Source organism: Vitis vinifera, chromosome 16 (genome assembly GCF_030704535.1).
Source record: "Vitis vinifera cultivar Pinot Noir 40024 chromosome 16, ASM3070453v1".
Classification (NCBI taxonomy): Eukaryota; Viridiplantae; Streptophyta; class Magnoliopsida; order Vitales; family Vitaceae; genus Vitis; species Vitis vinifera.
In genome coordinates, this window is record NC_081820.1 from 20,492,380 (window position 1) to 20,604,955 (window position 112,576).

The 112,576-nt window shown below is 35.4% G+C and overlaps 7 protein-coding genes across 16 annotated transcripts; 4 read left to right on the forward strand and 3 right to left on the reverse strand.

The window, feature by feature from the left end:
• The first annotated feature begins 6,334 nt into the window (after positions 1-6,334).
• LOC100252191 (zinc finger CCCH domain-containing protein 48-like) lies at positions 6,335-14,512 on the forward strand. Its single transcript, XM_002280360.5, has 10 exons — positions 6,335-6,688; positions 7,046-7,521; positions 7,604-7,699; positions 10,326-10,415; positions 10,676-10,777; positions 12,669-12,815; positions 12,991-13,110; positions 13,235-13,294; positions 13,935-14,032; positions 14,126-14,512. Exons 2-10 carry the CDS (start codon positions 7,048-7,050, stop codon positions 14,265-14,267), a joined length of 1,329 nt encoding a protein of 442 aa, XP_002280396.1. The 5' UTR covers positions 6,335-6,688; positions 7,046-7,047; the 3' UTR covers positions 14,268-14,512.
• Positions 14,513-17,834: 3,322 nt separating this feature from the next.
• On the forward strand, positions 17,835-18,930 carry LOC100247067 (uncharacterized). The gene is made up of 2 exons (XM_002280386.4): positions 17,835-18,467; positions 18,562-18,930. The coding sequence occupies exons 1-2, from the start codon at positions 17,967-17,969 to the stop codon at positions 18,832-18,834; spliced, it is 774 nt and encodes a 257-aa protein (XP_002280422.2). The 5' UTR covers positions 17,835-17,966; the 3' UTR covers positions 18,835-18,930.
• Positions 18,931-20,420: 1,490 nt separating this feature from the next.
• LOC100257321 (calcium-dependent protein kinase 26) lies at positions 20,421-24,636 on the reverse strand. 4 transcript variants are annotated; one of them, XM_010664230.3, is made up of 6 exons: positions 24,251-24,636; positions 23,485-23,601; positions 22,660-23,264; positions 22,265-22,561; positions 21,176-21,583; positions 20,421-21,091 (listed from the first exon to the last, which is right to left on the reverse strand). In XM_010664230.3, exons 3-6 carry the CDS (start codon positions 23,246-23,248, stop codon positions 20,823-20,825), a joined length of 1,563 nt encoding a protein of 520 aa, XP_010662532.1. In that variant the 5' UTR covers positions 23,249-23,264; positions 23,485-23,601; positions 24,251-24,636; the 3' UTR covers positions 20,421-20,822. The 4 variants fall into 4 exon arrangements, with proteins under 4 accessions (XP_010662532.1, XP_059599430.1, XP_059599431.1 ...); XM_059743447.1 differs by having other exon boundaries at positions 20,421-21,058; positions 24,251-24,528; XM_059743448.1 differs by lacking the exon at positions 23,485-23,601 and having other exon boundaries at positions 20,421-21,058; positions 24,251-24,457.
• A 3,961-nt stretch (positions 24,637-28,597) lies between these two features.
• On the reverse strand, positions 28,598-41,814 carry LOC100262436 (ABC transporter B family member 28). Of its 4 annotated transcripts, none has more exons than XR_002032149.2 (17): positions 41,353-41,814; positions 39,644-39,831; positions 37,296-37,319; positions 34,204-34,305; positions 33,850-33,940; positions 33,133-33,233; positions 32,924-32,974; positions 32,686-32,814; positions 32,542-32,604; positions 32,165-32,444; positions 31,487-31,635; positions 31,305-31,394; positions 30,635-30,769; positions 30,496-30,552; positions 30,357-30,413; positions 29,609-29,898; positions 28,598-29,102 (listed from the first exon to the last, which is right to left on the reverse strand). XR_002032149.2 is itself a non-coding variant. In XM_019226061.2 (16 exons), the coding sequence occupies exons 1-16, from the start codon at positions 41,750-41,752 to the stop codon at positions 29,662-29,664; spliced, it is 2,154 nt and encodes a 717-aa protein (XP_019081606.1). In that variant the 5' UTR covers positions 41,753-41,814; the 3' UTR covers positions 29,241-29,661. The 4 variants fall into 4 exon arrangements, 1 of the variants encoding a protein (XP_019081606.1); XR_002032148.2 differs by lacking the exon at positions 28,598-29,102 and adding an exon at positions 29,241-29,510 and having other exon boundaries at positions 29,602-29,898; XR_002032147.2 differs by lacking the exon at positions 28,598-29,102 and adding an exon at positions 29,241-29,510 and having other exon boundaries at positions 41,353-41,813.
• A 3,998-nt stretch (positions 41,815-45,812) lies between these two features.
• LOC100267589 (uncharacterized) lies at positions 45,813-52,610 on the forward strand. 2 transcript variants are annotated; one of them, XM_002280158.5, is made up of 5 exons: positions 45,813-46,135; positions 48,686-48,947; positions 49,040-49,236; positions 49,872-50,059; positions 52,024-52,610. In XM_002280158.5, the coding sequence occupies exons 1-5, from the start codon at positions 46,041-46,043 to the stop codon at positions 52,308-52,310; spliced, it is 1,029 nt and encodes a 342-aa protein (XP_002280194.1). In that variant the 5' UTR covers positions 45,813-46,040; the 3' UTR covers positions 52,311-52,610. The 2 variants fall into 2 exon arrangements, with proteins under 2 accessions (XP_002280194.1, XP_059589575.1); XM_059733592.1 differs by having other exon boundaries at positions 45,862-46,135; positions 49,872-52,610.
• A 1,928-nt stretch (positions 52,611-54,538) lies between these two features.
• Positions 54,539-104,646, forward strand: LOC100257207 (valine--tRNA ligase, mitochondrial 1). 3 transcript variants are annotated; one of them, XR_787902.3, is made up of 22 exons: positions 54,562-54,722; positions 54,983-55,054; positions 55,763-55,825; positions 56,021-56,190; positions 56,271-56,343; positions 59,918-59,983; positions 60,073-60,156; positions 61,687-61,764; positions 61,886-61,969; positions 62,166-62,245; positions 79,519-79,576; positions 79,653-79,952; positions 80,110-80,280; positions 82,905-83,104; positions 88,706-89,108; positions 89,575-89,826; positions 89,918-90,418; positions 91,101-91,207; positions 103,631-103,730; positions 104,031-104,176; positions 104,284-104,515; positions 104,552-104,646. XR_787902.3 is itself a non-coding variant. In XM_010664228.3 (21 exons), exons 1-21 carry the CDS (start codon positions 54,720-54,722, stop codon positions 104,459-104,461), a joined length of 3,189 nt encoding a protein of 1,062 aa, XP_010662530.1. In that variant the 5' UTR covers positions 54,539-54,719; the 3' UTR covers positions 104,462-104,646. The 3 variants fall into 3 exon arrangements, 2 of the variants coding, with proteins under 2 accessions (XP_010662530.1, XP_010662531.1); XM_010664228.3 differs by having other exon boundaries at positions 54,539-54,722; positions 104,284-104,646; XM_010664229.3 differs by having other exon boundaries at positions 54,539-54,722; positions 54,992-55,054; positions 104,284-104,646.
• A 396-nt stretch (positions 104,647-105,042) lies between these two features.
• CBF4 (CBF4 transcription factor) lies at positions 105,043-106,163 on the reverse strand. Its single transcript, XM_002280061.4, has one exon. The coding sequence runs from the start codon at positions 106,066-106,068 to the stop codon at positions 105,412-105,414; it is 657 nt and encodes a 218-aa protein (XP_002280097.1). The 5' UTR covers positions 106,069-106,163; the 3' UTR covers positions 105,043-105,411.
• Positions 106,164-112,576: the final 6,413 nt, after the last annotated feature.

The following is a 112,576-nucleotide window of genomic DNA, read 5'->3' on the forward strand; positions in this document are numbered from 1 at the left end:
AAAGAAAAAATTATATTATGTTATTCAATATATAAAAATAATTTATATATTATGTATTAATATTAGTTTATAAATCTTTTTTAATTTTTTTTAATCATAAATCTAATTTATAACATTTTTTTATTTTAAAAAATAAGTATATAAAAAAATAAATTTATGATAAATGGGATATATTATATCTATTAATATATCTCATATAAAAGAATAAAAAATAAGGATAGATGATATATTTTATCACATCTTTTATCACATATGTTAATAAATATAGGATAGGATAGATGATAAGATAATTTATTTTATTCTATCATCAATCAAATATTGGGATAAGATATAATATTATTTCTCTTATCAATTTCATACTATCCCACCAACCAAACATGATCTAAGAATCTTAACTAGAATAGGTTACATTTGTTCAATTTAGTAAAATTGTTTTATTAGCCTTATCATTGGGTGATTAATTAAATTTGGGAAGAAATTTATTAAGATTTTGTATTTTCTAGTATATTTGTAATCCCACTTCAATATTTTTTTTTTTTTTTTTTTGTGTTTTACCTAATATAATCTAAATTAATTTTTTTTAATAATTTGTAGAAATGAAAAAAAATCAAAAATAAATATTGCATTTAATAATTCTTTGAACCTTATTTTTTACAATAATACTACATACATTATTACTTTTGCCATTTTCTTTTATGACGAAAATTATCCACCAGCTTTGATAGCACCATTTAACCTTTTTATTTTTTTATTATTTTTTTCACTTTAAAAATTTTAAATTATATTAAAGTAAATGTAATTTATAAATTAATAAATATTATAAATATTTGAAATATTTTTAAGAAAATTAATAATTTATGTATGTTAAAATAAAAAATAAATATTTTTATTTAATATTATATGCAATGGAGTTGGAGCATAATAAAGTCAAAATACTTTAATTTTCTAGGAAAGAATAAAGGAAATTAAATGAAAAATAATTAGAAAGGAAATGAAAAGGAATGAAAGAAAAACAAATCATAATTAAAAATTTGATTGAAGTGTTTATTTTGCAATCAGAAAATCAAATAAGATACGAATTTGATTACTTTTGAAGTGTTTACTAATACTTGCTTTGCTTTGCAAGTGTAGTTTGCTTATGATAAGGGAATGGAGAATATTTAATTTTATTAGTTTTAAATATGCAAATATTTAAATATTTATCATGATATCAATTATACTTTTTTTTAAATAAAAAAAAACTTTCAAAACAAAATTATGCTGACCATTTAAAGAAATATTTTCCGGTTAATCCCCTTCCTAAACTCAAACTCCAAAAGATCAAAGTGGAAGAAATTCCTATAATTCACTTCTGAAATTAGAAGAGTTTTTTAAATTAATGTTTCAATAATAATTATATTCTAAGTATTTTTTTTAACACACATATAAATTATTTATCCATCTAAGAAAAATATCATATTTTCATTTTTTTAATTGTCTTGAATTTATTGTCTTGAACTTTTCAAATTCCCACACTTATAATTAATCTAATTTAAATTACCTTAATTTAATTTAATTTAATTTATCTATTTAATTTATTATAGAATCCTAGCATAATAAAATTCTAGGCTCCAATATTTTTATATTACTTAAATTTTTGTTAATTTCATATATTTCTCATCAAATTCTATTTCCTTTAAATTATGAATCATATTGTATACCAAATTCTATTTGTTTTAAATAAGGAATCCTACCGTGTACCAAACTTTAGGCTCCATGTAATTCTACTTTTTGTATACTTGGAATGAATACTAATTTATAGGCTTTAGCCTTTATTTATTTTTAATACTAATTTCTTATCTCCTACACATGAGAATTTCTATTTACATGAATACCTATCTCTCCCAAAAATCCTATATTTAAAAAAATAAACTTCACACTTCACATAGAAATTTTCTTCTAGGTTTTAGCAACAAAGCATTAAGCTTATTATTATTATTATTATTATTATTATTTTCTATCATTTTAAACTTAATTACTTTTAATTTATTTTTATAATTTCCCGCTTGCATTAATTCTTTATGAATCCTAGTAGGAAACTAAAGTTTATATATATAAAAAAAAGTAAAATAAAAAATAAAATCTTTAAAAATTACTACTTACCTATAAATTTTTGCGGAAGAATAGAAAAATCAAAATTCTTTTTTTCTTCACTTAAATCTGAAACCCTAGATTTCTCTGTGTACATTCTCTATAACTTCTGAGAGTTTAGAAACTACTATTAAGAATAGTGAGTTTAGTATTTATATTTTATTTACTTATTTTAAGTCCATAATTAAATATTAAAACCTTTTGAACTTAGGGTATTACATAATATTAGAGCAAGAAAAAAAAAAGATAGTGTGGACCCCGTATTTTTGGCTCAATGTGTTTTCACTCGATGGCGAATTCGATTTTATTTTAAAAATGATTTATTTATTAGAAAATGACTTGGAGTCACCACTCATTTTTGTTTTATTTTTAAAAGGATAAACAAAATAAGAAATGAAACCTTAAGCGTGACTCCTTACTCTAGAAAAGGCGGTTTATGAAAAACCAGATCGGGTTCGAGGGTCAGGTTACTTATCGGGAAGGTACGGTAAAGACCGTAACACTCCTCTAAGTCCCTAAAATTGGGTTTCTACTAATAAAATGAAACTGACATGGTAATTAATGAGGAAATCATGAATATTCAGAATGATCATGCACATGTGAGAATCAAAACACTCAATAAAAAACGACCGAAGTGAGAGCGGGACATACATTGGCATCAAACGATCAATGTGTTATCATAAAAATGGGATTAGTGCATAGTAATGATCATAAAATATGTCACTCATATCACCAAACTAGATAAAGAAGCACTAATATCATGCATGGCATTTCATTCAATCCCATTTTTATTTTAAAGGAAATTTATTTAATGTCGGGCCCATCAAAGCCCAATTTATTTTTGAATAAATTAATTTCGTAAATTCTATAATTAAAAACTACCAAAATAAATTCACACTTATTTTGAAATATTTTAAAAATCAAATAAAATTAGAAAGTGGCTTGCCGGAAAGAAAAGGAGGGCCGAATTTTATTGGAAAATAGGTTTTTTTATGACCTAAAAACTAAGGAATGAAAAAGTAGAGGAGTTGGGATTATTTGAAAAGCTGAATTTGAGAGGATATTTACAAAACAGGATTTGGGGCGATTATTTTAAAAATTCAAAGAGGGGAATAGGAGATGGCACGTGACCCCAAAGGGATGGCGATGTAGTGAAATTGGGTATTCGAATAGTTACCAGATCAGATAATGGAGTTGTGGGGCTCTACTCACCCACAGTAGGGGCACCTGGCATATGAACTGTTGATGGAGTTGCTTTATCATCTCCTGCAAACGCTTCATCTTTTGAAAAATTATGTCCATTAGTTGATGGCACAGCTTGTGAATCCTTCTCATTATATTCCAATTGCCTTCCATGGTCTTCTACATTCTTCCCAGCAGATTTATCTTGATTAATTGCTGTGGCAGGAAGAAATGCCTGCTGCAACTGTGATTCCAGCGATGGTGGAGCAACAGATCGAAGAAGCTCTTGAGGGAGAGTACCTTCTCTTTTCTTAAGAACATGTAGTTGCTGTTTGGGGCACCTGATGGTACTGCATTTGTAAGGATTCTTGGCATGCAAGGGATGGTCCACCCCCTGGAACAACAGTTGGTGGCTGGTAGTTGATACCGCACTTGAATCCAGTAGGGCACCAATCAACAAACTGGATAGTGCGCCTTGTCTCGATGCATTCACGTCCTTGGGCACCACATCAGGCAGCATGCCATGTACTTGCCATGGCGTGGGTCACATTTGGCTATCATAGACACTGTTGGTGATCTCCACCACAGAGAGCTGCTCATGATATGCCTTCTCAGCGGAAATGACGGGGGCATGTGAAGAAAGCATAAAGTGAATCCTTGGGTAAGGAGCCAGGTTGGTCTGGAATTATATTAAATTATATTAAAGTAAATGTAATTTATAAATTAATAAATATTTGAAATATTTTTAAGAAAATTAATAATTTATGTATGTAAAAATAAAAAATAAATATTTTTATTTAATATTATATATGCAATGGAGGTGGAGCATAATAAGTCAAAATACTTTAATTTTCTAGGAAAGAATAAAGGAAATTAAATGAAAAATAATTAGAAAGGAAATGAAAAGGAATGAAAGAAAAAAAATCATAATTAAAAATTTGATTGAAGTGTTTATTTTACAATCAGAAAATCAATTAATATACGAATTTGATTACTTTTGAAGTGTTTACTAATACTTGTTTTGCTTTGCAAGTGTAGTTTGCTTATGATAAGGGAATGGAGAATATTTAATTTTATTAGTTTTAAATATGAAAATATTCAAATATTTATCATGATATCAATTATACTTTTTTTTTAAAAAAAAAGAAAAAAAACTTTCAAAACAAAATTATACTGACCATTTAATGAAATATTTGCCGGTTAGCCCCCTTCCTAAACTCAAATTCCAAAATATCAAAGTAGTAGAATTTCCTATAATTTATCTGTGAAATTAGAAGAGTATTTTAAATTAATGTTTCAATAATGATTATATTCTAAGAATTTTTTTAACACATATATAAATTATTTTTTCATCTAGGAAAAATATCATATTTTCATTTCTTAATTACCTTGAATTTATTGTCTTGGGCTTTTCAAATCCCCACACTTATAATTAATCTAATTTAAATTACCTTAATTTAATTTGACTTAATTTAATTTATCTATTTAATTTATTCTAGAATCCTAGTATAATAAAATTCTAGGCTCCAATATTTGTATATTACTTAATTTTTTTGTTAATTTTATCTTAACAATCAAAGTATTTCATATATTTCTCAACAAATTCTATTTTCTTTAAATTAAGAATCCTACTATACACCAAATTCTATTTATTTTGAATAAAGAATCCTATCGTTTACCAAACTTTAGGCTCCATGTAATTCTATTTTTTGTATACTTCAAATGACACATCAGAATTTCTATTTACATGAATTTTCCAAAAATCCTATATTTAAAAAAATATAAATTCACTGCATCACATAGAAAATTTCTTCTAGGTTTTAGCAATAAAGCATTAAGCTTTTCATTATTATTATTATTTTCTATCATTTTAAATTTAATTACTTTTAATTTATTTTTTTAATTTGCTTGCATTAATTCTCTATGAATCCTAGTAGCAAACTAAAGTTTATAAAAATAAAGAAGTAAAATAAAAAATAGAATCTTTAAGAAGTACTACTTACCTATAAATTTTTGTGGAATAATAGAAAAATCAAAATTCTTCGAAGAATCAAAATTCTCTTTTATCTTCACTTAAATCCAAAACCCTAGATTTCTCTATATACATTTTCTACAACTTTTGAGAGTTTAAAAACGATTGTTAAGAACGTGAATCTAGTATTTATATTTTATATACTTATTTTAAATCCATAATTAAATATTAAAACCTTTTGGACTTAAGATATTATATAATATTGTAGCAAGAAAAAAAAATGGATAGATAAGGTGTTTATTTAAAAAAATTACATTTAAAAAATGGATGGAAGAAATTACATTTATTTTAATCTTAAAAAATTAATAAATATTGAATAAAAGAGAAAAATAAAATAAAACATATATATATATATATATATATATATATCACAAAGGTTGGTTTTTAAAATTTATAAAATAAATCTAACGTTATTTTTATCATTTTCATTCATTAACATGTGTTTGGATTGTTTTTCAGAATAAAAAATTTATTAGTATGGAAATTAATATAAATAATTTAACAACTTTATTTCCCTCATTGGAATGGAAATAATTTGTATAGTGTGAAGCTTCTTTTATTTAATTTATATTTTACAATTTTCAAAATTAGTACATTAATGAATTGATAATGATTTTAAATATTTAATCTATCTATACTTAATGGTATCTAAGTTCTTGATTTTATAATCCATTAGATTAAAATCCAAGATTCACATGGCCGCGGCCTCGGAGTTCCATGATACGATGAAAGGGGGATTTTGGATTGAATTTTGAAAACCTAGGAAGGAAAGACTAATTATGGGGTCAAAAATTATTTTTTGGCACGTCAAAAGAATGTCAAATGGGAAAGGACTTAAATGTACAAATTAAGATTTTTATTGTATTCACTAAATATTTTTCTATGATCAAATCATATGGTACTAAAAATAGAATGATTAAAATGATATCATTAGTAAAGTACCAAAAACTTCTTGTATATGTACCCACCCCTGGCACCGCCACGTCAACAAAACGTAGTGGTGGCATGTTGGGAAGGGTAATTTAGTAATTCAACTTACCTTCACCTCTGCCGATTCCACGCTATTTGATTCACCCTCTCCAGAGCCCGGACAACTGAACCCAATTAGGGTTTGTGATTTCAGCCTCAAGAACCTTCCCTTTTTCAAGGTGGCCTTCCAAACAAGCCTTTTTATTCCCTTTAGACGGAAAACTTGGCAGTGACAGCAAGGAGCCACTGCACGGGGATCGGACTCCATTTATTTCAGTTTCGAACAATCGCCTATCCTCGGATTCGCTATTTCAGCTTGGAGTGTTTCCGGAGAGAGAGCTGAGAGGGAGGAGATTGGGGGTTTATGGTGATCAGGTCTGATGAATCAACTGTTTTGACTAATCGTTCCACTGTTTAGATTTCTTGATTATCTGGTTTGCTTGTCTAACTGTTTCAACCTGTTGACGATGCTCGATTCTTTGTTTCTCGACGTTACTCCGCCGGGGCATGCACTGTGTTTCCTTTCCGAATATAAAATTCTGAATGGAAATTTTGAGGAAATTAGGGTTTCCCATGATGAGATTGGATCTATAACTGTTGGAACCCATGGTCTAATTCTTGAATTGCTATTTCGGGATACCCTAATTCCCTGTTTTCGGTATAAAGATAAAGATTTTCAGTTCAGTTTCAAAGCAAAGCTCTACATTTAATCTCTGTTTTGATCTTCTTTAGCTATGGATGTTGACGAGCATGGTAACAAACGGGTGTTTCAACGACTTGGAGCTTCGAATGATAGTGGCAAACAACATAAGGTTTGTTACCATTGGAGGGCAGGCAGGTGCAACAAGTTCCCTTGTCCGTACCTACACAGAGAATTACCAGCTCCTCCTCCCCAACAACACCAACCATTCATAAGCAATGGATCATCGTCCAAACGGCCAAATCAAGGAGTACATGACGATCGCAGCTTTTCTGGTGCACGAAGAAGTCCTAATTTTAATCCTACGTGGGGGCGAGTTCATGGCGCTGGTGCAGGCAATAGAGCTCAAGGTAGTGGCGCGGGCAATAGAGTATTTAGGAAAATTGAGAAGCTTTGTAATTATTGGCTTCAAGGAAATTGTAGTTATGGGGAAAAGTGCAAGTTTTTGCATTCTTGGAGTGTTGGTGATTGTTTCTCGAGTTTGACACAGCTTGAAGGGCATCAGAAGGTAATAAATTTGTTTGAATTTTGGTTACATTTGGAGTTCTTGTGCATTTGAATGGATGGGCTGATTGAGGTTTAGTGGACAGGTTGTCAGTGGGATTGCTTTGCCATCCGGGTCTGATAAGCTATATACTGGGAGCAAAGATGAAACTGTGAGGATTTGGGACTGTCAATCTGGTCAGGTTGTTATTATTTAATCTATTATTATTGTTGTTTTTATTATTTTGTTTTTGTGGTGAATTAGTATTTTTACTTTTTATTTCTTAATGCTTTGGTTAGTTGCTGGAAAAGCGTAGGAATATGTAAGAAATCAAACTTCTTGATGGCATCAGAATGAAAACAACTTTGATATTAGAAATGGAGAAAAAAATGAAATAATGCCAAAAATGCTTCTGGGATGGGGATGTAGACGTTGCAGTGATACAAAAAAAAAACAAAAAAACAAAAAAAATGAAAAAGAAAAAGAAATGACTAATGTTTCCTATCAAAAAAACAAAATGCTTGTGGGATGGGATGTGGAACATGGTTCAAAGTCATGGTATCTGTTGTTGACTCAGGGAGTCCTAAACCCTATCGGTCTTAGTATTTTCGATTGGTATTGGATGATACGCAAAATATGTTAGTTAAAAAATAAAAATTAATGAAAATTTTAGAAAAATGATCATAATTAGATGAACTCAAAGAATTAACATCTATCTCACTTGGCATGATCTAAATAATTATAAAAACATGCCTTGGAATTGGTATATGATAATATTAAGAATTAAAAAATTTGAAGCACTTATATTCATTTTTACACCAAGGAACAATTTTTAATAAGGGTATATCTTAAAAATAATTTACACCAACAATATTTTTAATAACAATTTTTACACCAAGAATAAATAAAGTTTCCTATCCAAAAAAAGCAGAAAATGTGTTTGGCAATGCATTTCATAAAAGAAAGTCTTCCTTGCCCCTTGGGAAATGTCATAAAGTTGCTTGCACTGTCATTTGAGGTGAAAGTGTGAAACAACATAAGATGATGTATTTGGAAAAGGATGTGAAACAACAGAAAATGGTGTTTTCTTTCACCATTTGACTTTGGAGAATGAAAGCCATCATCAAAAATGGGTTTTGGGACCTTGAATTAAATGGACCTAAAGTTTAGAATATTGGAATTGTAGTTTTTGAGACCTAAGGGGAAAAAATACCTCCCCTATCCCATATGTATATGAATATTATCTTGGTTAGAATGAAGTTTTAATTTTCAATGGTGTTGAAAATTGAGAAATTGCAAAGGGGTTTTCTATGGTCAAGGGTTAGGGAGTATAAGCAAGAACAAGACCATCTCGTTAGTTGGGACTTAGTGTGTAAGTCTAAGGGGGAAGGGGGATTAGGGTTTGGGAAGATTTCTGTAAGGAATTGTGTTCTATTAGGGAAACAACTTTGGAGGTTTCCTAAGGAAAGTTATGCTTTTTGACATCAGGTTGTTCTAAGCATTTATGGGACACATATTAATGGGTTGGATGTCAATACTATAGTAAGGTAGTCACATCATTGTTCTTGGAAGGCCATTGCACAAGTCACAAGTCTTTTAAGATTTTTCTAGATACACTCAATTGGTGGTAAGAGATGGGATAATAATTTGTTTCTAGGAAGACTTATGGTGGGAGGATTAACTTTTTTGTTCTCAATTCCCATATCTATTTAGAATTATCACAATTAAAAACCTTACTATTTCATCAGTTCTTGGGTCCACTAATCCTTTTTTTTTTTTTAATCTAAACTTCCGCTGCAATCTTTTGGATTTTGAGATAGAATATGTTGAAAGACTCATATCCCCTGTTTCACAGTTGCATTTATCTCCATCTGGTCCTGATTTGAGAGTTTGGTCTATCTTATTCAGGTTTATTTATAGTAAAGTCATTCTTTTCAATCCTATCCAACCATATTGATCTAATTCCATTATTCCTTATTGATTTTGTTTGGAAATCGCAAGCTTCATTTAAGGTCAAATCCTTTGTTTGGTTAGTGGCACTCAAGAAGGTAAACACTAATGACATGTTACAACTAAGAAAATCCTACAAAGTCCTCAGTCCTGATGTTTGTTTGTTGTATATGGAGAGTGATGAAATGGTAGATCATATCTTCTTATATTGTCCATTGAGTTTAGGACTATGGTATAGATTATTCAACTTGGCTCATATGGATTGGGTTCTTCTTAGGAGTATATGTGACATGATGATTGTCTCATATAAAGGATTGGGAAGTACCAGTATAGCAAGGTGTTGTGGCAGTTCACTTGTCTTGCTCTGATGTGGGTTGTGTGGTAGAAAAGAAATGCTAGGATTTTTTAGGACAAGGTGAGAACTTTAGAGGGTCTTTGGGACATAATTCATTTTTTAGCCTCCTTTTGGGATTCTTGCACCACAACTTTTAAGGGTATTGCCCTTAATTTGAGCCAACTTGATTAGATGTTGGTGTATAGTTCCAAGGGTGTGAGCTAGCAAGGATAGATTATTTTTGTATATTCCCACATGGAACATAGTTCGTGGAACTTCATTATTGTATAGATTTACTTGAACTTTGAAGGTTCCTACTTTCTCTTTGTGTAGTTTTTGGAGGATCTCTCATTCTTCTATTGTACTTATTTTTACTTACCTTAATATGTTGTACTGTTGTTTCTCATCAAAAAAAGAATGAAGTTTTAATTTTTTTTAGTGATAAAGTTTTATATTTCGCTTTCCTTTCTTTTTTTGTTGGCAAACAAGCTGTCTTTAGTTTTGTATCTTATGGCCTTTCTTTGTTTTTTCTTTTCTTTTGTAGTGCACTGGTGTGGTTAATCTTGGTGGAGAAGTTGGCTGTATGATTAGTGAGGGCCCATGGTTGTTTGTGGGTATACCAAATGTTGTTAAGGTGGGTTTGAATGCGAAATCTCCTTCCTTTTGCTCTTATTATATATACTATAGTATTATTACTACTATTTTTTTCTTTTTTTCTTTTTATAGGAAATAAGAAATAATATAACTTTAAAAATAAACAGTACTATTGTTTTTTCTTTTACTATCACTGCTATGTTTCATTGCACCTTTTTCTTATAGGATTAGCAACTCGAATATAGCAGTACCAAGCAGATGATATCTTGCCTCACTGGACAATTTATGATGATATTGCAGGCATGGCACACTCAAAATAACACTGAATTGAGTCTCAGTGGACCCACTGGACAAGTTTATGCATTGGTTGTTGGTAATGATCTGCTCTTTGCTGGTGTACAGGTAATTCTTTTGACTACAAGCTGATCATTCTTATTGTCATATAAATTCCATGTGTAGGTTCCATAATAGGTTAGCCAGCACCATATTGAGTCTCTTGGCTTTGGCTCTTAGGTGGTTAAGAAGAACTATATGTTTGCATGGTTCATGTGATTTTAATTTTTAACCATGTCATCAAGGGATAGAATTGTGATAATTGATGTTTTGGAAGTACCCACTGTTTAGGCAAGTGCATGCATTGACAGTTTCATGAGTACTTCGTGCACTCTTGATCTGGGTTGAGTCAGCTTGTGTTGTTTGTCTTTCGAACAGTGTGTTCAAGCTCAGTGCACGCTCTTAGAAAATTTTGAAGGCTTTCCAAGTCTTGAAGGCCTCAAGGATGCTTTGTTATCTGAATCCCCGAATTGAGTACTTTGTTTGTGTGTTTAGCTTGGATATGATTTTTAGCTTGGGGACAACACTTTGTCGATGTTAGCTTTGTGAATTGGTTAGGCTCTAGGTAGGGCACATTTGCCGTTTTTTGTGTTTTCGCACCTCATCTTGGGTATTGCGGCTTCTTTGTATACATCATGTATACCTTTTTTCATTTATAATGCATCTTATTTACCTAAAAAAAAAAAGATTTTTTGCTTTTCTTTTCTTGTCTTTTCTTTTCTTTTCTCTGGCTCTACTTTATTCGTAAACTCATGCATGACTTATTGGTAAGCTTGAGTTGAGGCCTTAGGGCTAGGATCAAAACCTTTGGCAGTATTTGTATTGTATTTCTGTTATGGTTGTTCAGCCTTCTTAATTGGGTAGGCTAAGAGGGCCAGGTTGATTGGTCTAGTCTGGTCGACCAAGCTGTGCAGCTTGCTTTTCGGGTCAAGTGGGTAGGATCAACCTGTTTTGGAGCCCTATTGTGCTTTAAAGTGTTATCATTAAGACTTATCAATTCACAAAGACCTTTAGACTTGAGGTCTATCTTGAGGTTAATGCACTGAAATTTACTTCGCTTTTTTGTGGTGTGGAAGAGGCTTTTGTGCCAGGAATTTGATAGACTTGATCAGGTTACTAACACTTTGAGATAGCAAAATTCCTATTAGAGTCCTCAAATATATTGTCTGAGAAATTGTTAAGGAATTCCTTTCTTGCACCGAGCATGGATTGATTGGCATCAGGAAGGAGATTGAAAGGCTAAAGTTGAAAGAAGCTTAGAGGAGCATATCATGAACTAAAAAGCTAATGAGAGATTTCAAAATCTTGAATGCTCATTTAGGTTTTTAGAAAGCCTTGGTAGCCAAGTGAGTGTTGCAACAGTTTAGGTGAATTGGTTAAGATTCTTGTGTCTTCACTGTTATCTTTGTGCCTTTTTTTATATTTATATCTCAAAATAGTGAGTGATATCTTGGTTGTGTTGGTGTTTTCTCATTGTTGTAAAACCGATGAATACTTGCAAGGTATTTGATAAAATAGTTTAAGGAGAAGATCTTTGATAAATTGATGAAATACATAATTTGCTAAAGAATTTGGAAAATATATTCTCCTCTAGAAAATTCTTTTTATTTTTGATAGGCAAATTAGAAATATATATAAAATAGGTGTGTCACTGAATCCCCTTTTGGTCATTCTTGAGTATAACTGGTATAGTTTCACTTACTGTGCTAATGTGATATAGTTTGGGTTGCAGTTATATTATGTATGGTCTAAAATTATGATGATCATGAACACATTCAAGTTTTGGCTGGCTCTTAGGTTGAAACACAGGGAAAAAAATTGTTGCCTGTTTACATCCACTGGATTCACTCTATCCCTCACATTCCCCTTGCTCTCATGAAAACATGGTCACACACAAAAGCAAGAATAACAAGGAAGAATAAGCGTGTGTTTCTTCTCTTAGAATTTTCTTCTGCTGCAGGATGGAGCAATACTGGCATGGAAATTTAATGCAGTTTCCAACTGCTTTGAACCAGCTGCCTCACTCAAAGGTCACACTCAATCAGTGATCACGCTAGTTGTTGGAGCTAACAGGCTCTACTCTGGTTCCATGGACCGTTCTATAAGAGTAAGTTGGTTTTTAGCATGATATGTATTATCCAATGAGAATCTTTTAGCATGATATGTATTATCCAATGAGAATCTGGTATTCTTAAAGGAGCATCTTTAGAAACATATTTGAATCTGTTTTAGCCACTTAGTCCTTTCCTGATTTGCCTTACGTAATATTTCTCTTTTTTCAGGTCTGGAACCTTGAAAATTTGCAGTGTCTGCAGACGTTGACTGAACATACTTCAGTTGTAATGTCTCTTCTTTGCTGGGACCAGTTTCTTTTATCTTGTTCGCTTGATGGAACTGTAAAGGTTTGTCTTCTTTTTATTCATGCATTTATCCTTATAATTTTGCACTGAATGCTATCAAGTTCTAAGCATTCTAAGTTTTCTCCCCTCTCTCTGGTTTTTTCCTCTTACTTTGTTTCTTTGGCAGGTTTGGGTTGCAACAGAAAGTGGAAATTTGGAAGTAACATACACCCACAATGAAGAACAGGTATGTTTATGATGTTTCTTCTTACAAAGTCTTGCAATCATATTTTATTGAGAGTCCGTTTGACGGTAATTCTAGGAAGCGATTCTATTATTTTTAATACTTGAAAATTTTTATCATTTAAGTATTAGAATAGTTAAAAACGTTTTTTTAAAATTACTATCAAGCACACTCTAAATAAACAGTTTTTTCTTTTCAATAACAAAAAAACAGGAAAACATGTTGAATAACTAAAAAACAAAAAACAATTTTCTATTATTAAATATAGAAAATAAAGTGTTTTTAGAAAACATCTTTTAATTGTTTTCAGTTATTTTAACTTATTTTGTAATGATTATTTTAAAAAATAATTATACAAATACAAAAAATAATTAAAAATAAAAATAACATATAAAAGTTATTTTTAAATCATCTTTAAAAACACAGAAAAAGGGTTAAAAACATTTCAAGTATTTTAAATAGATTTTTGTTTTATAAAATATTAGAGAACAGTTTTAAAAAACCTGTTATAAATTTTTTTTTTCAGAAAAATATTTCCCAAACAAAGTCCAAATTTTTGCAAATTCAGAGCCTAGTGATCTTGTCATATTTTTGTGTCAATTTAGCTTGTGGGGGGAATGTTATGACATGAGGCCTATTGCAGGGTGTTCTCTACCTCTGCGGAATGCATGATCCAGAAGCCAAGCCAGTCCTTCTGTGCTCTTGCAATGACAACACTGTCCGCGTTTACGACTTGCCATCGTGAGTTTGTGCCCAGAATCAATTCCCTTTTTTTTTTTAAAGCTAGTGAAATTTAAGTCTAAATAAAAGTGCTCTTTCTTGTGTTGGGTTTAGATTTTCTGAAAGGGGGAAGATATTTGCAAGGGAGGGGATCAGAGCAATTCAGATAGGACCAGGTGGTCTTTTCTTTACTGGCGATGGAAGTGGTCAAGTGAGAGTATGGAATTGGTCGACTGAGGCCGCGGCTCCTGCTTGATATCCCGTATTGCCTTTTCAATTATTTTATTTATCTTTCTTCCTTTACAATGTGTAAGCTTTTTAGGATGAGCGATTGCCTCAAATCATAAGCACACACCAGGGAAAAAAAAAAGAGAGAGAGAAGAGAGTGTACGCTTCGTACGTATTTACATTGATGTTTTCAAAGAGCGTGATATGTGGTGAGGAATTGTGACACTCTACAGGCCTATCTTCCAATTTACTGGACACCCTTTTTGGCATCAAGGATGATAAAAGCTTAATTTATAAGCAAAGCTTAATTTAAAGTAACTCCAAATTCAAGGTGAGGACGATAATATTCATCCGAACTCTAAAAAGATTGAAGAGAAGTGTGATAATTAATTAATATATAAAATAAATGATAAAAGAATTGCATAAATTGATTTATTAAATTGATTATTTCCAAAAAAAAAAACACATTTTCAAGAGATTTCAAAAGAGTCCATTTAAATTAAAATGATTTCAAATTAATGATTTTAATCTATTTATTTACAAAGAAATGTTTTAACTTAATTACAACAAATGATTTAATTCATGTTTATTTACATTTAATTTTATTTTCAAGAAAAAAAATGATTTTTTGCTTATTTTTATTAAAACAATGATTGAATCCAATTTTATTGAGAAAGAAATGTTAATTTTATTTACATTAAAATGATTTTTATTTACTTTTTTTTTTTTAAAAAAAAAAGGTTTTTTCTTACAAATTTAATTAGGAAAAGGTATTCTGATTCAATTTATATTTAAAAAAATTGCTTGATTATTATTAAAAAAATGATTTTTTACAATTTTATTTACAAAAAATGTTTCAATACAATTTATTTGCAAGAAAAATGTTTTCTCAATCTTTTTAGAAAATGATTTTTACAAATTTATTTTTCTGAAAATTATTCCAACTCAATTTTTATTTACAAGAAAATGATTTCTATAATTTTTATCTTAGAAGAAAGATTTTAGACAAATTTACTTTTAAAAAAAACTATTGCAATCCTTTTTTTTTTACAAATTCATTTACCAAAATGTATTCCAATTCAATTTATTTGTGCAAAAATATTTTTTATTAGAAAATACGATTTTTACAAATTTATTTGAAAAAAAATTTAATTCAATTTGTTTGTAAAAAATATTTTTTACAACTTTTATTTTAAAATTTGATTTTCATAATTTTATCTACAAAAATATTTAACTCCCCTTTTGTTGACCAAAAAATGATTTTTCCGTATTTATTAACACACAAAAAAAATCTAAATCAATTTGTTTGTAAAATAATAATTTTTACAACTTTTTTTTCTAAAAATGATTTTTATAATTTTATCTACAAAAACATTTAGCACTCCTTTTATTGACCTGAAAACGATTTTTATTTAATTTCATACGAATAGAATTATTGAAAAATTATTTCAATTTTACAGAAAAGTTTTCGATTTATTTATTTTTAAAAAGATTTTAAGTTTATTATTAAAAAATATTTCCAGCTTTATTAATTAAAAAAAAAGTGTTATTCCAGATTTGTCAAGAATCATAAAATTAAAATAAAGATTAAAATAATAATAAGACTAAATTTTCTATAAAATTACATGGCTAATTAAATTTATAATGTTTATTTTTGTAATAATAAATTTGAAATTAATATAAAACAAAATAAACTAATATTATTTCTTTTTATTCTCTTGAAAAGACCATAATATAGAACACACGTTAATAAGCTCTTCCCTCAATTAGTACCCTTCACTTCGCTACATAGCTTCCCACTTCTTCTCCATTCTTTCCATGGCTGACATTCAAGAAAATCAGATGCAGCAAGTAGAGAAAGCCACACCTCCAGCACAACATCAAGAGTAATGCTCTTTCTGCCCAAAACAAGAGCACCGCATCCGTGAGATTGGTCCGTTATTGATACTGCTACAAAAATGTCGTAATATGCCGTCACGGAAAATGTGGTTTGGATTTCCCTAATAAATCTAACTATCAAGGTCATTTTCAAAAGAAGCACAACAATTGTAGCATTAATATAAAATATAAAGTTGTTGTTGATGGCAAAATTCCCTTCCCTTACTGGAATAGTAATCACCAGCAACAGAATCTCGATCAACGCATTACAGTGAATCTTCCTTCCTCCTGCAAAAAAGATGTTCGGATGGGTTGTCCGGACACACCCTCCGATGATTAAGTTAGTCTTTTGGAAGCTGTTGGAAAATAGAGTTTTCCTTTGGGAGTGTTGCTCCGTGATTTTCGTCAAGGATGCTTATTGCTTATTTTTTACCTCCCTGAGAGTCTCCTTGGAGTTTATATATGAGTCAGAAAGTATGGTCCTGCTGTGCTAGCGAGTCCCATCGTCATGATTGCGGCTCATAGGGTGGCAAAGCAATCATGACGTTTCTGGTGCGAGGTGGCGGCTGTCAGGAGGGTATTCAGGCGGCGGATGTCACCTCAATTTATGACTTTAAATATCGGGGATGTGTCAGGCGACCTGATAAGATTTGGGAATGTCTTGTCGAGCACATCTTGCATTAAAGATGAGTGACAGTTCAGGAGACTTGGTCGTCTGTACTGTCGGAGTTTGCTTTTTGATTGTGAGCGGAAATAGATCCAGCGAATGGCGAGTATCTGACGAGCCAAGCTATCCGAGGAATCTGAATCGTTGGCCACGGATGTTCTCCGGATAAGCGTTACCGAAGGATCCGGACATGTCTGCCCGGGGAAGTTGAATCGCCCTCCTCTCCCATCCGGGGATAGGCGCCGGATGTGAAATATCCGGAGAAGGTGAAACGTCAGCTGGACAGAATTCCGGATGTGAGATATCCGGGTAGAATGAGCAATGATTTCCGTCCGGATGGAATGAGCGATGTCACGTGTCGCACGGGGGGGCCGTCTGCGTGTCCAAGGGAGAGAGAGCCACGTGGCACTTTTTAGGGAGGGTCCCACAGTTGTCAAGTTCAAAAACTATTTAAATCATAAAGTAATTTTAAGTTTTTAATTAAATTTCTTTTAAGATGATTGATTTTTAAGAATTTAAAAGATGCAAGAAAATTCCATAAAAATTTTTGGTCCCCTATGAATAGAGGATGACCTTATTTAGCCGAAGCACCAAACACCCGAGAGCAACCCTAATCTTGTAAAACATCCTTATATAATGCAAGTTTCATTTTTCTAAATTCTTTAAATGTTGCTTTACTTAACATATTTAGCAACGCCAAATATCTTAATTAGTCTAAGTGTAACATATGAGCTTAAAAATCACTTATATTGTGCTCTAAATTTTGTTGGCCATTTTTACAATTACTTTCATTCTTATCTTGATAAAAAAATTTAAATGAATTTCATCCTACTGAATTATTTTATATTTTTAAAATTTCAAATAATATTAAAAATAATATTTTAATTATTTTGTATGTGTTAATAATAAGAAAACAAAATATATGTATTGCATTATCTTTAAATTTAATCATACATACCATGGGAATGGGACGGATGGAATACCTAGAAGAACTTGCCCATTATCATTGTCAACCGTGGACACATGGCAGAGTGTCCTTAGATTAGGAAGAATGTGATTTTCATATCTGAATCACATGTGTCGGTACCAGACACTAATTGCACAGAAAATCCATACACCGGGGGGAAAAGATAAGGTGATGACTCGAAAACAAACACTAACCTCAAGTTTAGGATTTTCCGGATGAGCTGCTTTTCCTCACCTCTGAACTCCAAAATCTTAATTCCACAAAAAATGGGGTCCAAAATGAACTCCCCAAACTCTCCAATTCTGTGCAAATTGCACACAAACCAGCCATATAACCCCAGAATCAAAACCATTGCCTTCTCTTCTTTCTCCATTCAAAACCAACAAGCACCCACTGATCAGACCCAACTCCCAAAGACTAGTGCTTACACTGTTAAATTCAGGACCCTAGGAGCTTGTAAGCTTGGCATCTCCAGATATCCAGACTTTGAGTATAATGCAGAGGGTGGAACTGGGACTGGGACTGGGACTGCCCCAGTTGTTGAAGATAATGGCTTGAAGGATCAAGTTTCGGTTTGTTTTGACCTGAAAACTCTTTACATTCCACCATTGACCACTGCAACATCTAGGTTTTTGGGGTTGCCTTTTCCACCATTTCTGAGGATCGATATCGTTCCGGAGCTCTTCCAGGGGAACATCAGTCGAGAATCTGGCAAGGTGGATTCCGAAACTTCCATTAATTTGATTGATAAGTTGATTATTGTGAAGCAACTTAGAGACGATAATATGGTTTTTGCCTGTGATTTTGTAGGTTGATCTTGAATTCAAGGCTAAGTTTTTGTTTTCGGTGGGGAATATCTACAGAGCGCCTCCTTTGATGGTGGCCACGGTGTTGACGTCGGAGGAATCAGAAGGCAGAATGAGGAGGGGAAGAGGGGAGAGGCTGGATGGAGAAGGGAAGTGCAGGTTGGTTGGGGTGGCAACAGTTGAAGCCATTGATGATGTCTTCATGAACACCTTTCTCGGCCTTCCCACTGAGTGCCTTGCCAACTTGAATGCCGTTATTACCTACTCCACTTCTTAAATACTTTCAAATTCAGTATCATCCCCATTACAATACATCTTCTGGATTGTATAAATTTTTCATTTAGAATCTATTCAAGCAGAAAAGTTACTGTAACATTCTAAGCTAATTTTATTTTACTAAAAAAAATAAATTAGAACAGAACAATACACTTTTTTGTCTTTTATCTTTTGAATTTGAACTTTTTTAATTCTGAAACCTAATTTTCACTTAAAAATGATTTAAATTAATATAATTTAATTTATGTAATTTGATTAAAAAATGAATTGATCATAAATTAGTAAAATTCTCATGAAGGGAAATCGAATATAACTAATGTATAATTATTTTTTTTCAATATTCCAACTCTTATTTCTCAAGAAAAATAAATCTATTTAAAAAAAATCTTACTCAAAAAATGAAATCAATAACATAAGAACAAGCTAATTTAGATATGAAAAAAGCATAAAATAAATTTATGAATTTATACCACTTATATTAATGGGTAGTCTGCCAATTTGGTTCTCATGCTACTACTGGACCTCTTGGCTTCCAAAATTTGATCCAAGTTGCTCTGTTGATTATTTTGGGTAGCATAAGCTTTTTGTAACTTCTTTTAACGGGTAAAAGGGTCATGGTCATATGATTTCTTTCTATTATCCTTTGGCAAGAACATACTATAAAAGAGTGTCTGTTTGTCCCTTAAAGTGGGGTTGAGTTGGAATTGCATGGATGCCGTAGTGTTTTTCTTAGCATGATGGAGAGCTTGCCAGCCTTTCTCAATTTTGTGGATAGCTGACCATATGACATATGTCCTTGGGCAAATTTCCCTCAATTTTGTGGACAGCTGACCATATGACACATGTCCTTTGGCAAATTTCCCCTTTGACCCAATCTTTTTTCTAGTTTTTCGAAACTGGAAAGTCTTTGATTTGGAGAGGAGATTCTCGCCCCGATGGGTAATTTTTTTTGTTTGGCTGCACAAAAAGTGGGGGCGAATGGGATGAAATTTGGAATTTTCCTTTAACCCTTCTCCGCTAAGGAAGGTGACAATACTTAATGGTCGGCCTGTTGACTAATGAACCCTGCCTTCCATACCCCATACAACACACACAACACAACAAAGACCTATCCGAATCCTTTCCCGGTCAAAGAGCTTTTTCTCATGAGCTTTGATTAGGTATTAGTTTTGTTTTTGTTTTATATATATATATTTCATGCTTTATTTGGTGTTAAAAATCACTGCTGGGAGTAGTAGTTTTGCTGATTTTTTTTTTACCCCAAAGCCTTGTGTAGCACATTGTCCACAATGAGGCATGAAACACACAAAATGCTCATTATTTCAAACCCATCATGCATCAAATTTATCAACCAAAAAAAACACCAAGAATTTGATCCAAAAATTTTAAAAAATAAAAGAAAATATTCTGCTTGCATGGGTCCTGCATCTATCCATCATAATAAATATTGGAATACCCACAAAGCATATCCAGTTTGAAGTACTGGCATTTTTCTGACTACCATCTCATCATCTAAAGCCTCTCCAGGGAGGCTGCAACATATTCAGGGAGCTTCACTTCATTTGTATAAGCCACTTGAAAACTAGCTGGAGCATGAAAATTGGAAACCTTTGAACTGTGAAGACATAAATTACTTTTTACACATTAAACACCCCATTAGAGAGTTTGTTATCAGCAAGCAAACTAACAGTCGAGATCATAAAGACATCACTCATCATAAAGCCTAAGATTAACCCAACCTCAAACTGGCTCTAACATTGAACATACCTACTTGGACTCAAGTGCAAACCTAGAACATTACATGGCCAGGAAATTTCACCTAGGTACAGTAGTTTTTGCAGATCAGAATTTCCCAATTCATCATCTTATCCCATCAGTTTGTCCACGCCATTTAAGAGATGCAGCAGTAGGGAATTGCGTGCATGAAGCCAAAGCATTTAGTAATGCAGTTACCATAAATTCATCTATCTCATCGGCTGGTCCATGCTTTCAACAGACGAGAGAAGATCTAAGTGATGATGCAGTGGGGAGATGTGTGCATGATGCCCAACGAATCACTGATTCAGTTACCACTAAATCAAGCTGATCAAATTCACCAAGGCCAATTGTTCTGTTCCTCTTGTGAATGCCCGACATCCTATACCCAGATGTTCCTCCAGTCCTCTTCACTTCAGCTGTCTTGTAATGAATGTCTTTTGCTTCATGCCCAAGGCAAACAGAAGAATCTGACAACATAAACAGCCTTCCTAAGCTTGCCTCTGAATAATCAGGCAGAAATATGGTTTAATTAAAGTTTTTACGATCAAGACAGAAAGTTGGCAAAATTAAGGAAACTGAAATACCTTTCTGAATTGCATTTACAGTGGATATGTTGGCTGAAAGATCCAATGTATAACTCTCTTGCACGGTGATGGGGCAAGGGCTGAAGAATGCGAAGCTTGGCATTGAGGGAACAGGAGATGAGAATTCCAAGGTGTTGGGCTCATCAGTGCTGCCAAAAGAAAACCCACCAGATGCAAAGCAAGGTGTTGATGGTTCCAACCCAAAGGAAGTAAAGGATGATCTGCATGTGAATTGAGGTGACTGGGCATCACAAATAACACGTGGTCCAGTGCCAAAGCTGATGTCCTGATTCCTAGTCATAAAAGTAGAGAAAGAGCTTCCGCCTTCACCCAAGTGTTCATAACTTTGGTTTTCATGTTCACGTGGTTCCTCAGAAGATTGTGCATGGTCCCTAATCCATGAGTGATCTACAAAAGGAGAGAATCAAAAGCAAGTATGAGGTAGACGGATAGGGGTTACTCAAAACAGTGGTGAACAGGAAAATCTGATTTTAAGAAATTTAAAATTAAACTAGGTCAAATTACAAGAAATTTTAGGTTAAATAACTTAATTCTGGGGCATACCAACACTAATTAACTGCAAAAATGACTTGCCTCAATTCATACAGAACATAGATTATTGCAGTAAACACATGATCCCATGCAACATTATGAAGACTAACCAGGGCTGCTCACTGTTGTTCTTAAAACAGCAAAGAAATTGTAAAGGATTAACATGATCAAAATTATTACAATGCAAACAACAGTTTTAAATAGGATTATCACCCTGTTAAGACAAATTCCCAGGCCTTCTCTTGATTTGACAACTCAGCCACTTCATGAATTGTGAACCTCTTCTAGTATTTCTGTTTGGTTTTGTACTTTGTGCATCTATGTAGATGGCTTTGCACCCATCCTTTGATGCTTATAGTATGTACAAAAGTAATTAAAACTTTGTAAACCTTTTCATCAGATTGCTCTCATTCCCAATATGCCCCACCAGTATCCAAGATAGGACATCTGAACGGTTATAGAAACTACAAAAAATATTACTGTAAATAGTGGCATCCAACCTACCTAGTGTCTATCAAAAAAAAAAAAAAAACCTACCTAGAACCTCCTGAGCTGTGAGCCTTTGAGAAGGATCCCTACAGAGCATTCCCCTAATTAATTCCTCAGCAGAACCAGATAGCTGGTCCCAAGGATCAGATGGAAACCGTAGATCAGCTGCCCTAACAGCATCAAATATCCTTGACTTAGTCTTTCCCCAAAATGGCGGCATCCCACTAAGAAGAATATAGAGAATAACTCCGGCGCTCCATACATCGGCAGCCTGGTTATAACCCCCTGCCAGTACCTCAGGAGCTATGTAAAATGGACTCCCAACAGTCCCATACAAACTCTGCCCTGTATCAACAAAACCCGAATGCTTAAAACATTTCAGAATTCAAACTTCAGATAAGATGGTAATAAAAATCAGAAGGAAAAGAAATGCATGTCTTTACCAGGCTTGATGTAGGTTGCAAGACCAAAATCAGCCAATTTAATTGGTGAGGATGATGCTTTTGTGGCCAAGAGGATGTTCTCAGGCTTCAGATCTCTATGAACAATACCTTTGTCATGGCAATACATCACCACTTCCATCAGATGCCTAAAGAGAACCCTAGCCTCGGCTTCAGAGAACCTTCCATGCTTCTCTAACTGGTGAAAGAGTTCTCCACCAGCACAAAGCTCCATCACCAAATGAACATAATCTTCCTCCTCATAAACTGCTTTGAGATCCACAACATTTGGGTGCCCCGATAACTTGGTCATTATTTCAATCTCAAGTTTCACACTCCGCACATCATCCTGAGTGACCAACCTGTCTTTGGCAATTGACTTGCATGCCAACACCTCTCCAGCTAACTTATCAGAGCAAGCCCTAATAACACCAAACTGTCCCCAACCCAACTGCTCCCCAAGAACAAATCGGTCTTTCAAATTTGAGGTCTGGTCTGTGTCCAATATGGTTTCCTTCAAGCTTTCAACTTTGTAACAATGAGGGGCTTTGGTCGATGATTCACTGCTGCTGTTGCTCTTGGCAACAGCCATACCAAATTTCCAGCACCTGATTGATCCAGAAGTAATAATCGAGATCCCAGATTATGATTCTTGCAATATAACACAGCTTTTTTTGAGACAGTCTTCCAATAAATGGGAATACTAAATTTGTTGGTCAAAATTTTGATCTTTTCTTAGACACCCACATTTTCCAAAACCACACTTGGGTCAAATTACAGAAATAAGTTTCCCGTAGTTAGTAGTTGAAGCTTGACAAGGATGCTTACCACGTAACCAACAGCCTATGGCGTATATGGACAGATATTTAAAAAATAAAACCCAATATAAGAAAAATTCAAACCCTGAACCCCAAATTTCTTTGATCTCAGCTGAATCACCAGGATCTGAAACACAATTAAATTCACCAAATTCAGAACTATATTTAAATAGCAAACACTAAACCTACTTCAACATTAATCAAATAATTAATATAAAAAAAAAAACAAATTTGAGCAAATTCTCTGACAGATCATATATTTTATTAAAATAATTATTTGAACTAAACAAGCTTCAATTCAAGCTCACAACAGAATTCAAATTTAATACAAAAAAAAAGCAAAAAAAAAAAACAAAAAAGGCATCAACTCATTGGGGAAGATCCACCAGACAACTCTAATCACAAACCCTAATCATAAAACCAAAAATAAAAAATAAAAAAGGCATGCTAAGCCCAGATCACCTCAAAACAAGAAAGCCATTCACGACCAATAACAAAATTAGCATAAACCTATTAGAACTCAGTTCAAAAAACGACAACCCAGATCCGAACTTCTTACAAAATCAAAGGAAAAAAATGCAAACAAGTAAAGTAAAACTGACGTAGTATACACAACCAACAAGACGACTGATAAAAGCCATTAAAATTCAGCTCAGAAAAAGACAACTCAGATCCAAACTTCACACGAAAACAAACAAGAAAACAGCACAACATCCAAAACCCACATTTCCGAAAACAAACACAGAAAAAAAGAGTAGTGAAAGAAAGAGAAAAACCTTGAGAGACAGAGAGAGCGACACAGAAGAGAAGAATTAGAAAAAGAAGAAGACGACGAAGAATGAGAAGTCCGTTGGAGGAGTAGCCCAAGCCCTCCAACCAAAGGGCCTCTCTGTGGGGCTCTCCTGGTCTCTCCCCACTCTGTTCCCCCCTCTCTCTCTCTCTCTTACCAAAACAGAAACAAAAGATATACGCTTATGCTGTTTTTCTGTTTTGTTTCGAAAGCTCCTTCGGACATGAAAACATACTCTAATTTAGTTCAATTTAATTTTGGCCCCTTTGGTTCTTAGGATAACTGTGTACTCGCTCGTGTATACAAAAAGCCGCGTACTCTCGCTCCTTTGAATTGAATTGCAGGTGGGTGCCTCCTTTGTATATTCCTCTCTAGAAGAGTATCACTTAAGCAAGCTTTTAAACTTGATAGTAGCTTAATATAAATTTTAAAAAATAAATAAAAAATATAAAAAATATATAATAATTAAGAAAAATATTTTTTTTAATTAAAAATATGTTTATTTTCTAGTCTTGTTGGAGTCAATATGACCTTATAATTTATACCAAGTCGAGGCCATAGTAAAACTTGATTACATGACCCATGACCCTCAAAATTGGCTCAATAATAATTTATTAGAAGCCGGGTTTGGTCCCTTGGAGGTCTTAAACCCATAATTATGGTGAGCCTTTGCTTTCCTTTTAACTTAATAGCCAACAATTATTATGACCCTATGCTCTTTATTTAACATCCAAGGATTAAAATCAAACGTCAAGCAACCATGATGTGAAAATTAGTGGAGAAAGATTATTCGGTGATCACTCAGTGATTTTCGCAGAAAGAAAAACATTAGTCTGAAAAGTCAACGATCTTTTAGATCGAACTGCTCCTAATATGTCACGTCAATCTATCGATGAAAAAATCGCTAGCCTCTCCCAATGTTTCTACCTCCTATCCAACGATAGGAGATTATTCCTAATGATTAGAAATGTTTTCTGATGAGAGTATTTCATTGGACAATGATCAAATTTAAATTTGGATGCAACATAGCTATTTGGCCTTTAAACGATTCTTTTTGTTCAAACTTAGCTTATAAATACCTCATTTACGTTTTATTTTACTTAGAGGGTGTTTGGTACATGGGAATAGGGATCTATTTTTTATGAATGAAAATGAATTTAGTGATTTATTTCTAATATTTAGAGGAACCTAGAAATTCAAATCGGAATGATTATTTGTTTCTATTTAATGTTTAGTAGTAATATAAATGAGAATGAAAAATAAATAAATTAACAACAATATTCTTACACACAGTTTAAAATAACTTTTTTTTTATTTTCATTTAAAATAAGTAAATTTTGAGAGTTTTTTTATTACTAAATAATAAGACTAAAAAAATAGTTTTTATTATGGGATGAAGAGACATCACAGTTTGATGAATGAAATCCAATAGTAAAATAATAATTTTAAACTATTTTATATTTTTTTATAAGATGAATAAATCAAAATACCACCTACTTACGATAAATTAAAATCCTACTTATAAGTGGGATTTGATTTCTACTAGAATAATTTTTTATTTTATTCGGACTTTCATAAAATTTATTCAAATATGGGAATTAGGACAGAAATGAATGAAATCAAAATACCACATACTTAATGATAAATTAAAATCCCACTTATAAGTGGGATTTGATTTCTACCAAAATAATTTTTTATTTTATTTGAACTTTCATAAAATTTATCCAAATATAAGAATTAGGGCGGGAATGAATGAAATATTTATTCTCACTTCTCATTCTCACGTACCAAACACCCCCTTAAAGTTTGTTGGTGTCATAATTTTCAAAGTTGCGGTAATGGTACAAATTCACTACAAATGGAATATCAAAAATTACTTAAGGCATATTAGCAAATTATCATTGTAGTTCAATTTTAATATTAATTCAACTTTAATAATAGTTTTATATTTAATTTAGTTTAAATTTATGGTTTATGCTTTATCATTACTCTTACAATTAAAATTGTATATATATAGTTCAAAATTTAAATTTTATTTAATTTTACTTTGTTAGAAATAATTATGTAATCAACTATTTCAATTGAAATATTAATTTAACATTTAATTTGGTTGAATATAATTTTGTACAATTTTTCATTTTCAAATGTATATATAAATCATTACTTCAAATATTTAATTTAGTTTAAATTATTTATTTGAAGGTAATTGTTTAATTAGTTGAAATCAAATTTCAATTTTATATCTAATTTAATTTAGTTATATATGTCATTTGTACTTACATTGGTGCAATTTATTTATTTTAACTTTTGAGGTATTTGTTTAATTTCTTTGATTTAAAAATTAAAATTTTATTTTATTTAATTACATATAGTCTGTCATTTATACAAACAAATTTATGATTTCTTTATTTTAGTGTACGTGTTCAATTAGTCTAATTTAAAGGTCACATCAAGTTGGTCTCCATATGGACTATATCAAATTGCTCCTTACTTGGACTCAGTATTGCAAACTCATTAAAGGTCACATATATACTAATAAAATATTTGGAAAATTTTGAATCTAGACACGCCATTTCACTTCTTCAACAAATCCTAAAAATATTTACTTATTTACCCTTGGTTTCAAATTACCATGCAGGTTTTCTTTCTTTTTTTTGTTTTTTTTTTCTTGCTCATAACTTTCCCTTGCTTAAACTTCCCAAAGACAACATTCTTATATTTCAAGATATATACCTAAACATTTCTAGATTCTTATATTTCAAGATATATACCTAAACATTTCTAGAGTAATCATCAATAATGGTCAATATATATTTTCCACAACCATGTGATACGATCTAAAAAAGGGTCTCAAAGTTGTGATGAATGTATCTAAATTACCTTTAATCTTGTCAATAATTGTATTGAATTTACCCTCCATTGTTTCCAAATACATAATACCCACAAAAATCAAGTTCTCCTTTCGTCCCCTAGGCAAATCTTGTTTATTCAAGATTGTAAACCCACTCTCACTTGTATGCCCAAAGTGCATATCACATAATCTCGTAGTTTTTGAAATTGATTCTAAGGTTGAAACTACAATTATACCTATAATCGTGCTTCTCTGCAATATATAAAAACCATTAATTTTCTTTCCTTTTATCACAACAAAAGCACTCTTTAAATTTCTCATAGCTTTACTTCATGTTTTATATGTGCTTTCATTGGAATCAAGTGTCCCTAAAGAAGAAATCAGATTTTTCTTTAACTCTAGAACATGTCTTACATCAATTAATGTTCTTATAATGTCAACATGCATCTTAATTCAAATTGTATCTATCCTAACAACCTTATAGGATATATTTTGTTCTTATGAGAACCTTCCCACCATGTATAAGTTGGTAGATACTAACCCCAATCAAGAGACATGATAGAAACATCCTGAATCTATGATCCACTCATCATCAAGTTACTAATTGTAACTGAAAAGACATTTGTAGTATCTGAATTTTTTTCTACAATTGTTGTATCAACATAATTAAAAGTTTTCTCTTTTTATTTACTTTTATGGTATGGACAATTTTTCATATGATGCATTTCTTTGTTACAATTGAAACACTTATTATTTCTCTTAAACTTTGATTTAAATTTGGATAAATATTTTCTGTCATTATTTTTCTTTCTTAATCTCCCTCTAGCCATCAAAGTTGCACATGAGCTTTCTGCTTTACTCCCAAACACCCTCTTTTTCAACTCCTTTGCTTTTAGGATTGCTCTAGCATCCTCTATGAAGTATATTTCTACCATACATCATGGTATCCACATAAAAATCATAAGAATTCAATAAGGAATACATAAAAATTATGTTTTGGTCATTATCATTGATTCTAACATCAATATTCCTCAAACTCATAATAGTTTTGTTAAACTCATTAAGGTAGTCTTTAATGGATATATCTTCTTTCATGTGGAGAAATAATAACCGTTTCTTTATATACAAGCAATTTATAAAAAACTTCGTCATATACAAACTTTCCAACTTCAACCATAACTTAGTAGTTGAATCATCTTATACAACCTCACGAAATACTTCATTACCCTGGCACAACTTAATAGTACTATACACTTTCTCGATAAATTCATCATTCTCTTCATTAGAAATCATTGTTGGTATAGTTTCTTTATTTTGTAGCACTTTGGAAAACTCCTCTTGAACCTACAAAGCACGTTTTCTCATGCACCATAAACTAAAATAGTTTCTCTTTAAACTTCTCAACCTCAAACTTTGTCATCATTTCTAGTCAAATAACCTAAGTTTCACTAGTAGATTGTTGTTGTTAAAAACTACGACACCGAATAATAATGAGAAGAATAAAATAAGAGAATAAATATACAAAGCACACAATGATGTACATGATTTGGCCTAAAGCTCTCAAATCCCAAAGTACCAATTATACCTGAAAAGAGACTCGTCTCTCAGCCAAAATCTATTCCTATATGTTCCTAATCAGATAAGAATATCCCTGTCAGAGTGATTGATGGAGCAAAGGCTGGAATTGAAGCTCAATGACCACAAACTATTACATGTGCAGATGTCCTTGCATTTGTTGCGTGCAACAGCCTGAACGTTGGTGGAATCAACCATGTTTTGCCACGCGATGAAAGTGCCACTCAAAGATGAGCCTTCCCAACACCTGCCCCCTCCTTTCCTCAATGACAAATAGCTTGAGAATAATCTTGCACCAAGAGGCCTTAATCTTGATGAAATGGGGACACTCTCTGGGTCACATTCTATTAAGTGTCACATTGTTCTTTCTCAAACCGTATCTTCTCTTTCAATGCAACTCGCCCTCAAGATCCTGCAATGGATCCAAGTTTTCTAGACACTTAAAAACGAAGTGAACCCCACCATCAAACGCAGGCAGTGATCTAACAGTGCTATTTGAAAAATGAAATACAAAGTGTGAACATCTTCTTAGCATATAATACCATTGTAGTTTTTGCCACAGTTTCAGGTCTTGCTATATTATATTGCAAATAATGAAAATAATGCAATAGCATCATCTTAGTAATGCCATTTACAACTGGATTTTTGTTCTTTCAATGTTAGGTTACCATATAATGCAGTCTTATTACAAGTAACAGGTAAAAGTGCTGCAAAACAATCATCTAAGAAAAAATCCAGTGAAAGCTTATCTTTTGGAAATCATGGAGTCAAAGTGTCTCTTCCTAGCCATTCTGCTTTCAAGAATGGCATAACTAAGTATCTGCATGACAAGGAGAATTCCAAATGAAAGTAAATACCAGTACAGCTAGAAGCCTTGCAACAAGAAAGGATCAAAGGGAATTAAATCTTACAACTCACATGTTTGGATTCTGCAGTTATTTAGAGAAAATGGAATACCCTGCAATTTCATGTCACTCAAAAGCAAGTCTCTGAGTGCCAACTAATGAAGCATATTGGCCCTTCTTAGCCAATAACTCAAAGTGACTCCCAAGCTCTGCAATCCTTCCACTGGAACAAAGAGCTATCTGGTCTGCATTCTGAACTGTACTTAACTTGTGTGCAATCACTAATGTTGTCCTTCCTTTCATCAGATGGCTCAGAGCATCTTGAACCAGGCGCTCACTGATTGCATCCAAGGCACTTGTCGCCTGTATCACAGAAGAAAATCATATATGATATAATAAAATATCAACTGGGCATAGCAGTGGCAATCACATGAGCCAAGACCCACGAGTTAGCAAGGCCAGGAGTGAGATACAATGTATCTAATAGGCCTAGGCATATTAATTTTAAGCAAGAATATTGTAAGTGTTTATGTTGATATTAATTCCAACAAAGTGACGAATGCTATGCTTGCAATATAAATGACATGTGTAACATGTTGGAAGTTTTGAACTGATATTAAAATAAATATCACAAAAAGAAATTGACATTTTCTTATTATTGAGCTAGACTAGTACTGGATATGAGAGCTTTTATAATGATTTTTCCAGTGTCATGTTCAAAGTAGCCGAGCCTGGACCACCCTGATATGTTGCCAGACTTACAGAGGCATGATAAAGCATGAACAAACACAGAGAAGTAATTAAAAGGTCCAGAAACATACCTCATCAAGTATTAGGATTGGGGCATTCTTGAGAAGAGCTCTTGCAATGGCAATTCTCTACAAATTGGTAATAGGAAGAATCAAATCACTAATAACACACACTCAAACTCTACACATGTGTGCATACATATTTCAGTACCTGCCGTTGTCCTCCACTCAGTAGACCTCCACGCTCACCAACTAGAGTGTCATAACCCTTTAATACATTAAATAATCAGTAAAGAACTCAAAGACTAGCAAGAGGAAGTACAACCTAACCATATTTAGAGATCACAAACCTGAGGAAGAGAAATTATGAAATCATGAGCATTAGCAGCTTTGGCTGCCTTTATCACATCATCCTTGGATACATTATTGTCTGGAAGCCCATAGGCAATATTTTCTCCAACAGACACCGAGAATAGAACAGGTTCCTGAATCACTTTATATAGTTATCTTGGGGAAAGGCAGCTACAAATGTTTCAAGCAGGTAAAAAATGCAACTTCATCAGCGCTGTCTCAGGATAACTGCAAACTTTTTTTGTCTTATCATCAAAGCTAAATAAAACCAACTCTTGAGGGTCAGATCAACCCAATCCAACGTTCTCTTCAAACTGATTCACTAACAGACCCAACTCACACTTTTAACTTCCCAATCCTAAAACTAACCTTCCCCAAGCTTCCAAAACAAAAACCTGAAAACTGCACTTCAATATGAAGTATAAACCAACTACAATTACACACATGCTTCCAGTATATCTGGATTCACAAAAAAATGCATATGCTATGTATATATATATATATAGGTAGGGTATGTTCATTTGGCCAAAATCAATCATATCTGAATAAAACCTTAAATGATTCCTCGTTTGTCAACCTAACCAGTTCAACATCAAAGGATCAAACCAAATGAGATGTAGGATCACAAGCATTAATGCATGTATCAGATATGTATGAATAGGTACATACTTGGTTTACTATAGAGACAACCCGAGCCCATTCGCTCTTGTCAAATGTTCGAACATCCTCTCCGGAAACTGTTATGCAGCCCCTGCTTGGCTGCAAAAAAAAGAAGCCAATGGATGCACAACATTCTTCACCAACCCATAACAGGAAAATGAAATTTATTATTAAAATGAATGTAAGTAAACCTCATAAAAACGTGCCAATAGCTGTACTATTGTACTTTTCCCAGCACCACTTGAGCCAACTAGAGCAGTTACAGTTCCACATTTTAGCCTTAGATTAAGACCATTTAGGATTTCCACATCAGGCCTCAAAGGGTAAGAAAAATGCACATCTGCACAACAAAATGAGGGCATTCGTTGGCAGCAGTGTCATGAAATGTATAATGAACTCATTGTAGGATTAAATTGACGAATAAGCAATAATACCACATATCGTTATCCCAAAGTAATACCCAATAACAGAAAGTGATTTACAGGATGCTATTGCTTTGGAATGCATATCAGACACACAAAAGAAACATACGGCATAAAAGGTCAAAGTCATATACCCATGCTAGCCAATTTTGTAACTAGGTAGAAAGAACCAAGTAGTTATTATATATGTTACCTTGATGATGTTTGACTCATCAAGCTACTAGGTTAGCCAGTAGTTTAGTAACAAGGATATGGTTTCTCCTTCCAAAACAAACCTTTCTCATAACAATGATGTTTTTTCTTACTAGTTACCAGCCCATGTTAGAGGATAATGGAAAGACAAACAATCCTTTTCTTTTGGATGTGAGACAACATCTAAAAACTGAGGTATGAGAGAACATGTGAAGGCAGACTTAATTTTAATTCATGAAACTGCATTGGTAGTACCTTCAAGACAAACATCACCAGACCAAGCTAGGCTATGCACATTGCTAGCTGATCTCAAGGCTGACATGTAATGAATATTTGGAAATATGTTTTTTTCTTCAAAACCATTGACAAAGAATAATCCAAGTTTTTCATCATCCACTTCTTTTCTCCGGATGTCTCTTTCTAAACCATAGGCAAGGGCCTCATCAATTTGTCCCCCAGAAAACACAGAATTAATCCTCTCAACAGCAGCAAGACTTCCACGAAGATCTCCAAATGTATTAACCAGCCCTTGAACCTGAAAGATGTATCACATCGAATAGTGTGTAGAAAGAAAATATAGCATGTAGAAAGAAAATAGCACAAGTGCAAAAACAAAACAAAAATGGACTCACAGCAAAAGTTAATGTGAAAGTGTATCCAATAAAAGAAGCAATGGTTCCAACAGAGAGTTCACCCTGCAAGCAACAGATGTTAACTTCAAACAAAAAACATGAAACAGGCTAAAGGATATAGTGTCACAAGCTAGAAGTTCTTACCGCTTTTACTTTGCTTCCACCAAGACAATACAAGGACATCAAAGAAATATAGACGGCAACTCTAGTCAGTGATTCATTAAGAGATTTGAAGGTCCCAAGCTTTATACCACTACTCTGAAAAGCCATAACCTGCAAAGCTCCATGAAGATGGTTGCTATAAGTGCATGGAAGGGTTAGTATCTCCATGTATTTACAAAAATAGTATTCATGGGATTCTCATGAATAACCAATATCTTACCTGACTACCAAACATAGACATTTGACGCTTTTCGCCACTAAAGGATCTTACCTGTATCAAAAAAAAAAAAATTCTTCAATTACAAGTGTGTACTTCCAAGGCCCAATCCAAAAGAAAAATGTTAAATTTCAAAGACTACAATTGATAATCCTGATTTCTCACAAAGAAAGACACAAGAAATTATGCAGCAGGGACTTCAAAGAACTTACAGTACGAATTGCAGAAAATGTTTCTGTTGCACAATCTGATATGGAAGCTTGGGCCAATCCATGAGCTTTAAAAACAGGCACAGTTGACCGCTTGTATACAGCTGAGGAGATTTACAACGGTCAGCAGCAGGTGAGAAGACATGAACCAAGCAAAGGAGTACCAAAAATTTCAAGAACCACCTTCTAGCAAGCATGATATGACCATTTTTAGACCAAATCTTAGTGGTCAGAAACAAACATGGTTTCTACAGCATGAGCTTAAATTACTCAGGTGTACTGAAACATGCACATGTTCATGAAACATCGCCAATCAAGCAACTGATCATAATTTGAAAAAAGGAATACAAAATTTTTGACAAATACTGCTAAATTAGAATACTATAAAAATTGACACCTCCAATACCATATACAAGTTTGGAAACAAGAGCCATCAAGAAAATCTGACAATCATGTTTTTATTTCTATTCTAGGCCTTACATCAGACATTTCACAAATTAGCCCAAAGGTTGTAAAATTTATGAAAATTTTTCAATGACAAATAATAAATGTAAACCTTATTTCTATTGCAATTATGCAACAAAGAATGGACACTAGAAACTTTAATCATCGAACAATTTACACTGCCTAATCCAATAATCTTTTTTTTTTCTTATCCCTTATAATTTTCTTTGGACAAATTAATGGCTAACCAAATAATTTGAAAGAGAAAATGTTTACCAACTAAAACAGATACAGTAAGCATCAGTATGCCCAAAATTGGTGCAAGTTGGGGGGCTAAAGTGAACAGGATGCATATTGTGCCAATGACCTGTAAGAAAAACACATATACAACTGAGTACTGAAATCACATAAGAGTTTTCCTAAAAATAATCAGAAATATATTTTCCATAAATTAATCTCCAGGAATAAGTAAATTCTCAAACAACAATAATAGATCCATAGTAAAAATTAAATCAGAAGGTTTTGCTACTTCTGAATGTAACTCAATTCTCTCAGAATCAAGGACAATAATTTACATCTTTAACTATAGGCAACATAAAGCTCACTTTTGCTTAGTGTAGAGTAGCTTGCCTCAGAAAGTGCCCTGAATCCACGATCCCTTGAAATGTTTTCACTCACAATATCTTTAAGAGAACCCAAGTCAGATGTTAACAAAGCAGTGAGTTCGCCAACCTATAAGAAAGAATAATGTGTTCTTAACCATCCAACTACAACAATATATACATATATATGGGCAAAAGAAGAAAAAGATAGATATAGACATCAATTACTACTCCATAACTCAGACAAACAATAACATATATGTAAGCCCACCATGAGAAAATGAAAAATAAAAATAAAATAAAATAAAACACTGTTGTAAAATATACACACTAAGAAAAAGAGGGGAAAAGTAAAAAAGAACGACGAGTTAGATATAGGCATCAATACTACTCTATAACCTGGACAAACTATAGTAGATATGTAAGCCCACAGTGGGGAAAATTTATAAAATGATAATAATAAAAAAACAAATAATAAATTTGTAAAAATGGCGTGGAAGATATGAATAAATTAAGTCCCTTGCCAAAATGAATCTTTATAGTCATTAATATACATAGTCTTATTTGCCTATCAAAAAAAAGGGGACCATAAACAGCATTATTGAGAGAGATGGAGAGAGAAGTGGGAGAGGAAAGGAGGACGTGCAGAACAGATGGCCATCGTGGCATTCAGTAAAAGGGATGGATAGTAACAATGGATCTTTCTGGCTTTCTACGAGAAGTTTTAATGCAATGGAAAGCAAGTGTAGTGACCTCTTCTTTGTTAAAGCACCAATATATGGTTTATAAATTTGTGCACCACCACCCTCACTTGTTACCATGGACAAGGTATTTCAGATGGCAATTTGAGCAATCTATGATCTCACTAGCTCAGCAACACCAGCAGGCAGAATATCTGCAGATAAAAACCTTCACACTCAAGCGAACTATGTTATTCAGCTAAAAGCATGTCAATATTGTTATGTTTCACTGCTAATCAATTCTATATTGTGGTTGCGTGATATAACTTGACCCACAAAGGTGATTCATGAGTTCTAAGATAATAAACAAAACATCTGAAATCACGTATGGATTCAATAGAGTCAGTATTGATATATGGCATGCGGAGACCTTGCTGAAAGATTACTAATCTTCTTTGTATAAAGATTTTTTCTAATAAAAATGCTAGAGTTGGTGTGATTTGGATGGTGGTTTGGGCATTTCATAATTAGGAAATGGAGTAGATTAGTAGTTTCTTTGAGCACATTCATGCAATTTACATGGACCTGCTAAGGGTAGATTGGTGGGGAAGGTTGTAGGAATGAGTGCTTTTCTGTGATGTCTTTCTATTCATCCTTATCTATTGAGGCCCCAGTGAAGTTCCCAGCTAAAGAGATTTGGACCTTAAGGGCCCTTAAAAGGATTTACCTCTTTACTTGGTAAGTTGTGTAGGAAACGATCCTTACAGTGGATGATCCATGAAAAGGGGTTGGCCCTTGCAATTAGATGAAGTTTCTGTGAGGCCAAACAGGAATCAACAAGGGATGTCCTTATCCATAGTGCCAAAGCTCGTATGCTTTATGATCTTGTGCTTATTGTTTGGTCTTCAGGGATTGTTCCCTGACTATACAAAAGAAGGTCTCTTAGCTTGGCATGCGAGGATGTGGCTAAAAGTTGTAGAGTTGTGTGAAGAATTGCCCCCCTTTGCCTATTCTGGTGCATTTGGAAAGAGCACAAAAAAAAAGAATGTTTATAAAGAGAGGAGAATTCAAATGAATCACAGAAAGATGACTTCTTAGCGATGTTTCTAGATTGGCTATGATTCATTGAGAGTTTGACCTGTCTCTTTGGGACTTTATTGAGGAATTGTGTCAGAGACAGGTTGTATAATTCTCTCTCTCTCTCTCTCTCTCTCTCTCTCGTGTAAAACCCAGTTGCTTAGTTTGCATCCCCTTGTTGTCAAACGCCACTTAGTAAATATCTTTTTCTTTGCCTATCAGAAAAAAGAAACAAAAAAGTCATTTATAGCACTAGGATATAAGGTCCTTTACATCATCCTTAAATAATCAATAGCTTCCATCAAGATTGTCTGTTACGTGAGGCAAGAGTAGAGGTTGGGTGGCCTTCTTCCAGAAAGTTTTTTATGCCACAGATTCAAGGAAAATATAAAAGAGGAAAGTTTCAAAAGCCACAAGATTCAGAAACCATATTATGATGCCAGTTCTATACTGATATCATTTTCTAATCCCCCTTTCCCAAGATGCATCATTGCTTGCTATTTCATCACTTTTAGCAATAATGAGAACTTCATACAAAGTCCAAGCTTGTCTGCCCATTTTCCAAACATTCTTCTTTGTTCATCTTAGGATTTTATGTTTGCTACTGAGTAATTCCATAAATTATGATGCACAGACTCAAACCTTCTAGATATTCATGATGCACAAACTCAAACCTTCTAGATATTCATATTCATTTCCTTTTTCTCTCCTCTTAAGAGTAACCTTAGATATCAAAGGAAAATGAGCAAGAAAATACACCAGGCATATCACTAAAAATATTTGGCTAGCAGAAAATATTCGAACGCATTTACATCATATCCACACCAAAGAAAAAAAAAACGGAATGTTGCAGAGTTTCCAGGATTAATGTTGAAAATTCATAAATACCCACAAATTATTGTGCAACTCCAAAGAATTTGTATCAAATATATCATTTCTTCCGATTTGCAACTTTTAAAGGATAACTAATGGAGAAAACATCAAATCATAAGACTCGTTAACAGAAAAATGCAGCACACCGTAGCATAGGAAAAAAGCTAGTATGTAAAATGTTGAATATCCAATGTCTGAGCACTAAACCCACACTAAACTCCTGCTTTCAAAGATATTTATTCCTAACAAAGGATTATAGGCAAATAGCATTTAGATTGACACTTGGACCTTATTGCAGTCCATATCCAGGCTGACATTTTTTTCATATTAATCATAAGTTATACATGCTTACACAAGCCATATTTCTTTACAACAGGAGTTTCTTGGGCAATTTCAAGAGGGAAAAACTGATGACTGCACATAGCATTTCCATGATTTTCAACCCCACAAATGATGCGCAATAAAGAAATTGAGGATGTCATATCCATACCTTGTATCGGTCAAAAAACTCCACCTGCATAGACAGAATATTAACATATTAAAAGACACGATATATATGTTTTGCATGGTGAAGTAACAAAAAATTAATAAATGAGCAATTAAACAAAATATAATCTAAAAGCATCAAGCAGTGTAAGACTATTACAAGAGGATCACTATTAATCAGCCTATCATAATAATTTTTCACACTCGGGCCATACTCCATTTATGAGCAATTTGACCAAGACAATATTATGTATTAGTGCATAGTTAGGTCAGCAATTCAAGTCAAAATTAAAAATCCCAATGAGCCACTACTACCCCAGGTCTTATTTGAATTAAAGGCTGAAGGCAGAGTTTCAGGAATGCATTTAGGGTCGAGTTCACCATCATATATCAGGTATGTACAGTGGTTCTAGGTCTCAACATGATTGATGAATGCATATTAAGTAAAATGATCAGGGTTGGTGCCAAAATGCAGAGAATTCAATCCGCTAGAGGACCGATCGATCATTTGATCATACCTCTAGCAATATCCCACATGGGTTTTAAAATTACATAACTGACAGATAGCCCCTGAGGGCCAATTGATCGCCTGCATGGAAGTATCTCTTGGACAGCTTTCTGAATGATGGATGATCAAACACCTACCATTTCTCTAAAAATAAAAATTGATTTGTTTAAATGGGTTTTTATTGGATAAGAAGTTCAAGAAAATGCAGGCTCAATTTCTAATCAACTTAAAGTCTGTTCTAAAAAAAAGGTAGAATTTTTTGTGTCATTTTTTATCTATAAGAACTCACAACCTTCAATCTTTGGCATCGGGATTCAGTTTCATAATGCCCTGAGCAGTAGGAGTTTGCTCAATCAAGGATGTGAAGCAAAGTGTGAGTGTGATCGAGAATAAGACCCTCAAGAGGAGTGAGCATCTCAAATCTAGTAAAATCTATAAATTCCTTTTTATTTAGTGATTGTCCTCTCAGCCGAATAGGCTCATTGTTTTACCTTAGAGAAAAGGAGTTCCCCGTATTTCTGGTGTTCTTCCTCTGTGGTGTTTGATTTATTATTTGCTGCATCTTAATTAATCTTTCATAATTAAATTCATGTTTAGAATAATTAAAAATTGGACATTTATTACAATCAGGGATTAAATTTTTAAAGGACCACCTATTCACCCATTCCCTCTATTTAATTTCATAATTCAAAAACTCGCTTTAATAATGACTGAGAAAAATAAAAATTCTCATTCATTAAGTGCATATAAGGAAACTTCATGTTCCAAGCAAGTCTTGAGTTTTTTTTTTTTTTTTTTTTTTTGATAAGTAACTTTTTTGAGTTTTTGGAACTCCAAGTTACATAGAATCCCACTGACATGAGAAAGGCATCACTAGTCATTACAATAGAAAGCAATAAAATTAATGAAACTTACCACAAAAGTTTATGAAATGAAATGGAATATGATCAAGCCACAAGCATAAAGAGAATATTCCTCTAGCTAGCCATAACTAAAATGTGGAACAAGGAAAAGGAAATCCCATGCATCTGCAGACATAGAGAGGAACTAGCACAAAACTAAAATTAAAAGAAAGGGACCAAAGCCTCATCCCTAGGGAATAGAAGTCAACCAGGCAAACCTGCATCAGAAGGATTTTGGGGGTCCAGGAAAACATTTTTAGAGAAGGTTAGCAGCAACTGGGTTGAGAGAAGCAAATACAACAACAATCGGTGTCCCACAAATTGGGGAAAAGCAAGCTGAAAAATGAGTTCATACTCCAAAAAAAGATGCTGATGCATCTAACTCTTTTCTAGAGGATAAAATATCCCCTTCATTTCTTTATTTTGGGTCTTTCTTAACTTCTCCTCTTGGAAAGATTTTTCTCCTAAGAAGGTCATTAGCATAAGATAGGTAATCTTGCATCTCCATCTGGCACACTTATTTGGTTAATCATACATCCTACTGTCAAAAAAGGAAAAACTGGCACTAAGTTTATAGAAACCAATTATAACAATTAATACCAGGTCTATCAAAACATGGAAGAAGCATTCTTCATATTCTAAGGTGAGATTGTTACTTGTTCTGTACTCATAATTATTTCTGATGGCCAACTTCAAAGAAGAAAACTAGTATAGTTTATCTTTTAGTGTTTACCACACAGCAAGGACATGATGTAAAACTCCCTTAATGCAAACACAATTTTCTTCACTTATTTCATTCAAGTTAGAACCTGATTCCTTATTTGTCAGGGCATTCAATTCTAGCACAATAAATTTAACACTCACATTATGTTACCTTGTATAGAACAGATAATTTCATGATAAAGTGCAGCAATTACAAAGAATTACAGTCACTGACTTTACCTTCTGAATCAATAGTCTTCTAAAAATCTGAGCGCGTAAGGTTGACATAACCTTCTCCCAAATAGTATTCATGTTTACAACATAAATAATAGTTAAAACTGGCTCCAATGTATACAGCACTCCAACAGTACTAAGCAGTCTCCACAGAGGTTCTGGTCTAGTGCCTATAAGTACTTCAAAAAATCTCCCTGGATGAATCATCAACAGAGTCACTAAGCAGAGGGGGTAAGGGTATTATTTGTATTTTCTTATTAAGTCAACAAAGAACAATTCATTGGCTAATTAGTAAGCTAACAAGCTGGTGCATGATTATTTTCACAAATATTTAATAAAAAATGTAACTGTCATAATTCTCAAGATTGAAGATCCTGTACTAAGGAATTGAGAAACACAACACTTGGAACAGGCTCTGCTGTTGTGTCCATTTTAAATTTTGAAGTTGGATCTAACTGATTTGCACATTCTTGAATTCCTCTAAACTCTGTTTGTTTCAATGGAAAAGAAAATCAGAATAAGAAATGGGCAAATGCTTTAGTTTCACCTCTCTTATGTTACAACATTAATCATGAGCTTATAGATTAATCTCTACCCTACTTTTAAAGGTCTGTTTCATTAGTTTTGTGATTTTTAACTTTCCCAATTGTTTTTTGCTTTATTTTTCAAAATTTGCACACACCAATTACATTCTCTAGAATGTCTAATTTCTTTGCTTCTAGAAGCAGAAAAAATGATCAAAAGTGCATCCAAATGAGCATAAGTTATCAACTAACCATCCCATTACTAAGATTGGATCCAAACGTGCAGATTATTTTCAGAACTCATCTTGTTATTGTCATTAATACCAAACCCTGAGACCCAAAAAAAAAAGTGTGCTTCACTTTTCCATATATTTTGAAATTAAATCTTAAGTTACCTTATTTTCAAAATTCCAGTACAACCTCCCATTATATTTCCATTTCTTAATTTTCAGATTTTTACAAATTCATATTTTTTTATATCCAATTCATCTACATGGAGAAACTCAAGTTGTCAAAACTTCAGACAGTAATATGATGAATGACAATACCACTAATAGTGTTAGGGTTGATCACGGAAGATTCGATAGAGATTGAAGTTGACTTTGAAATGAACCATTTTCTTTATCATGTACGTATTTCCATTCCAGCATTGGTAAGAATCTGGCGGTGACTCTAATTCCTAGTACTGATATAAAACTTAATATTCTTTCTTCCCACATTTCTCAGCAACCAAATAAATTTCCACAAACCTAATAACCTAATACATGTGCTAAGACACCAAAACTCTAAAGTCAATGAACTGAAAGAAAATTGCTTGAATTTTACTTAAAATAAATGAAAAATTTGCAAATTATCCCTCAAACCCTGAGAAAATGAAACCTCTATTAAAGTCTAACACAACCATTTGATTTTTCAGTCACCCAAAAAGGGGCATTAGGATATTGAAATTTTCTTTTTCTTTTCCTGCCCTCTTATTTCAAAGCACCCAAAAGGAGGATTATTCGATGCCGCCCTTTTGAAAGGTTAAAAGAATTAAAGAACTAAGAATCCTAAACCTTTCTACCTTTTCGGACCAAAAACAACATCAAACAAAAAAAAATTCAAAACTTGCTTTCCTTCTCTTTTCCTCCGTTTTCTCCGCAACCAGGCATGCGCAACGAGGAAGATAAATAGAATAGTTAGGAATTTTACCTGAAAATAGAGGCATTGAGAGAGTACAAGCGGAGCAACCAATGAGAGTGACGGCCGAAACAGCGAGTCTCAGCTTGTACCGCATCAGGAGACTCCACAAGAGACTCGAACTGATCGCACTCGGCGGCTCAACAGTTTCATCATGAGCATCGTTCGAACTCTCCACCTTGGGGTCCGGCTCGGTGATTATCGGGTCGGAAGCAGGACCCGATACGTAGGCAGAAGGGGGCCTCACGACGCCTTTTGATCTGCTTCGAAGAAGTGAAAATGGCGGGAAAGGGTTGGAGTGGCTGTGGGAGAGTTTGACGTGACAGGCGAGGGCTCTTGGCGCGTGGCTGATAGGGGGTTTGAGGCGAGTGAGGTGTGACCGGAGAGGGAGTGGGAGAGTTGCAGAGGCCATGGCTTGCAAGAGATGAGTGTTGGGGAGCGAGCGCAAATATTTTGTATGTGTGCTGTGTCCAAAGTCCAAATTGGGGGTAGTTGTTGTCACGAAGTCGATGGCGTACGTAGACGAACTTACTCGCTAGGATAGGTGTACACGCATAGTTTTCTTTCAGAGCCGCAAGTTGAATGCTCTCGAGTGTGTACCAACTCCCAACTTCCAAGACGGATTAAGATGTCTTTGGACCTGTTTCTGAGTTGCCTTTTTCGTGTCCAAAAATATATGAAAAATGAAAATTGGATAAACAAATATCTTGCTCCACAATAATTTCAAAAATATTTATAAAATTATAATTATTTTAAAATGGGAGATTATTATTTTAATACTTCAAATATTATAATTTCCTCGTGACGAAAATAATTTTTAAGTGTTCCTTAGTTAAAAATAAATAAATAAATATTGGTTCCACACAATTTATCTATATGTGAGAAAAGTAGAAAATTTTCTAAGGTGTTATTTTTTATTTTTTATTTTAAATGATATTTAATAGTATTAAATATTAAATTATTTATTTGTATTGAGTTTTAAGAAATTAAAAAGAAAAACAATGACTTCATATTAGTTATGTCGGTTGTGGGTGAGTGGAGTCTTCAATCCTTGTTTTGTTTGTTGGTTTCAATAACTTAATTTTAACCTTCAAAAAAAGTTAAGAAATAAGTAATAAATCACTAAAATGTAAAACAATAAATTATTTGAAATTTGAAAATAAATTATTTTTAACAAAAAATTAAAAAATTAAATAACGCTTTAAGACTCGTTTAGCCATGTTTTTAAAAATCATTTTTTATTTTTTAACTTAAAAAAAGTTTTAGAAAATATGGCAAAATAAACCATGATTTCCTTTTATTTTTAAAAACTGATTAAAACAATTTTTATTTATTCTTTAAAAATTATTTTATATTTCATTTTGTTTTTAAAATTTGTTTTCAAATAATAACGGACAAACAATGTTTTAAATTTATGATTAAATTAAAAAATAATTTTTAAAAACAAGTTTCAAAAAATATGACCAAATGAATTTATATTTTCTTTTTGTTTTTAAAACCCACTGAAAACAACTTTTACTTATTCTCTAAAAAAAAAATTATTTTGCTTTGTTTTAAAAAAAATATTTTTAAAGAATAACGAGTAAACAGTATTATAAATTTAAAAAAAAAAACATAATACTATTTTTAAATCACGTAGCCAAACCCACTCTTAATAACTTGCTCCTCTCTCTTTTTAGCTATAACTCAATTTTTTTTTCCATTTCTCTTTATTATTCTCATTTCTTGCCATGTAATACAATTGTAAGTTTGTAACACGAAGAATCTCTCGATATTTGTAAATAGACTTTTAGATATAATTTAATGGTTTAATTTAAGTTATTAAGTAAATTAAACATATTTGATAAAATAACCTAATATTATTACTTAAAGTCAAAAATGATTTTAAGTACTAAGTAAAAATAATTAATTTATTCTCAATCTTTTATCTTAATGATTTTAAGTATTAAGTAAAAATAATTAATTTATTCTCAATCTTTTATCTTATTTATGCATGTTTAGTGAGAGTATATTTTATAACCGTAATTTTACATTCATGACTCATTTTTTATAATGAATATTTTTATAGTTATTTTATATGTTTACAATACTTTAAATATAAATGTTTAACAAATAAATTTATTATTTAAGATGAGACAAAATGTGAATATTAGTAAAAATTAATAAGGATAAATATATTAATTCGATGATTTATAATAAGATTTTAAGTTAATTTTACCAAACAACTTTAATACTTAAATTAAAAAATAATAATAAGTTTTAAATCAACAACATGAAATCAATTTAATTTAGGGTTAAATTAAGTGATTGGTTAATAAGTAATAAGTTTTACCAAAACACCCTACAACACTCAAAATTGTATTATTTTTATACATAAAATAATGGTTTTATACGTAAAATAATGGTTTTATCATTTTATTTTGAGTGTTAATTGTTTCCTTATACTTTGAATATATGCTAAGTCCCAAATAAGATCTTATGTGTGTATTCAAGTGAAACATGTGATAAAAGAGAGATAAAAGGTTCGCTTGACACGATTTCAAAAAAGTGAGACTGCATTTGATTTTTGAAAAGTACTAAAAAAAAAAAAAGTTGTCAAATAAAATTATTCTCTTATGTGTGGTTTCATTGTGAAAAATATGAAATAAATAAATAAATAAATCAAATTTAATTAAAATATTATGCATTTTTAAATTATTTAATTTTTACATTAAAAATATGAAAAACAAAGAAGCTTGAAATATTATATAAAAATAATTTGTTAATTTTTTTTCTACTTTTCCTCTTTATTTTGTTTCTCTCACATTTTCCCTCAAATTTAATAGGAACCAATATAGCTTAAAGGTGTAGGAGGTTGATGAAAGCAGGGACGAGTGTATAAGGGAAGCCAACACAATAACCGTTAATGGAATTAATAAGAAAAGTTGCTAAGTATAGCCGCTCAAATATGAATAATACCATTACACATGAGCAAATTTTGTTAAGTATTGAGAATACCTATTATTATTAACTTTCATTAAGAGTGACTCAATTCACAAAAAATATATGAACATTTTAGGATCTTACTCATAAGTTAAAGTTATTAATAATGTTGGCACAAATTCAATATTTTCTCAATGTCGAGAGACAATACAATGAAATAGTTTAGTGAAATCATGATTATTTGAAAGTTTTACGTTATGACTTGCCTTAGGTTTTGTCCAATGTATTACCATATACATTAGTACATCCACCATGAAAAACTCACCTTGATGGTTAAAACCATCCATTCAATTAAGGAGATATTGCACTATAGTCTCTAATGGGTTGTTTAGGCTCATGCACTAGTTGTGAATAAGTCATCTAGTACTTATAAGAAATTAATGACTTGGATATTCCGTGTAACTCATTATGCACTTAAGACATGTACAATGTAAGGGATGCAGACCAAAATACTCGTGAAGTACAATGCATGAAATGAGAATAAATAAAAATGAAACTAAAAGTTTATTAATAAATAATAAACTTTTAATTTTGTTGCAACATATCATATTTTTAAGAACTCTATCATAATAAATGCATGTTGCAAGAAGTGATAATAACCATGGATGACAATAAAGTCATTTTTTTTATACTCACTTTATCCCACACCCCAATGGGACATGTTTGGGATAAAAATAACTTAAGAGTGGGTAGAAAATTTTTAAAACCTAAGATACGTTCGGGTGGGTTTGTGTATTACTCAGTCTCACCTTGTCCCATCATAATTAAATATAATATTAAATAAAAAATTATTTTGGTTTTTTTTTTCAATTTTAATTGTTTTTTTAATATTACTTTTCATAAAAATAAATTAAAAATATTTATATATTTACAAGTCATATTTATTATTAATAAAATTTAAAAATTGAAAATAATATATATATATATATATATATATTATAGATGAGAATAAATATAAATAAATGAGAGGAGTTGGATGAGGTGATTAAATTCCTCTTTGCCTAGTAGATTGGCATCGGCTTTGAATCAATCATGGGACACATAACAAATGATTGAGACAAAAAGGTGATCGGAAGACCTTTGAATTCAAAATGGGTCGTTCCTGTGAAAATCCTATGTAGTTGGCTGATTAAAACCCATAAATAGAACTGCCCCCCAAAGTGAACGTGGGAATCTTGTTTGAGAGAGTTGGGAAAAGAGTTCTCTGTAATTTTTGCTGTCTTTGTCTCGTCTTATCTCTTTTTTCCTTACTGTTGGAGGGCTTAGAGGCCTTCTAAGGCAGCACATTTAGAAAATTTTAGGGAAAAATTCGTAGGTGTGGTAAAAAGCATGGCCAATCAAAGACCCAACAGGAAAGATTCGCGGTGGGGTTGGGTCCGACCACCCAAATGGGCTCGTCCAAACGACACCGTATTCAGAGCAGTGTGACTTCAGGGAAATGTCGATGATGTTTTGGGAGCAAAAACTGAAAAACCACGTGACACAGTATGGTCCCATCCACGTTTCAAGTCATGATTCGTGAATCACCTCTTAAAACCCAGCTTCTAGGAGATTCTGGTCCACACTCATCGCGACCCACCAAAACTTCTCTCTCCATCTCATCTCTGCGCGCTCAAGCTTCTTCAGCCACGATCATGTAGATGGACTTCAGTCAATCGCAACTCAACTAGAATTTCAATCTCTAGGAATCTCGAAATATTCTCTCTCCTACGACTTTCATGGCGCAATGTCATTGGATCGCTCTCTCCTTCGCTCTCTCCTTTCTCGTTCGCGTTCTCAACGCTAGTGCCGGCGATTCTGATCCACTCTACAAGTAAATTCCCCATTTACTTATTTTTTATTTGATATTTTTTTTGTTTGATTCGGATTTATTGTTTAATTTGATTTGCTTTGTTGTGGGAATCTCATAGTGATTTTACCGTTCTGATTGTGTCCAAAGTAGAAACCAAACCTAGATTTTCCGATAGCATGAGCTATGTTTGGTTGCTGAAAAAATGCAGTAAAAGGAAAGAAATTGAAATTTTGAATGTTTGATTTTTCATCACTTGATTGGTTGCTTGTAATATTAATCTCACCGTGATAGTTCTGTTTGTCTGTGTATCAGTGGATGTATAACCTGGATTTTTTTATTGCATATGCTATGTTTGATTGCTGAAAATATTTAGGGTGAAAGAATGTAAACTTTTGACTATTTGATGCTTCGTCTGTGGTATTAATCTCAGAGCAAATGTTTAATTGTGTATTAAACAGAACTCAGATTTCTGATAGTAATACTACTTTTGGTCGCTGAAAAATGCAGAAAAATGAAAAAAAAAAAAAAACTTTTTGAATGTTTGATTTTCCATTACTATATTGTGTGTTTTGTAGTATCAACCTTACAGCGATTGCAGTGTTTGATTGTTCATCAGTGGAAACAAAGACCTGGATTTATGATAGCTTTTGCTTTGTTTGATTGCTGAGAATATGTAGGAAAATGAAAGAAATAAAATATTATAGATTTGACTTTTCATTACTTAACTATGTGGTATGTGATATTGATCTTACAATGATTCACTGTTCTATGGTGTATCTGTGCAAACAAAACCTAGATTGTGATAGCAAATGCCATGTCTTTTCCTGCTATGAAATAGCCAGAAAATGAAAGAAACTAAAATTTTTAATCTTTGATTTTCCATTGCTCAATTGTTTGATTTGTGGTATTACCCTTACTGTGATTTTGCTATTTGATTGTGTACCAGTGGAAACAGTACTTAGATTTCTGATAGCAAGTGCCATGTTTGGTTGCTGAGAAAGAAATTAAAAGGTTGAATGGTTGATTTTGCATTCCTTGGTTGTGTGGTTTTTGATATTAATCTCACACAGATTATGCTGTTTGACCGTGCATCAACCAAAACATAACCTATATTTCTGATAGCAAATGGCATGTTTGGTTTATGAAGAAATGTGGGAAAAGAATGGAAATTAGAATTTTGATTGTTTGATTCATCATTAGTTGGAGACCTAGAAAATAAAAACTCTGTTCTAAATTTGCTCTGTGCAGCTTTTGAGTTAAACTTTAATCCCCTGTCAGTATAAACTAAAATTTAAAACATTCACAATTTTTAGAGGTCAAGTGAAACTCGAACTTATAGCAAGGATTATTCAACAACAGTGATTGAGTTATATTCATCATTTGTCAATGTTGCAATATCTTTTCACTTTGAGCACTTACTTTTAATGTCACATCACTTTGGAACCATTTGAAGAGAATCCTTCATGGTCATAGACCCAAATGGCAACAGTTCTCTTTTTAATCACGTCAAAAAGGGATTGGATTCTATTTCCTTCTTAAAAATGATATATTTGAACCCAATGTTGTTAAAACTTGTATTAAGTTTTCATTGTCAACTGATCTTCTCAAATAAATAAATGAATGATAAAATTCAGAGCTTACTGTTCCAAATGTTTAAATGCTATTTGGTAATCAATCATGGCATTTGGTATAAGAGAAGGAATTCCATCATGTTTACACATCAAGCAATAAAACTTCTTAAAGATAATTTTTATTTTCCCATGAATTTCTCAATTTTTTATTTTTTTATTTTTTTGATGAGTAAAGAAGCAAATTTGTATTAAAAAGAGACACCAAAAGTGCGACTTGAGTTATACAAGAACAAAACACCCACCGCCGCTTCCCATAAACTTCTTAAGTACATGCTATAGTGAAGAAATCCTCACATATTTCATACTTTCACAAATGGATGAATTCTTCATCTCCTTATTCCTCAACTCACTGCAACATTCAAGATGTTTGACAACATTTCTCATTGAACCTTGTTAGGAAACTCATTTCATAACCTCCAGTTCTTACCAATATATTGTGGCACAAGATTCATAAATCTAGTTGTGAGACACATTCATGAAGTTGAAGTCTTTCTTCAAATTATTTTTCATGTAAATAAATTTCCACTCAATCTTTCATTATTGCTAGTGGTGAAACCGATTAAAATCGTGTTTCCTTTATACCACAAAACATTCTAAACAAACATCCTCCATAAAACTAAAGTATAATTCATTAGTGGAAATCATTTAAGTAGTCTTTTTATATTAAAGTACTCAATTAAATTTCAAATTAGAAAAATTACTCCAACTTTGTGAAGCTGATAAGAAAAATTGGAGTTTATTTTTTCATTCTTTGTCAAATGGGTATTTAGGACCTCATTGAGATGCCTCCAGAGTGTAGCCTCTCTCTCTCTCTCACACACACACACACACACACACACACACACAAACACAAACACACTCAAACACACACACAGAGATACTCCATCATCATTATTATGAACTTATAATCCTGATTACTCAAACTTTCTGGATTTGCCAGGGCATGCATAGAACAGTGTGAGAAGACTGGATGTGTCGGGGACAAGTGCTTCCAACACTGTAAACTATCTTCTGATGGGAATCCTATTGGTGGTCCATGGTATCTGCAAGAACCGCTCTATCTGCGGTGGAAGCAGTGGGATTGCCGCAGTGACTGTAGGTACCACTGTATGCTTGCTAGGGAAGAAGAAAGAGAGGAACTTGGTGACAAGCCTGTCAAATATCATGGAAAATGGCCATTCCGGCGTGTATATGGAATTCAGGTCTTTATATTTTACTTACATCGGAACTTAGGTTGATTCTTAAATGTATGTACAATATACTTATTTTGAATGAGTGTTATTCATGTTCTCAGGAACCTGTTTCTGTTGCTCTAGCCACACTCAATCTTGCTATGCAATTTCATGGTTGGGTGTCATTTCTCATCCTTCTTTATTACAAGTTGCCTTTAAGGCCAGATAAGAAGACATTCTATGAATATACTGGCTTATGGCATATCTATGGGATCTTAGCAATGAATGCCTGGTTCTGGAATGCTGTTTTCCACAGTCGGTGAGCAATTCTCTGGGATTCTTCCCTTTAGTCTGCTGGTTTGGTTATTATCTGTACTATCATAATTAGAGAAAGTTGTGGGCTCAACCTTTCTCCTCAAAGTACAATTACTTTTAGTTTATTTTATAGACAAGAAAATGTAAGGGTCTAAAGTGGCCCTGAAAGTTTTACAAAATGGGGAAAAGATTGGAGTTGGACCCTTAGACCTACTTAGACAAAAGCTATTAGTCATTTTGAGTTTTGCATGTCCCTTCTAGTAGTATATGAAATTAAGGAGAAAAAAGTTATATTTCTTTATGTATAATGGCTTGCTACCAACCACCCCTGGTCTGGAGAAAAACACAACACTTGTAATGTATGTACTCCCACAAAAGGGAAAAAAACTAGGGATTGTTGGCATCGCAATTACACAAACCTCAATAATAGTTTTGGGGAACACCATGCCTCGAGTTTCCAAGTGAGTGAATAAATCACGTATGAAATGTGATTCCTAAAACCATGGGTTGATATTAGCTAAATTTGTTTGTTTTGTACTATTATTATTATTATTTATAGTTATGATTATTGTTGTTACTGCAATTACTATTATGATATATTTTTTTTTTTGTGGCATCTTCTAACTAAATTATTTTCAGAGATGTGGATTTGACAGAGAAACTAGATTATTCTTCTGGGGTGGCATTACTTGGATTTACCCTTATTCTGGCCATACTGCGAGCTTTCAATGTGAGAGATGAGGCTGCCAGGGTCATGATTGCTGCTCCACTGATGGCTTTTGTGACTACCCATATCTTGTATCTGAACTTCTACAAACTTGATTATGGTAACCCCTCTTCCAATATCCTCCATTTGTTGAACTTATGCAGCATTGTACATCACTATACAAAACTACCAGCACAATTACATTTAGTTATGGAATATTGCCTTGAATATGATATGTGCCAACATAGCACAGACTCTTCTATTATTTATCAAAAAAAAAAAAAAAGGGCACAGACTCTTCTATCTGGACCACAATTTTGTGTGGTCCCAAACTACTTTAGTTGGATATATGTATGCTTGAGATTGGCTGTACAAACTTCTTTTGGCACTTTTCTCTATCTATGGCCATTTCTGTTATGTCTTTTCTTATAATCATTGTTTTTTTTCTTTGGAGAGCCTCTCATCCTCCTCATTGAACATTCAACTTTGAGCATTTCACTTACGGGTTTTGGTAGTGGTCCCTGTTGCACACAACTAAACCATCTTGTCTATCTCTCATCTTGTCTTCCACTAGTATGACGTCTACTGTCTTGCTGGTGTGTTAATTTTTAATTCTATCCCAGACATATTGTGCTGTGCATCCATTTCAACATCCTTATTTCAGCTTTTACTGACTTTGTCAACAACTTATAGAAGCAGATAGGGTGGGCATAACTTGGTTAGAGAATATGTATCCATGTTGGAAGCCTAAAGCTAAGCTCATGGTTTGAAAGAAGTGTTCGTGATAGTATTCGTATCCCTTGGTTGCTTTATTTGTTGGAATTTAATTGTTAATGTTTTTACATTTGAAAGTGGGGAAAATTTGAGTTAATGTAGTAGGAACTGTTTTCAGTACTGTGGGGAATTATTTTGCAGTTTACTTGTGTAGCACTGTAAGATTTACACCACTTCAGCATTGGACTGCTAATTGCTTTTGCATCCTTTTTTTTTTCTTTTCTTAAGTTTTAAGTTTGATGTAAGGACTAGGGTTAATTGTTATTATGTTAATTTGGTTCTTAGACTATAGGAGGGTTGCAATACCTTGGGTTAGGTCAACTGAGATCTGTAGTTGTAAAGCTTATTTAGAAGCTGTGATTCTCTCTCTCTCTCTCTCTCTCTCTCTAAACCTATTTATTCTGATAGGGAAAAATGATATAAATAGGCTCCCTATACAGAAAAAAGGGAGTGCAACTCTCTAGTGCTTGAGACTATCAATTACTTATTTTTCTCCTTTTCTCTTAATCTGTTTTTAATTATACAGTGTTTAGTGGCTGAGACAAGAGCACACGTTGAACAATCAAAATAGTTACCAGAATCCTAATTCTAAATCCTCTTACAAACTCCAGTCCATCCTTAAACAAATCTACAGCAAAGCTTAACCTTAATCTCCTGTTACACTGCTGGATTTTGAAAGACCTTACCAAAATCCTAATTTCTAAATCCTTTTTTCCCTATTTCAGTTCATCCTTAAACATATCTATGGCAAAGCTTGACCTTGTTCTCTTGTTATTTTGAAATATTTTGCATTAGTTAAAGCTTGCTTGGCAATTATAACCTGTAAAACAATCTATGGAATTGATATTTTCTTGGCATAGCAAACTTATATCATCTCCATAAAGAAAAAAAATGCATGACACAAACTAATTGTAGCAGCTTATGACATTGTCTTGATGATTATGTGATTTTTTACATCAATGGGTTTGATATTACATCTTCAAGAGCACTCTAAATAAGGATAAACTAGTCAAAATAATTTATTTAACTTGGTAATTTTCCTTATTATAGGTGTGCATGGATTCTAAAATTTCTCATGTATGCCCAGATTTATCTTCACTTTTGTTAACAAACATGTGGTTTAACTTGTATCTATGCACCAGATGTTTAGGAACTTTTACTGTCTGCCACTGTCTTCTCTAGTGATATCCAAGGACTGGTATATTGCAATTTGGTCTGGATTTGGAGGATATCAAAATACAGACATGAAATTTTGTTTTGTTAATATGAAGTTGTAGGAAAATGGTCTGACTCCAATAGAAAATATTGCAGGTTTGAACATGAAAGTGTGTTTGACCATGGGCATAGCTCAACTTCTTTTGTGGACGGTGTGGGCTGGTGTCACTCATCATCCATCACGCTGGAAGTTGTGGGTGGTAGTTGTGGGAGGAGCTTTAGCCATGTTCTTGGAAATATATGATTTTCCACCCTACTGGGGATTTGTGGATGCCCATGCTGTTTGGCATGCCCTTGCCATCCCTTTTACCTATCTTTGGTGGAGCTTTGTCAAGGATGACAGCGAGTTCAGAACATCAGCTCTCATGAAGAAAGTGAAGTAGCATCGCTTGACCCGCATCTTGTATGACTTGCTCACATATCTGCTAATTTGTAAGAAAACCTTCTCCTTTTCCTCATGTGCATGCTTTGCATGCTATGATGGTCCCTTCCTTCTACTTTCAGTTGGTGAAAGTCAAGACTCTTGTTTGTTGGCTCTCGTTTGTTTTCCCACGGAATGTGCTAAATTCAGTTCTGTGATGGAATGTACATTTCAGACAACTCCATTTTGTGTAATTTTTCATTCAGTGTATAAAAGGAATTGCAATCACCAAGTGGAATAAAATCTTCTGTAAAATTTTTGATGTTCTGTTGTTGTTATCTGGTTTAGAGAAGCTATAATTGATATGGGCTACATCCGTACATGTAACATTGAATCAATTTATAGAACAATACTGCTCTGGACCAAGCCGTTGGCCCTTTCCTGGATGAGTAGAAAAATGTTTCAAGATTTGGTATGGGAATTAGTCCAGACATCAGAAACCCCACAATTGCCTGTCCGGGAGACTTCTCAATGCAGAGAAAAACGATGCCAGCTGCGCTGCCATTGGGTGAAGAATCGCATCTCCTTTTCCTGGGTGGCCTAACTTTTACCATTGATAACATTGACAGCCTGCCTAATCAGTGCTAAAAGTAAGGTTTTCTAGGTGCCTTCTAGCATTGATTCTCTAAATGCCCTTTTTATCACTGCCCAAGAAATTTAAATGTGTGCTTGATACAAAAATACTTTAGAATGTGATAAATTTGAGGAATATGCTAAGGTATCTATTCATTCGGTAAGTATCAAAATTATAACATCAGATGACAAAATTTAGGTTGTTGGATGAAGGAATCATATCTAATATTTATAAAGTTTTTATCATTTTTTTAGACATTTTTGTCTTCTGAAATTGTCATCATTTCACTCCAAAATCCTACATTTTCCTGTAAAAATCAAATAAATGTAACATTAATCTTTTCCTTTTTGTTTTTTTTTTTAAATAAAAACTTCAATTTTCTTTTTCAAAATATTATATTATTACAATGATTATAGAAAAAATAATGTCAATTGTTGGAATTTATTTGCATTGAAAAACCCATGATGTCATGAAATGAATCAATTTAAAGAAAGAAAAGAAAAAAATTAGGCCTAAAAGCATCAATGGTGATTGGAATGAAGAGTAGATTTAGTGTGCCTTTTTCAATACTATGTCCAAACCTAACAAAAATAAATGGAAGCAATTCAAAAGGGGTACATATTATGGACCATCCCTTGTCCTATTACAGTATCCAAAAACATCTAAAATATTTGTAATAATTTCGTTTTACGGAAGCTTTAAGAATAGGTAATTACATAAATATATACCAAATTTTAATGAGTGAGAAAAAATCATTTCACAGTTATATAAACAAGATATAACTATTAAATTCTCTAAACGTTTTATCTCCCTCACCTCATCAAATATTTCACATTCTCCTTTACATTTCTATTCGGTCCGTAAAGTTTTTACGAGTCAATTTTCATCTCATAAAATTTTCATTTCATCACCTAAAATATTTATAAAAACAGTTCTAATAACTTTCATTATTTTATAAGGCAGTATAATATTATAATATCATATAAACTTATGAAATATTCTATAAAAATAAATTTATATTAATTAAGAATTTTACACACTTTATAATAAATTTACATAGAAAATAATTTTTAAAATCTCTCACCAAAATTAAGTTGGTTCTAGAAATCAATGTCATATATCAATATGTCTGATACAATATTTTTATTCAAATCATATTATATAGACATTTTTTATAGTTCCATATTTAAAGGTAATAAAATGGTTAAATTTCATAGTAAATAAAATTTTCAACCAAAAAAAATCTTGTATTTTTTAAAAATTTTAATAATTTCCCCACTAGTTAAATCATTTGGAAAAAAAAAATCACTTTAAAAAAAGTTTACAAGTTTCGTAACATTTCTAAAAGTTTGTCTATCATAATTGGTTGAGATGGGATGAGACCTGTAGTTCAAAATTAGCATTTTAAATAAGTAATTGATTGAGATAAAAATTAAATAAATTATTTTTATTGCTTTCTTCTCTCAATTTTTTGAAGAAAGCTTTAGATTTTTTCTTTTTTGCATTTTTTAATAATTTTTTAAAATTATTAAGTTGATTTGATTTTTTTTTTAAAATTTTAAGCAATAATATTAGATTATTTTATATATATAAAAAATACTAACTCAAATTAAGTCATTAAATAATTAACATTTTGGTGGCGCATTTGGCCGGATTTTCCAAATTTCTCCAAAAGAAAGATGGGCCAGGCCGAGCCCGTTTTGGGGTCCTAATAATCTTCTTCTCTGAGTTTGACCTAAAGCCATCACACAACATACAGGGACACTGTGAGCCGGCTCTGCCTCCACGCTGAAAAACATGGTAAGTGATGAACGCTATATTTTTGTTGTCTGATTAGTATTGATTTTCTCACTTTTTCCCTTCTGTCTGGCTTCCGAGAAATTGTGCCAAGGAAATGGACTGGAATCTAATAAGATTCGGGGATGAATTGGCTGTTGAAAAATTTATGTTTTACTATCTATTTACTTCAATTTTTTGCTGCGGTTCTTGGCATCCAAACGGGGCTTACGGTTTTATTGTTATTTATTTATTTATTTATTTTTGTTTTTTGATGGGCGAAGGATTCGCAGGTGGAGACAGAGGCAAAGCCAGATATTGAGGACCCTGAGAAGAAGAAAAAGAAAGAGGAAAAGGTTTGCTATGCCTGTGTATTAGAATGATATTTTCACCATTTTGTTCTATCTTGACTTGGAATAGCTAATATGAATTTTGCTATGTCTATGATAAGACTTATAGATGTGATGAGTTGATAGCAGTGCTTTGTAATCTAATGCTAAAGACGATTTTTTTTTTTTCAGCTATAATATGAGAATGTTACTCATAGTTTAGTTAGTCTCTTCAATTGGAGTTGTTGAATTCACTTTAATAGATTGTTTTTCATATCAACTAGAGCATTTGCATTTTCAACTGTGTTTGATTTAGTTGGATTCTCAGGTAGCCTATCAAAAATTAAAAATGAAAAAGATTCAGCTCTCGGTTTGATCTTTCCTTTCTTGGTGTTTTAATTTTCTACATAAATTTCACTCACTTCCCCGAGGTTTGAGCTAAATAAACTTAGCCCCTGTAAGTTTGAAATTTCATCAAATACCCCTCTTATTTTGAGTTGAAGAGAAGGTGAGTGAATACCAGATAAAAGGGTAAGGAAGGTATTTGATAAAATTCTAAACTAATGATGACCAAATCCATTTAGCCCAAAACCTTAGGGAAGATGAGTGAAATTAACCCTAATTTTTTTATTTTATTGCGTGGCTCATGGTTCTTTATTTATTTGCCTTTTTATTTTATGTTGACAATAAATTTTCTTTTTACCATTTTTTTTTTCTGTTTTTGTTGTATGGTAGGCAAAAGCAAAGGAATTGAAAAAACTCAAGGCTTTACAAAAGGCGGAGGCAGCCAAACTTCAGGTAGTAATGATAGCATAATTTGTAACATTCTAGTGGTTTTGGTTCTGTTTTGGTTATTAATGCTGCTCTTTCATGTGCTGCTTTCTTTATCTGTATGATGATGATGCTGATGAAGGGCATGAACAATAAACAATTCTCAGCTTGTCTCTTTTGAGTAGTAATGCTCTTCTCGATCTGTGTTTTCACACATTGCAGGCACAACAAGCATCGTCAAATGCCTCAAAAAAAAGTGAGAGGAAAATAAAGCGAGATGCTGAGGGAGAGAATGCCGAGGATTATATTGACCCAGAAACACCTTTTGGTGAGAAGAAACGTCTTTCTCGTCAGATGGCAAAGCAATATAGTCCAAGTGCAGTAGAGAATTCGTAAGTATTGCCTTCCCCGTGCAAAGTTAACCATATTTGTATCCTCTGCGATCCTTATGTTCTATACTTTGCTTGTTTAGATGGTATGAATGGTGGGAAAAATCAGGCTTCTTTGTGGCAGATTCTAGCAGCTCCAAACCGCCATTTGTGATTGTGAGTCTCTTTTGAATCTTTGGAAGTTTATTGCTGGAAGTGGAAGTATTTCATTTATTGAATTTATAATTTAAGGTGGGAGAAGAAAGTAACAAGGAGTATGTACTCAGATAGGGAAATATCTCTGACTGAACATTATCTATATACACCCTGGGTTAGGTAGAATATCAGTTAGACTTATGGGATCTTGAAGTGTGTGATTGACAACTGTGAATTGTTAGAGTGGAACTCAAAGAATTAGTTTTCTGTTTTCTTACTTACAAGTAGGATGCTACATTTTTTTCCATCCAAAAATGATAGAAAGCTAATGGTTGTATGCATTCCTGTTAGCAGAAAAGTATTGACTTCTGTCAAATGCTTTGATTTTTTTTCCTTTCATATTTCTGCTATAATTTTGCAATAAAGTGTTACTTTGCTTGTCTGAACTTGTATTTTATTTTGTTTTATTTATTTTTTAACCATTTAGGCTGACTGTTGATGTCATGCCTCAAATTAAACTGCTTTTGGATCTTTCAAACAGGGATTAGAAATATTAGATAAAATTTGAAGGCATATCAAATTGGGATAATAGGAAGGAAAATCCCTTCTTGCCTCTTTAATACATCAATCAGAATTACATTAGTTGAATTTGGTTGGTGTAATGATATGTTCTCATTGTTGGGATTAGTCCTTTCTACATAAAAAGTTCAATTAGATTTAAGTAATCATCTTGTTGTTGGTGGTGTGTTGAGTAAAAGAGGATGTCAATCATGAGAAAGGTAAAGTGTCGAAGTTTGAGGATATGACAGAGCAACTTGAGAAAAGATGAGGTTTGGAGAACTTGGTAGTGATCCCAAGGATAATTTTAGAAGTTTAGGGCTTGAGATGGATAAGGAATCATGAACAGAGGTATTAGCGAGCAAGATTCATAGGGACTAATATTTAGTAATTTTTAGTTTTCCCTTGCAAATGGAGAATGAACTATTTTTGGGATTTTATTTTGATGATTGTCCAACCCTTTGGCATTGACACATCCTCTAAACATTGTTATTTTACTTTTCAACCATAGGACTAGAACAATTCCTATATGGTATGGTTTTTTTTCAACTTTGTTTTTTGCTACTGAAGTAAAACCCTAAAACCAATCTTAAGTATTCGATGATGGGAAGTTGGGCCTACTACAAGTGTGTCTGAGTTTATATAGAACCTCCAAGCTTTGCTTCCAACTTGATCAAGCATGTCAAAATCAGAAGTCATTCCTAGTCGAACCTCCAAGGACAATCCATGGAAACAAATCTTATTCTTGTTAGTTTGGAAATTGATTAAAGAGAAACATATCCCTTTTTGGAGCCTTTATGAGAAGGGACAATCAGGACAAATGGTTATTGTCAATGTATTTTATCAAGTTGGCAATTTTGTTCATTTCTTACAAATTATATACGACTTTCTTCCTTGGGTCTTATCTATCTCAAGACAACTTTAAACTTCATCAAATTCAAATTTAGGTTACTTGAAGTTGTAAAATTTAAGGTAAGTATGCATCTATGGTTGGTGAAGCTTTTGGAATGGCTAATACAATAATTTAGGAAGGGTAGGGTATACTTTATATTTCCTAATTTGGTTTCTACTATGTTTTTAATTCCAAAAATTATTTTTAGTAAGTTTTAAAATTGTGTTTATCTCTAAATTGGTATTTGATTTTAAAAAGGATTTTTGGAATGTTTTAAAATTTGGAAACTCTTCATAATTCTAAAAAGAGTTTTATAAATATAAATAGAGATATTTTATTGAAAATAAGAATGGGTTTTCATGAACTTTGAGAGAATATAGCCATTCATCAAAAACTTAATCTTTCAACTCTCAAACTTTCAAGATTTTTTTTGAGAGTAACTTTTGGTTTCAACAAAGGTCAGAGATTTCATTGCGAAACTTCAATTTCGAGGAATCCATTAAGAAGACAAGAGAGTGCTAAATGGAGGATGTGGAAAAGGAGTGTAGGTGCTGACGGTACAAGACCCTAAGGAGAAGGTGCATCTGATTAGGTAAAATTGTGTTCATTTTTTTCATAATTAGTGGATTATTGAGTGGTGAGAGACTGCCTGTGGTTTTTTACACCTAGTAGGTTGCTAGGTGGTTTTTCTATGTGATATCCCTATGTTCATCTATGTGATCGATTTTATATATATTTGCATGGGATTGATGCTCTCAATAAATTATTAATCTAAAGGCACAAAACAAAAATTGGTAATAAAGTATTAAATTGGGGATTAATTTAGAGACTAACTATTCACCTCCTTCTAGGTAGTTTCTTTATAGCAAGACTAGACATTAAATTTCTCTTAGTTATCTTTCTACTTCAATTGAATAGGAGGTTGTGTTACACAGTCAAGTCTTTTTATCCTGGAGGAGTGAAGTGATTGTAATCTTTCAATATCTACACCAGGCATGCCTTTTCATCTCATTGACAACTGAGATGTTTGGGCTTCCACCATTGGGGAGGGCATCTAGGCCAGTCTTATCTCCTCTCTTGGGGGAAAAATGGTACGCAATAGTCATAGTCGTTGAGATATTAGGAGACATGTGTCATTACTATAGTAGCCTCAGGAAATGTTCTGTAATATGTGGTTCTGAATGATTAGTCATGTATTGTAGGGCTAATATGTTATATGAGTAATTGGTGCAATTTTTGTCAGTCTATGTGCGTCAAGAGTCATGTCTCATTCTACCTCATGGACAATAATTTATTAATCTATGAGCCACGATGAAATAAAATTAATACCTCTATGTTTGCCTTTCCTCGTCGTGTCAGAAATTATATTTGGTGGTATTTGGTGTTTTTGGTTGGCTGATTAAGTTTGCGCCTTTAACACATTCTGATTCTTTTTACCATTGGATCTTAACTGTACATGAATGGCAGTTTTTGACATTGGCTTCTTTTCTGTGTGGCTTTATTGCCTTCTAAGATAAGACTTAGCTTGGAGCTGCAATCAAATGATTTCCCATATTGGTGCTTTTTAAAGTGAACACTTGAGAAATCTCTTAATTCAGTCTCTTAAGGTGATGATTTGGTAATTTGGTGTCTGCATATTTCCTGGAAATTGATGACTTTCTTGTGCTTTTTGTGGAACTTGAATTAGTAAACTGTCTTTTGAAAGCATTCAACTATGTTTGTATCTTTCTCTTAGGCCTTGTTTAAACTAAGAGTGTGATTTACAATGTTTTTACTTGAAGTGTTTTTAATGGAATTGTTTTCTCTTGAAGTATTTCTAGGAGAATAACCTATCAAATGTTTCTCCGGGAAACACTATAAGTGATTTTTCTAAATTTTAAAAGTGTTCCCTAAATTTTGCTAAACACCTGATTTTTCTTCAAAAACACTGCCAAATGGAAGTGTTGCAGGATCTTACTGTACTACCTTTCTCTGTATTTTGTTTTGGCAACTATGTGTGATCAAACATTATCAACTTTTGTATTAGAACACCATGTGAACCTGTTGCAATGGCCTAAACTTTGTTGAATGGTGTTATTAGTCAAAACTGTCAATCCTACATCTGATTTAGCCCTTGCTTAACTGTCATTTTCTATATAACTGCAGGTTCTGCCACCTCCAAATGTAACTGGGGCCCTGCATATAGGTCATGCCCTTACCTCTGCCATACAGGTCTCCTAGTTAATCATTTGGTCCTCTAGTGTAATTTATTTATAGCTCTTGCTATGCATGTTGATTAGCTGTGATCTTAATTCATGCAGGATACAATTATCCGTTGGCGGAGAATGTCGGGATACAATGCCTTATGGGTTCCTGGAATGGACCATGCTGGGATAGCAACTCAGGTTATTCTTGGAAGAGCCTTACCATTGTCATCATGATATATGTGTGTGTGTGTATATGTATACATATATTTATTTGTTTGTTATTAGAAACAGCCATTTCATTGCACTAAATAGTATGTAGAAAGAAGGATGAGAAATCCTTCATAGAAGTATACAATCTGCTCTTTAAATTTTTTTTTTTTTTTTTTGATAAGTAAATGGCAATAGTATTAATAAAAAAGCACCAAAAGGGTCAGTATATAAAAGAAGGATAATAGATTGCCAGTATATAAAAGAAGGATAATAGATTGCCAGTATATAAAAGCAAATCTAATGGAACAGCTTGAAATGGTTAGGGTTGCTCATTACAGATCATAAAGATAAATGATCTCCTACTAAGGAGCCAAATGCTTGGCTTCATGCTCTGCTAACCTATACAATCAAATGATTGGCCAAGTAAGAAGGCCAACTAAAAGCATATCCCTTTTTGGAGTACTATCACTATATAATTTTCTTTTGAACTTTTATCTTTATATCTGTGGTTATGAGCAAGACCCAAGGGGAAGGACTTTGCATCCCATTTATCAAGGAGAGTGTGTAGGTGAAGGAAAAATGCTGGTTCGTGTAAGCCTTATTTTGGGACAAGAATAATGATTTAAGTTCCTCTTAGGACATACAATAGTTTGTTAAATTGAGTCTTTTTTTAAGTTTCTATTTTAGTTATTAGTTTATTTTTTATCACACTTATAGTTTTTGAATCTTTTTATTATATTTTGAAAGTTTTATATTTTTTTTCCTATACTTTTTCCTATTCTTGTTAAAAAAGACAAAAAATTAGGAAAATTGTCCTATTAGGAAAAAGAGTCGTAAGCATTTATATATATATATACCCATGTAGTCTTTTAAAGTAGAGAATAGAGAATCAAAATTTTAATAAAAGTTTTCAGCATCTATATGTTTCATTTGAGGGTGTGATAGCTAAGGAAATCCTAGGACTACCTTGGAACCTAGCTATGATTGCTTCTTTTCTTTTATTTATTTTTTCCTTTTTATCTTCTTTAATCTGTCATTTCATTATACCAAAAAAAAAAAAAAACTGATATGGTACTGCAATTTTTAGGTCCTACCTCAAAATATTCCTTGATTTATAGTTTTGTCTCCTACAAGTTGGCTATAATGATGATATAGTGCTAGTGCATTGATTTGGAGCTGAACCCAGAATTTTGAGATCGATGAATCTGATGCAGGAGGGTTGAAGGGAGTGGGGGAGGGGTGGGTGGTGGTTTAAAGATGTATAACTAATTGGCCTGAATTCATACCATGTGTCATGCAGTGGCATCACACATAAGCAAAGTATAAGCAGCAACACTTCTGCTATGCATTCTCAAGTATAAGCAGCAACCCTTCTGCTATGCATTCTCAAGTATAAGCAGCAATACCTCTGCTATGAATTCTCTATCCTTGTGCCATGCCATGTAGGCATATGTGAGCTTTAATATTTAAAAGGATATTTATTTTCTTTAAAAACATGTTATTATGTGGAATCTGCAGGTCGTTGTGGAGAAGAAGTTAATGCGGGAAAGGAAATTAACCAGACATGATATTGGCCGTGAGAACTTTGTATCTGAAGTGAGTTTGAGCTGTTGAAAGCTGGTTTTAACTTCATTAACTTCAGCCCTCAAGTAGCTGTCTTCAATTCTAACACATATTTTATGTATATCCTTGGAATACAATTTCTTTGCATTTAAAGGTTTGGAATTGGAAGAATGAGTATGGGGGGGTCATATTGAAACAACAACGACGTATGGGTGCTTCTCTTGATTGGACCCGTGAGGTAAGGATTCAAAATTGGTATTATCTGATTTGAATTCTCTCTTGACAAAAGTATTAGGACTCTTTGATTGGGTTACATCTTTGGTTGGTTTTAGTGGAAGTGTAATTGTTACCCTTTTTTTCCCCTGTTTTCTTGTTTTATTTTCTAATTTTACTTTCACATCCTTTTCCTTACTTCCTTTTTGATCTTCTTCCAGTGTTTTACAATGGATGAGAAAAGGTCATTGGCTGTTACAGAGGCTTTTGTTAGGCTTTACAAGGAGGGTCTTATCTATAGGTATGTTTGGCATGGGAAAGTGTTTTGTTTTTCTTCATCTTAATTGTCATTTATGCAGTTGTAAGTTTGAATTGGTTTATTCACAGCTTTTGGAATATGAATCTAGGTGTTATTTTTATATTTATTGTTCTTTTTTGAATGTTCATAAAATGAAGGCCACGGTTGCTTATTTGTCTAAGAATGAAAAAAATTGACATTATTGCAATATTTTTGCCAAAATATCTTTAATTTAGGGGTACCAATATGTGAAAAAATATCAACATGGTTGTTAGAACCTTCCTCTTAATGTTTTGTACAAGAACTTTTGACCTTCAATAGTTGGACTCTAAATGGCTATAAATAAGGGCCCTCTCATTTTTCTCTCATTTAATCCCCCTTTCTCATTTTTCTCTCATTTAACCTTCCTTTCTCATTTTCCTCCGAGTTTGTTTCATCTTCCTCTCTCTCCTCTCACATTTGGATTGTCCTAGTTGAGTTTAATCAATTACCAATTAAGAATTCACTATATAATTAAGGTAAGATTTTGTTTTTTGATGGGCAAATAGCAAATATATTAAAAGCTCCTAACAAAGGGGTGCATAAAAGTATTATATGGTGTATTATTGATATATTGGATCTGCATGTATGGAATCATAAGCACTTTGGAAATGAAGAGGAATGTGGAAATGAAGGGAGGAGGTAGATGTTGGTTTGCAGTGGATTCAAAATCTTTTGAAATCTTTGTAGAGGTGATTGGGGAGAGATGTAGGGGAAATATTGTGGAAAGGAGTAGAGGCTTTACTTCGTGGGTCAGGTTTGGAAGTCTCAGCTTGTGCTGCTTGCTGGAAGGGGTGGAGGCTTGCTATAGGGGTGTTTTTGTGCAGGGTCTGGTCAAAAGGTGGGAAGATGGAGGAAGGAGGTTTAAGTTGGAAAGTCGAGCAAATGAGGCAGGTAGGTTCTTATTGTGTTCCGTGGTTGACCTGGAATCAAAGAGATATTGCTTAGTGTTTCCAGAAGGAAAAGGTATTTTGGGAGGATGGGTTTTGTTGGCTGAAAAGCTTCGCTCCCTTGGTGTTATGTCTCGGGATGAGCCTAGGGGAAATGCTGTTTCCTATGGAACAGGGAGTACAGTTGGGGAATCTGAAGGAAAAGCCCAAAAATCCTATGTCGATGTGGTGAAATCAAGAGAGAAAAAGGTAGGGGAAACACTATGGTTACAGCTGGGGGAGAAAGACATCTCAAGTGAGAGGAAGTTAATGGACCGATGTCTGGTTGGCAGTTGGGGACATACTCCACTGTTGGATCCAGATATGTATGCTCTTGAAAGTTGGGGGAGAACCTGTTGGAATATTAAAGGAGGAATGAAGTTTGCAAGGATAGGGGGCCCTCTCTTGCTGATCGAGTTTGAGAATAAAGATGAGGCAGACAAGGTGCTTTTAAGAGGAAACAGATGGTTCAAGGAATCGCCTCTGCATTTGGACAGGTGGGACCCAAAAGTGGGGTGTTCTCAAAATGGCAAGAGAGCCGAGAGTGTTTGGGTGAGAGTCGTGGGATTGCTGTTGCATTTTTGGAGTTAGGAAGCTTTCAAAAAGATAGGGGACTGTTGCGGGGGGTTCGTCGAAGTGGATGTAAATACTGCTAATCTTAAGGAACTAAGGTGGGCCAGAATATCAGTGAGATATGTAGGTGTAGAGTGGCCGAGTACCATGCAAGTAGTAGTGGGATCTTTTTGTTACACTCTCCAGCTATGGTGGGAGGTGAAACCAGGCTTGTCGAAAGTGGTTCCGGCGATAAGAAAAGAAAAGGGCAAAGAGCGGGAGGTTAGGGATGACGGAGAAGGAGATACACGCGCTGGATTCAAAAGGGTGAGAGAAAAGACGTATGGGGAACCTGCAAAAGTGGCCGAGAAGTACAAAGTAGGTGAAAGAAGCTGCAGCAAGAAAGCTCTGCCCTCTGGTACTGTGCCGGGAGCAGCATCAGAGGCTGACGGGTCAATAGGAGACCGATCTTCAGCTTGGGGGAAGAGTTCTTGCTCTGGGCTTGGAGAAAATCTGCCATTGGGCCGGCAAGGTGAATCAGGCTGGGAAAGAGAGCCCGCTGTGGAGGGCCAAGGGATTAAAAAATCAGAGGAAATGGGCCGGCCCAATTTGAAGCTTTTTAAAGGCCAGGTGGGGGAGGGACGATCCATTTTGAAGATTGCAAAAGGGGTTAGGGCTCCCGATGGGCGTCGCAGTGGTGGCGGAGAGCAGGAGGGGGATTTGTTTGGGTCCAGGCTGGGATCGCCTCGTCCGGCCGTCAATCTCTCAGAAATCACTGACGAGGCATTATTGGAGGAGGCCTCCAGGTATTCCGATCAAACCTCTTCTCCTTTCTTGTCTCTGGGGAAACGGGATATCTCTCTCTTTTCTATTCCTTCTGGGTGGGACGGGGAAGGTGCTGTCATGGCTAGGGCTTCCGACCGGGGAACAGTTTCAGATGACGAAGGGGGAGCAGTCATGGACCCGCTACGGATGATTTTGGCGGATGGAAGGGAGGCTGAGGTTTCGGACTTGGTGGGTAGAGAGTCTGGGAATACCGAGGAGTTATCAGTAGGGGTTTTGGAAAGAGTCTCCCATGAGGACAAGGAGGAGAGGGGCAAAGAGGGGGATCTGTGTTGGCAATCTAGTAGCCTGGCTAAATTTAGCCGCTACCTAGGAATGCCGACGGAGGGATTTGAAGGGGAAATATTGTTCTTGCTCAAAAGAATGAAAGAGAGGAAAATTCAAAAAGGTAATTTGGATGGTAGAAAAAGGAGAAAATTAGAGACGTCAAAATTCGAAAGAGAATTGAGAAAATTGGAATGGACTGTGAACTATATTGGAGGTGGAGGAGGAGGAGAAGGAGGGGGAAGCACGAGTAGGTGTAAATGAAGCTTCGAATGCTCACCTGGAATGTAAGAGGGGCTAATAATTGCGACAAAAGGAAGGTGATCAAAGCCTTGATTAGGAAAAATAGGGTGGACTTGGTTTGCCTACAGGAAACCAAGATTCAGGAAATGTCCACGGGCATTGTTCAGAGCTTAGGAGTGGGCAGGTTCCTTGAATGGGGAGCTGTAGACTCAAGGGGTGTAGCCGGAGGAATAGTGGTGATATGGGACAACATGATGCTGGAGTTGGTTGACATGCAAAAAGGATTGTTCTCTATTTCGTGCACTTTTAAGAGCTGCGAGGATGGTTTTATTTGGACGTTTACAGGGGTTTATGGGCCAACTTTAAGGAGGGAGAGGGAGAGTTTTTGGGAAGAGCTGGGGGCCATTAAGGGGCTTTGGAATGGGCCGTGGTGCGTTGCAGGGGACTTTAATGCCATTCTGAGACCGGAAGAGTGCAACAGAGGAGGGAGATTGAACTCAATTATGAGAAGGTTCGCAGAAGTGATAGAAGAGCTGGAGTTAAAGGATCTGCCCATGGTGGGAGGCCCTTTTACTTGGATTGGAGGAGCTGATAACCAATCTTTTTCAAGGTTGGATCGCTTTTTGGTTAATGAGGAGTGGGATAGCCATTTTGGAGATGCGAGACAGTTTCTCCTTCCAAGACCCGTGTTCGATCACTTTCCGATTCTTATGGACGGTGGGGGTTTGAGAAGAGGCCCTATCCCGTTTAGATTCGAGAATATGTGGTTGAAAGCGGAAGGCGTAAAGGATCTATTGAAGCAATGGTGGGAGGAAGGCAGCTTCAGTGGATCCGCAAGTTTTATCTTGGCTGAAAAATTAAAATTTATGAAGGCTAAGCTGAAGGAGTGGAACAAAAACAGTTTTGGAAGGGTTGAATATAGAAAGAATATGGCTCTGGAGCAGATGGAGTATTGGGATGCAAAGGAGAAAACCAACAGGCTGTCATTGGAAGAGCTGGAAGCCAGAAACGAAGCGAAGGAAGAATATAAAAAATGGGTCTTACTTGAAGAAATCACGTGGAGGCAAAAATCCAGGGAAGTGTGGCTGAAAGAGGGAGATAGAAATACCGGTTTTTTTCCACAAAATGGCCAACGCACATAGGAGGAGGAATAATGTGGACAAAATTAAGATTAACGGAGCGTGGCTTACGGAGGAGAATGATATTAGGGAAGGGATCGCCAATGCTTTTAAGACGTTGTTGTCTAACCCGGGGGAATGGAGGCCTTCTGTATCTGGGCTGTAGTTTGAGATGTTAGAGCCTTTGGACGCTAGTGCATTGGAGTCTCCTTTTATGGAAGAGGAGGTATTTGACGCCCTAGTGGGCTGTAATGGGGATAAGGCCCCGGGGCCAGATGGATTCTCTATGGCCTTTTGGCTTTTTGCTTGGGATTTCGTGAAGGCTGATGTGATGAGCTTCTTTAAGGAGTTTTATGAAAATGACAAATTTGTTAAAAGCCTAAATGCAACATTTATGGTCTTAATTCCAAAAAAAGCAGGGGCTGAAGCTTTAGGGGATTATAGGTCTATAAGCTTGGTGGGAAGCTTGTACAAGTGGCTGGCTAAGGTATTAGCCAATAGGCAAAAAAAAGTGGTTGGAAAGGTGGTCTCCAAAGCTCAAAGGGCGTTTGTGGAAGGTAGACAAATCCTAGATGCAGTGTTGATAGCCAATGAAGCCATTGATTCGACCCTTAAGAATAATGAGAGTGGCATTTTGTGCAAACTGGATATAGAGAAGGCGTATGATAAAGTGGACTGGAATTTTATTCTCACAATCATGAAGAAAATGGGCTTTGGGGAGAAATGGATTAGGTGGATTCGGTGGTGCATATCCACTGCAAGTTTCTCAGTGATGATCAATGGAACCCCTACGGGCTTTTTTCAAAGCTCCAGGGGTTTGAGGCAGGGCGATCCCCTTTCCCCCTACCTCTTTGTCATTGCTATGGAGGTCTTTAGTGTTTTCATTAAAAGGGCAGTAGAGGGAGATTTTTTATCTGGTTGTAGGGTAAAAGGTCGGAGCGAAGAAGGGGTCCTAATTTCCCACTTGTTGTTTGTTGATGATACACTAGTGTTTTGTAAACCTTCACAAGAACAGTTGACTTACCTCAGTTGGCTTCTCATGTGGTTTGAGGCTGCTTCAGGATTGAGGATAAACTTGGAAAAAAGTGAATTAATTCCAGTAGGGAGGGTGGAGAGTATGGATGATCTTGTTGGGGAGTTTGGTTGTAGTTCGGGTAGTCTTCCAACTACCTATTTGGGGATGCCCCTGAGTGCTCCTTTTAAGTTAGTCACAGTTTGGGATGGTGTGGAAGAGCGCTTTCGAAGAAGGTTAACTATGTGGAAGAGATAATACTTGTCCAAGGGAGGAAGGGCGACTCTCATTCGTAGTACATTATCGAATTTACCCATCTATTTAATGTCATTGTTGTGCTTACCAAGCTTAGTTAGACGGAGAATAGAGAAAATCCAAAGGGATTTCCTATGGGGTGGGGGCAATCTGGAACATAAGCCTCACTTAGTAAGATGGGAGTTGGTGTGTTTAAGCAAGGCGAAAGGAGGCTTGGGGGTCAAAAGCCTTTCCCTCCTTAACAAGACTCTTCTTGCTAAGTGGAATTGGCGTTTCGCAAATGAGAGAGAGGCTTTGTGGAATCAAGTGATTAGAGGGAAGTATGGAGAAGCTAGAGGGGGATGGTGCTTGCGGGAAGTGAGAGAGGCTCATGGTTTGGGTTTGTAGAAAGGAATTAGGGCGGATTGGAAGTTGGTGAGTGATAGGATGGCTTTCATAGTTGGTAATGGGAGAAGGGTGAGCTTCTGGAGGGATAGATGGTGTGGGGAGTCTCCTCTGTGTATGACCTTCCCCTCTCTTTTTGCTTTGATGGTTGAGAAGGAAGCGTGGGTGGCAGATATATGGGATCCCTTGGTTGAGGGGGGATGGGGGGGTTGGAAACCCCTGTTTTTTAAGAGCGTTCAATGACTGGGAGGTTGAGGAGGCGGAAAGATTTATGGAGAGGATTCAGAGTAAAAGAGTTATTGAGGATGTGGAGGATACGGTATCCTGGACTGAAACCAAGAGCGGTGAATTCTCGGTCAAGTCTCTATACGTAGCTCTTGAAGCGGGTGGTTCGTCTTTGTTTCCTTCAAGCTTTATTTGGAATGCGAATTTGCAGCCCAAGATTAGTTTCTTCGCATGGGAGGCCACGTGGGGCAAAGCCTTAACATTGGATCTAGTCCAGAAAAGAGGATGGGCCTTGGCGAATAGATGTTTTGTGTCTTGAGAAAGAGGAGACCATAAACCACCTTCTTCTTCATTGTTCCAGGACGAGGGCGTTATGGGATCTTCTATTTGCTTTATTTGGGGTGTCTTGGGTTTTGCCTTTTTCAGTTAGAGAGACCCTTCTAGGTTGGAATGGTTTTTTCATGGGCAAAAATCGCAAGAAGGTGTGGAGAGCTGCTCCTCTTCATATTTTTTGGACGGTTTGGAAGGAGAGGAATCGATTGGCTTTCAAGGATGAATCGGTGTCAATTCAGAGATTGAAACACTCTTTTATTCTTACTTTATGGGCTGAGGCCAAGTTGTTCATAGACGATTGCCCTCTAACTATAGCTAATTTTATTGATTGGTTGGGTTCTAAGTAGGCTTGTGGCAATCGGTTTTTTGTCTTTTGGCCTTTGATGGCGGGTGTATAGGTTTTGTATACTTAGAGTCACTATTTTAGCGTCTCTCTCCCTTTTTTTAATGAAATTCTTTTACTTATCGAAAAAAAAAAAAAAAAAAGTATTATATGGTGTAAAACAGGCACTGAAGGGCCGTTGAAGAGAAGAGAGACAAAAACCAACTCCTTATCCCTATTTGGAGCTCAATTAGTCAATGAAGTTCACCATGGACATTGAGAAATCTCCTATATACAGTTTAATCCACTTAAAAAATATTTTACTTAAAGAATTGTTTGATTGCTTGATCCACCCTTTCAGAATTTTCAAACACCTTCCCATTTCTTTTCTTCCATATGACCCAAATAAGCACAAAGGAAAAAATCTCAAAGCTTTCTTCCTCTTTTTCCTAACAAAGGATCCATTCGAATTTAAGAGGGCACCTCTTATTGAAGAGTACATTACCCAATCTATCCAAACAAAGAATAAATGAGCTGCTATAGAATGACTACTTTTGAGAAATGAAGGATGATGTAATCAATCATCTCTTCTCCTTTAAACATATAGCATTTGTTCGACAACTTCCATCCACTCTTATTGAGCTGATACAACTTCCATCCATTCCTGTTGAGTTGATCCAACATCAAGATCCTTTCACAAATTGCTTCCCAAGTAAAAAGTTCGATCCTCAACAAAACCTAACGATTCAAAACAATGCTTGAAGGGAAAAACTTCATTCTCCTGTTAGACAAAGAAGAGTAAAGGAATTTAACTATGGATTAGCTACACCTAGAATTCAACCAAATTATTTTCTCCTCCTCATCTGCACTTGTAGTCTTCTATAAAAAAACCTCTATTCTTATCTAGTTCCTAATTGAGAGACTTCTACTATCAAGATTGCCTCATTCCTCTTGTCCATGAAAATGATCGACCAATTTATCAAATGCGACTTATTCTCAATAGCACCTTCCCTTAAAGGAAATCCCTTTGAATCTTCTCCAACCTTAAGCTCACCTTTCTAGGGATGATGAGTAATGGCATGGAGTAGATTGCAAGCTAGATAAAGTACTTTTAGTTAGAGTTAGCCTTTATTTTTTTCAATGCAATTATTTATTTATTTTTTTGATAGACAAAGGCAAATTGAAATAAGAAGACGCCAAAACAGGGGGCGTACCCTACGTATACAGGCAGTATACAAAAAGAGCCAAAACTAGGCTGCAAAAAGAAAGAAAGAAACTAGAGAGAAATAAAGCTAGCCACCATGCCAATCACCCAAAAAATTCAGAAAAGAAGGAAAATCTAAATCAAAAAACTGATGAGACCACTCTATAAGTGAATGGAAAAAGAGGTTCCCCAAACTTTGATCTAACAACTCTTCCTCTTAGAAAGTTCTTCGGTTTTGCTCAGTGTTATCAAAAGCAAAAAACAATATCAAGGTGATAAGACTCCTTTTAGCCTAAGATGAAAGGCAAAAAACAAGGCGATAACCTAACTATAGTAAGGCAATAGAAAATATACATATATTTACCTATTCAATATTCAACCAATATAAGTGTTGTTTTCAACAATCAACACTATTAATTTTTCATCACTTATGATGTCTTATAAAATTAACAAAATAGTAATAATTATTGAAAGTGTTAAATATTATACCCCATTTTATAAAAAACATCATATTTTTTTTTGATAAATGAGCACAAATATATTAAGGGGCAGAAAGCCACAAAGCATACAGGAAGTATACATAGCAGCCTAAGCAAAAACACATGAACAAAACACTCACCATCCCTTAAGGAATGGCAAGCCAATGCAAAAAACCTAAAAGCGAAGAGGACTCCTCTCCCATATACACCCTAGCCCAACTCCACAAGTTACAAACAAAAGAATTTTTCAACTTTTGTATAGCTAGAGAGGCCCCCTGAAAATTAATCTATTTCTTTCCTTCCAACCGTCCAAAAAATACACAACGGAATGAAATTCCAAATCTTTTTCCTCTTTTTCCCCACAAAAGGGCCCCTCCAATTAAGTAACATCTCTTTGATTGTCTCTGGGAACACCCAATTAGCCCCAAACAAGGCAAGGACAATCTCCCAGAGAACCCTTACAACTATACAGTGTAAAAGAATATGATTTATAGTTTCCTCTTCACAACCACACAAAAAGCAACGATTTGGAAGATGCCAGCCCCATCTTTGAAGCCTATCCAAAGTTAGGACCTTCTCCCAAGTAGCCTCCCAAGCAAAAAAAGCAACTTTGGTTGGGACCTTGTCCACCCAAATACTCTTTTTCGGGAAGGTGATGGCACTAGGGACTGTTAGCAGCTTGTAAGCATCTCTAATCCGAAAAAGACCATGTCCCCCTCCTTTGCATATCACTGAGTCCTCTTCAGGAGAAATCCTCAAGTCCCTCAGCACATGAAACAACTCTCCTAAAGCGTCCAACTCCCAATCGTTAGAGTTTCTAGAGAGTCTTATATTCCAACCTCCTTAGCCAAAGCTAGAATCCCACATCTCATTTACCGAGGTGTTCCTTGGGTCGCCAAGGCAAACAACTGGGGAAAACTTTGGGACAACGCCTCATTATCGCACCACTGATTAGTCCAGAAATTAACCTTGGTCCCCTCTCCCACCTTGAACTCTATATTATCCCAACATCAATACGACTCCTTCAAGATTTCCTTCCAAACCCCCACTCCAAACGTTCCGCGAGCCTCATTAGTTCTCCAACCAAAACCCTCATAGCCATACTTCACCCCGATCACCTTCTTCCAAAGGATTTCTTTTTCAAAGGCAAATCTCCAAATCCATTTGCCCAACAAAGCCTTATTCAGGAGATCAATCTTCTAAATGCCTAGACCCCCTTTCTCCTTTTGGGTGCACACCACCTCCCAATTGATTAAGTGGATTTTTATTTCCAGGCTTCCCCCTCCCCAAAGAAAATCCCTTTGTAATTTTTCGAGCCTTTTTGTAACTAGCTTGGGCATTCGAAAAAGAGACAATTGGTAAATAGGTATACTGGCCAAAGTGCTCTTAATGAGGGTAATTCTCCCGCCCTTTGACAAATATTGTCTTTTCCAAAGGGCTAGCCTTCTTCTCATTCTTACTTCCACCCCGTCCCACATAGCCGTGGCCTTGTGATTGGCTCTAAGGGGCAGCCCCAAATAAACAGTAGGAAGGGCCCCCACTCTACACCCTATCTCCACAGCCAATTCATCGATGTCTTCAACCTCCCCAACAGGAATTACTTCACTCTTAGCTAGGTTTATTTTAAGACCAGAGGCTGCCTCAAACCACGCCAAAATCCAACTTAGATAGGTAAGGTGATCTTGCTTTGCTTCACAGAAGATAATAGTGTCATCAACAAATAGTAAATGGGACACATTTATTTCCATTCCCCCCCTCCCACGAAGACTACAGCCGGATATGAATCCCCCATCAACAGCCCTTCTTAAAAGCGCACTTAACACTTCCATACCCAACACAAAAAGGTAGGGAGAGAGTGGATCTCCTTGGCGCAACCCCCTGGAATTGGGAAAATAACTTGCTGGCACCCCATTAACCAGAATAGAAAAATTTGCAATTGATATACACCACCATATCCACTCCATCCAACGAGCTCCAAAACCCATCTTGTGTAGAACCTTCATGAGGAACTTCCAATTAATGCTATCATAGGCTTTTTCAATGTCAAATTTACAAATCAACCCTTTCTCTTTACGTTTATGCTAGAAGTCAATCACCTCATTGGCTATGAGCGAGGCATCCAAAATCTGTCTTCTTTTCACAAAAGCATTTTGGTCCATAGAGACCACTTTGTCTAAAACCTTTTTCAGCCTATTGGCCAACACTTTGGCCAAGAGCTTATACAATCCCCTTAGTAGACTAATGGGCCTGAAATCCCCAAGGTCATCAGCCCCCCCTTTCTCGGGGATGAGGACTAGGAAGGTAGAATTGAGACTCTTAGCAAAGGACTTCTCATAAAAAAACTCCTTGAACATATTCACAATCTCCTCCTTCATGAAATCCCAACAAGATTGCCAAAAGGCCACTGTGAATCCATTTGGGCCTGGAGCCTTATCACCATTCCCATCAGAGCAGCATGAATCTCTTCCTCAATGAATGGCTGCTCCAAGCCTTCAGCTTCAATATGGTTTAACCTTTGAAGATTCAGTCCCTCAATATCAGCTTTCCAAGCTGGCTCCTCTGACAACAGCTGCTGAATGGCATTCACAACCCCCTCTCTCACCTCCTGCTCCTCCTCTAGCCACCTCCCATTGATCTTAATCTTTTCCATGGAGTTATTTCTTCTATGGGCATTAGCCATCCGGTGAAAGAACCCTGTGTTCTTATCCCCTTCCTTAAGCCACAGCTCCCTTGACATTTGTCTCCAATGCGTTTCTTCCAAAAGCACCCATTTTTTAAAGATATCATATTGTTTAAAGATATTCATCCTATCTAAATGTATATTCTAATTTTTCAAACATCTAAAAAGCAAAAATAAAAAACAAAATAAGAGATTGAACATTCTACAAAAGCTTTAGTCATCATCATCATAGTCATTGTTGAAATTAAAATTGTCATTACTTCCATCAAGACTAGATTGATAACCCTCCATTTTATTATCTCTATGATTGATAATACAATATTTTATCTTATACTTTGTTTAATCCAATGTTAGATTGAATGAAATTATAATCTAAGTATGTTTAATCTGTAATTCATGGTCAAAGGCGACCGCCTCTATGCCTTGTGCCTTATCCCTTATCCCAAGGCATTGCCTCTTTGAAGTCACTTTGCCTAGGTCTTCAAAAGACGATTTTTATCTACCCTGCTTGGCCTGATGGCCTAGGCGACCCAAGCGATTGCCTTTGATGACACTGGTTTCGCTCTCCCCAATTACACCAAAAAAGACAAATAGGCGCCAATCTCCAAACTGCTTTCCTCTTCTTCCTTAGTCCCTTAACTTTCCATTCTAGAAGAAGATTTCTCACTGAAGTCGGGAATACCCACACCAGTCCAAAAGATGATAATAGTGGAGTCCATAGCTCCCTTGTCTTACCATAATGAATCAGAACATGGTCTGCTAATTCCTCATTATCTTTACAAAGGCTACACCCATTGACCATGGACTAGCCCCTCTTCATTAACATGTCTAATGTTAAATTTTTTCCCCAAATTGCTTCCCAAGCAAAAAACGAGTTCTAAGAGGGGCATTTGAACCCCAAATCTCTATGGCTGGAAATAAAAATCTATTCTTGGCCCTTAAAGACCTATAATATGATTTGACATTAAACTTTCCCCTCCCATCGTTCCTCCAAACCAAGGAATCCTCCCCTTCTTGGACCTTTATTGCAGAAATATGTTCTAAAAAACGAGTCACCTCCTCCAATTCCCAAACTTGGAAGGATCGTCTAAAGTGCACCTCCCAACATCCGCCTTCACCTCCTTGCCTCCCCATAGGTCAGCCACTGAAGCAGTTTTATGGGCTGCAATTCTGAACAGCTTAGAGAAAAGATCCTTCAAATTAGAATCCCCAACCCAAATGTTCCACCAAAATCTCGTGTGTCTACCATTTTCAATACAGATACTAGTTCTAAGAAGGAAATCCTCCCATCATTTTCTAATGTCTTTCCAAATACTCATCCCATAAGACTCCCTCACCTCTCTAGTGGTCCAACCCCTTTCCACCTCTCCAAATTTTCCAATAATGACTTTCCTCCAAAAACTCTCCCTTTCTAGGGGAAAGCTCCAAAGCCATTTTCCTAGAAAAGCTTGATTGAAACCCTCTAAGTGCCTTAAACCCAACCCTCCATGCTTCTTATCTTTACAAATAACCGACCAACTTACCAAATGGATCTTCCTTCTTTCCTCCAAATCTCCCCACAAACACTCCCTTTGAATTCTCTCTAATTTGATTATCACTTTCTTTGGGATTATAAAAAGCGACATAAAATAGATTGGAAGGTTTGAAAGAGTGCACTTAATAAGGGTAAGTCTTCCTCCCTTTGACTAATATTTTTTTTCCAAGCAGCCAATTTCCTCTTGAATCTCTCATCTACAACGTTCCAAACTCTACTCGATTTATGAGGGGCTCCAAGGGGTAAACCTAGATAAGTAGTAGGGAGCTTCCTTACTCTACACCCGAATAATGCAGCTGCTCTATCCACATCCTTCGTGCCCCCCACTGGTATAATTTCACTTTTTGGCAGGTTTATTTTCAGGCCTGACACTAGTTCAAAACAAGTAGCAACCCATTTCCAAAATTTCAATTGATCCCATTATCCTCGCAAAAAAGATGGGTGTCGTTTGCAAACAACAAATGAGAGACATTAGCCCTTTCTCCACCTCTCCCTATTACCTTAAAACCCTTAATGAAACCTTTCTCTCCAGCTCTTGCAATTAAACTGCTGAACACTTCCATAATCAGCACAAACAAATAAGGTGAGAGTGGGTCCCCTTGCCTCAGGCCTCTATATGTTGAGAAGAAATCTATTGGAGTGCCATTGACTAAGACTTCCATTCTCACAGTTGAAATGCAGAAAAAAAAATCCACTTCCGTCATTTGGGACTAAATCCCATTTTTTCCAAAACTAATAGAAGGAAATTTCAGTTTACGTGATCATAAGCTTTTTCAATATTCAATTTGCACACTAAACCCACATTGGAGCTTCTTTTCCTCGAGTCAATCGCCTCATTGGCTACCAAAACTGCGTCCAAAATCTGCCTACCCTCCATAAAAGTGTTCTAGCTATTCGATACCACTTTTCCCATCACCCTTTTTAGCCTATTAGCTAGGACTTTTTCAATAATCTTATAAAGACTCCACAAGACCAATAGGCCTAAAATCCTGCACATCACTTGCCCCACCTTTCTTCGGGATGAGAGCTAAGAAGGTTGTGTTAAGGTTTTGAAAAACAATATTCTGCGAATGGAGTTCCTCAAACACTTGCATCACTTTCCCCCAACTATAGGCCAACAGAACTTCTAGAAAGCCAACAAAAAACCATCCGACCTTGGCACCTTGTCACCCCCCAAATTTGAGAGAGCTGTAGTTACCTCCTCCTTTGAAAACGACCCCTCCAAGGTCTCATTATCCAAGGAGTCAAGATTTCTAAACAGCCCTTAAACCACAACAGGTCTTCTCGCTTGAGTTTCTTCAAACATGGATTTGAAGTAGGACCCAATACCCTCTTTAAGCTCCCCCTCTTTATTCAGCTGTACACCCTTAACCATAAGGCTACTGGTAAAATTTCCCCCTTTTCCTTGCATTAGCCATGCGATGAAAGAACTTTGTATTTTGTCTCCTTCCTTCAACCGTAGAGCCCTTGATTTCTACCTCCAGGAAGTTTCTTCAAGGATGGTGAAGTGACTATATTCATCTCTTGCTGTCCGCTGACTTCTCCTGTCTTCCTCTGAGAGAGGTCTTAGCCTTTCTAAACCGTCCCAATGGTTTAATTGTTCCAAGGCAACATCCTTCCTAGCTGACACATTACCAATGACCTCTTTGTTCCATTTCTTCAAGTTGCATTTCAAAGCCTGTAACTTCTTAGCAAGCACAAATCTCGGCTTTCCCCAAAAATTGTAAGACTGCCACCACTCTTTAATTTATCTATAAAACCTTCCACCCTTAGCCACATGTTTTTAAAAGGGCTTTTTACCTTTCTTTTTTTGATAGTTATTGTCTTTTCCACATAGCAAGCTGTTTTTGAAATATTTTCTCCACCATGTTTCGCCCCATGACCCAAACCATTAACTAGATCGGCCACATTAGAAACTGACTGGGATCAATTTGCTTTTACTCCAAATTGATTTTTAAACCACAAATTGCCTTAAACCACATGAATGTCTAACTCAAATGTTCTTTGTGCTTGTAACTAGCATCATAGATGATAAAAACATCATCAACAAACAATATATATGGTGCCTCCATCACCCTACCACCTCTTCTAGTAATAGAAAGGCCTACAATGAAGCCCCCTTCCTTAGCTCTTTCAGAATACAAAAAGGTGCCTCTATAGCCATGGTGATGAGATATGGAGAAAGAGGGTCACCCTGTCTCAAGCCTTTGGAACTTTGGAAATAACCAAATGGGGTTTCATTAACCAAGATGGAAAAGCGAGCTATAAAGATGCACCACTTGATCTATCAATCCACTTGTGACTAGAACCTATTTTTTTTTTTTTTTGTAGATTGCTAGCTAGAAGCCCCATTTGACATGAACATATACCCTCTTGATATCCAGCTTATAATGATCCCACTAGTGTTGCTCTTCAATTTTGAGTCTATAGCCTCTTTTGCTTCAAGGACCATATCCAAAATTTGTCTACCCTCCAGAAATGGGATGCTAATAAGCAGAAATTACTTTCCTACTGAAACTGAACTGGTTTCTGAACTTTTTAAAATTCAAATTAATTACAAGGCTGGAGATTACAACTAATTAAATAGATAGCTAGAGAATAGCTAACAATTCTGCTGCCTAGGAACTAGGAGACTTATTCAAACTCAGTTAACAACTTGACTCCTAAAAAACAGGACAAAATTTAAATTTAAACTCTAAACAATAATTTTAAAAAACAACAACTAACTCCTAACACAACAATACTTGAATAGCAGAAAATATCTCCTAGATTTCCTACACATACCACTTTTTTCGAAACCTCCACAAAACTAAACTTATGGTTTGAATCTTTCAAATCCTCAACTTCCCGTTCTTAGGGTAAGGAACCAACACAAGAAAAGTGGCATTAAAGCTTCTTTTGAAAGAGCCTTACTAATAGAAACTGCCCTCCCACCACACCAAGAAAAGAACCACCAACTAGTGGAAGGTCTAGCAAATGAAGCTCCTCAATGATCTTCGGGAATCACCTCATTGGTGATGAGCTTCTTTAACAATCCCCCCTTTCCCAAAAAAATCTAACAATATTGAAGTCTCCTCTAACACTTTGGAATAATTCCAAAGCCCTCTTATATCAAGCAATTTCGTGTTGATGGTCTCTTTGTTCCCACTTTGTACCGGCCCATACACCCTTGAGAACACTCAAGTGAACTATTCTTAAGAGTTGTTGAACTGATAAGAGATTGAAAACACCACCACCTCCATTTCTATTAACTCCAACCAAAATCCTACCTACTTGTACCCTAGTTTCCACAACATCCCATTCTAAGAATCTTCCTACTCCCAAACTCCTCATCATCTGCACGAACATTTGTTGGACCATTGCTTCTTATAAAGAGACAAGGTGTGCTATGGCTGATTTGATAAATGATTTAATAATTTTTTGTTTTTTTCCATCATTGAGTCTTTTAACATTCCATTATAAAATCCGTAGCTTCATTGATAAACCTTTGCTAGCTCCCAATTGCTCTTCCTACTCTTCTCTTTTCTTGATAAAGCGTTATAATTATTAGAGCACTCTAAATTTAGAAGTTTAGTCTCAAATCTAGGTTTGGATGCTAACTTCCATTTATTCCTTGGGCTTAAGGCTTTGCAATAGCTTTTTTTATTGCCTTGTGAAATGAAACTCTATTCCTTAATTGTTTGGCTATAAATTATGCAAGAACATTATGTTGTCTATAAAGTTCTGTAATTCTCTCCTTTTTTCTAAGCTCCATCCTCCTCATAAATGCTAGAATCTCTTATTCAAAACTGTGAACTAGCATCCCCACAAACCTGCTGAAGGATGCTAGCTTGCTGAAGTAACCCTCAGCATAGTGGGATTCCCCCATCAAACATTGGAGAAGTGACTCCTATATTGCACTTATCCCCCCTTCCATCCCCCCTACTTCCTCACACCTAGTGCTTAGGGCATTTTCCAGGATCACCACCAGCATGCCATCTTGCGAGATCATGTAACATGTTTGAGTAAGATGTTTTGTTGGGTTCTTGTAAGTTGTGGCTTAATATGTAATTTGAATGTAAACAATTAGTCTATAATTTATGCACTTTAGTTTTTAAACATAATTTATTTACATTTTGTATTATTGACCAATGACACTTGTTTTATCATTTTACACAAAAAAAAAAAAAAACTAGTTTAATTTGTGCATTGTAATATTTTTTTTTTAATTTTAATTTTAATTTTTTTATCATTACTCAAAGTTTTATCCAAATTTCTTTGTTTCGAGGTCAAATTTGGTGATTTTTTAATCGTTATCGAGATTTTTGTAAAATCAAACCATCTTTTGATATTCATATTTTCATCCTTGATTGTATCTAAACATACCTTTATAGGTGAGGAGTCAGCTAGGTGGTTAAACTAATATAGTGGCTTTTGTACCTTGTTCTCCTACCAGTTTCATTGTTTTGAATCTAGTTGATTTCTGATGGCTTATTTGGTAATTTTTTGTTTGCAGGTTAAATTTAAGAACCATTTTATATTTACTTTGTTGGCTTTTTTGCAATTTGTTGGAAAAAATGCCTGGTGGTGATATTATAGTAACAAAGAACTCTTCTTAATTTTTGAGTTAATCATTGGAAACTACTTTTGTATGGTTATTATATCAATGAATTGGGGAAAATTATAAAGCAGTACTTATTTCAAGTGGGCAATGACTTCTAGATTTCTTTACTGCTTCTCATGAAATTAAGGACTTGTTTCATCCTTTAGTTTGTTAGGCTAATTGCTCTTATTTTGTTTGATCTGGTGTGCAATTTCCTTAAGTTTGATGAGTACACCTCTTTGGAAATATTTATCCTTCTGTTTTTATTTTCTTTGAAGGGATCTTCGATTAGTGAATTGGGATTGCATCTTGCGAACAGCAATATCTGATATTGAGGTAAGCCATGATACCTTTAAGTGTATTAGCAATAGGACTATATCCTGCATTTCTGAATGTTGCTTGGTTTTTGTAGGTAGACTATGAGGACATCAAAGTTAGGACTCTCTTAAAGGTTCCTGGATATGAAAAGCCAGTGGAGTTTGGTGTTTTAACATCGTTTGCTTATCCTATAGAAGGAGGGGAAGAGATAGTTGTGGCCACTACTAGAGTGGAAACAATGCTTGGTGATACTGCTATTGCTGTACATCCTGATGATGAAAGGTACACGCGTTTTCATGGAAAATTCGCCATTCATCCATTTAATGGAAGGAAACTTCCTATTATTTGTGATGCAATACTCGTTGATAAGAATTTTGGGACTGGTGCTGTTAAGGTAAAGCATCTATCTAAAGCTTAAAAATGCTCTCTCTCTCTCTCTCATCTTTTTGTTTTATAATAGTCCTAATGAGAGAATTCTTTCCTTTAATCTTTCTCTTAATTCTCCTTATGGGATGTATGTATTTTTAACCATTCATTTTAAATTCTTGCAGATAACTCCAGCCCATGATCCAAATGATTTTGAGGTTGGGAAGCGTCATAATCTTGAGTTCATCAACATTTTCACCGATGATGGGAAAATAAATAGCAATGGTGGTCCAGAGTTTGCAGGGATGCCACGTTTCAAAGCCCGTGAGGCTGTGGTTGCAGCATTACACGAAAAGGTATTGGTACTGCATATATCTGTCCTGTTCTAGTTGCTGGGGCACTGTAGCTTAACTTATACATAGTATCCAAGTGATTTATGAGGAATTGGGTTATTCTTGAGGGTTAATTATTATCACTTTAGATGCATCAACCTTATTAGCATCCTCTATCCCCTCCCATACAAATTCATTTTAAACTCTCTCAATGGTCTTCATCACTGCTGTAGGCATTGTAAAAATGGACATGAGATATATGAGTATGGCGGTTATAGAAGACCAAGTAAATCTTTTTTCCGATTTGACCGATGCGCTTCTTCCTAACCTCCTGGGTGTAGCTTAGCAGTAGTGACCTTTGGAAAAGAACCAGAGGTCCAGAGTTTGAGCTTCCCCAGTAATTTAAGTGGTGTAGGGCCATATTATCTGAGGTTTTATCTGCTGGCAGTTGGCATAAATGCCTTGCTGTCGCAGTGAAGTTCCTGTCATTTGATATATTATTTATTTATTTATGCTTGCTGAAGTAACTTTTGTTTAGATGTTCAGAATAATTAGGCAAAGTTTCAAATTTTTCTTCCTCAACTGAGGTGAAAAATTTTCCTATCAAAGTTATACTTCCAGTCACTATCTGAAGGTCATAGCTAAGGTTCAACAATTGTAAGTTACTTGCATCTGTCAAATCCTCTATGGGGCCTACCAATCCATAACTTTTTCAAAAACCTTCCAGTAGTGAATTAAAAATGAGCTAAGAAATTTGCATAAAATAAAAGTATTCTAGGACTATAGATATCCAGGTTTCATGTTATACAGCAATATAAATGAATGTAGCAAATCTTTAGTCTCCAATTTAATAAATGGCCACTTGGCAGTGTAATGCTGATGCTACTTGATAACTTCCTTTTCAATATGCACTACATCCTTGGTAAAGCTCTAAAGCTGAATTGCGTATTCAATATTTAGTACCATGCTTTCTAAGTTATTTACAGGAAAACCAACAAATGGTAAGCAAGCTATGTTCTTAGCTTGGTGTATGATAAAAGAACCTCTGTGAAAGGAAATGACAACTCTGGGATATGTAGGAGCAATGTAAACCTGTGAGCTGCATAGAAATAGGATGCTGAAGCATCCAAGGAAACATGCTGAGAAATCTTCAATGCTTCAAGGACCTTCATGAATAAAGATGTATTAAGACAAGGAATTTGAGGACATTCGAAATATTGAAAGCCGCTAGGGCTTGATTCAGAGGGCAACAATCTAAAAAAGGTTTTAAATGAAGCTCTAGATTTAGAAAAAGGTAAGAGGAGCTGCAAATGGCAGAGCTCAGAGAAAAATATTTTTCTTCTTTAAATGGGTAACTAATTGTCTAAGAAAATAGGCTATCATTTTGCTTCAAATACCCCATATTACTTGATGCAGCACCACCTTCCAGATGTGTTCTGGTCTTACCCCCTTCTTTTAATTCACCAACAAGCAAAGATGTCCTTCTCTGTTTTTGGAAAGACTCAAGAACTTGCACCAGAGAAAAGAAAATGCATCAAGCACCCAATGTACATCATAATGGATTAAAAGGTGATTGATAGGTTCTTCTCATGCAGAGACAATATCTATTATAACATCTATTAGATTGTTCCACTTCCTACCAATGAAGTGATCATCCATTGAACATTTGTCTCTAGCAAGCACCAAAGCTGCTTCCAGAGGGGCACAAGACTCCCAAAGCTATTTTATCTGAAAAATTTTAATCTCTAAGTTTCTGCCAGAAATAAAAATGTTGAAATTAAATGCAAAATCTATAAGCTCCAAGAAATGAAAAAATGTTATTCTATAAACTCTTGTAACACATTAAAATCTTATCAACTTATTAGTTCATCTTTCTTGAAAATCATAACTATAAATAGATTGAGTTTTAAACTTCAAATCATAAGTTCAGGAAATAGAATGAATGCTGCAGGTGAAATATGCAGTCAGGATGTGTAATCCAAACGATGATATTTTCTCTTTTCTGTAGGTAATTGAGTTATTCCTTGTGCATCACTGCATAAGCTCAAAATGGTAGAAATAGAAGAAGTTTTCCCACCTACTTATAATTCTTACAAGCTATTGAACATCTTTTTGGCATATTTTCACTGTTTATGGCTCAAATTTTGTGGCAATATTTATTGAAAAATTATGACTGACAATGTCATGTTCTGTTTGATCAGTACAGTTATTTCTTTCCATTCTTTCTCCAATAGTGGGAATCATATAGAATTTCTCTATTATGCTTCATTTACAAAATCAAATTCCAATGTCCTAAATCAAGCCTTATTTGCTGCCTTTTTTTGTGGTTTTTTCCAGGTTGTGTATTAGCTCTTATCTTTCCAAGACATTCATCTTTTCTACCCCTTTTTCCATGTTTCTTAGGACAGCCTTTATGTGCTAATTACTATCTGAAGTACGTCATTTTACTCCACCATATGAGCGTTGCATACACTTATGTTCTTATGACAGTGGTGGCAATTTGTGACTAGAAAATATAGCATTTTACTGAGCATTCTGTTGTACAGGGTTTAATACCAATTGTTCCCGCTTCATTCTTCTATATGTCCTACCATAAATTTATATCGTATTTCCAATAACTTTATTGGCTGAATGCTCTTTGCATTTAGGGACTCTATAAAGGCGCAAAAGATAATGAGATGCGTCTAGGCCTTTGTTCAAGGACCAAGGATGTTGTGGAGCCACTGATAAAGCCTCAGTGGTATGTTAGTTGCAGTGGAATTGCCAATGAAGCTCTTGATGCTGTTATGGATGATGAGAATAGGAAAATTGAGATTATTCCAAAGCAGTATGCTGCTGACTGGAAAAGGTATCTTCATTTGCAATCTTACTGTTGAATATAATGTATGTATAGTATACTATTTTTCCTTGTTAATATAGGTCACATGTATGGTAGTTAGGACTCCTAGCCTTGTATATATATATCTCTTAATTGTAAGTAGAGATTACAATGAATGTGAATAAGGTTTTTCTCCTTTCTCTCTCTCTCTCTCAACATGGTATCAGAGCCAAGGAAGAAAACCTAATTCTTTCCTGTTTTCCGTGTCATCAACTCCGGGAAACCTTCCGGTGACCGTGTTTCTTTCCGGTCACCTTCCCCATCTCCCAATACTTTCCGGTCAGTCGGATCGTCGTTAGAAACCATTCACCGCTGGCAAATTTTCCGGCGAACTTTCCGGCGAATTTTTCTGGTGACCTATTTTTCCGACACCGACCATACCAGAAGGAGCGCCTGGAGGAGATCTCCAACTTTTGTGAAGGCACCAGCACCAAAAGAGCAGCCACGCGCCGGCCACGCGCAATTTTCCGGCCGACGGTTGAATCTCACGCGCCGGCGCGTGGGGGCGCGTGAGAGCTTTTCCGGCGACGCGCCTCCTCCTCCAGCTTCGCCTGACGCCGATCAGCCTTCCCACCTCCCTGGTTCTCCCATCCGAGCCCTGCACGTACCTCTTTTGGGGATTTTTGTCTCTGTCGGCCCTCCAAACAGTCTTTCCGGCGAAGCTCCGACCACTTTTTCTCCACTCCAATCCCTGCACGTGCCTTGGGAAGTGTTCTTCTCCCTTTCTGGTGGTACCACACCGCGATCTGAGGCCGTCTCCCTTTTTCGGTGGTGCCACGCTGCAATCTGAAGCCGTATTAGGGCTCTCTTCGATCCAAACATACTTCATTCTCCAGATAAGTGGATATGGCTACTAAAGCTTCCATTTTTTCCTCTGTCATATCTGGATCTCCTATGATTACTTCGGAGAAATTAGTTGGGAGTGAAAATTATCTTTCCTGGTCTGCCTCTGTTGAACTTTGGTTTATGGGTCAAGGATATGAGGATCACTTGATTACACAGGAGGCAGATATCCCTGAGGTCGACCGCGTATAGTGGAGGAAGATAGATGCACAGTTGTGTAGTGTATTATGGCAATCGGTTGATCCCCGAATTCTTCTTCATCTTCAGGCCTATAAAACTTGTTTTAAATTTTGGACTCAGGCCAAAGGATTATACACGAATGATATCCAGCGTCTTTATAAGGTGGCTTCTGCTATTGTCCATCTCAGCCAACAGGACTTGGATCTATCTACTTATATTGGCCAGATTGCCTCTCTTAAGGAGCAGTTCTTGACTGTGATGCCTCTTACTCCTGATGTTGGGGCTCAACAAACACAGCTTGACAAGTTCTTCATGGTCCTTACTCTTATCGGCCTCCGTCCGGATCTTGAGCCTATTCGTGATCAGATTCTTGGTAGTTCATCAGTTCCGACCTTGGATGATGTGTTTGCTCGCCTCCTCCGTATCTCGTCCACTCAGACTTTGCCATCTGATAGCGCTTCAGATTCTTCTGTGTTAGTTTCTCAAACTACCTCTCGAGGAGGACGTAGTGGTACTCGAGGTAGAGGCCAACGTCCTCATTGCACCTATTGCAATAAACTTGGCCACACTCGCGATCGTTGCTATCAGTTACATGGAAGACCTCCTCGCACTGCCCATATGGCCCAGTCCTCTGATTCTCCGCTGCCTCAGCCTCCGAGCTCCTCCGCATCTCAGACATCTCAGGCTTCTATTGCCTCTGTTGCCCAGCCTGGTAATGCCTCTGCCTGCCTTACCCACACATCTTCTCTTGGACCCTGGATTCTAGATTCTGGAGCATCTGATCACCTATCTGGTAATAAGGATCTTTTCTCCTCTATTACTACTACCTCTGATTTACCTACTGTTACCTTAGCTAATGGTTCTCAAACTGTGGCTAAAGGTATTGGTTTGACCCTTCCTTTGCCTTCTCTACCTCTCACTTCTGTCCTTTATACTCCTGAATGTCCTTTTAATCTTATTTCCATCAGCAAAATCACTCGTACTCTTAATTGCTCTATTACCTTTTCTGATAAATTTATGACCTTGCAGGACCGGAGTACGGGGAAGACGATTGGCATAGGACGTGAGTCTCAAGGCCTCTATCACCTCACCTCAGATTCATCTCCTGCAGTTTGCATTTCCACTGATGCTCCTCTCCTCATTCACAATCGTCTGGGCCACCCTAGTCTCTCCAAGTTCCAGAAGATGGTTCCTCGTTTTTCCACTTTGTCGTCGCTTCCGTGTGAGTCATGTCAGCTTGGGAAACATACTCGTGTCTCGTTCCCAAAGCGTTTGAATAATCGGGCAAAGTCTCCTTTTGAGCTTGTCCACACTGATGTTTGGGGTCCTTGTCGGACTGCGTCTACTTTAGGATTTCAGTATTTTGTCACTTTCATTGATGACTATTCTCGATGTACTTGGTTATTCTTAATGAAAAATCGAGCTGAGTTATTCTCTATTTTCCAGAAATTTTATACTGAAATCCAAACCCAGTTCAATATTTCTATTCGTGTGTTACGCAGTGACAATGCCAGGGAATATTTTTCAGCCCAATTTACTTCGTTTATGTCTCATCATGGGATTCTTCATCAGTCTTCTTGTGCTCATACTCCTCAACAAAATGGGGTAGCTGAACGCAAGAATCGACATCTTGTTGAGACAGCTCGTACTCTCCTCCTCCATAATCATGTTCCTTTTCGTTTTTGGGGGGACGCTGTTCTTACCGCTTGTTATTTGATTAATCGTATGCCCTCCTCTGTCTTACACGATCAGATTCCTCACTCCCTTCTTTTCCCTGACCAACCACTTTATTTCCTTCCTCCTCGTGTCTTTGGTTGTACTTGCTTTGTTCATATTCTCACTCCTGGACAGGACAAGCTTTCCGCCAAAGCCATGAAGTGCCTCTTCTTGGGATATTCCAGACTTCAGAAGGGTTATCGTTGTTATTCCCTTGAGACTCATCGGTACTTTATCTCCGCTGATGTCACCTTCTTTGAGGACTCACCATTCTTTTCCACCACCTCTGAGTCTCTTCCTGTTTCTGAAGTCTTGCCCATTCCCATTGTCTCCCCACCTGATGCTATGCCCCCTCGACCACTTCAGGTTTATCATCGTCGCCCTCGTGTCGTTGCTCCTCTCCCTTTTCCTGAGGCACCTGCTGACTCACTTCCTATCCCTTCGGCTTCACTTGCCCCGGCTCTGCCTTCTCCTAATGACTTACCCATTGCTGTTCGGAAAGGTACTCGCTCTACTCGTAATCCTCATCCTATTTACAATTTTTTGAGTTATCATCGATTATCTTCACCCTATTCTGCTTTTGTTTCTGCTATATCCTCTGTTTCTCTTCCAAAGAGCACCCATGAAGCTTTTTCCCATCCAGGCTGGCGATAGGCAATGGTGGATGAAATGGCTGCTCTGCACTCTAATGACACTTGGGATCTTGTTGTTTTACCCTCTGGTAAATCTACAGGGTGTTGTCGTTGGGTCTATGCAGTTAAGGTTGGTCCTGATGGTCAGGTTGATCGCCTTAAGGCCCGCTTAGTTGCTAAAGGCTATACTCAAGTTTATGGTTCTGATTATGGTGACACATTCTCCCCTGTTGCCAAGATTGCTTCTGTCCGCTTGCTTCTGTCCATGGCTGCTATGTGTTCTTGGCCTCTTTATCAGTTGGATATTAAAAATGCCTTCCTTCATGGTGATCTTGCTGAGAAAGTTTATATGGAGCAACCTCCTGGTTTTGTTGCTCAGGGGGAGTCTGGTTTAGTGTGCAGGTTACGCCGCTCTCTATATGGCTTGAAACAATCTCCTCGAGCATGGTTTAGCCGTTTTAGTTCTGTTGTTCAAGAGTTTGGCATGCTTCGCAGTACAGCAGACCATTCAGTTTTTTATCATCATAACTCCTTGGGGCAGTGTATTTATCTGGTTGTTTATGTGGACGACATCGTCATTACAGGCAGTGATCAGGATGGTATTCAGAAACTAAAGCAACATCTTTTTACCCACTTTCAGACCAAAGACTTGGGGAAACTCAAGTATTTCTTGGGAATTGAGATAGCTCAATCCAGTTCTGGTGTGGTCCTTTCCCAAAGGAAGTATGCTTTAGACATCCTGGAAGAAACCGGTATGTTAGACTGTAAACCGGTAGACACACCTATGGATCCGAATGTCAAACTTGTACCAGGACAGGGGGAGCCTTTAGGAGACCCCGGGAGATATCGACGGCTCGTAGGTAAATTGAACTATCTCACCATTACTCGTCCAGACATTTCTTTTCCTGTGAGTGTTGTTAGTCAATTCCTACAGTCACCATGTGATAGCCATTGGGATGCCGTAATCCGTATTCTTCGATATATCAAAAGTACACCAGGCCAAGGTGTATTGTACGAGAACAGAGGTCATACTCAAGTTGTTGGTTACACAGATGCAGATTGGGCTGGCTCACCCACAGATAGACGTTCCACTTCAGGGTACTGTGTTTTTATTGGAGGTAATCTAATATCTTGGAAGAGTAAGAAACAAGATGTAGTGGCCAGATCTAGCGCTGAAGCCGAGTATCGAGCTATGGCTTTGGCAACATGTGAACTCATATGGTTGAGACATCTTCTTCAGGAGTTGAGATTTGGAAAGGATGAACAGATGAAACTCATCTGTGATAACCAGGCCGCATTACATATTGCATCCAATCCAGTCTTTCATGAAAGGACCAAGCATATTGAAGTTGACTGTCATTTCATTAGAGAGAAGATCGCATCAGGATGTGTTGCTACAAGTTTTGTCAATTCAAATGATCAACTAGCAGACATCTTCACTAAATCTCTCAGAGGTCCTAGGATTAAATATATTTGTAACAAGCTTGGTGCATATGACGTATATGCTCCAGCTTGAGGGAGAGTGTTGAATATAATGTATGTATAGTATACTATCTTTCCTTGTTAATATAGGTCACATGTATGGTAGTTAGGACTCCTAGCCTTGTATATATATATCTCTCAATTGTAAGTAGAGATTACAATGAATGTGAATAAGGTTTTTCTCCTTTCTCTCTCTCTCTCTCAACACTTACCATCTTCTAAGTTCTTAATGTTAAACTGTAGTGGCTAATGAAATTAAGACATGAGGAGTTAATTTCCTCCTGCTTTAAACAATGTTCAAGATCTGACTATGGTTTCTGGCTCTATCAAACTTATACCTTAGGATCCTAAAATGATGTAATGCTGTGAGCCTATGATCCTTCTTCTAATGTAGAAAGCTAGATTGGATATCAGTTCTCATTAATTTGAAGGAAGGTGACTGGTTTTTTTTCCTAATGCTGTGAGCCTATGATCCTTCCTCTAAAGTATAACAATATGGCAAAATTAGTTATGCAGAAAGCTAGATTGGATATCGTTCTCTTTAATTTGAATGAAGGTGACTAGGTTTTTTTTTCCTTCTGTGGAGTCATTTTGTGTGCATATTCTGAACTCATGAGTCCTTCATGCCTTTCTATTTTCAGTTGACTATTTATCTGCCACATTTTAACTGCTGTCCAAAAGCTGATTATCACTAAATTATGGATTTCAAATGTCACAGATGGCTTGAGAACATTCGAGATTGGTGCGTCTCAAGGCAACTTTGGTGGGGCCACCGCATTCCTGCATGGTATGTGACATTGGAGGATGACAAAATGAAGGAACTTGGTGCATACACTGACCACTGGGTGGTTGCTAGAAATGAGGAAGAGGCTCAAATTGAGGCTAGCAGAATGTTTCCTGGGAAGAACTTTCAGATATCTCAAGATCCTGATGTACTGGACACATGGTTTTCTTCTGGTCTCTTCCCATTAACTGTGTTGGGCTGGCCAGATGATACACAAGATTTGAAGGCATTTTATCCAACTTCAGTTCTGGAAACTGGGCATGACATTCTCTTTTTCTGGGTTGCTCGGATGGTGATGTTAGGTATTAAGCTGGGAGGTGATGTGCCTTTTAGAAAGGTGAGTGAACTTTGCTATCATCTATGATTAGCCAAATTGTGGAAACTTGTTAGTTGTGATTGGGTTGCTTGTGGGGCTTCTGGTACTTCATCTGTGTGAGTTATGGTAGGGAGTTTCAAATCATGCCCCATGTTATGATGGAGAATTTCAAATAATGCAAATAGCCTAGGCTCTTTATTGCAGTCTCCTAATAGTACCTCTTGGTGCTATCTGCCATGGGTCAGTGACAGATGTATCTTTCCCTTGATACACTTCCCTCCCCTAAAAAATATGCATTAATTGGAAATCACATTGAAACAATTTTTGTGCAGTCCTGTCATATGTGGGGTCACGGGTACAATAGCAGTTGAGGTGCAGTAGGAAAATAAGAAAAAATTGTACTCTACTTTAAATGATTAATTTATGTGTGCAAATTTCTATTAAATTAGTCTAAGCAAATCCATGGATGTACATGAACTTTCTGCAGGTTTATTTGCATCCCATGATTCGTGATGCACATGGGCGTAAGATGTCTAAGTCGTTGGGAAATGTTATTGACCCTCTTGAAGTGATAAATGGGATATCCCTTGAAGGTCTTCACAAGAGGTTGGAAGAGGGTAACTTGGATCCCAGTGAACTGGTAGTTGCCAAAGAGGGACAGGTGAAGGACTTCCCTAATGGTATTGCTGAATGTGGTGCAGATGCTCTTCGTTTTGCTCTTGTGACTTATACAGCACAGGTTTGTACGTCTACCAATCTATTTATCTCCTATTTGGTTTTGTTTCCTTGATATATCAATTTTGTAACCTTGCATCATCTGATCATTCCAGTCTGATAGAATAAATTTGGATATCCAAAGAGTTGTTGGGTATCGCCAATGGTGTAATAAACTGTGGAATGCTATACGATTTGCTATGAGCAAGCTTGGAGATGATTACACCCCACCGATGGAAATAGTTCCAGATGTTATGCCATTTACCTGCCAATGGATACTCTCTGTACTGAACAAGGCTATATCAAAAACAGTGTCATCAATGGATTCATATGAATTTGCGGATGCTGCCAGCACAGTATATTCATGGTGGCAGTTCCAATTGTGTGATGTATTCATTGAAGTAGTTAAACCTTTCTTCTCTAGTAATGATCCTAAATTTGCATCTGCGAGGAGGTTTGCCCAAGATACACTGTGGGTATGTTTGGACAATGGGCTGCGGTTGCTTCATCCATTTATGCCATTTGTTACAGAAGAATTGTGGCAGCGCCTTCCTCCAGCAAGAGATTGTGCTAGGAAAGAATCAATTGTGATATCCGACTACCCATCAGTTGTACAGGTTAGTTACTATTTTTTAATTGAAAGTGTCCAAGACACAAAGTGGTAGAAAATGAGATGGTTTACCTGGAGGTGGAGACACTATTTGATGATTCTTGACATAGGGGATCTGTTTAATAGGAATTTATATACCAGCTAGCATTATTCATCATTATCAGTAGGGATCAGTTCAGATGCATCAGATGATACCCAAACCAAGCAAAAAGTAAATTATCACATGAATTGTTTCACTGGACTATACTTTAACATAATGTGATACTTTTAAATTGATACATACAAGCTAATAGATAATTCATATGCCTTCACAGGAAAGTACATTATGATGCATTTAGTTATTTTTATCTGATTGTACTACAATTACCTGCAATATTGTCCCCTGCCGAAAGAAAAAGTAGTGTCCAACATTAGTTATTCCCTAGGCTTCACATTTGTTTAGTTAAGTTGCAATATTTTTATCCAATTTTTTGTTGTCTTTTTGCTAGTTTTACTTTTATCCTTTTCTTTTTGGGTTTTTATTTTTTATTTTTTAAAATTTAATTTTCTCTTCATTTTTTATATAAAATTTTTCACTTTCATTTTAGTGGGGTGCATGCCAAGTGTTAAGAGGTTTTAAAATTCTAGCTGAAGGCAAATTTTACTTCTAATTTGCTTAAACTCTGTTGATATCTCATTTTCTTTTACAGTGTTGGACAAATGAAAGAGTAGAGTATGAGATGGACCTCGTGGAGTCTACTGTGAAATCACTTAGGTCTCTCAGGTCTTTGATGCCTGCTAAGGAACGGCATGAAAGGTAAATATTTGAATTCACTTGGGCTATTGTCTGTGTTTCTTGCAACATTTGATCTGTATCGTTTTCTTTTCATTTCTTCTAGTATTTTCTGCCAGGAAAGTACTACAATCAATTTCCGTGAATTGAAATCTTGTTGTAATTGTGGTGTGCTAATGCTGAAACTGATTCTGATTTTCAAGTTCTTTTGGGATCTTTCTTATAATTTGTCAAAAATTATATAACAAATACATTTTCATGTTCTTTTTCAGTTAACTCTAAAATTTAATGAACAAAAAATATTTGACTCATGCTGCTCATAAATACTATAAGAGTAAAATGTCACATAATTGCATGATGTAGTCGCAAAGGGAGCAAAAGATTGTTGAGTGAGTGATTGGTGATAAGATATGTTCCATGAATAGAAAATTGACATATTTCCATAAAGAAAATTGACAGATGTTTTGATGTCCTCAGTTCTAGGTGAAAATATACAAAGATAATTTGAAGTAACACAATTAGCGATGCACGTTATTGGTTCTGTTTGTAGATTGCCTCAAAGACAATCTTGTTCAATGTTGTATGTTGGCTAAAGAGATTGACTATTTAGAATTTTTTGATAAGAAGCAAGATTTATTAATCATATCAAGGGAAATGTACAAGGAAGAACCAAAGATCTCTCACAATTAAAAGAGAAGGGGAAAAAAAAAATTGAACCAAGTGTGAACCATCTCCTTCTCTTTAACCATTCAAGGAGGATAGTGATTCCCTATGAATGCCTCTAGAAATGTTTCTCCCATCTTTGCCCACCAGGTGCCTAGAGATATCAAGAATTCTCCTCCTCTGGTGATCTAACACCATGGAACCCACTTCCCATTGCAGCCTGAAAGATAACAACTAAGGAGCTATCATTCAACAATAAATTTCATAACCCTAGAGGAACATAATTCTTTTCAGCCCTCTAACAATGATAGAATGATTGCAGGAAGCCTGAAATTTATGGCTGTTCAAAAGAGGATATTTGGGGTTGAGGGGTTTCACTTGTTTCTTTTGTTTTCTTTTGGCATTTTCTGTATATTTATTGTGTACCTAGGTTCCTCCCCACCCTCTCTTTTTGTTATATGCTTTTAATAAGTTATTTTCTTTGCTTATCAAAATAATAATAACAATAATAAAAGAGCTTGGAGAACCCTGTTAATATATCCTCTAATTCCTATCTGACCCTGCATGGTGGGGTTGGATAGTGGTAGTGGTGTCGTTGTTGGGTTCCAATTCAGCATTTACCTATGATTCTACTAGTAGACAATCCCCCAATCTATAGCAATAATATTGAAGGGATGCTGACAGATTCCTTGGTGGAATACACAAGGGAAATTGGTTGACAGATTCTGTCCCTTGTATCACTGTCCCTTGCTTACACGTTCTAACCTTTACATTCCTTCCAACCATATCGCATAGTGGTTAGCTTGGTGTACTTCCATGGTTCCTTACTCATTTTCTCCTATCAAATTGCTCTGACAAAAAAATTATCATGTTCTCTTATTTAGAGCCCCATTCCATGGGATCCTTGCCATGGGACTTGTAAAAGATTGAACAACATCAGAAGAAATGGTCGGCTGATATCCCACTTGCCATATCCATCTAGGCTAATGGCTTTATAATTTCTCCTACCTTGGAACATGTCATTGACATTAACCTTCTTATGAGCTACTAACCATTAAAAAGCTTTGATGATAGTGTGGGAAGGGATCATTTGCTTTTCATATGTATCTGGTTGGAAGGAGTGTGCCAATATTTTCACTCTTGGAGAGGCTATTAGAAGGATTTAAAAGCGAAAAATGTTCCTGGTATCTAAACTCCAACATCTCTTATTGAAAGAAAATCAGGCAAATAAACATCTTAAAAGGATGATAACAGAAAAGGAAGGTTGTTCTACTCAAGAGCACAAGATTTCAACAGAAGTTGAAAATCTGAGATGGTGGATGATAACAGAAAAGGAAGGTTGTTCTACTCAAGAGCACGAGATTTAAACAGAAGTTGAAAATCTGAAATGGTGAGTGATGTAGAATGATAGAGAGAATAATATAGAGTGAAATAGAAACAGAAGAGTGATTCTCCAAGAAAATTTCGAATATTATCAAAGTTTAGTTTTTATCTCACTAGAGCTATATAGAGATAAGCAATCTTAACTCAAGTAGGAAACTAATTCTAATAATAATATAAAGAATTTTTACTATAATAAAACAATACACTAAATAATAACCACCCTAAAATAAATAACGGAATAAAAACATTATCCCTTCCATTATTTATGTCTAACATTAGTGTGTAATTTAACATCTTTATCTCCATCATTTTCACCTTATTGAAAAGAATTCGACTTTGGTGAGTTATATTGCATATATTGCTCCAAAAGATTAGGATCGAGTTGAAGGAACTCCTCATCAGTAATTCAAGTATCATCAGTTGGCAGCAATGAAGCATAAGGAGCATGAGGTACTGAAATGGAGGATTGTACTGCACAAATAGAAGAAGACAAAACTGGCAGCAATGAAGCATAAGGAGCATGAGGTACTGGAATGGAGGATTGTACTGCAAAAATAGAAGAAGACAAAACTGGAGGTTTGAATATGCCTCAGGGTAAGGAAATGAATCTGTCACCTTGAAAGTTGGAGTAGTCCTAGGGTTTGGTCAAGTACTGACTATGACTGATAAATAGACCTAAGGGCTAGGATGAAGCTGACAAGAATTGGCATGTTGGAAAGGGGCACGCCTCATGGGGCAAGAAGTATTTTTTAATTTCTATGGCCTTATGTAAGCTTCCTCTTAAGGAACTAGGAGAATATAAACTTACCACACTAAAAATTTCAGTTCTCAAACTATTTATAAACCTAATAACAGTAACCTAATAATCTTGGTAAATACCACAATGTAACATTAGTTTCTCAAATTAGGCCATATACTCACTAACAGAGGAAGTAGTTTGCCTAAGGTTCAATAATTGTGCCTAATAAGTGATTTCTATGAGAGGCTGGTAGGTACTTTTATGTCAGTCTTCGTCTTTTCCTACACACTAAACCTATACAGTTGATGTTAGGCAAGACTGATTGCTAATAACACTTAGCAAGCCCTACTAATTCATCATAGCAAAATGAACTCATGGAATGGTGGTCATGCCATATGAATCAAAGTAATCTTTAACATTTACTAATTAATCAAGAAACATCTGGGTTTGGCCCATCAGGAAACTCTGGAGTGTCTTCCTTGATCTCCTAGTGATATCACCTTACCTCATCTTGGATATACTTAGATTGTTCATAATGATACTATAGAGGCAAAGGTTTATATTGTTGATAATGATATCTACCCTGAGGCCCCCTGTGCTTAAAGGTATTCCTAGGGCCTTCATTGACAAATTGTGATCTAGACTCTTTCCAATCTCCAATAATAATCATTAGGGCACCAAAAGCTTCATCATCGTTAACATCCTCATCCTCATCCTCATCTACTACTCTTACCATTTACTATATCTTTATGTATAGGTGACTTTCTTAGATGTGTAGGTGGCAAAACCAGTTGGGACTTCTCAAGTCCTCTATGGTTTACACTCTGGATTTTTCAATAAATGACTTAGGTCCACTGCAAGTTTGGTCACAATAGCTTTTAGCTAAGCTTGTAGAGTTATTGCAATGGGTTTTGTACATCCCTTTGAAAGGCCAGGTGAGATTGTTCTAATTTAGTGACTTTCTTGTTTGGTGAAAAACAAAAATTGGGAAAAAATGGAAATAAGGACAAAGTATTAAAAAAGGGATAATGCTGAGATAAACTTGTATTGCTTCAGTTAATATCAAGTTACTCTTAGAATGGATGCACATAATAGGGATAAAAACTCAAATAAAGGACTATGCAATGACTCTAAAAGAAAGACAAAAGGTGTGGAATAGATATGAAATAAGTAAAGATAAATAAAGGAAAAACTGAAATAAATAGCTTAGTTTTTTTTCCCTTCCCTCTATTTTTTCTCTTTCTTTTTTGAAGGTAATAGGCAAAAAAGGAAATAAGAATAAATTTAGGAATCCTAGTGCATTAAGCACTTAGAAAAACTACCTAATGAGACTTAATGGAGGTATTAAGCACTTAGATTGGTGCAAGATTTAGATGATGCAAAACATGTTGCAACATAAGTGGCAGTAGTTAGTGGTGAGTATTTCATGTTGCAAAACACTTCCATAAATTGACCTTTGATATTAATTGACGTGGGATAATATAGAGAAAAGAATACAAAGGAGTGAAATCGAAGTGGAAGAGAGAAATTCTAAAAGAATTATGAATATTATTTGTTGAATATAATGTATGTATAGTATATTATCTTTCCTTGTTAATATAGGTCACATGTATGGTAGTTAGGACTCCTAGCCTTGTATATATATATCTCTCAATTGTAAGTAGAGATTACATGAATGAGAATTAAGGTTTTTCTTCTTTCTCTCATTCTCTCTCAACATGGTATCAGAGCCAAGGAAGAAAACCTAATTCTTTCCTGTTTCTCGTGTCATCAACTCCGGGAAACCTTCCGGTGACCGTGTTTCTTTCCGGTCACCTTCCCCATCTCCCAATACTTTCCGATCAGTCGGATCGTCGTTAGAAACCACTCACCGCCGGCGAACTTTCCGGCGACCTATTTTTCCGACACCGACCATACCAGAAGGAGCGCCTGAAGGAGATCTCCAACTTTTGTGAAGGCATCGGCACCAAAAAGAGCATCCACGCGTCGTCCACGCTCCATTTTCCGGACGACGGCTGCATCTCACGCGCTGGCGCGTGAGGCATTTTCCGGCGAAACGCCTCCTCCTCCAGTTTCGCCTGACGCTGACCAGCCTCCCTACCTCCCTGGTTCTCCCATCCGAGCCCTGCACGTACCTCTTTTGGGGATTTTTGTCTTCGTCGGCCCTCCAAACAGTCTTTCCGGCGAAGCTCCGACTACTTTTTCTCCACTCCAATCCCTGCACGTGTCTTGGTAAGTGTTCTTCTACCTTTCTGGTGGTACCACGCCGTGATCTGAGGCCGTCTCCCTTTTTCAGTGGTGCCACGCCGCAATCTGAAGCCGTATTAGGGCTCTCTTCGATCCAAACATACTTCATTCTCCAGATAGGTGGATATGGCTACTAAAGCTTCCATTTTTTCCTCTGTCATATCTAGATCTCCTATAATTACTTCGGAGAAATTAGTTGGCAGTGAAAATTATCTTTCCTGGTCTGCCTCTGTTGAACTTTGGTTTATGGGTCAAGGATATGAGGATCACTTGATTACACAGGAGGCAGATATCCCTGAGGTTGACCGCGTACAGTGGAGGAAGATAGATGCACAGTTATGTAGTGTATTATGGCAATCGGTTGATCCCAAGATTCTTCTTCATCTTCAGGCCTACAAAACTTGTTTTAAATTTTGGACTCAGGCCAAAGGATTATACACAAATGATATCCAGCGTCTTTATAAGGTGGCTTCTGCTATTGTCCATATCAGCCAACAGGACTTGGATCTATCTACTTATATTGGCCAAGTTGCCTCTCTTAAGGAGGAGTTCTTGATTGTGATGCCTCTTACTCCTGATGTTGGGGTTCAACAAACACAGCTTGACAAGTTCTTCATGGTTCTTACTTTTATTGGCCTCCGTCCGGATCTTGAGCTTGTCTGCGATCAGATTCTTGGTAGTTCATCAGTTCTGTCCTTGGATGATGTGTTTGCTCGCCTCCTCCGTATCTCCTCCACTCAGACTTTGCCATTTGATAGCACTTCAGATTCTTCTGTATTAGTTTCTCAAACTAGCTCTCGAGGAGGCCGCAATGGTACCCGAGGTAGAGGTCAACGTCCTCATTGCACCTATTGCAATAAACTTGGCCACACTCGCGATCGTTGCTATCAGTTACATGGACGGCCTCCTCGCACTGCCCATGTGGCCCAGTCCTCTGATTCTCCGCTGCCTCAGCCTCCGAGCTCTTCCGCATCTCAGGCTTCTGTTGCCTCTGTTGCCCAGCCTGGTAATGCCTCTGCCTGCCTTACCCACACATCTTCTCTTGGACCCTGGATTCTAGATTCTGGAGCTTCTGATCACCTATTTGGTAATAAGGATCTTTTCTCCTCTATTACTACTACCTCTGCTTTACCTACTGTTACCTTAGCTAATGGTTCTCAAACTGTGGCTAAAGGTATTGGTTTAGCCCTTCCTCTGCCTTCTCTACCTCTCACTTCTGTCCTTTATACTCCTGAATGTCCTTTTAATCTTATTTCCATCAGCAAAATCACTCGTACTCTTAATTGCTCTATTACCTTTTCTGATAAATTTATGACCTTGCAGGACCGGAGTACGGGGAAGACGATTGGCATAGGACGTGAGTCTCAAGGCCTCTATCACCTCACCTCGGATTCATCTCCTGCAGTTTGCATTTCCACTGATGCTCCTCTCCTCATTCACAATCGTCTGGGCCACCCTAGTCTCTCCAAGTTCCAGAAGATGGTCCCTCGTTTTTCCACTTTATTGTCGCTTCCGTGTGAGTCATGTCAACTTGGGAAACATACTCATGTCTCGTTCCCAAAGCGTTTGAATAATCGGGCAAAATCTCCTTTTGAGCTTGTCCACACTGATGTTTAGGGTCCTTGTCGGACTGCGTCTACTTTAGGATTTCAGTATTTTGTCACTTTCATTGATGACTATTCTCGATGTACTTGGTTATTTTTAATGAAAAATCAAGCTGAGTTATTCTCTATTTTCTAGAAATTTTATGCTGAAATCCAAACCTAGTTCAATATTTCTATTCGTGTGTTACGCAGTGACAATGCCAGGGAATATTTTTCAGCCCCATTTACTTCGTTTATGTCTCATCATGGGATTCTTCATCAGTCTTCTTGTGCTCATACTCCTCAACAAAATGGGGTAGCTGAACGCAAGAATCGACATCTTGTTGAGACAACTCGTACTCTCCTCCTTCATAGTAATGTTCCTTTTCGTTTTTGGGGGGACGCTGTTCTTACCGCTTGTTATTTGATTAATCGTATGCCCTCCTCTGTCTTACACGATCAGATTCCTCACTCCCTTCTCTTCCTTGACGAACCACTTTATTTCCTTCCTCCTCGTGTCTTTGGTTGTACTTGCTTTGTTCATATTCTCACTCCTGGACAGGACAAGCTTTCCGCCAAAGCCATGAAGTGCCTCTTCTTGGGATATTCCAGACTTCAGAAGGGTTATCGTTGTTATTCCCTTGAGACTCATCGATACTTTATCTCCGCTGATGTCACCTTCTTTGAGGACTCACCATTCTTTTCCACCACTTCTGAGTCTCTTCCTGTTTCTGAAGTCTTGCCCATTCCCATTGTCTCCCCACCTGATGCTATGCCCCCTTGACCACTTTAGGTTTATCATCGTCGCCCTCGTGTCGTTGCTCCTTTCCCTTTTGCTGAGGCACCTGCTGACTCACTTCCTATCCCTTCGGCTTCACCTGCCCCGGCTCTGCCTTCTCCTAATGACTTACCCATTGCTGTTCGGAAAGGTACTCGCTCTACTCGTAATCCTCATCCTATTTACAATTTTTTGAGTTATCATCGATTATCTTCACCCTATTTTGCTTTTGTTTCTGCTATATCCTCTGTTTCTCTTCCAAAGAGCACCCATGAAGCTCTTTCCCATCCAGGCTGGCGACAGGCAATGGTGGATGAAATGGCTGCTCTGCACTCTAATGGCACTTGGGATCTTGTTGTTTTACCCTTTGGTAAATCTACAGTTGGTTGTCGTTTGGTCTATGCAGTTAAGGTTGGTCCTGATGGTCAGGTTGATCGCCTTAAGGCCCGCTTAGTTGCTAAAGGCTATGCTCAGGTTTATGGTTCTGATTATGGTGACACATTCTCTCCTGTTGCCAAGATTGCTTCTGTCCGTTTGCTTCTCTCCATGGCTGCTCTGTGTTCTTGGCCTCTTTGTCAGTTGGATATTAAAAATGCCTTCCTTCATGGTGATCTTGCCGAGGAAGTTTATATGGAGCAACCTCTTGGTTTTGTTGCTCAGGGGGAGTCTGGTTTAGTGTGCAGGTTACGCCGTTCTCTATATGGCTTGAAACAATCTCCTCGAGCATGGTTTAGCCGTTTTAGTTCTGTTGTTCAAGAGTTTGGCATGCTTCGCAGTACAGCAGACCATTCAGTTTCCTATCATCATAACTCCTTGGGGCAGTGTATTTATCTGGTTGTTTATGTGGACGACATTGTCATTACAGGCAGTGATCAGGATGGTATTCAGAAACTAAAGCAACATCTTTTTACCCACTTTCAGACCAAAGACTTGGGGAAACTCAAGTATTTCTTGGGAATTGAGATAGCTCAATCCAATTCTGGTGTGGTCCTTTCCCAAAGGAAGTATGCTTTAGACATCCTGGAAGAAACCGGTATGTTAGACTGTAAACCGGTAGACACACCTATGGATCCGAATGTCAAACTTGTACCAGGACAGGGGGAGCCTTTAGGAGACCCCGGGAGATATCGACGGCTCGTAGGTAAATTGAACTATCTCACCATTACTCGTCCAGACATTTCTTTTCCTGTGAGTGTTGTTAGTTAATTCCTACGGTCACCATGTGATAGCCATTGGGATGCCGTAATCCGCATTCTTCGATATATCAAAAGTACACCAGGCCAAGGTGTATTGTACGAGAACAGAGGTCATACTCTGGTTGTTGGTTACACAGATGCAGATTGGGCTGGCTCACCCACAGATAGACGTTCCACTTCAGGGTACTGTGTTTTTATTGGAGGTAATCTAATATCTTGGAAGAGTAAGAAACAAGATGTAGTGGCCAGATCTAGCGCTGAAGCCGAGTATCGAGCTATGGCTTTGGCAACATGTGAACTCATATGGTTGAGACATCTTCTTCGGGAGTTGAGATTTGGAAAGGATGAACAGATGAAACTCATCTGTGATAACCAGACCGCATTACATATTGCATCCAATCCAGTCTTTCATGAAAGGACCAAGCATATTGAAGTTGACTGTCATTTCATTAGAGAGAAAATCGCATCAGGATGTGTTGCTACAAGTTTTGTTAATTCAAATGATCAACTAGCAGACATCTTCACTAAATCTCTCAGAGGTCCTAGGATTAAATATATTTGTAACAAGCTTGGTGCATATGACGTATATGCTCCAGCTTGAGAGGGAGTGTTGAATATAATGTATTTATAGTATATTATATTTCCTTGTTAATATAGGTCACATGTATGGTAGTTAGGACTCCTAGCTTTGTATATATATATCTCTCAATTGTAAGTAGAGATTACATGAATGAGAATTAAGGTTTTTCTTCTTTCTCTCTCTCTCTCTCAACATTATTAATCAAAGTCTAAAGTGTATAACATCGCTATGCCAATATATAGATAAACAATTCTAAATCTAATAGGAAACCTTTTTTATAGGCAATTCTAACTCTCAAATAAAAATATTATCACTTCCTATATTTATGTCTAACATAAGTGTGCAATTTAATATCTTTATCTCCATTAGGAGGCCATTAGAGGGAGAATGGACGTTGTTGATGAGGATTCCTTTTGCTTCAGTAATCTCTAAAGGTGGGGAAAAGTGATATTAGGTGGGTTTATCCCTCCTTTCAAGAATCAAACCTTAGATTCATCGCCTAAATGGATCTCAAGTGTCAGCAGAAAGTGTTATAATCATGGATAGGGCTTCCTAAGGGTAATGGTGCAAGCTTCTTACAACATGATTTGCATTCAACCTATTAATCTGCAATTGATCTAATTGCAACCCGCCAAAATGGGCCCCTCCCCTGAGGAAATGCAACCAATGGTTAATGAGAGCTCTATCCTAAGCAACCCGCATAAAACCTTAATCCCTCTCTATGTTAATTTGACATACCAACTTATGCCTAATCAAATGGTTTCTACTAAACTCCTATGAACCTTCTCAATTTTGGGTGCTATACTAATGGTCGTAATGAAAATTGATAGAAAGTATGTGATTATGCAGCACAGGTATGTTGATGTAACCAAGGATTGAAATATCGGTTTTTACGGATATATCGGTACTTTGATTTTACGAATATATCGGAAATATCGGAGAAATATCGGAGAAATATCGTGGATATTTTTTCACAAATATCAATAAAGTGAAAATTATTTAAAATTAATAGAAATGCTTGAAAAAACTTTAAAAAATGATAAAATAAGTAAAAATACACATTTTAAAGTTATCTTGTAAGTGTAATTGACATATATATAATTAAGAAGATATTTTAAACAAAGATATATTGGTAGATTCGATATTTGAATTTTAAAAATAATATATATGAATTTTGAAAGTATATAGAGTTAGAATTAAATTAAAAAATATTTGATTTTATTGAATAAAAACAATTTATACATAAATATAATACATATGATATTACAATAGTCCTTATACTAAGGAAGAGATCGATGTGATTTCATTATATTGTTAGATGAAGATGACCCAATTTGCTGAAGATAATGTTTATTTAAAAAATTTTAAAATATTTTTATTAAAACATGTTTTATTATATTTTAAATGAAAATTAAATTAATTTATATAAATATTTTATTTGAGATTTAATTTTTAAAATTTTATTAAAAACATATAGTAACAACTTTTTTTTATTAATATTAATTTATTTAATAATCAAAATAAAATTCAATAATTTATAATTATTTATATGGGTAGAGGAAAATTGCTCTCATGATTATTATTATTATTATTATTTTTTTTTATTTTTTTTTTTTTTACCTCTACTAAATCTAAAAATTAAAAGGGCCACCCACGTCTGAAGTTGCCCTCCAGCCGAGAGAATTCCCCTTTCCCCTTTTCTGAAGCTGCCCTCCAGCCAAGAGAGTTCCTCTTCCTAAAAAGACCTATCTTCCTCTGCCACTCTCAATCCTCGCAGGTACTAATCTAATCACGTTCATATTATTTTTTTTGCAACCCCCGTTTGATTCCCAAGAAAATCCATCCCCCATTTGATTTCCGGGAAAATTCATTCTCGTTTGATTTCCGAGAAAATCCATCCATTCAAAACCCCCAAAGAAAACCAAAAAATTTGCTTTTCTTTTGCTCCCTGTGTTTTCTGGATCTATTTTAAGGGTCTCTTTGTTGTTGTGCCATTGGATTTAAATTTCACGAACCCTAAATCCACGATTTTTGAGCCAGATTTTGTATCCTGTGCGCGGGCTGGACTGGTAGGAAAATATAGGGAAATTTCCCGATAAATCGGTATTTCGCCGATATTTCGCCGATATATCGGCGATTTTGCCGATTTTTTGTCGATTTTTCCGTCGATCGATAATCGGTGACGATTATCGTTTCGACGCCGTCCGATATCCGATATTTCTTCGAAATATCGGCGACATTTTCCGATTTTTCAATCCCTAGATGTAACCATACTTGTACTCTTTAAGTAGAGATGGTTTGAGACCTTTTCAATAATTCCCAGAATACCCGACCCTAAGGTCTTCTCCAAGTGGGAATCCTAGGGATTTCAAAGGTACTTATTTTCATATCTTATCGCTTAGGTTAATCTAGCAAGGTCATACTGATAAACCTTTGCCCCAGGCAAAGCATTCCTGATATCTCTCTCTCTCTCTCTCTCTCTCTCTATATATATATATATCTATAGGTGATTGGCAATAAAGATTTTATTGGAAAGTGCCTAACAAAAGGGGGCACCTCCTATGATATGAGAATGCATTTGATGCCAAAGGTGCCAACAATCCTTAAACAGCTAAAACAGTTAACTAAATCCATAAAAAAATTAAAAGCTACAATCTAGCACCAACCTTGACCCAGGCAAAGCATTCTTGAGTAAGTTGACCATATAGAATGTGAACAGAATGTATGCCAAAATTCAATAAAATATATGTACATTTAACTGTTTTCCAATTATATATAAATAGTAGTAGTTTTAGGTTTTATGTTTCTGTCATTAAAATTAACAGACCAATTCAAGGACTTCAACAACTAAGAAGTTGTGCTGATTCTTTTCTGGTCGTCCTTTTGCTTGTGTTTAGTTCTTATTTTCCTTATATTTCTCTTATTTTCGTGTTATTTCTCAGCAGATATTTTTGAGTCCCTTGGCATGTTTTGTGCAATCCAACTCTTTTGCGTGAGTGTGTATTAATTTGATTAATCATTAAAAAGGGGCTTGTTGGAAAATAAATTATAAATCTTCTCTGAAAATCTTTGAAGGCACAGTTACAAAAAGATACATGTATCCATGAGGAGCATTAATTAGCACATTAGAATGTTATTATTCCTTTTACTTTTTTGGCTTGGATAATTATAGGATTTTCAATTGGGACTCATTAGATAGCATGAAGGTGGTTATTTCATTGGAAATTTATGTATGAGATTCTAATAGTTGTGGTGGGCATATTTACATCATTCTTTAGGCGACCAGCTTATGTGCTTTGCCGGACGGATGCAATTGCAGAAATTATAAATAGCTATGAACTGGAGATTTTGACTCTTGCCACTTTATCATCCTTGAAGGTATGTTGTATAGATTTTACTTCAGGGCAGTGCATGCTTGGATGGTGCACTTTCAATTTCAACCCTCATGATTTTGTGCTAATATGATAATAATTTCTGTTGTAATTTTTCTAATTAATAAAGATTGTACTTTTCATATTGTGAAACTGTGTTTCCAAAGCAGACTGACTGTTATGTGGCTAGTTACATTATCAAGCTCGAGGGGGGCAAAATGGAGGAACGGGAGTTTGTTGTATGTCTTATTAGGGTTTGTTTGTATACCATTAAAAATTTTCTCACATCGGAGCACATATTTTGCAGGTTCTTAATGAGGGTGATGATGCTCCTATCGGATGTGCTGTATCAGTAGTAAACGAGAGCCTTTCTGTCTATCTCAAGCTTCAGGGAGCTCTTAACGCAGAAGCAGAGCGAGAAAAACTCAGGAAAAAGATGGAGGAGATAAGAAAGTAAGTGCAGCTTCCTAAATCAAACCCTTAACCGTGACAAGTCACGAGTAAAATGAAGTTGCATGTGTATTCATTTGCTGTTGGTTAATCAAATTTGTATTTTGCAGGCAACAGGAGCATCTAACACAAATCATGAGTGCTTCTGGGTACCAAGAAAAGGTTCCGGCCCGTATTCATGAAGAAAATGTAGCCAAGTTATCATCATTGATGCAAGAACTTTTGTCGTTTGAACAAGCTAGCCAGCATCTGGAACGTGATATTGCAGCAGAACAAGAATCCCATTGAGTCTTCAACCTCACAGAAGGCCCCATTGGAGGAAACTTAAATTATTTTCTCTTGTTTTTCATTACTAAGTGTGACATTTTGTTTTTTTGTTTTTTTGTTTTTTTTTAAATTGTGAAATTCTGAGACTTCCTTAAATTAAATGTTATCAGATTTTAAAATTTTTTAATGATCTAAATTTTGACAAATATTGGTTCAAATCGTTGCAAGTTTATCCTGGTGTTGGACCCCTACAAAATGTTCCACTGATATGTATTGGAAGATGCCTAGTGACTTGCCTCAGCTCTGTTCTCAAGTATATTCCTGATCCTTACATATGAAAAGGGTTTCAATCCTTACTTTCATTCTAATGGATAGGACTATATATATATTTTTTTAGTTTTGCTTTTTGTCCTATCTCAATCATTACATATGAAAAAGCAACTAATAGTTTTTAAAACCAGGAATTAAAAAAAAATCTCAAATTTAAAATTAGTTTTTATATAAGAATTATTATATTTTCCATTTTAAAAAGGAGAAAATAAAAAAGATATTCAACCAAAGTATATTACATGGCCCCAAAAATATTGCTTCAGTACATGATATTGGATTCACTTCCATTCCATTCAATACCATTTAGATTACATTATGACTTTGCTTATTTAATTACATAGCAAAGCATTTTATCAAAACCACTCTCTTTATCTGCATCCAAACCACAAGGCATTAAAAGCTGAAACAAGCTCTTTCCGTAGCTTTCCACACACTCGCTGGCGATATTATTAGGGAATGGTCCATTTGATCCCTTCATGCCAACCGCCACGTACCAACCACCGGATTTACCTCCCACTTTTGGGATTTTCTCTTACTTTTTCTTACATATTAATATCTCCGTACTGGCCAAAAAATGAAGTACGGGCTAATAGTTAATTCTACTAAACTCCCACCTACCCTCTGTTTCTTTAGACTAATTACTAAATAGAGTAACTCCATAACGACATGTCAGCATCCGCCGCCATGTCATCTCCACCGTAGCCATCCGCCACGCTATGCGGCGGAGGCATCAGCAGACCCTCAGCCATATTCACCAGCAGACCCGGCATTCCAAAAACGTCCTCCTCATCCATAACAAACACATTATCCGGCGTCCTCACCTCACTCTCTTCCCTCCTCTCATCTTGCATAACCCCATCATTCTCCATTGGCCTAAACGCCTCCGCCGCCTCCGCTGCCGCCTTCTGAATGTCCTTGGCGTCGCGGGAGCTAGGCACATGCAGCCGCCACGCAGAGTCCGCAAAATTGAGGCAAGCCCCACGTCCCCTCAGCGCCAATGCCGCCACGTCGTGCGCGCGCGCAGCCATCTCCGCCGTCGGAAACGTCCCCAGCCATATCCTGGACGTCTTGTTGGGCTCCCTCACCTCGCATACCCACTTCCCGGAGTTCCTCCGCCGCACGCCGCGGTACACAGGGTGCCGCGTCTCCCGAAACTTCTTCCTCCCAGCCCGCTTCTTCGGGTGTGTGGAGGCCAGCATCAACTCTTCGCTGCCTCCATCAGAATCAGGCAAATTCAGGGAATCCCAATTGCATACGAGCGGGTGAGGGTCGGAATATGGTGGAGAAGTAGTATTCATAACGGTGAAGACTGAAGTGTCGAGATTTAGTAAGAGCAGTTAAGGAGAACGGTAACTGATTTGAGTGCTGAGTGAAGCCCTTTTTGTGTGGAGATTTGGGTACAAAGTAATTAACGAGTTTTATATATATGGTTCCCAAACACGGTTCTGATAAGGAGACAGGCTGGAAAACCACGGTTACATAATTATCATAATTATTATTATTTTTTCTTTTTTTTTAAGAGAATCGAAGTGGGGCTGACTTGAATACAGCTGTAGGCTGGTGGCCAAGTTGTGGAGCGATGGTTGTACAACACGTGTCATGAAAGTGACGTGGATATTGTAAGCCTGACTTGGTCTATGATGTTGACTGATGGGTCCAATGTATCTGTATCAAATGCTGTCCCTCTAGCTGTCAGAGTCAATGTCAGTGACGTACTACCATACTTCATTTTCCAATTCCTCGCCGATTCTATTCCGATCAGTCATTATAAGTCTTGAAGAATTAATTTATAAATTCTTCAAGACTTCCTTGTTGGAAGGGTATATATATTATATATTTAACGGAGGAAATCATATCTTAATGATACAATATTATTATATTATGCATATATTTAATTTATAAAATAAATAAAATACTATTTTTAATTTCTTGATATTTGTTTAAAATAAAAATTATATTACATTCCAATATTTGCTATTAAAATTTTTAAAATTTATCATATAATTAGTTATATCTAGAAATTATTCAATAATTTAAAATTTAGTAAATAATTATTTATTTATTAAGAATAATATTCATGATTCAAATGTTTTGGTTTGAAAAATAAGATTTGAAGCTAAAACAATAGCACCAATGTCATCACACCATAACATTGAATGTTTTTTCAAGAGAAAGACCCAACTCATGAAATAAAGATTGAATCCAAATCAATTATGTAGTGGTAGAAGCTAAAACACGATACTTTGACTCAATACAGCTTCTTGCAACAACTCGTTGTTTCTTAGAGCTCCAATTGATTAAATTACCACCAAGAAAGACACAATAACACTAATTGAGCGTCTATTATCAAGACTGTTGGCCCAGTCTACATCAGCAAAACCTTCAAGGAGCATTTTGGAAGCATGATGAAATTGAAGTCTAATAGTACTCGTTTTTCAAAGATATTTGAGAATCCTTTTGGAAGCAAACTAGTGATTATTTGTTGGAGCATGAAAGAACTAACAAAGTTCATTAATTGAAAACAATATGTCAAGTTTGGTCATGGTGAGATATTGTAGAACCCCAATTTACTTTGATAAAGAGAGAGGAAATCAAAAGACTTGTTGTTGTTCAATGCAAGTTTTTGATTTTGATAGATGAGAGTAGAACAAGACTTGGAAGAGGTTATGTTTGTTTTAACTAACAAATCATGGATGTACTTAGTTTGTGTAAGAACTAAGCTTGTAGAATTTCTATGTGCCTCAAAATTAAGAAAATAGTTCACTTTTCTTAGTGTCTTCAATGCATACTAATTACCAAGATCGGATACTCTTAAGATTTTCAAGTTAGGGCCTAGAAGCCTACTTAAGGCCATACAGAGCCTTGACAAGCTTGCACACACGAGTAGGCTTTCCTTGATCAACAAATCCTTCTAATTATGCCATATAAACTGTTTCATGTAATTCTCCATTAAGAAAGACATTATTGATATTAATCTATTATATACTTCACTGATGAGTGATAGCTAAAGTAAACACAATTTTAATGGTAGAAGACTTGATCATAGGATTGAAAGTTTCAAAGTAATCAACACTAGGAATTTGTTGAAATCCCTTTGCTACAAGTCTGGCTTTAAAACAATCTATAATGTCATTTACTTTAAGTTTGGTTTTAAACACCCATTTATTACTCACAACATGCATATTCTCAGAATTAGGAACTAGCATCTAGGCGTTGTAATCTCACTATCCATAGCAGACTTCCAATGAGGATTAGATAAGGCTTGTGATATAATAACATGAGCTATAATAGAGTCACACGTTGGAATTATTGCAACACACAATTTAGGTTTAGAAATTCCATTTTTGGATCTTGTAACCATGGGACGCGTGTTGGTCAAAGAGTTGAAAGAATGAATTAGGTGAGGAGTTTGAGATGGTGAGCAAACAAGGACAAAAGGAGCTAGATGATTAGAGCCACAAATTATGCTTTAATGACGTATATAGGAATGATTTTTGCAACTATAAAGGCTCAACTCACCCAACGTAACTCGAATTGTTTCTAAGATCCTAGCCATGGATATAACATATATCTTGAGCTAAATCATAGGTTTAAAGAATGAAAAGGATGTAGGTTGAAGAAATTATTTTCAATCATGGTAGATAAGGGACTAAATATGCTTAGAATAAGCTCTAATAAGATAAGTTTCGGCAAATGAAAATGAAGTAATTCATAGCATGAAAGATCATAAATAGAGGTTAGGGAAAGAGTTGGAGAGTAAGCAAACATGAGAAAGAAAGTTGAAAGATATAGCTTGAAGTTTAAACATTCTAAATTGGAACAGAAAATTTGGTAACAACATATACTGTGACTTTGAGGTAAAATTTAGAGTATTTCCCAAGGTTATTTTTGGGCATACCATGTATCATTTCACTTATGTTTTAAAATTTTTGGCCATTTGTGATATTTTGGTAAAATGCTTTTGAAAGTGGGATGGACTGCTATGCCATCTTGCATGAAAAGGTTCTAAGCCTTTGCTAACATAAGCAAAGTCTTCCTTGTTTATGTCATAACCTAATGTTATTATTGTTGTTTCCATGACTATTTTCCCAAAATATATAAAAAAAACAAAATCAATTCAAATTTAGTCAAATTATATATTATAAATACAAAAAATATCATTATAATATCCTAAAAACTCAATTCAAATTCAAATAAGATATAAACTTGCAAACATAATTACTAATATTTTTTTAAAAAAATAGCTAATATAAAAGAAAAGGATACAAAATAATAATGCACTTAATTATTAATTTTTAAAACATTTTTTAAAAGTATTTTTGAACCTCATAGATCATCCTTTTGGTATTAAATATAATTTAATATATTTCAAAATATTGACATTTAGTGAAGTAATATTTCTATTTCTATGTTAATATTCAATGTTATCAATGTAGATTATGTTATTAACCTATGTTTCTAGCATTATTATACATCAATTTTTTTTTTTTTTAAGAAATCATGTCTAACATATTTATGCTTATAATTAATATTATATAAATTTCATATTATGGTACCAATATTATTTACATCTAGGAGATGCTCCTTTATCCTTGAGTATCATAAAGCCGCATTAATTCTTATCTTGATATTTTCAATATTTTTAACATTTTTGAATTTGTGAAAAATAAGGAAAAAGTTGAGGTTGTAAACTGGTAAGGAGGTCTATTCAAGGGGTCCATTGTTGGTCCCTCCAAGGGTCAATGCATGACTCATTCAAATATACAACTAATAGATTTAGCCATCTTTGAATTGACTTCATTCCATATTTTATTATCTTTTATTAAACGCACTCTTTAACTTTTGATAAGGGTGATAATGTTATTAAATCAAGGTTGGAATAATTTATTAAAGTGAATTATAACCCATGGCATACTGGACTATGTCCGATATGATTGATTACTGATCATGGCATGACAACCCTATCTAAAATGCACGGAAACAAATATTTAGGTTAAATACATTTTATCCTTTCAATTTTTAACAAGTTTTATATTTTGTTACTAAAATTTGATATTTTGTCACCTAAACTTATTAAATATTTACACTTTGCCTCTAATTACAATCCTTTTATAAAATTATAAAAGAAATTTATATTTTTCATACTTTGGTTTGAATACTAATATGAAATTAAGTAAGATCAATTTTGAATTAACAATTTTAAAGTAAAATTTTTCGAAATATAATAATTAATTTTTTTTTATTTTAGAAAAATATTTGTAAGATTATTGATGATTTTTGCATACAATTTCAAAGTATGACTATTTTAAATTTGAGTAATAGATGTTTTCTTTATATTTAAGCTTTTCTTAATAATTTTTTTTATTTAATAAACTATTTATTGACTTTTTAATAAATTTAGGAGGTAGAATGTTATATTTTAACAAATTTGACTAAAACATTGAGTAAAATAAATATAAGAGAGTAAATTTATTTAATGTTAAATATTTTTAATAGTAAAAAATAAATATTGTTTTTTTAGAAGGAAAAAAAGGAAAGAAAAGAAAAGCCGTTGAGTCTAGACGGGCGAGGAATCGCGAGGGAAGAAAGATCGGCAACTAGTAAGAATTCCAGAAAGTTCTTGGAAACTAAGAAACGTGGATAACAGTGGCGAGAGCTGACGTGGCCCGTACATTGAAAACGCCCTTTTGGACATGACGCCACGATGAGACCCGGCTCTGAAAAAAACACGGTTGACAGTTAAAAACGGGTGAAGCCACAGGTTTTAGCCACGGAAACGCGTGGGCCACGTGATCTAATTCCTAGAAGGTCCGACGGTCACATCCAATATTTCCCAAATAACGTGGGGCCCATTTGAAAATCTTTGGAAGTTAGGGGGGGAAGGGAAAAAACCAGAAGTTTGAACTGGTAGTTGGGATGAAATGAGTGAGGCCTAAGGAAAGTGGGAGTGTCCACTTCAAAGCGTAGGCCTTCCGCCTTTTGGGAGACACAGAAATCACAGTTGGGTGGTGGTGACTGATGACTTTACTTTCCCACTCTTTCTCCCTACCCAAACAGAGAGTGATGTGGATGGGCTGGGCCCAGACGTGGACTAATTACACGGCTTCTCATGGGACCGGGGTCCCTTGAAAATGAGTCTTTACTATGTGTTTGGCCAAGTCGTGGCGGAAATCATCTCTGCCTCTCTGGACACTCGTTTTTTTTATTGATTTATTTTGGCATTATGATTGGTGATGTCAATTCCAAATGTCATTTTGAATTGGTCATGAGTTTCGATTTTGGACATGTTTCATCCAGTTGGTCTGGATTGGAATGTGGTCTAGAAATGTTAGTTGTCATTTGTATTACCTCAATTCATTCACTTTTGGTTTCCATCACGTGAAATTGATGTGTCTCTGTCAATTTCTAGATTCTTCTTTATCATTAGGTATTTAATTTAATCCAACTCAAACTCATAAATATTCCACAAATGAAAAACAACACGCGTCTAATGTATGAATATTAAATCTTTCATGTCTTATGTATTAGGTGGTAGGTCGATTCGGTTTTATATATTATGTGAGTTGTTGTCGGACTTTATTTATTTATTTATGGATAATTTAGATTTAAATTTGATGGGACTTATGTTTAACCTTATTAATTTTTAGATTTAATATGGTTCTAAAAATATAATAAGAGTTCGTGTCACAATATTTTTAAAAATATTTTTGAAAAAAAAAATGTTTGAGAGTATTTCTATAAATTACTTTAAACATAAAAAATAATTTTAAAGAAAAATCATATATTTGACGAAATTTAGATCATATTTTTTAAAATTTGAAAAACCAATTGTATTATTTATCGGAGAAACACTTGATAGATAATTTTATTAAAAAAAAAATAAAACCTGTTAGAGAAAATGTTTTGCCATTAAAGGACTCCGCTAAGTGCAGAGTAAGTTATTAATTTTAAAATGTACTGTTTTCAAATTGAAATTTATAATGTATTATCATTTGAATTCCATTAATTGAATTTATTTATGATAATAGTTCTAATTTGACATCGAGGGAATTTTGATTGGATTTCACCTAATGATAACTAACATCCACGTTTGAATTGATGTGGATTAACAATGTTTCTTAATGTGATTTAAAACACGTTTTCTTTTAATGAATTTTATTAGTTGAACCAAGGGAATTATTAAGATCACACTTATTCAATCATCTTTTCATTATGGCTTTTTAAGGCAATCATAAGAGTATTTGATGTAGGAGTGTGAGAAGTGCTATGAAAGGGAGAATAACTAGATGACAATAATTATCACATATGACACTTTAAAATATAATACCTACTAAATAATAAAAAAAGTTCTAAAGACCTTAACTCATATCATGATCCAACTTGAGGAAGGGAACTTAGCCCACCACTCTAGAGATATGGAAGCTTACCAATCTTATGTAAAAGAAGGTCGGTGTGTGTGGTTGATCATATTAAGCAACATGCACATTGATCTCATTAGAGAATTTGAAAGCTACTCCTAAGCCAAAGACATAGGGAAGAAGCTTAAGATTGCTTATGACATGACATTTGGAATTAGGTTGCATGCATTTGCTTTAAAGTTTGAGTAGTATGTCTAAGCATGTAATGGTTGAACATCTAAGAGCTTTGTCATCCCTAATTCATGATTTAAATGCTATCATAACAAATTGCTAATAGCTCTCAAAGCATACATCAAACACCTATGTTATCCTTATGTTCATCAAATACTTTGTTAGGTAAAGTCTTGATAAAAGGATTTGCCAAGTGTTCAGTAAAAAACATCTTCTC

What these genes read in the sequence shown, in the direction of transcription:
- LOC100257207 (XM_010664228.3), top strand. An exon ending in CCCTTACCTCTGCCATACAG is followed by an intron (nt 59,984 to 60,072) that starts GTCTCCTAGTTA and finishes TAATTCATGCAG; the next exon opens with GATACAATTATCCGTTGGCG. An exon ending in GCTAAGGAACGGCATGAAAG is followed by an intron (nt 91,208 to 103,630) that starts GTAAATATTTGA and finishes ATCATTCTTTAG; the next exon opens with GCGACCAGCTTATGTGCTTT.
- LOC100247067 (XM_002280386.4), top strand. Translation starts at nt 17,967, where the DNA reads ATGAGCTGCTTTTCCTCACCTCTGAACTCCAAAATCTTAATTCCACAA. An exon ending in TCAGTCGAGAATCTGGCAAG is followed by an intron (nt 18,468 to 18,561) that starts GTGGATTCCGAA and finishes GTGATTTTGTAG; the next exon opens with GTTGATCTTGAATTCAAGGC.
- LOC100262436 (XM_019226061.2), bottom strand. Translation starts at nt 41,752, where the DNA reads ATGGCCTCTGCAACTCTCCCACTCCCTCTCCGGTCACACCTCACTCGC. An exon ending in GAAGACTATTGATTCAGAAG is followed by an intron (nt 37,320 to 39,643) that starts GTAAAGTCAGTG and finishes CTGTCTATGCAG; the next exon opens with GTGGAGTTTTTTGACCGATA. An exon ending in CATTTTCTGCAATTCGTACT is followed by an intron (nt 32,975 to 33,132) that starts GTAAGTTCTTTG and finishes TTTTTGATACAG; the next exon opens with GTAAGATCCTTTAGTGGCGA.
- LOC100257321 (XM_010664230.3), bottom strand. Translation starts at nt 23,248, where the DNA reads ATGGCTGTTGCCAAGAGCAACAGCAGCAGTGAATCATCGACCAAAGCC. An exon ending in TGCAACCTACATCAAGCCTG is followed by an intron (nt 22,562 to 22,659) that starts GTAAAGACATGC and finishes TTGTTGATACAG; the next exon opens with GGCAGAGTTTGTATGGGACT. An exon ending in TGTAAATGCAATTCAGAAAG is followed by an intron (nt 21,092 to 21,175) that starts GTATTTCAGTTT and finishes CTGATTATTCAG; the next exon opens with AGGCAAGCTTAGGAAGGCTG.
- CBF4 (XM_002280061.4), bottom strand. Translation starts at nt 106,068, where the DNA reads ATGAATACTACTTCTCCACCATATTCCGACCCTCACCCGCTCGTATGC.
- LOC100252191 (XM_002280360.5), top strand. Translation starts at nt 7,048, where the DNA reads ATGGATGTTGACGAGCATGGTAACAAACGGGTGTTTCAACGACTTGGA. An exon ending in GGGACTGTCAATCTGGTCAG is followed by an intron (nt 7,700 to 10,325) that starts GTTGTTATTATT and finishes TTTCTTTTGTAG; the next exon opens with TGCACTGGTGTGGTTAATCT. An exon ending in CCATGGACCGTTCTATAAGA is followed by an intron (nt 12,816 to 12,990) that starts GTAAGTTGGTTT and finishes CTCTTTTTTCAG; the next exon opens with GTCTGGAACCTTGAAAATTT.
- LOC100267589 (XM_059733592.1), top strand. Translation starts at nt 46,041, where the DNA reads ATGGCGCAATGTCATTGGATCGCTCTCTCCTTCGCTCTCTCCTTTCTC. An exon ending in GGCGTGTATATGGAATTCAG is followed by an intron (nt 48,948 to 49,039) that starts GTCTTTATATTT and finishes TCATGTTCTCAG; the next exon opens with GAACCTGTTTCTGTTGCTCT. An exon ending in AATGCTGTTTTCCACAGTCG is followed by an intron (nt 49,237 to 49,871) that starts GTGAGCAATTCT and finishes AATTATTTTCAG; the next exon opens with AGATGTGGATTTGACAGAGA.